Source organism: Eleutherodactylus coqui, chromosome 3 (assembly GCF_035609145.1).
Source record: "Eleutherodactylus coqui strain aEleCoq1 chromosome 3, aEleCoq1.hap1, whole genome shotgun sequence".
Classification (NCBI taxonomy): domain Eukaryota; kingdom Metazoa; phylum Chordata; class Amphibia; order Anura; family Eleutherodactylidae; genus Eleutherodactylus; species Eleutherodactylus coqui.
Window position 1 is genome coordinate 85,631,827 of NC_089839.1, and position 102,071 is coordinate 85,733,897.

Genomic DNA, 102,071 nt, shown 5'->3' on the forward strand with positions numbered 1-102,071 from the left:
AGCTTGTGTGTAACGCGAGGGGGCTGATTGTAGATGCGGGGTGCAGTCTGTATGAGGGTTGGGGAGCATGGGGGTGAAGGGAGGGGGTGCTGGGTGCGAGCTGGGGAGTCATGAGGTGCAGCTGGTGTGTGAGAGGAGAGGGTGCAATGTGAGTTGGGGAGCGAACTCTGTATGTGGGGGTGTGGAGGCCACATTTGTAAGAGTTGGGGGTGTCATGGGATGCACCCTGCGTGTGAGAGGAGGGGGCTGTGGGGCGGCGCGCCCTGCGTGTGAGAGGAGGGGGCGTGTGGGGCGGCGCGCCCTGCGTGTGAGAGGGGGGGGGGGGTGGGGCGGCGCGCCCTGCGTGTGAGAGGAGGGGGGGGGGGCGGCGCGCCCTGCGTGTGAGAGGAGAGGGGGGGTGGGGCGGCGCGCCCTGCGTGTGAGAGGAGGGGGGGGGTGTGGGGCGGCGCGCCCTGCGTGTGAGAGGAGGGGGGGGGGTGTGGGGCGGCGCGCCCTGCGTGTGAGAGGAGGGGGGGGTGTGGGGCGGCGCGCCCTGCGTGTGAGAGGAGGGGGGGGGTGTGGGGCGGCGCGCCCTGCGTGTGAGAGGAGGGGGGGGTGTGGGGCGGCGCGCCCTGCGTGTGAGAGGAGGGGGGGGTGGGGCGGCGCGCCCTGCGTGTGAGAGGAGGGGGGGGGTGTGGGGCGGCGCGCCCTGCGTGTGAGAGGAGGGGGGGGGGTGTGGGGCGGCGCGCCCTGCGTGTGAGAGGAGGGGGGGGGTGTGGGGCGGCGCGCCCTGCGTGTGAGAGGAGGGGGGTGTGGGGCGGCGCGCCCTGTGTGTGAGAAGGATAGGTAATCAATATAAATAGCCGGGAAAACTCCTTTTCACCCCTTAATGACACGGCCCCCTTTTTTTTCCATTTTCGTTGTTTCCTCCTCCCTTTTGAAAAATCATAACTCCTTTATTTACCCATCGACATCGCTGTATGAGGGCTTGTTTTTTGCGGGACGAGTTGTAGTTTTCAATGCTGCTATTTAATGTACCATATAATGTACTGAAAAGCTTTTAGAAAATTCTAAGTGGAGTAAAATGAAAAAAAACGACCTTCCGCCATCTTTCAGTGCGTTTTGTTTCTACGGCGCACAAACTGCAACAAAAATAACATGATAACTTTATTCTAGGAGTCGGTATGATTACCATACCAAACTTGTATAGTTTGTTTTTTTTTGTTTTGTTTTTTTTTGCTGTAGTACTTGTATTTTTTTTCAAAGACATTTAATATTTAACAATTATTTTCTGCTGCATCTTTTGCGCACAGTAACTTTTTAATTTTTTTGTCAACGTACTTAAGCGAGGGCTCATTTTTGGCGGGATTTCCTGTAGTTTACGTTAGTACCATATTGGAATACATACGACTTTTTAATCGCTTTTTATCACATTTTTTCTGGGAGACAGGGTAACTGAAAGTGCGTTTCTGGCAGTCTTTTTTTTTTTTTTTTTTTTTTTTCAGACTACGTTCACCATGCGGGGTAAATAATGCAATACTTTGATAGATCAGACTTTTACGAATGCAGCGATACCAAATATGTATTTTTGTTTTATGAGTTAGATTTTTTTTTTAATTATAAATATGGCAAAAAGGGGGGTAATTTAAACTTTTAATACTTTTTTTTTCTTCACAATTTGTAAAAATTTATGGATCTTAAATAAAAAATTTTTTATTAGTTTTTTTTTAACCAGCATAGGATGCTTTGATCGCTCCTGCAGTATGATGTATTGCTCTAGCATTACATCATACTGCAATATGACAGTCAGTCTATCAAGCCACCCCAAGGGGACGGCTTGATAAGCAGTTTGCTAAGACAGTTCTAGGGCCTTTTAGAAGGCCCCTGACTGCCATGACTCCCCCACGGCTCCCTGCGATCTCACGATGGTCGGGGGATTTAAATGCCGCTGTCAGAATTGACAGCGGCATTTAAAGGCTTAATAGCTGCGATGGGCCGGTTGCAGCTATTGGTCGCAGGTGTCAGCTGTAATAAACAGCTGACGCCTGCGCTGTATGAAGAGAGGTTGCCTTGCGATCTCTCTTCATACATACCCCGATGACGTAGGATGCAAATGTATGCCCTAGAGCAGGAAGGGGTTAAAAACGGTGAAACAAAAAAAAATACATTGCAGTTAAACTTGACAAAATTAAAGATTGCTTTGAAAAATGTATTAAAGTGTAATCCTTTTTCTCATATATCTAATAGAGATGAGTGAACATACTTGTTTAGGGCTATTTCGCAATCGAGCATCGCTTTTTTCAAGTAACTGCCTACTCGGGTGAAAAGATTCATGGGGCGCCAGGGGTTGCAGAGGGGAGTGGGGGGGTGGAGAGCTCCCCCCTGTTCCCCACTGCAACCCCCTGCTCCACCCCCCGCCCCCCGAATCTTTTCACCCGAGTAGGCAGTTACTCGAAAAAAAGCGATGCTCGATTGCGAAAAAGCCCTAAACGAGTACGTTCGCTCATCACTAATATCTAATTAATTATTCGTAATATATCACAATTTGTCCAAAATGGCTAAACACTCAGCTCTGTGTTGGCAAACATGACTGGTCCTGCTACCATGACAGCTCACCTGAATGGGCGGGGTTTTGACATATGAAGTTTTGTTTAATATTGTTACAATTGCGTCTCGCCCCTGTCTGTTCCCCCACTGGTATGGCTTTTATCGTATGCAGAGATGTGCACTACCGGCATGCAGTATCATATTTCCAGCGACCAAGGTCAGGATGCTCTTGACAGACCACCAGTAGAGAGGATCGTCTGGTCGTCCAACAAGCATGAGCAGCTCCAACTGTTTCATTGTCCGCCAGCAAGAGACAGGTGGCGCCATCATTACACCCCTGTGTGTGTTGGAACAATTTCTTGGCATTCAGCTCAATGACATTTGGTCTCACAGCCCCCATTACGAGTACTGCTTTTGACATCTACCCATGACAGTTACTAGAGATGAGCGAGCACCAAAATGCTCGGGTGCTCGTTACTCGAGTCGAACTTTCAGTGATGCTCGAGAGTTCGTTTCGAGTAACGAACCCCATTGAAGTCAATGGGTGACTCGAGCATTTTTGTATATCGCCGATGCTCGCTAAGGTTTTCATTTGTGAAAACCTGCAAAACACAAGAAAGTGATGGAAACGACACAGAAACGAATAGGGCAGGCGAGGAGCTACATTTTGGGCTGCATCTCAAGTTCCCAGGTCCCACTATTAAGCCACAATAGCGGCAAGAGTGAGACCCCCCCCCCCCCCCCCCCCCACTGTCAGCGTAAAGATCGTTCTCCTCTGCAACAGCTGTAACAGCTGTGGCAGAGAAGAACGATGTTAGCCCATTGAATTCAATGGAGCCGGCAATACAGCCGGCTCTATTGAAAGCAATGGGTTGCCGGCGTACGCGGGATGAATTGTCGGGAAGGGCTTAAATATATAAGCCCTTCCCTACAATTCATCCAGAAATGTGTAAAAATAAAAAATATATATATACTTACCTGGTCCCGGCAGAACGATGTTAGCCCATTGAATTCAATGGAGCCGGGAATACAGCCGACTCCATTGAAAGCAATGGACTGCCGGCGATCGTGGGATGAATTGTCGGGAAGGGGTTAAATATATAAGCCCTTCCCTGCAATTCATCCAGAAATGTGTAAAAATAAAAAATATATATATACTTACCTGGTCCCGGCAGACCGAGTTCAGCGCGGCAGGCTGCAGTTCTCCTGAACTGCTCTAAACAGCTGTGAGTAGTATTCAGCAGCCGGGGATTTAAAATCCCCGCCTGCTGAATCAGATGCCTCTGATTGGTCACAGCCTGACCAATCAGAGGCATCCCTCACTCACACCCATTCATGAATGGGTGAGTGAGGGCTGCCTCTGATTGGCTCAGCGCAGGGACAGCTGAGAGCTGCCCCTGAGCCAATCAGAGGCAGCCCTCACTCACCCATTCATGAATGGGTGTGAGTGAGGGATGCCTCTGATTGGTCAGGCTGTGACCAATCAGAGGCATCTGATTCAGCAGGCGGGGATTTTAAATCCCCGGCTGCTGAATACTACTCACAGCTGTTTAGAGCAGTTCAAGAGAACTGCAGCCTGCCGCGCTGAACTCGGTCTGCCGGGACCAGGTAAGTATATATATATATTTTATTTTTACACATTTCTGGATGAATTGCAGGGAAGGGCTTACATATTTAACCCCTTCCCGACAATTCATCCCGCGGTCGCCGGTAGCCCATTGCTTTCAATGGAGTCGGCTGTATTGCCGGCTCCATTGAATTCAATGGGCTAACATCGTTCTGCCGGGACCAGGTGAGTATATATATATTTTTTTTATTTTTACACATTTCTAGATGAATTGCAGGGAAGGGCTTATATATTTAAGCTCTTCCCGACAATTCATCCCGCGTACGCCGGCAGCCCATTGCTTTCAATAGAGCCGGCTGTATTGCCGGCTCCATTGAATTCAATGGTCAGTGCTCGTTTAATCGAGACGAGTACCGCGTGGTGCTCGTCTCGAGTAACGAGCATCTCGAGCACCCTAATACTCGAACGAGCATCAAGCTCGGACGAGTATGCTCGCTCATCTCTAACAGTTACCCCTAGTAATGGAATGAGGGACAATGACATTACCACACTTCTGTGGTTGCCCAGTCACCAGACTTATCACTGATAGAACATGTATGGGACCATCTGGGATGCCAACTACAACAGCCTATGAGTTTGCATGATCTAGAGGCTCAATTACAGCAAATGTGGGCCAGTATGCTGCAGGTTACCATACAGGACGTTTATACCTCCATGCACGCCCATTCACTTCAATGTCCGTTTGCGTTGCCTAATAAACACCAAAATAGGTCATGCTACTGTTTTGTTGTGATCACACATCGCATTAAAAAATATGCTCATGTGAACGAACCTATTAAAATCAGAGGGTTCTATTCACTACATATTACGTGCACAAAAATTGTGCGTAGGATACATTCCTGTGAAGAAGCCCTTGCTGTACAATTACAATTGGCCTTTTGAAGGCAACCATAAGGCTGATCTGGCCTTCCATAAAAATAAGTTTGATACCCCTGAAGTATACATACTTTTAGAACTCTGCCTACCCATGGACTCAACGCACTTTGGGTGCGTAAGATCATGTCAATAATACAGCTTCTCTATTTTGCATAGCGCCTTCAGGAAGTGTCCTGCCTTTCCAGTACAGAACCCTGAAGTAGCTGTCTGTGCATGGAGTCTGGCTTTGCTTTTATTTCCTGGTCTTTGTTACAAGGCTTGTATAAAGAGCCTAACTGACTTGAAGGAATGCTGTCTTCCAATAGCTGGCACTGTGGAGGTATTTTTCCATCTCTCTTATTTGCATCTTACCAATACATACACAGCACTCTCCCCCATAGAAACAGTACACTGTATTAACCCCCACATTACCAGTGTCCATATCGACACCTAATCACTAGTCATGTACGTCCACCAAAGTCCATAAAGTCTGTGTACACACTCATGGACTGTAGGCCGGCCTCACATAACTGGCAGCTTTTGATATTTCACCATCATCTATTTTGGGACCTATTCCCTGTGGGTAGGGAGCCTCCCTCTCCTGCCACGAGGTCTTGTGTCTTTTTAGCCCTCTTGGTTCACCAGCTTCAGCTCCTATTGTCCAGGTCCTATCATCGCTTCTTATTGTTGCGCTTTTCTCCCAGCATGGGGACAGTGCTCTGCTTCTTAAATAGCCGCCACCATGGGATCTCAGGCCTCTGCTGCAGCACACACTGCTCTCTGTATCCCCTTCCACTATGTGGCACAGTTCAGTCCTACATACCCACAGGCCTGCTAGTGATCTCGCAGGACCAGCCACTATCGGAGGGCTTAGCCTTATATTATTTCCTATGGAGGAGGCATTGCTCAATGGTTCTTTCTCACACACAGCCTCTAGGATGCTTTTACGATATAGAGCTGTTTGGCGCAGACTCCGAGAGACTGAGCCGCTAACATCGTAAGGGTGTAAAAAGAGTGATGGAGCTACTCCGTGGGCGGATGTACAATGGTTGTTGGTGAATAGTGGTACAAACTTACTTGGGAGGTGCTGCCGGCCAGACGTATACCTGTTCAAGACAGGTCAAAGGACCGTAGATAATGTAGTGAGGTTGATGGAAAAGCAAAGAGGCAAAGATGTCTGTGTGTCAAATTCCACAGAGACTAATTGTAGCTGTAGGGCCACTAATAAGAGAGACTGTGTCCTGGAATGACGTACACTCTGGATTTTTTTTATTACAGAAGGAGTTGTCGTTTTGCTAAAAATTCGGCATGCAGTTCCATCTCAGGCAGATATGCAAATGATTGGAGTTGTGGTGTGATTAGATGGACGGTCTTGTCACCTGAGGCCCTAAAAGTGGTTCCTCCCTTGGCCTATAGAAGGCTCTCGGAGGTTCCTTGTGTGCAGTGGCCTCTTCCGCTTGTGTAGAGCTTGTTGACCACTAAACGCCTCTACCACACAATCAAAGAGATTTCGTCCAGTTTCCAGTCTAAGAGGGGCGCATCACTGGTGTAACTATAGAGGATGCAGGGGATGTGGTTGCAGGATTTCTGTACTGCAATTCCTTTTTGCTTGCACTAGCAATAATGACACCCTGTTGCCATGGCAACCCATTCTGATCCCGCACCATCCACATGACGTAAGGTTATGTCCGGTCGTGTTAAGCACCATGCTGCCATGACGTAAGCTTACGTCCTGTGATTTTAAGGGGGTAAAAGTGGGCCAGACTCGCAGAACATGGCTGCTGCAGCCATCACATCTGCTATAATGTATTATGTGGAAGCGGCGTACTGATGGTGCAGATTGTGACTTTATTTTGGATGAGAAAATGCTGCAGTGTTTTCTGCTGCCTTTCTGCCCCGGGTGAATGTACCCTTAATGCAGTAATATCCGCTCTCTTGTCCGGCTGTATAGACACTCAGCAGATTATTAGGTAGTGTAGCTGGCTCTCCACAAAGCGGCCGTCTCTTGATCAAGTCATCCGCTTGGCCTATACACATCAGAAGCCGCTTAACTGAGGAAGAGGCTTCTCTTGTGCTGCAGATTGCTCCGACCGCCTCCGGTCACAGTAAAGAGGCAGTCGTTCATCCATGTTTATACGAACTGATCATCACTCAGCTTTTATACCTGCAGATATTATGTCTATGCCCGGCTGCGTGTCAAGCCCGTCTATGCCCGGCTGCGTGTCAAGCCCGTCTATGCCCGGCTGCGTGTCGAGCCCGTCTATGCCCGGCTGCATGTCAAGCCCGTCTATGCCCGGCTGCGTGTCAAGCCCGTCTATGTCCACCTTTATGTCAATCACGTCTATGCCCGGCTGCGTGTCAAGCACGTCTATGTCCACCTTTATGTCAATCACGTCTATGCCCGGCTGCGTGTCAATCACGTCTATGCCCGGCTGCGTGTCAATCACGTCTATGCCCGGCTGCGTGTCAAGCCCGTCTATGTCCACCTTTATGTCAATCACGTCTTTGTCCAGCTTTATGTCAGCCATGTATATGTCCAGCTTTATGTCAATCACGTCTATGTCCACCTTTATGTCAATCACGTCTATGTCCACCTTTATGTCAAGCACGTCTGTGCCCGGCTGCGTGTCAAGCACGTCTGTGCCCGGCTGCGTGTCAAGCACGTCTATGCCCGGCTGCGTGTCAAGCACGTCTATGTCAATCAGTAACTATATATATAGCAATATGCAGCAGGTTAGATTAGATCCAGGGTGATATCCGATCGCCACATTTGGGGTCAAGAAGGAATTTTTTGCCCTCCGAGGAGTAACTCTCTGGGGGGTTTTTCGCCTTCTTCTGGATCTTTGGGTCCGATGGCTCTCACTTCAGGACAACGGTGGACTGTTCATAATGACCGCAGCAAGTTCTGTGATCTCCACCGGCCTCATCTGAGAGTCATTGTGACTGTTGCTTATTCTATAAAAGGACCGGTAATATTTAATTACAATGTTGCTTATTGCTTCTCCAATAAAGAAGAATTCCTAAAAAAATCCATTGCAGTGTTGGTCTTTTGTCTGGATTTCTTCTGTACAGTCACCATGATGAGAACGATCGCTGCCACTTAATACTTCAGAGCTAGAGCTGGGCTGAGCTACTGATTCTGTATATGATAAAGTGTATCAGCCCCCACATACATGATGACAGCAGTTGGGGGACAGGAACTATAGAGGGTCCATATATCGAGAACATATGACTCCACCTATAGCGACATCAGCTCCTGTCTCAGGGTACATTACAAGTGTTATAAAATGCTATATACTACTGTTGGCCAACTATAGTTAACTGTTACAATAGTATCAGTTGAATATAGTTAGCCAACAGTAGTATATGATATTTTTAGAAGAATACATTTATTCAGCTGCATTTAACATAAGGGGAAGGGGAAGGCAAAAGTTAGTAGCTACATCCTATGTGCATAGAAACATTTAGAAATAGCAGAAAAGTCAATAATATACCTTAGATTTCTGGCTGATAACAGAAAGCAATAGCAGTTTTCTCTGTCCTCGTACCTCAGTATATCCCTGGAAAAACCTTTTAACCCTGCCTCCACAAGTGTACAGCTCCCCCTTATTGTCCGTACAATCTTAGCACCCTCACACATTTACAGTTCCTTCTTCGGCCCAATGTCCACGGGAGTCTGACCCTGCCCGCGGCCGAGGACCACGCATACCTGTGTTGGCAGGTGGCAGCGTCCGCGCAGACCTCTGTACTTCCGTATTTCTCTACTGCCGATGGTCCGCACGGCTCGCCGTTGAACATGCACAGTACATACTTTAAAAAAAAATCTGCTTGTATTAGGAGGCCGGAGCAGAAGTGGCCTCACTAGCGTCACTCCCATTGCATCAGTAAAAGCTGAAGCAGTTTTATACTTCCAGCACTTAAGACAATCGCAGGAGTGCAGCGAGGAGTGGCTTGACCAGGGTATTACAAGTGTGGGCAGCGCCACTGCTGCGGAATTACAGAACTTTTGCATCTGGTAAAATGCCGGTCAGATGAAGGGGGTCCATTCTGCGCTCTTCGGTTCCGTCATAAAAGAGATCCGTTCGGCCAGAAGATTCCCCTTTCCTGTTCAATAACGAAGCTGGTAAAAGGAACCCACAATGCACGGTCGTCTAATTAAGCCCTTAGGTTTATATTCCCAGTCATGTTACGAGGCTTGTTAAATGATCTAACTTGCAGAAATGCTGCCTTCCAACAGGTGGCGCTATAGAGACATTTTTGTATCCTTTAGATTTGACACAATCCTCTAATATTTTAATTCTTATGGTTTATCAATATCCGTAAAGCAACATTGTATCTGATGGAGCCGGTGTCATGACTGGGAAAAGTCTGGAGTTACGGAATTCCTGAAAGAAAAACTCATTTGAAATTCTATAATAATCTGATACTTTGTAAATCACAGATTAGAACTAGCAGTTCATGAATCGTAGAAATAAGTGCAATAAAGAGCTTTTAGGCTTTTTTTGGAAAGCGTGTACACGGATTACAATTTACCAAGAAATGAAATAAGTAAAAACAATTACAGCTACGAGACAGAGCTTGCACAGTTAGGGCTTATTCACATGAGCATATATTGGCCGCCATTCTTATGGCCGGCCGATATACGCTACCATCTGATGCATTGGATTCCATCAGATCATACAGATGTATTTCTGCTGTGTAAAAGCGCCCAGCTGGCCAATATAGCGCCGGGCGCTTTTACGCCAGGCAGGGAAGATAGTCCTGGAATACGTCAGCTGCTGCATAGACTCCTATAAGAGCCAATGACAGCGGCCGGAATAAGGATGTGTGAGGGAGTTTAGCAGCGTTACTGCTAAACTTTAAAGTAATGTAAAAAAAAAAATCAATAAAGTTTTATTAATTGTAAAAAAAAAAAAGTTATAAAAGTTTAAATCACCCCTTTTCTGCCATATCTATTATTAAAAAATCTAAATCATAAAATAAAAATACATATTTGGTATCACCGCGTCCGTAAAAGTCCGATCTATCAAAGTAGCATGTTATTTTTCCCACGCGGTGAACATGATAGTAGTACAGTAAAAAAAAAACTATACAAGTTTGGTATCGTAGCAATCGTACTGACCCATAAGATAAAGTTATCATGTCGTTTTTGTTGCAGTTTGTGCGCCGTAGAATCGAGACGCACTGAAAGATGGCGAAATGTCTTCTTTTTTTTTTTCATTTTACTCCACTTATAATTTTTTTAAAGTTTATTAAGTACATTATATGGTACTTTGAATAGCACCATTAAAAACTGCAACTCCTTCTACAAAAAAACAAGCCTTCATACAGCAACGTCGATGGATAAATAAAGGAGTTATGATTTTTTTAAAGGGAGAAGGAAAAAACAAAAAAGGGCCGCGTCATTAAGGGGTTAACGAAAAAAGGGAGTTGAAGATGCTGTCCGATAATAAAAATCTCACCATCAGAAAAACAGATAAAGGAGGCTATGTGGTTATTTTAGATTTTTACTCGAAAATGGTGTATAACATTCTTACTACAGATGAGTGAGCACCAAAATGCTCAGGTACTCGTTACTCGAGCCGAGCTTTTTGTAATGCTCGAGAGCTCGGTTCGAGTAATGAACCCTATTGAAGTCAATGGGAGACTCGAGCATTTTTCAAGGTGACCCATGCTCTGCATAGGGGAGTCTCTCTCTCCTATGAAATTTACCTGAGCACCGCGTATTGCTCGCTTGAGTAACGAGTACTTTTGAGAATACTAATGCTTACTGAAAATCTTCACCAATGTGTGAATGAAGCCTGAGTGTGTTAGGAACTGAGCTTTTATTTAGTTCCTGCCACACTCGTTAGGTGTTTTCTCTCAACTCAGATGTCAGAATGCCTGTCTATCGCCCTCTACAGGTCATTCTATGTAATGCACTCCTACAGCCCTTATTACTGTTGTTTCCAGATCACCAAGTTCATTATCTGCTTGACTAAAACTGGATTTACATGAATGTATTTGCGCAGCGTATTATGCACGAAAAATTTGCGCGCGCAATACACAGTGAATCTAACCCGTTAACTTTAATGGGTTCGTTCACATAAGTGTATTTTGTGCATACATATTGTTTGCGCAAAAATATACACAGCATTCCCTATGCAGGATTGACAGTGGCATTTAAAGGGTTAATAGCCGCGCTCGGCCTATTGCGGCTATTGCCCGCGGGTGTCAGCTGTAGTAAACAGCTGACACCCGCGCTGTATGCAGAGAGGTCGCTTTGCGACCTCTCTGCATACATACACCGATGCTCCAGAATGTAAATGTATGTCCTGGAGCTGGAAGGGGTTAATGGAAAGGTTATTAATTGTGTTTCCTCTAGTTACCTTATTTCTTTGTAGTTTCAGCAATTCTTTTTCCATGGCATATTGAAAATCGTACATGCATTTAACTCTACATGTTTTGGGATAAAATGCCAGATTAGGTATTATGAACTTGATGTTATCAATGGGGTCAAATTCCCCATCAATGTTCTAGTTCTTGTAAATCTAATAATGCTAAAGGCTCCTTGAAATCTTTATCCATGAAGTCATTTGAGAATAGATGGACTTCTGTATTTATCCGATACAATGCTTCATCATTTGTTGTAGTTTCCCTCTTAGAGTGCTTTCAGAAGAGCATGTGCGTGCGCGTACATAGGTGCGCACAAAACCACGCATCAATTAGGACCATTGTTTCCTTACGGTGTGTTCACATGTCTGTGTTTTACAGGCGTGCAAATGCACGTACCTGCAAAACATAGGACATACGTGCACTATAGATCCATGGTGCGTGTCAATATTCCCCAGCGGGAATTCCCCTTGTCACTGAGCACTGTGACAGCACTTCGGGGAGTAAAGAATCCCCTGCCACAGCTGTCACAGCTGTGACAGGGGATTTCTTCCCCATGGAGAGTAAAGAATCCCCTTCCACAGCTGTCACAGCTATGACAGCTGGGAGGGAGGATCGCGTTGTTCTCCCATTGCTTTCAATGGTCTGCCAGCAAGCTCTGCAAGGATTTTGGAGGAAGGGCTTTAAATATAAGCCTTTCCCTGAAAATCATTCCTAGAATGTGTTAAAAATAAAAAATGCCGCGTCTTCTCCCTGCACTGCTCTGAATCTCTTTCAGCATGCCTGCTGAAAAGGCTGTATCTGATTGGCTGAGCGCTCAGCCAATCACAGGCAGTGCTCAGCCATTCATTGAATTCAATGAATGTTCGTGCGCTGCATGTTATTGGCTGAGTGCAGTGACCAATCACAGGCAGCGCTCAACTGTCATTCAATGGGGTGGAAGGCAAATCTGTTAAATAGTTTTTTTTCAAGTGTATTAACGAAGGAAAAAGAAATGTCACACGAGATGAAGGGGGATAAAACGAACTCACTGTTAAATATTGCATGCTTAGCACAGGAAGAAGCGCAGAGCTGGTTAAAAAAGATTAAAATCGACAAATGGCCGGGCCCAGATGGAATACACCCAAGGGTTCTAACGGAACTAAGTGACGTGATAGCTAGACTGCTATTTCTTATATTTAGAAAGAAAATGTTTGAGAGTTTATTGGATTCCTCTGCGGCTCTCTTGGTGAGGATGCCTTTGTGGGCATAGGAGAACTGGTCATCTGTCGAGCTAAGACTACAGGTGTGGAGGTCTGGCCGCATTTGTTGGGGTTCTGGACGTCCATGCCAGGTAAGCCCCTCTTTTTCTATATCTGACATTTTCTCTCTGTGGTGCTACCTCATCTTTACTATTTCTTATATTTAGTTACACTATCGAGACCAGGGTTGTATCACTGGATTGACGTATTGCCAATGTGGTTCCAATAAACAAAAAGAGGTCATGAAGGGAGCCTGGTAACTACAGGGCGGTAAGTCTCACTTCAATAATTGGAAAAATATTTGAGGGGTTTCTGAGAGATGCCATTCTGGAATACCTCAAGGAAAACAACGGTCTAACTACTCATCAGCATGGGTTTACTAAGGGTCGATTATGTCAGACCAATTTGATCAGCTTCTACAATGAAGTAAGTTCCAGGCTGGACCTGGGAGAGTCTATTGGTCTTGTATATCTGGATTTTTCTAAAGCAGTTGACACTGTGCCGCATAATGGGTTGATATGTTAAATGAGACAGCTCGGTCTGGGCGAAAACGTGTGTATCTGGGTAAGGAACTGGCTCGGAGATAGAAAGCAGAGGGAGGTAATAAATGGTTCATACTCTGATTGGGCCACCATTGCTAGTGGAGTACCACGGCCCCATTCTGTTCAATATATTTATCAATAACCTGATAGACGGGCTGCACAGTAAAATATCATGTAGCAGAACTCTGTGTGTGACACACGCATGTAGCAGAGCTGTGTGTGTGGCATGCATGTAGCAGAGCTGTGTATGACGTGTGTGTAGTAGAGCTTTGTGTGTGATGTGCGTGTAGCAGAGCTGATTTTTGTGTGTGACGTGCGTGTAGCAGAGCCACTTGTGTGTGACATGCATGTAGCAGAGCTGTGTGTGACATGCATGTAGCAGAGCTGTGTGTGTGCGATGCACATGTAGCAAAGCTGTGCGTGTTTCACATGCATGTATGAAAACTGTGTTTGTGTTTGAAGTGTGTGTAGCAAAGTTATGTGTGTGACATGCATGTAGCAGAGCTGTTTGTGTGTGTGATGTACATGTAGCAGAGCTGTGTGTGATGCATGTGTAGTAGAGCTGTGTGTGTGATGTGCACGTACCAGAGCTGTGTGTATGTGACGTGCATGTAGCAGAGATATCTATTATCTATCAAACACCCTAGAGGCACAATGATGGAGACGTCATCACAGTTCCTAAACCAACAGAGGTGAGGAATGAGAACCATGGAGGGAAGAGAAGAAGTGGTAAACAAAGAAGAAAAGGTGAAGAGTGTAGAGGACAGAAGAAGATAAAAAAGGAGGGAGGGAGGCACCTCAACTGCCACACCTCCAGTTTTTTTGGGGGGTGAAGGGCATGGGACCCTGAGAAGTGGATCAGGGAAGACATTGACCATTGAGATCTCTATATTCCTGAGAATTGAGGAACTCAATCTAGTAGTGCTATGTCTTGGATAACTTATTCAGCAAGTCTTTGACAGATGCTGTTAGGGCCTCCATCATCTCACGGATTGTGTGAAACTCTTCTTTGCATGTTTCATTATCTGTAGTCCTCGCGGCCATTTGTTTGCCACTAGCAACCACCTTAGTGTCACAGGAAACTATACTGGCAACAACTTTCTAGTTTGCCTTCACCCTCAGGGCTACATGCAGTCCTTGCATTATTGCACCATCCTGCAAAGCTGCCCGGTCACCAGTTTAATATATGGGATCATCTGGGATGCCAATTTTGACAGCCAATGAGTTTAGACAATCTAGAGGCTCAGTAAGGGCAATTGTGAAGCGATATGTGGCAGTATACCTGTATACCTCCATGCCCGCCTGTGTCGCATCTCGTATCCAAGATAGATGTGGCACAATAGGGTACTAGAGCCTCCATGCCCAACTGTATCACATCTTGTATCAAAGCTAGAGGCGACACAACAGGGTACTAGAGCCTCCAAGTCTGGCCGTATCACATCTTGTATCCAAGCTAGATGCGGTACAACAGGATACTAGAGCCTTCATGCCTGCCTGTATCACATCTTATATCCAAGTTTTCGCAAAAAAATTCTCCTTTTGCTCTGATATTTTAATCACTGAAGCCTCCTGCACACGGGCGGGTCAGTCCCTGCATGCAGGATTCCCGCAGTAGAGTTCAACCCAGTGCCTGGCTGGTGACCACTGCGTCCCTGTCCGGAGTCTTCTGTGCTGCGAATGTGCCGTCCGGCACTCCATCGCGTATGTGCAGTAGCTGCCAGTGTCTGTGATGACACAGATTCCGCGGTACTTCCACAGTTGCTCACTAAAATAGAAGCCACACAAAATCGCCAAATATTGCGATTTCTAACCTGCTAGCCGAAAATCGCAATCGATTTCCACTCGTGGGCAGGAAATCTCAGCTTGTCATAGCATACTATCGGCTGCATTTGCTACAGAATCTGGAGGCGGAATTCCGCTCCGGATTTCGCAATGCAAATCCACCTGTGTGCAGGAGGGCTTACTTATATCAATGTTACAATCACACATAGAAAGTTTAATTCCATTCTGACAACTCCTTCTAGGGGTGGGATTGTTTTCTACAATGAGTATAACTGAACCTTGACATCTATAATATTCTTTGAAACATGATAGTTCAATGACACAATTAAACTAGGCAATTTCTACCTATGCAATTACCTAGGAAACTCTGTAAAGTGTCTCTAAATTAGAACAGTACCAAGAGCATTAATACTGTAGTATATTTTGGAAAAGGGGGGCAGCTAGAAAAAAAAGTTCTACTGTAAACTAAAATCAGATATACTATTTGCAGGAGAAGCTCCCAGCATAGTGGTTCTGTAAATATCACTGGCAACATGGAATAATATGGATTAGGGTGATCTGATGTTGTACTGTAAGACAGGGTTAAGTTATTACAGTCGGCACACATGAGCCGCTGAGTGATTTTCGGGACTCTGGAACGCTTCCCTTGTGAATTGTTTTCAGATATAAGAGTGGTAAATGCAGGTTCCAAAATAGCCCTCAGTAGGAGTGCTGTCATATCTGGCATTATTAAGAGGCCGGTCACGTGGTCTCAGGGGATAATAGACAGCTGCCTAGCCAGAGCCTCACTGGGATAGCAAGCAGAAGGGTGTTCAGGTCTGAGGCTGATGAGGCTGAGCTCAGCGTGAAGGTTAACAAAGGTCGTATATCTAACTCCGGCAGCATCACAGCTTCACCTGTCAACGAAGCTGCCGACTGAAACAAAGAACTATACGAGTTCTCATCAAATTCATTGACCAGGAGTATGACCCAAGTGATGACCAACGACATGTACAACTATACCTACGAAGAGCATGAGTACATGAACCAAGAAGATGAATGGGACCGAGATATGCTCTTAGACCCAGCATGGGAAAAACAGCAACGAAAGGTCAGCTTATAGAGCGCTAATCAGTTCCATGCACTTTTAACGGTATCCAAATTACTAAAAGCTCTTTTTGTTAATGTTTTTGAATCTTAGTCTAACAAAAGGGTTACAGCTTGTACTTGTTACTATAGTTGTCCCTTTAAGGAAAACTTATCATGTTGAACATGCAGTCCTATCTGTACACAGCTTGTTGTAGAGCAGGAGAAGCTGAGAAGATTGATATATATTGTTTTATGGGGAAAGATTTAGTAGAACTTGTAATGTATTCCTTTAAAGGGGTATTCCGATTTAAAGTGAAAGTCATAACTCTGTAACTCAGTAACTGACGATGGGGCATTGTGGGAGATGTAGTTTTTGCACTTTTCCGTGCCTATTTTAAATAACAATGTGGAAATCTGAAGCTGGCTGGAAAGCAGTGATGGCACAGCTTGGTTAAAAAATGTACTGGAGTTCAGTTTGGTAATTTAGATGATCATTTGAAATAATAGCAATAAGTGGAAACATTAGAGGTAGTTTTTGAAAATTTTGCACAATTTCTGGAACACCCCTTTAAATCCCTGCTCATTCTCTGCTTAGGAATCCAGAGGGTGGTTCTTAGCAGGGATTGACAATTTTCCCTGCATGAGGGCTCCTGCATACTTGCGTTTTTCTTGCGCATTTTTTTCACGCAATTGTCAATGGGACTTTCTAATGTTAAAAACGCATTGCAAGTTTGTGCTTTGCAATTTTTGTGCGATGCATTTTTAACATTAGTAAGTCCCATTAACAATCGCGTGAAAAAAACGCAGCAATATAATGTGAAAAAAAAACGTGCAAGAAAAACGTGAGTGTGCAGGAGCCCTGAGAGTGCAGATAGCTGTCAATCACTGATAGGACCGCCCACTGGACTCCTAAGCACAGAAAGAGCCAAGATGTGAATAAATAAATTATAGTTTACACAGCATCGTTTCAAACAAAACCACATATCAATCCTCTCAGCTCCTCATGAGCTGGATCAGACTGCATATTAAATGAGACATTCCCTTTAAAGAAACCAATGAGAGATATAGAATTGTCATTTATTTGTATAGGTATTGCCATACACATAGTAGAGTTATTATGTCCACCTGAGGTCAGAGAACACGTGCTGCCCCAGCTGATGTAGGACTATAAGTCCACTTCTATACCAGAACCTTACAGATAGTTTAAACATACATGCACAGTAAAAGTGTCTTCTCTTAAAAAGTGTCTTCTCTTTGTGCATTCCACAAAAACTCTATGCTCATGTTCACGCACATACACATACGCACATGTGAATTTGGTGAAGTTTTCATCCAGCATGGACAATCACAATTGAGTGTGCCAGTCACAACCACCCGATCCAATAGTCCAGGGTCAGCACATATAAGGGACAAGAAAAGTAGAAAGCGCTCAGGGACTATCTTAAATGAACATTCATATAATAGTGTAACAAAGGGAAATGGGTTACTTACTTTACCAGGGTGGTACGAAGCCTGAGATAGAACTCCGTCAAGTACTTGTGTTGGCCAACGTACCTCCCTGGCAAAGTAAGTGACCCACTTCCCTTTGTTACACTATTATATGGAAGCTCATTTAGGATAGTCCCAGACTGCTGTCTGCTTTTCTTGTGTTTTGGCCCTGATAGTTTCTTAGAAAGGCATGAGTGCCCAGATCACTGAGATATATTCATCCATGACGCTGTCTGTTCCAGGCTATCGGATTACACCATGTATTTAGTTGGTAAATGAAACACTGGGTTATTTTAAAATCTCACATCTGTTTAATGGGATTGCATGATATTATCTAATTCTTACGGTTTCATAGTTACATCACATCTGTATAACCAATCTGAATTGCCACCAGCTCTTTTACTGTAAAGTTATTGCTAAATGTTTGCCTAAGTGTAGTTCTACCAGTGTCATTCAGCAGCAGATCGGGTCCAAATAGACCTAACCTGCTAAAGTGACCAAAAATCATTAGGGTGAATGGAATAGAAAAAGAGGGTGGAGCGACCCAAGAAAAAAAATAGAAGAATAATGATGACTGTGTCCTCTTTTGGGAGGGTAATGGACTGAAGACTTTAAATGGAGGGGAGAGTTTCTATATAAAGCAGGTGCAGCCGACCCCAAGTATTGTGATACTTACTGAGCAGATGGTTAGACAATAAATACCAGAGCAGTAAAAGAATTGTGTATAAGGCTTGAGCCATATATAATGACATGAGGTGGATTTTGTCAAACTTGTATAAAACCAGTCAAAGGCGTAACTAGAAGCTCTTGGGCCCTATGCAAAATCTGTAACAGGGTCTCTTACGTACCATGTGCTATTTATAATATTCGTGTTTTATTATGTGATGGAGGAGCCTTTGGGCCCCCTAAGGCTACAGGGCCCAGTAGCGACTGCTACCCCTGCACCCCCTATAGCTACGCCCCTGAAACCAGCACATATACACGTTTCGAGTTCAGCAGACCTCTACCTCAGTACTTGCTGGGGACACACGTCTGAATGCTGATGGATGTCTTTAGAGATGGTTCGACAATCATCTCTAAAGACCTCCTTCAGCATCCAGACATGTGTCCTCAGCAAGTACTGAGGAAGAGGTCCGCTGACCTCGAAACGCGTATATGTGCTGGACTGGTTTCATAAAAAAGCAAAGAAGTTTGGCAAAATCCACCTCATATTATTATGTATGCCTTTAGGTCGTGCCTTATACCCAATTTTATAACCTTTCTGGTGTTTATTAAAAAGAACATTAGGGGGTTTGGAAGAAAGTTTCCCTTTATGTCAAAGAAGAAACACACTATGGAAGAGAATGTGCTGTGTGGTCTCAGTGAATCAGAGGCAGTACGGATTATCTAATCTTTGACATTCCTGTGGGCTATCAGACTTGCACATGAATTAAAAAAAACAAAACATTTTTAAAACAATATTTGGGAATCCAGATTTCATGGTAAGGAATTCCCCATCCAGATCCATATTTTTCTCTGGAGTCCCCAGCATAACTGTACAGTAGGCTGCTTTCCCATCTGCTTCGGGGGGTTTCATTTTCCTTCTCCATAATGGGAGCAGGAAAGGGGAATCCCTTGGCTGAACGGGTCAGCCTTATGATGCAACTGAACAGACCCCATAGACTATAAAGGAATCCGTTTGGTTTCAGCTCAGCTGTCTGCTATTTTACCAGATAAAAAAGTCGTACATGAAGGGAGGTTCCTGCACAGTTGTGAAAGCAGCCTTACACAGACAACCTCCTGATTTCAGTGGGCACTGTGTAATACTTTCTTTCACCTTCAGAGGCACTGCAGGGAAACTGAACACTTGACAATTTCCCACATACTACAGTTGATCGCTGAAAGAGATAAGAAGAAAGTAGTATTTCCAAAGAAGGTAACACCATTTAAGTCAGACAAAAAAGTGTATTTATTAATGCAGAGAATATCCCGTGAAGCATCAATACATTTGAGGCCAATCTCTTCAGTTCATCCACTGTATTTTGAGAGTTCTCTGCCTCCTGGCTCAGTGCAATAATCTTTTGATTGGCAGATGCTTTTGCATTTCATTTTTTGCAGGCGTAGATATTTAGGTGTCTGATATTTAGGTGTCTACTTCCAACATAAGATTTTCTGTACAGATAATACCCTTTAGCTGTATAAGTGTAAGCAATGCAGGGTGGGATAATGTGTGGCAGAAAGCAAGATTAGACAATAAAGGGTGCAGCAAAAACAAAACTTTTACATTCCATGTATCTATAGGCTTCTGCTTAATAGGAGGTACTATCGCTTTAAACATTGTTTAACATTACTTTACAGTTCTGAAAACTATAACGAAAATCCTGCTTGAGCCTAGCGCCCACCACACAGTCAGTCTCTTTAATCTGGTCTTGCCACACAAAAGGATGCAGTCTCTGTCCTTAATTCCCCATCGAACTAGTCCTCCCCAGTTCTTTCTGATTCTACTGTGCCAGCACTCCACTGCAGTCACCAAGTTGCAACTTGCTGTCCCATCTGTGCCTAAGAAGCAAAATGTTTTTCACAGATAGGCGTTTCACTGACAGACCTTGGCAGCAGTGGGTGTCTGTCTTTCTACCCGATGACCCAGTCAACTGTGGAGAGGAGCAATCCCTCTCATCCCATGCACTGGTGCTTTCACTGTGCCCAGCCAAATGGTCATCCACGGCCCTCATCGCACTTTGGTCCTCCAGTCAATTAGAAACCATTTCACTATTACAGCAGTCGTTCTTTCACTAGGCCCCTTGTTCAGCTAAGGCCTTGGTTCACTTTCTCTTCTCACATTCTCTTCACCAGTGTAGCAGCCCCTGCACAGGCCTTTATGCTGGCCCCTTTCTGACCTCTCACTGCTGGGCCACTTTGGCCGATTTTGTAGAATACTGGGCCTCCTACACAGGCCTCCTGCTTCTGGGTTTTAGTGGGCTGCTCATGCAGCATATACTGCTCTCTATAACAAATGGCCTCCGCCACTTCACTGCTGGAGCTGCATCATAGAACTCCATTACACAGTGATCTAGGATGACCACTGGGTACAGTTGGTGGCCCCCCTCGATGATGTTACTGATAATGCCAGGCATGCTACCAAAGGGACAAGGCTTAACAATGACACAAATTGCATCATCAAAGGGACACGCTTAATAAAAATAGGTGGTGCTTCACAGGCATCAATTTTTTATTGAGTTGAGGGACTGGGTAGCTTCTCCACTACCTTTCATATGAAGTCACTACTTGTTGATGGAGCCTTTAGATTTTTTTGCTCTCTGTGGGAAACTTTCTGAAGAGCACAGTTTACTTATTTATTAGATTAAAAAGGCTCATATCTTTCCAAACTAACGGTTTCTGCAGAACATCGTGAAATGGTAGATACATAAGGCAAAAGGATCATCTTTGTGTTCAGGTGGTAGGATTGCTGGCTAATGATGGTGGCAGCATTTCATACTGCGAGTACTGGATTTGATCAAGCAGGCATATCTCCAGGCTTTTTCTGATGCTTGAACAGAATGTTTATTGTGAACAACAGCTCAGGAATAGGCTTGAATTCTAGCTGCAGGAGAGATGAGACCAGGTGTTAGTGTAGTGGTCACTTTAGCTGGGACAGCTGCAAGTTGTCCGGTTCTCCCTTTCCACCACCTGGAGTGATGCAGTGTGTGCTTTTGCTAGTAGCGTGCCTCCAGAGCGCATAGGGCGGTTTCAACCCCTCCTTCTCTAAGAGACCTCAGGAGTGTGTCTTCTCCTCATTCTACCCAACGTTCTCCGTCTCCCGTAGGAAGGTCGCACACTACGTGACTACACTGCTCAATCACCTGACCTTGTCCCTCCAATCAGTCGCTTTGACACTTTGACCAAAAAAAAGTTACAATGGAACAATTTATGTAACCACTTTGCCACTAGTTGGCACAACCTCCCCGCTATGACATCTTAGTGGGGCTTGGATATAACAACTACATTTAGACAGCTAGATGTGGTCAAGTGGCTTAATCCAAATGGCAATTCTACAGTTTGTCTCACAATGCCTGTGGACGTAAAAAGAACAACTGAGCATGCAAGCTAAACAACAATCTTGACTTTACTGATCCCTCGAAGATGAAACTTTTGCCTTTATTAGCACACTATCACTATTACATTTTGTTTTCTCCATCTACGTAGTCTTCAAAACAATCTTAATGATAGCTTATAGGGCTTCTATAAATCAGTAATAGAAGAATTAAAGAGAACAAAGTAGAAGAATAGTCATCAGAGAAGACTCCACTATCCATCCTATCATACCGAGAGCAATCATTTTGTTGTGTATTTATTGCTAAACAAACCAGTCTAACTTTCCATGGAAGATTTCACTGTCACAGAGATCAAACATTACACCATTAGAATGAATTAGGAAATAGTCAAACTGTTTACATAAAGACATCACTCAATATAACCAGAAATTAATTCACATAATGAATGGCAAACTTCAAAATGTGGGTGCTCTCAACTCATTATTCATAACATTATCGTACAGTAACTACGTATTATTTCAACGAATATATACCTACCGGCTAAATAGATATATGCCTTGCTGTCACTCTAGTTCTAGGTTAATACATCTGTAAGACTACTTATCAGCAATGGATTAATGTCATGACATGAGCTACTGCTTAAAATAATACCAGGTGATCTGTAATTATAAACTACGGCCCAGTAGATATACCTGCTTAACTGTTATATTTTCACCCAAATATTGCATTATTTCTAAGTTGCAAGACTTTATCCTGATTGGCATATAATCGCCATATAAAATAGTACATACTACACTCCACAACATTGAAATTGCAACACCAAGAAGAAAAATTTGGAAGGTTATGTAAATCGAGGGATTTAAATGTAAAGGATCAAATTTTCAAGCACCTAGTTCTGATCTGTGGCATATGGGAGGGGCTTCAATGGTATAAAAGCCAAATCGAAAGCAAATTTTCTAAGCCATATGTGTCTTAAAAAATCTGATAACGTCCTGTTGTATGATTTTGTGATGCCTCCTGTTTATCGACATGTCAGCTATCACCACTTGTTGTAATCTGAAAGGCATAGAACCTTTAACTGAGAGACTTTGGCTTATAGCTCCAGCAGATCACTACATGCGTAGGCCAAGATGTCAGCACTATTCAACGTTGTGTGTCCCAGTGGTTGTAGGCTGAGCGACAAACTCGAATAACAGCAAGAGGCGCACAGAGGTGAACCCCTGCATGGACGGACTATCAGATCAGATGAATTGAGTGTACTGATATATTCTGTACTGCAAGTGTAAATGGATGTCCCATCCAAAGTCTAGGACATTGAACAGTGTCTACACAAACCATCAGAAGGTGCTTGCCCAACATTGGGATATGAGCCAGATGTCAAGTGACGGTTGCTCCATTGACCTCATGCCACCGCTCTCAAAGGCTAGCATGGTGCAGAACAAGACGACAAAGGAGGCTATAATGGAGGTCTATCCTCTTCAGCAATAAGTCCTGCCATTATCTTAGATGCAATGATAGCCGGAGATTGGTCTGAAGAATTTGCGGCAGGCCTGATTTTCCCCGTGGACATGAGGTCTAACTGCTGTTCTGCTTTGAGTAAATGGGCAGCATAGTGGCTCAGTGGATAGCACTGTTGCCCTGGAGATCTGGGTTCCAATCTGCCAGGGAACTCAGAATATGTATGCACTATATAAATGAGAAAAATAATTTTAAAGAATGGTACTTGCAGGAACAGCGTTGCATAGAGAGCTATAGTGTTTCCATCGATTTTATGGGAGATATGGAAAACAATGTAGTTCAGTAGCCATTTTTCTGTATGCCCGGTCACCAGTGGCCACGAGACCGGTTATATTCCCATTTATGGTGAACCCTGGTGGTATTTAGGAGATTGTGTTCTGGTAACCCCTTGGTGGTATTTAGGACCCCAGGCAGAGTCTTTTCTGAGGGGCCTGTAGGGTTTAAAGGGGACTCTATATAAGTTCCAGCTGTAATAGAATGGTTGGTGTAATGAGCTGACCTGCAGGGGTTTCTCATACTCACGCTTGAGGCTTGGTCACTGTAATGCAGGAGACGCCATCACTATAAAGATGCTTTGAACTGTTTATTGAACTCTGTCAAAGGGGTAGAAACTTGCCACAAAAGGCTCACCAGGACAAGGGAGATAGCAGATGACAAGAACACTGAATAGGAGCAGGTTTCTCCAGCTTATTTTGAGAGCAGTCTTTCATAGGCAATACTTCGGCCTAGGATATCTGCTGCAGGTACCATTTGTGTGCCCAACGGGTAGTGCCAAGACCACACACACAGGGAAAATGGAGACAAGTACAGCTTCCATCGCTCACCTTCCTGGATTCTCTCCAATCCACACTACTTCTGTGCATCCTGAAATATTTTTAGTGCAGTCCTATGTCATCACATCCTGACTTCCCAGGGCTCATGCAGCCAATCACAAAATTAGCAATATCTTAGTGACCAGTTCATGAAGTAATGCCAACCTGCCACTTGGTGTTAGCAGAATTAACATGGTAAAATATAGAATGCAAACAGCACACCCACATTACAACTCCTCCCCCTTCTTAACATGGGTAGTCCTAACCCTATTTAAACTTTTTACACTAATAACAAGAATAAACAACTTAAACGCCCCTTAGTTACTGTGGATTTGACCACCTTAGGACTTGCGGCCTCAACCATCTGTGCTCGAACATGGAGGGGACTGAACCCCAACTTGCTTCACCTGGGTGGTGGGGTTAATATTAATCTGGACTACCAGGGCAGGAGGGCCAGCAGGGGTTCCACTCTTCTTTTTACCACTCACAAGTATTCTTGGGCTTAGTCCCAGAGGCTTACCCACCAGAAGAGGCAGCCTCCCACTGTTGTCATTACAGGTGCCAGAGTGGTCCACCCACTAGACCCAGGGATCTGGAGGAAGTCCTATTCTCTTTCTTGTCCCAGCTCTCCTGGATAGGCTTCTGTGGTTGCCCAGTCTCCTTGAGGCCTAGATATATGGGTGAAGAAGATCATATTATCCCTGAAGAAGATCATACTTTTCCAGGGGGAAATCAGACCAGGCCACAAACAGAAAAAAATAGACTCCCACTATATAGTCCTTTATCTATTCATGGCCGAGAGATGGACTGTACCTGAACACCACCTCATAGAGTCTAAGAGTCCTATGTATCTCCTCAATATAAATGAGCAGCTTTTCCTGGGCCTCTTTTTTTAGCTGCTCCCTCTTGCCTTTGTACATAGTGATGGCCCACTGCTGCTGAATCTCTGTGTACAAAGCAGTCTCGGTCAGAGAATTAAACATGGGCTCCCTCCAGGGAAGATCCAGGAACCAGTGCTCTTCCATATCTTGTTAGCCCATTGACTGACAGATTATGTGTGACTAAGGGCATGCTGCCCCTTGCATTGCAATATCTTCCATTGGGGCTTCAGATCACATTTCAGTTAGAATATACACCTCAGCAGCAACTCCCTTCTCCACAGTAGCCGTCATCCTGCCAACTATGCCATGTGTTACAGAGGGCCCCTAAGTGGCATTGAAGGCCTCAGACAAGGCCTTTTCAAAGGGGCCTGTGGGATCTGGTGGGGAATCCATATAAGTCCCAGCTGTGACAGGATAGTGGGCATAATAAGCCCACCTACAGGAGTGTTTCCTACTCACGCTGAGGCCTGGTTATCGGAAATCAGGAGATGCCATCACCATAAGGATCGTTCAAACTGCCTATTGAACTCTGCCAAACAGATAGCAACTTGCCACAGATGACCCACCAGGAGAGGGAGAAAGCAAATGATGTGAGCACCGTTCAGGAGCGAGTTTCTGCAGCCTATTTTGGGAATAGCCTTTCATAGGTGACCCAGGAAATCTGCAGTGGGTACCGCCACTTTGTGTGCCCAATAAGTATTGTCAAGACTGCGAGCACAGGGTAGATGGAGACTGTCATAGAGTCCTCTACTCATCTTACTGTATTCCTGCCACTCCACACTACTTCCAGGTGTTCTGATTTATTTTCACTGTGACTCTACATTATCGCATCCTAATACCCATGGGCTCTCATGCAGCCAATCACAAAATTAGCAATATCTTAGTGGCTGATTCCTGAAGTAATACCAACCAAACACTTGGTGTCAGCAGGACACTAAATGTTAAAATAACACATGGTAAAAACATATTATGCAAATAACACCCCCTCCGCCCATTACAGTTGGAATAGCCATTCAACAGGGCTGCTCATCAGTGATGGATATACAATAGGTTGCGTAGCGTATCCACATTTGGATGGACCTTGGTAGTCATGAAGGCTGGTTGGGGTGACCAACAGCTACTTTGGGGACCCACTGAGTGCAGCTGAAAGTAGCTGGCCCCATGAGTGCATAACTAAGGTAGGTGAGCATGAGTGCTGAATAATGCAGAAATGTGGGACAGACTATAGATGAGGTATTACAATCAATTGGATTCCTTAAAAGTACAGTGTGTTAGACAGGGCCAGTGCCAGTACCCAACCAACCTGGGCTGGGCCCACTGTGTCTGGGGCATGCCCGCAGTGCACAGGAGCCCAGGAGAGGACTCATGCTGCTAGGTCAGGCACAGTAGTTTGGCCCCCTTGATTTTAATTTTGTTTAATATTAACTTTTAATTCTGATTAATAAAATTGAAAAACAGTACATACTCACCTTCTCTGTCACTCCCCGTCACTTGCAGTCCCCACTATCTGACCTCCCCGTTGTGTGATTATATGACACATACATGATTTCTGCGGACATTCTCCAGGGAGTGTCTTCAGTAATCATGTGTGTGGCACATAACCTGTAAACCAGAAAATGGGCACAGCAACACCGACTACAGCTGCCATGGAGAGACAGAGGATGTGATTATGTACTGTTTTTTTAATTCATCGCATATATAAAAGTGATCAAAAGGTGGCATGGCTTTTTATATTCAAAACCGGGCACAAAAGGTGGCATCTATATGTAAAAGGGGCACAGAGTGGTATATCTTAATGAGAGCAACAGGTAGCTTTATAACTAAAAAGTGACAATAGGTGGCACATCTAAAGGTTCAAAAGGTAACATTATATCTAAAAGGGGTAAGAGGTGGACTTATACCTAAAATGGGGAAAAATATGGCACATCTAAAGGGCCAAAAGGTGACATAACTAAAAGGGGACAAAATATGGCACATCCAAAGGGGTAAAATGTGACATTATATCTACAAAGGGGCAAGAGGTGGACTTATATCTAAAAGGGGGCAAGAGGTGGCATTTTATCTAAAGGGGACAGAAGATGGTACATCTAAAGGGGCAATAGGTGACATATTTAAAAAATGACAGGAGGTGGATATATATCTAAAAGGGGCTAAAAGGTAAACTTATATTTAAAAGGGGGAAAGAGGTGGCATTATATCTAAATGGACTCACTCACAAAGCTCTGCATGGCGCTGCGCCAGCATACATCGCCTCCCTCCTGTCAGTACACCACCCAGCCTGCTCACTCCGATCGGCTAACACACTCAGACTAAACACCCCTGTAATACGAACCTCACATGCTCGCCTACAGGACTTCACCAGAGCAGCACCCATCCTCTGGAATGCTCTACCCCAAGGCATCCGGACAATTCCCGATGCACGAAATTTCAGACGTGCCCTTAAAACGCACCTCTTCAGGGAAGCATACCAAATCTCCTGACCTAGTCCCCCGCCCCTGCCTATGGTGCCCCACCCCGTTTGCCTTCTAATAATTGATCTCCACATGAAATCCCCTAATGCTTGTGTTCCCCATTCCTTGCTCCTCCCCCCCCCCCACCCCTTGCACCTCCTGTACTACCCCCAACTTATTTGTATCAATGTACCTCATATTGTAATTGTTGTATTGTTTTGCATTTATCCCATGCCTGAAAGCGCTGCCGAATAAGTTGGCGCTATACAAATAAAGATTATTACTATTATTATTAATAAATGGGACAAAAGAAGGCACATCTAAAAGGGCAAAAGGTGACATTATATCTAAAGGAGGGCAAGAGGTGGAATTATATCTAAAGAGGCGGCAAGAGAGGGTATTAAAAATGGATATTATTTCTAAAAGGTGGCAAGAGAGGGTATTATTACTGACTGAGGCAAAATGTAGTATTATTGCTAACTGTGCTTTAAGGGGCATTAATAGAAAGAGGGCCCCACTGAGACTCTATCGCTCGAGGACCCGCATAAACCTGGAGCTGGCCCTGGTGTTAGTAAGAAGCCATATTGTATTGTGTAATTTTGGGGTTATCATGTGCGCACCTTAGCGGTCTCCAGCCATCGCCGTTGGGTCTTCGTAGCTCACTGTCACTTTAGGCTTCACTGTCTTTTCTATATGCTGGTTGTTACAGAAATACTATAAGATTGTCAGTATGGATTTGGACAGTAACTATATATAGAAATAGATAGATTTCAAAAGCAATGCGCATATGTTTGAAATGGATTCTGCTGGCAGCATCCATTTATCACATTGAATAGCTACACCGGTCAGCCTTTCCTGGCAGGCTGCAGACATGTATGTCCTATGAGACAATCTCTTGAAAGAGGAGAGACATAAGACGGCCTTTGCAGCTATTGTAGGCAGCAGACTTTAGACTGTTGCCATTCGGCTGAAATGCTTGGTATGAAATCTGTCAACAGATGCTGCTAGCAAATGATGAAGTCTGCAGGATTACAATGGATGAGATTACTAATTATAACTACAGTTTGTTAGCTCTGCCCTAATCCAGCCATCTATCTACGTTTCAGGAATATCAGATGTTATCTATCTCCACTAGTACCTGCAACTCATTATGTTTTCTGCTAAAGGACATGTCTTCTAGTAGATGCATATAATTATACTGTAGATATATTGCATTATACTTATATTACAAACCCCAGGAAGGGCAGGAGATCTGTCTGCTCCTACACGCCGTTCATTTTAATTCATTTACCCAAGGAGATATATGAGGGGGTACCCAAAAGAGGCAGGAATCTTCTTCTAGCAGGTAGGTGGTTACTAGAACAGGCTGCAAGGTGAATGTCTGCAGTACCCTTCTGAGGCGGCATGCCAGCCGATGACGTCGGGGAAGGTTGCGTTCAGCTCCAGTAAAAAAAATTTCAACAAGTTGTTCAGTTTTTGCCTATTTTTTGATGGCTGATTCAGCTGTGATTTTTTTTTCCTTTTCCATTGCTCAAAGCACTCTTAAAAAAAAGTACCATAGAACGAGATCGGGTAAATACAAAGGGCGAGTCAAGTGTGTCATTCCGTTTTTCATTAAAAATTGCTTAACTCTGTGTGGGCAAATAGGTTACTGGTTCTTCCAGGTGCATTGTTATGATGGAAGAACTAGTCACTTGTTTGCCCACACAGTGCTGAGTGTTAAAGGGAATCTGTTACCTACTTTTGGGATACCTAGACACGGGCAAGGGCGATATTGGACTGTGAAACTCAGCCCAATATTGTGCTTGTGAACGTGCAATTAACCTTCGGATGTGAGGTGTTTTTCAGGCAAAAACACCTTGCATCCGTGAAATTCCAATCCTCTCGCGCGAGTTTCATGAGGATCAGAAGTGTTTCCCATTGATTTCAATGGTAAACCAAGCATCTCACTTGCATGCACATCGCAAAGGTCCCATTGAAATCAATCGGCGAGGCATCCGAAGAACACAAAGAGATAGGACATGCCACAATGTATTTGGTTCTTATGCGCGCAAGATTTATGCGAGTTTCTCGGCCCTATGAAAGTTGCCTTAGCCCTATCAGCTAAGCTTATGGGCTAAAGGTAAGTGATCTGCTGAGTCCAGGGATGTGTTATACTTATCGCCCCCATTGTTCCTCTGGTGTCAGTGCTAAAAGCCGCCATTCAATGCTTTGGGTGGCACACTAAGTAGTCCGCCTGTTCTAATTTTATAATGGGCAGACTACTTAATGTGCTGCTCAATGCACTGTACCAGCAGCTTTCAGTGCTGACACCAGGGAACGATAAAGGTGGTAAGTATAAGACCTACCTCTCCGGACTCAGAAGGTCACTTCCTTTCAGCCCATAAGTTTAGCTGATAGAGCTAAAAGTAGGTTATAAAGTCTCTTTAAGAAATTTTTGACAAAAAATGGCATGACACCCTTTCCTCACCCTCCGTATTCTCCCGATCTCGCTTTTGAATGATTTTTTCTTACAAGTGCTTTGAGCAGTGAAAGGGAAACAAGGTTTTACATCTGCACATTGTTCGTATGAATCAGCCATCACAAAATAGGCAAAAAAAACTGAACAACTGAAAAAAAATCACTGGAGTCAAATGCAACCTTCTCCAACAACGTCGGTCGTCCTTTTTTACACCTGTGTCTGTATTTCCATTGTTCAGGTCTGTACTTGGAGCCAAATAAAAATACCCAAGCTGCTAGACCTGGCACATGCAAGACATGAGCAGCGCCAGATGAACCCTAATGACTATAATGGGGTCCGTCCGGCTTCCAGCATGCCAGCCAAAATTTTCCTGCATGAAATGTTGCATAGATGTGAATGAAGCCTTAGGAGGGAGAGGACAGAAGGAAAGGAGCCTGATAAGTAGAGAAAGAAGCATTCTCCTCTAATAAAATATCATACAAAGCTTCCTATATATTCACCTGTACAATTGATTTATGCAAAGTTCCTTGTGCAAACAGTTGATAAAAGAGTTTACTAAAAAGGATAATTCTGACAAATCACTTCATCCTTTTAAAGCGGCTCTTTTATCAAGGCGACACAGTGATCATTAATTTATTAGGGGAGAGAAAAATAATAGAAGCAATTATATTTTTCAAGTGCAAATTCATATAAAAAAGCAATAACCCTATAATAGAATTGATATATGTGTCAGCTATAGCCTGCCATTTATTTTGATAAATATCATGGCCTAGTTAGGGAAATTGCTTTTGGGCTTAAACTTCTGTTGGTAGAGTTATTGCTGAATTTTAAGAGTTTATTAGTAATTAGTTTGAGTTTTTATTTATAGTATTGTAGGCTGCATTTTTTACATTGTTTAATGACATAGTGTCTCAAAAATTACTTATTTTGGGGGGATTTATAGAATTTTGAATTAAAAACACTACACAAAATCCAAGGTATTTCCATTATAGGCAAATATTAACATATTTATAGGTTATGCTATAAATCTCTGATAGATGCAGGTCACACATTTGGGAATCACACCTATCTCTAGTACTGGGGACTCCTAAACCTTCTCCCAACTGCGGCCACCTCACCGGGCATGGTGGTTTCCTGTTACATAGATAGGTGTGAGTTCTAGAGGTTGGGACCACATCTATCAGACATGTATGGCATATCTGATGGAAGGCTAGGAATACCCCTTTAAGAAGTGACAACTGTTAGTCAAAGCTGTGCTGTGTTTAGTTAAACCTAGCAGTTTTATCACATGAAACCTGTCAGGTCAGTAGGTCAGCTTCCTCCATTGCATGCACCTCACCTTAGAAGACATGAATGGTAAAAAAAAATATCCTGTTTTCTATTCTGGGAGCCCGGCTTATGCTCAGAGCTTGTCTGAAACATCACATTTTTGCATGTTAGGTGTAATGATTCTGACAAATTCTAGTATCCAGCTAGACAGAGGCTGGACAGACATCTGTCTGGGGTGATTTAGTGAATCCTGCACTGAGCAGGGGGTTGGACCTGATGACCCTGGAGGTCCCTTCCAACTCTACCATTCTATGAAAAATCTTTACCACATTTTTAGTTCACATGTTTAGGAAGGTCTCTAGAGGGTGTGACAAATTATCTTTCCCTTTTGATTCCTATTTTTCATAGATAAAAGAATAATAACATTGGGTGAAAAGGGGAAGTAATAAGGAAGACTTTAATAAGAAAACAAAGGTAGTAAATAGGGATTATACAGTGAAAACTAACTGAGACAACTCCCCAAAATTGCACTGAAAATTGTGTTCCAGACTGGTGAACCTCCCAAAGATGGCCAGTATATATTGTATGTCATTAAGCTGGAAATTTGTCACCGGAAATCTGGTCTACATAAAGGGGTGGACTTCTCAAAGAGTTGTTTTTTTCCTTAGAAAGGTTTCACTGTATTTGCACAGTTAAATAGTTAAAGGGGTTGTCCAGTCACTGAATGAACCCTGGAGTACACCCCTGGGTGAAAATTTAGCCTATCAATTTTTTTTAAGTTTCAGACTGATGCCACCAGAGTGCTATTAATTTCCTTTCTTTTATTACAACAAAACTGTATTGATCCTCGTATATGTATGATTATATAGTTGACAATATTTGCACAATAATAAAATGTAGTATTAACGTCTCTCCGGTGAAGTGTGGTATGGCAGGTGTAAAGAAAACAGCTAGAATGCTTTAAAATATTAAAAGAAGTAATACGTTAACACTATCCCATACTACTCACACTCCTGGACTTTCCAGTTGTTCATTACAGCCATTGATGGGCTATAGCTGTCATAATTGAAAGCAGCACTGCTTTGATGACCTTGCATTGTCATAAAATTGGCAGTCCTCGATTGCTCTTTCCTTGACAGTGCTCCAACCAAGCCCTGCTTAGGTAATGATGTCATTGATCCCTCATAAATTAATGGGAATATCTGTCATAGGTACATTAAATGTTACCATTCCCATGTAGTCATTTGTATTGTGTGACCTTGGGTTGGGATTAGAATGTTATTTACTAGGCTTGTGTTTGAATGATTAGACTTCATATTTGGATTAATTAAGAAAAAATCCCAAAATCACAATTTCAATTGTGTAATCCTAGATAGACAAATGGAGCTTCCAAAATGATTGGTTACAATAATATTGCCATCAGGGCTAGACTTTATGTTCACTTTTATTAAAAAGCATTGTGAATGTCATCTCAAACTACTGACCTTAAAGGGCTTGTCCCACAAAAAGAATTTACCCCCTATCAACAGGATAGGGGATAGCTATCTGATCTTGGGGGTATACCAACAGGAGCCCTAATGATCATAAAAATGGGGGTCCCAAATGTCCCTGAATGAATGGAGTAGTGATCACACATGCATATTACTGCTCCATTTATTTCAGTAGGGTTGTTTAGGCTGGCTGTTGTCTTCGTAGACCCATTGTATAGAATGGAGTGGTAGTCTGCATGCATGACCAATGCTCCATTTATTAGGGAACTGCAGGACCCTTTTCTTATGTGTTGCCAGAGGTCAGACCTTCACCAAACAGATAAGGGATACTTTCTTTTTGTGGGACAACTCCACAGGGTAATCGCATTATAATAACTTCATTAGCCAGAGAAAATACAGATATCAATTAGACTTCGCCTTGTAAAGGGTGGGACAGGTTAAATGATAACAAAGAAAAATGACAAAGGACTTACCTGGTGCAGGTGGGGAGGCCTCTAATGGAAACCAGCCTGCTTGCATCTGAAGTCCTGGTAGGCTTTGAATAGGTTCTTTGGATCCCACAGAAAATCTGTATTGGGAAAGCAACGACAGGCAAACCCACAGTCAAATAGAAAATGGGTAAAGAAAATTATAAAACAGAGGAAAAAATGGCAACCACTCTCGAAAAGATCCTATATGCAGGTGGAAGACTTACACTTGGGGAAAGGGGTTAATCCTTCAGTAAACCCCTTCCAAGTGGCCCAAAGTACAGCAAATGCCAATGAAATCCACGGCTAGAGGTCTTGGTAGTGAAGAAAGTTTCTTTTGATCCATAAAAAGAGTCATACAATGCGTTTCAGCACACACAGGCACCTTTCTCAAATTTCTTGCCACAAGGAAGGGGTTTACTGAAGGATTAACCCCTTCCCCCAAGTGTAAGTTATCCAGCTATATATAGGATCCTCTTGAGTGCAGTTGCCATTTTTTCCCTCTGTTTCATACTTAGCCAGAGAAAGGAATTGCTACAATGAGCAACTACTGTCCCCTGAGAAAATGTCCACATGCATCTGGCCAAGACAATATCAGCTGATCACCTATGGTTTCTTTGAATCTTAAGAACACAGCAATTTTTTTTACAGTTTTATCATTGTCTAATTCTGAAAGCCATCATTTTTTAATTTGTACATTGATTTAGCTGTATGAGGGCTTGTTTTTTGTGGAATCACTTGTGATTTTAAATGCCATCATTTTAGGGTTTATATAATTGATTGATTTAATTTTATTACCTCTTGCAGAGGGAATGGAAAAAAATAGCAATTGACATCTGAGCCAGTACCAACACTTTGTTGTAAACGAATAGTAATTTGGGTGCTCATTTGTTACCCATGACGTAAATGTACATTATGGGACAAGAAAGGGTTCAGCAGGCAAGCCTACAGTGAACAGCTGCTTGTCAGATCAGCTGCATTCTGAAAGGATCTCCCCCAGTTGACAGACATAGATACAGAGACTGTTTTCCATTTGCCATTATTGTTCCAGTATACTTTTTTGTTAATTGTAATTAAAACATAAAATTAACAATTACATTTTATGCAAATCATTAATATATATTATGATGCTGATTCCTCACCATTCTGAAGATCTCTGCTTGCTGTAAAACGGTAGGCAATCAATAACTGATCAGTGGGGGTCCAATCACCCGCACCTCCACCAATCCACTGACCGAGGGTTCCCTTTATTGTTTAACCAGACACAACTCCATACATTTGGTTCTGATTGTGTCTGTGATTGATTGTGACTGAAGTGCAGTACTGGGCACAGCCATAACCATATGTATGACACAGAGCCTCGGTAAAAAATTAAAGGGAAGGAACTCACGCTTCATTCAGCTGATTGGCAGTGATGCCTGAAATCATGCCACTATTGATTCAATATTGGTGGTTTACCCTAAAAATGAAAAATCAAAATAACACTTCCAGAAAAGCCTGGATTGATACTACAGGTACAGTACCCATTGAATTCAATAGGAGCTATGCCTGCAGTAGCAAACTTGGTCACTACAATATGTACAGCATTATCTGCTTCTAGGGCTGCCATACAGGGATGCCTGTGGCAAAGCCTAATAGACAACACTGAAAATTACTATCCTATGCAATACTTACGTATTGTAATATATAGTACAAGTGATCACAAGTTCAAGTCTCTTATGAGGACTAAAGAGGAAAACAGAAAAAGATTTCATAAATTTTTTTAAAAATCTAAAAAAATATTAAAAGTTAAAAAAAGTACAGAATAAAATACACATACAGCGTGAATGCCAAAAGAACAAAATCTCAAAGAAATGGCAAAATTGCATTTTTGTTTTCATTGCACCCAACTTTAAATTTTTAAAAAGTGTTTCAGCACATAATATGTGGTAACTTAAATGGTACTATTAAAAAATACAATTTGTCCTGCAAAAGCCAAATCCTCATACAGCTATGTTGACAGAAAAAGAAAAAAAGTTATGCCTTTTGAAAGGTGAGGACAAAAAAAGCAGAAATTCAAAAACAGAAACTCTGGTCTTGAATGGGTTTAGAAAAGTTTGCTACACTCATAGTAAATGTCTGAAAAACAATTTAGATTTTTTAATAGATTTTATTATGTCTCTGCTGACAAGTGTTTGGAAATGTAGCACTCCAGCAACATCACTGGCCATTTTTACAAAAAAAATATGAAAACAGGAAGTACTGCCATATTGGTAGTTGTCACTTTTCAATCAACTCTTCAGAAAATGGTGATAAACTACCATTTTGTCAGCATGTTCAATCAAAATCAGATACAGTCTTATCATCAGTTGCTGAGAAGTTGACAACCAATATGGTTGCACTTCCTGTTCCTTTTTGCAAACATGGCCATTACAACTAAATAGAAAACGGCAAATGTCTGCAAGTAAAAAAGCGATAGATTAAAGTCCTCCATAATGACCAATTTTTCAGCCAAGAATTGGCGGATAGGAATGATAGAGAATGCTCTCTCTCTATATATATATGTGTATGTGTGTGTGTATGTATATATATATGTATATATATATATATATATATATATATATATATATATAATAACAATTTTTCAGCCAAGATTTGGTGGATAGGAATGATAGAGAATGCTCTCTCTCTATATATATATATGTGTGTGTGTGTGTGTGTGTGTGTGTGTGTGTGTATATATATATATATATATATATATATATGTGTATATATATATATTCTCCTACAATGTGGTTGTCAATGTTGGATTTTTACCCCCATTTCTTATCTGTTGCTGTCAGTGTTTGGCCAATTTCATTTGCTATGTTATTTACCTTTCAACACAATTTTACAGTTTACATACAGTAAATAATTAACATATCTATATAGTTGATCAGTGGCAATTTAATGAGAATTTGTCATCTCTCTTGTCATATCTGTATTAGTAAATCCTTGTATTTCATATAAAATAACAATTCTGGATCATTTGTGAGAATCTGCATTATTACGTTCCTCTATTATTCTTCTTAGACATATAAGAAAAAAATTGACAACTGGGTATTATCATCCCCTTTTTAAAGAGGTGTGTTCCTATGAAGTCAGTGCTGATTGGACAATATCAGACTGTGTAGGGACACACCCAACTGCTAAGCAACCAATGGCCAATTTATTCTTACTTAATTTGCTACTTAATGGGGAATACTCTTACTAAAATATACCTGTCAGCAGACCTGACTGGTCCTTTATAAAGGTGTTGTACCACAATTGCAAGTTATTCCCTATCCACAAGAAAAAAAAACAACATTAACATGCTGATTGATGGAGGGGGGGGGGGGGGTGTCTCACCGCTGAGAACCCTACAACCTCAAGAACGGGGGTCGTGAGGGGTTACTGCACCCCCTGCAGTGAGGAGAAGACTGAATGGAGCACTGGTCATGCAAGCACACTATCACTCCGTTCACTTTCAATGGATTGCAGAGATATCCATGTAGCTGCAGTTTATCTATTTCCATCGGCCCCATTGAAATGATTGGAGCACTGACCATGCATACTCGGCCAGCACTGCATTCACAGTGACATCACTGCAAGGGAAGAAGTGACCCTCCCAGTGACAGAAGAATGGGACATGGGAGTCCTGTTTTCAAGATCAAGAGGGTCTCAGCGGTGAGACCTCCAGCGATCAACAAGTTCTCCTCTATCCTGTAGATAGGGGATAACTTGCAATTGGGGTACAACCCCTTTAAACTATTTTTAGCCCTGTAAGCTAAACTTATGGACTGAAAATAGATGACCCCTGGAGTCTGAGAATGGAAGTGTTATACTTACCTTCCCTGTCATTCCCCTGGTGTAAGGGCTGAAAAGTGCCACTCAATGCATTGAGCGGTGCTGCTAAGTAGTCCGCCCATTTTAAAATTAAAACAGGCGGATTACTTAGTGTGCCACTCAGTGCATTGAGCGGCGTCTTTCAGCGCTGACTCTGGGGAAATGGCCAGTAATGCAAGTATACAGGCGCATTTAGACACAATGATTATCCCTCAAAATTCGCTCAAAAGCCGTCTTTTGAGTGATAATCGTTGTCTGTAACTGCACTGACATCGCGCAGTTTTCGCTAAGAAGTCGCTGATCGTTGTCTTTCAGCGTGCTGAAAGACAACGATGAGCCTTATCAGGAGGTCACAGCGGGATACAGCTGATACTCCCTGAACACAGGCGGGGTATGAAGAACACAGCGGTCCAGTTGTGTTCTTCATACTCCACACGGAGTGCTAAGCGCTCTGTGAACAGCCGGGGTATGAAGAACACAGCGGTCTAGCTGTGTTCTGCATACCCTGCTCAGAGCACTCGGCTGTATAGCAGCCAAGAGCTCAGAGCAGAGAACAGCTGGATGCAGAAGACAAGCGGCGCCGCTTGTCTTCTGTATACCCTGCTCGAAACGCAAGGCGATCTCTCAACGTTTGAGCGATCAGCATGTGCTGTAAAGGCACACAACAATTGTCGCTCAAAAGACATCTTTTGAGCGATATCCGTTGTGTCTAAACCAGGCTTAACAGTTACATCCCCGGACTTTAAACCTATAAACTTAGCTTATAGGACTTAAACTAGGTGAGAAATTCCCTTTAAATACAATGTCATTCTGTTTTAGAATAATATATATTACAAACATTTAATTAACAAAACATTTTATTAGAAATAAAAAGCTGAGCGGTTCCTTGACACTAGCCTTGTAATAGAGCAAAGCCGTCAGCAGCATATGATTTAATAGACACTTGGTACTAACGTTGTGTTATTGCATTGGCACATTGCGTTCTGCCAGAGAAATAGGCCTATGAGGTGAAATAGTTGATATGATGGTTATCAAGTTGTAAAGTTTGAGAGCAGGTAACGGAAGGGCTGCCGGAGACATGTTTGATGTCTTTGCAGTATACAATTTTATTGTACAACTTTACATGTTTTAACCATGCGGGGGACATGGTACAGTTTAAGTGTGGTGTCACAACGGACAATAGGCCATACAGAGGGTTACATATATACACAGCTTGAACCTCTTAAGGACCAGACACTTTTTGTTTTTTCATCCCCGCTTTAAAAAAATCATAATTTTTGATTTAATTTTTCTGTCAACAGAGCTGCATGAGGCCTTCTTTTTTGGCAGGACACATATTTTTATGGCAACATTTAATCTACCATATCATGTACTCAAAAACTTTCAACAATTTCTAGGTCAGATGAAATGAAAAAAAACAAACAATTGTACAATTGGGGAAGTCTTGCTTTTATAGTGTTCACAGTGTGGTAAAAATGACATGTTAACATTATTCTGTGGGTCGGTGCGATTATGGCAATACCAAATTTATACATTTTTTAAAATTATGTTTCATTCCTTTTAAAAAATATAAAAAACTTTCCAATAATGTACATTTTGTTACCAAATTCTGACCCTCCGTAATTTTTTTATTTCTCAATAGAGCTGTGTGAATTGTTTTTTTTTGTGGGAGAAGTTGTAGTTTTTATTGGTACCATTATGAAGTAGGTGAATACTTTTTATCCAAATTTTTTTGAACGGTAAGTTGAGAAAAAAACCTGCAATTCTGGCACTGCTTTGTTTTTGATTGATAAAAAATACGATAGTTAATATTTTGGACGTGATTTTACCAATTCATTAAATTTTTTATTGTTTTGATTTTTTTAACATGAAAACTAGGAAAATGGTTTTCTTTTTAGTATTTATTTTAGTATTTTTTTTATTTTTTTCTGATATTTAAACATGGATTTTTGAACTATTAATATATTTTTATTTTTTCTAAAAATTTAACATTTTTAATTAAACTTAACTAAAATCTTTTTTTAAATCTTCATATGGGACTTGACCTTCCGATCGCTTAGTTGCTTGGTATGAAGTGAGCTCGCTTCTTAAGCTTACTTCATATCTCCTCTTAAGGGGTTAAGGAACAATCCTCTGGCAAGACAGGCACATTTAACTTTAACAGTTACTGGAGGACCTCCCTGATACCGGGGCAATGTTTTCTGACCCAACAGCAGTTGTAACAACTTCTCTGGTGTCTTTCTCTTACGGGGTTCCCAGTATGTACCTCACTGTACCGGGTTGCAAAGAGCTTCTTGATGCCTCTACTCACAGCTGGTGGCATACCATATGTCAGTACCCTTCACAGCCTACGGGTAGGCCACAAGCACTCACTTTTCATCCTGGACTGAGTGGACTCTCACAGTCTCTGAACCTTTCTCTCCCTTGTCTAGCTGCGGGTCCCTTCCATCTCTCAGTCGCTACCTTGATCTTCAGCTCTGCTTGGCCTGGTTGGCTAAGGCATGTTCTTCTCTTCGGCTTTCAGTCTCTTTGATGGTACATCCACGGGGAGGGGCATTGGAGCAGCAGCATCATTTGGCTGTATTCCTTGGTAGCCTCAGCTCTCCAGCTTACAAAGCTAACGAATGGTTGTAGTACATAGTATATTTCACATATGAGGCCATAAAACCTTGTCTTCAATTGAATTTTACTATTAGCAGTTTTGGTTATTAGAAAATGTGTAACTTTATTCTTCTTAAAGGCTTGCCCCTTTGCTTGCATTTAACTGCCACTTTCTTGCCTACATGGTGCATCCCTCTTAAGAAGCATCCACCCCTGGTACGATTTGCTGGAAGAGATTCTGTAACTAAGTACACAGTACAGTAAATCCTGCTGGAAGCACTGCATGCAGTCTTGTAGTTTTAACATTGTGAGTAATACTCTCTGCTTGGACTTCCATATCTATTTATAAGACTTTATGGGCATTTTTAGAAACAGCAGGTGTACCGTTTTAACTTTTTTCATCAAAAAAGCAAATATTAGATGGACTTATATTGCTATTAGGTGGGTAAAGTACTGTAGGTTTACAAAATAATTATCTTCTTTCTTAGTTTTTTTTTCTTTTGTGGAGTATTATATATATAGGTATTATTCTTGGTGACCAAGACCCACACTGGGTTGAAACACGTCCTTTGCTCTGATGTTTGTTGGCACTAAGCAATAATAAAGTATGTTCTTTTTTCACGAGAAGCCGACTTCAACCTTTACTTTTTCCTGCCTGAAAATGGAGAAAGTCCAGCATTGGGTTAAAGACGGCTCATGTCCTGTGTTCCTTTGTGTCTGCCTGGATCGTTTAATAAAGACTGAAAGCTTTTAACCCAACACCGGACTTTCTCAATTTTCCTGTGTTTCAGACTTCCTGAATCCAAGGCGAGTGATACACTCAATTGCGCCAACATCCACAGCCAGACGTACACTGGTTCATCCAGACATCCAAGGCTAGGCTTATGCACACTCATCCAGACAAATAGAACCAGGTGTACACTTGCCCATCCAGGGTTAGTGGTGTACTGGAGCATCCGGACATCCAAGACCAGGTTTATGTATAATGAACTAGACATCCAGAGTCAGCCCTCTGTTCTCTCATCAGGTGCTAGGTGTATGCTTGCTTGTCTATGTCGCAAGTGGTAGTGCATGATGCAGATTTCAGGATACGATGCAGCAGGCGGAGTCACAGAAAACATACAGTGTTAACCCTTTGCAATCCAATTTTGGATTCAGGGTTTTCTAGGGGGCTTTCTCTTTCTGCCATTATACAATGTCGCCATGTGCCGACTAGACCTAGTACTGCAGTATGTGATATGCTGGAGAGGCCCCTGACAACAGAGCGGCCAGTAATATACAGTAAGAATACCCTGCTGGACGTCTTCCGACATTGGAGCTGTACAGCCTTCAAATCAGAATGTCTTTAGACGTCAGACAGTGGATTGGGAAGGGTTAATTTAAGAACACAAAAGTGTAGGTTATTGATAGTGAGCAATCCAACGTTTACCATATACAGTAGTTATTCAACACTATTTGAGCTAGCTAAAGCATAGGAGTAATACTTGGTGCAAGATCTGATAGCAACAATACTTAGAAAACAATATGGATGATATGTTGTGAAAGCTAGATTGGAAATGTAGGAATCTAGTTCAAGTAATAGGATACACAGCCTTTCTGTGACAGATTATCAATTCAAAACTATCAATACAATATAACTGAACATAACATTTAAAGCTGTTTGAACCATCTTTAATACAAGTGCTCGCATTTCTGTAGCACTTTTGTCTCAGTCCATAACCTGCAAACAATGTCCCAATTACCTAATAACAGTTGCAGCGTCCTCCTATCCAACAAGCATGCTGTGTCACTAGTCTCTCCCTGGTAGTATGCACACCAATCGTAGAGTTTGAGGCTGGCATCACTTACGGTTTCTTGCTGTTCAGCTGTGTCCTCTAGCTAACTCCGTTTTATCAGTCCAGCAGCACCAGGCTTTCTTGTAACAGTGCCTGCAGGTTTTGTCTTGCTGCAGAATGCTGCACCTTCACTTCTTTAGTGCCCACAATAAACTCAATGCAGCTCTTGCTGCCTCACTCCCCAGATGCTGTGCTCTCTATACTTTTGGTGATACATACCACTGTGCCTGCCATCAAGTGGCAGTGGCTGCTCTGCAGGATATTGGGCCTTCCCAAATGTATCTCCAGCAGTAAACAATTCTTTTTAAAGGCCAAGCAGCAGCCAATCTATGAGCATCCTTCTGAGCATGTTTAGTTCAAATTGTCACACATTTTGTCATACATGCTGAATTGTCACAAACCTTGTTGGATCTCTGCCCATTACCATGGTAAGCAGTTAACCCTCTAGGGGAAGCCTCTTACATCTATACAACCAGGATACACTTGACTATCCACACAACTAGTGTGAGATATATACTTGCTCGACTACACACACTGGGTAAGGCGTACACTGTCCACAAAAATTGAGTCTAGCGTATGCATGGTTATCCAGACAACCAGGGTGTAAGGTCACTAGTTAGGACATGCAAGGTCAAGAGTACTGTCATGCACTCATTCACACAGCTAGGGACAGAAGATCATCTAGAGTCACAGGTATGCTTGTAAGTAGGTTGATGTAGATGCTTCCGCCTACCGGACCTGTTGTCAAAAGTGTGAACTGAACTGTGTAAAGGGGTTTGGTTCAAGACTACTACCTGGAAGTCTGCACTGTCAGCTGGTAGAGCCCTGGGAGAGCTGCCAGGTGGACCAGAGTTATTGATTATAACCTGTTAGGCCGCCTGCACACGAGCGGAAATTCCGCGGCGGGATTTCCCGTGGAATTTCCGCTGCTGGAAGCCTGCATAGGATTGCGTTAACAAAATAACGAAATATCGCGCTGCAAACAAATCGCGGCATGCTCTATTTCTGTGTGGGGCTCGCAGAGCCCCGCACAGAAACGTCACTCACCCGCTGCTGGCTTCGGTCTGCGCATGCGCCGGCTGTGCCGCAAGCCGGCACATCAAGCAGCCGGAGCCGGCGAGCGTGGGTGAGTACGCGCTGGTCCCTGTAGGAGCTCGGTTCGGGTTCCGCGGCGAGAATCCTCGCCGCCAGATCCGACCCGCCCGTCTGCAGGCGGCCTTACCCTGTGATTTATTCTGCTCATGTGTCCCATGTGAAGTAACAGAAATTGTAACTGTAATGGACTTCCCTAAATGGTTAAAATGTTGCTATTAGAGAAGGATTTAGGCATTCTGATTTCTGATAGTCTCAAAATGAGTCCACAGGAAGCAAAGAAAGAAAGCAAGTAGGATGCTTGGCTGCATAGCTAGAGGTATAACCAGTAGAATGAGGGAGATTGTGATCCCGCTGTATAGAGCTCTGGTGAGACCACAATGCGGAATACTGTGGTCAGCTACAAAAAGACAAATATAACAAGCCCTAAGATGGGCTATAAAAAAATGGTGGAAGGTCTCAAGAACAAAACTTTTCAGTAAATTAAATAACTTAATTTACATAGCTTGGAGGAGAGAAAGGAGAAGGGAAAATGATTGAAATCTTTAACTATGCTAAAGGTATAAGTAAGGTTCAGGGAGGAAGTGTTTTTATTTGGAGCTGAACACTAGAATAAGGGGAAAATCTGAGATTATTTGGGGGAAAATCAAAAGCAATGCCAGGAAGTATTATATGAGATGCTTGGAACGAACTTCCATGCTTGGGAGAGGCATATATCTATCCTAAGAGAGAAATAAAAAAGAAATACTAGAGATGAGCGAGCATGCTCGGTAAGGTCAGTCACTCGCGCAAGCATCGCTCTTCTCGAGTAACTGCCTTCTCCTCCGAGCATGCTGGGGGGGGGTCGGCTCTCCCCCGATGCCCCCCCCCCCCGAGCACGCTCAGAGGAGAAGGCAGTTACTCGAGAAGAGCGATGCTCGCTCAAGTAACTGACCTTACCGAGTATGCTCGCTCATCTCTAGAAATAATATAAGGGTAGAATAGATGGGCCATCAATGTTCTATGTTTCTATGGCAATATACTGTGAAATGCAGCAAAAAATTACCCCAAAAATATTATCTGTGCCAAAATTTGTGCCAAGTTTTTGTGCAGCAGAACTGAACATGCTCAAGAGCTGATTGTTGATTGGCTGAGGCTGTTACATAAAAGCACAGTTTCTACTGCACAAGAGCGAGAGTATAGGGCACTGTAACGTGAGCTGTAGGTGCTGCCAGGCTGGTGGTATCAAACAGCACTGGGGCTGAAGGGAGGAACAGGAGTTGAATAACCAAGAGAAGGGGATGTGTGGAGATAACCTGGAGCCAGGAAAGAGCTGCACTAGTGACTAGAGATAGGTTGGAAGACCTGCTGTGCCTGCTGCCTAAACTTGGTGGGGGCATTGAGACTGCAATAAAGACCCAGGAGAATCATGGTAGAGTCACACTTCTGACCCTGAACAAGCCTTGGCCAGTGAAACAAAAATCAGAAGCGTCGCTCCAATGGTTTGTAGCAGAAGACAATTAAATAAAATAAATATGTAAGGAGTGTGACTCACCCCGACTGGGCCGGTCCTCTGTGTTAGGTATCGGTCAGTCGTCTTATCCACAGAAACTTTCAGTCCCAATAATAATGGGTATGTGATGAATCAACAGTCCCAAAGAGACATCCCAGAGGGAGAGCAGCATAGAGGGACTCCAAATATATATATGTTAAGGAGGAAGGAAATATGCAGTCAGAAGAGAAAATTCCTCAGCGCTCCGTTAAACTGTGCAAAGTATCAATATCAAGGTCTTACTTGTTTTGGGGTGCTGGTCCCTTGGCACCTCTCATATCCAGGTGAGCGGAGAAACCCTGCTGCAGCTCCACCAGTGCAGGAACATCTCCTTGTATTACTTCCACGCTCACCTGGATATGAGGGGTGCCAAGGAACCGGCACCCCCAAACAAGTAAGACCTTGATATTGATACTTTGCACAGTTTAACGGAGCGCTGAGGAATTTTCTCTTCTGACTGCAAGCCTTGGCCACTGATAGCTACGTCTCCCATGTTACAAACTGTAAGTGAGGCTGACCCTAAACCAAATAGTAGGTGTACACACTGTTAGGGATTCAATTGATGATCAACAAGCTTGTTGCATGGGAAGGCACAAGGCGAAAAGATTTGGACTGTTTAGCGAACTTCTAATACTCGTGCCACCCAGTGACGGACTCAGTAGTGATGCAGGGGTGCGAGCTTACACAAGAGAGACATATCAGCTCAGAGTTGAATGCTGTATTCCTATTAGACTGTGTTACAAAGTAGTAGAATGCTCACTGTATGTTGCTCTGTGTACACTATATTCTCCATTATCTGCACTGCTGGAACTGATCTTTGTACAGTATTATTGATATTGTTCTTTTGTCTTTATAAAGGCCCATTTAGACACAACGATAATCGCTGAAAAGATGTTGCTCAAGCGACTTTTGAGCGATCATCGTTGTGTCATTTACAGCACAAGATGATAGCTCAAGATGAGCGATCACCTTGCGCTGCCAGCGGACGATGCAAAAGACAAGCAGGGTGTCCCCGCTTGTCTTCTGCATCTAGCTGTTTCCCTGCTCCGAGCGCCGGCGGACATACAGCCGAGCGCTGGGAGTGGAGGATGCAGAAGACAAGCGGTGTGTCCCCGCTTGTCTTCTTCATCCAACTGTTTACCTGCTCCGAGCGCCGGCTGTAATACAGCCGAGCGCTGAGAGTGGAGGATGTAGAAGACAAGCGGGGTGTCCCCGCTTGCCTTCTGCATACAGCTATTCCCCGCTGGGACCACCCAGCTGCTATACAGCCGAGCGCTCCCAGCAGAGGATGCAGAAGACAAGCGGGGTCCCCCTGCTTGTCTTCTGCATCCAGATGTTTTCTGTTATACAGCTGAGCGCTCCGTGCCAGGTATAGAGAACAGAGGTGGACCGCTCTGTTCTTCATACCCAGCCCGTTATCAGGGAGCGGGATACAGCTGAAACAATAGTATCAGCTGTATCCCGCTGTGAATCCCTGATAAGGCTGATCGTCGTCTTTCAGCGCGCTGAAAGACAACGATGAGCGACGGATAATGAAAACTGCACGATGTGTGTGCAGTTACACACAGCGGTTATCGCTCAAAAGACAGCTTTTGAACGAACTTTGAGCAATAATTGTTGTCTCTAAATGGGCCTTTACGCATTAGACTCAAAGTGTTAATAATCCTAGGATTCAGCTAGTGGTAGTTAATGCCAAGTTATGTCAGAGGAAAAAGTTTGATTGTTTGGTTGTCCTAATAATACCATTACGCACTTGCATTCCTTTGTTCTTAAATAAATCTTGTAAAGTGTTGATGCTCCTTCTGCTGCATCATATCCTGAATCTGTGTCACTATGACCATGACATAACCAATAAGCTAAGTGCCCTGCAAAGATTGTAGCCATTAGGCTGGGTGCTTTAGTGAGAGACTGTTTCTTCTTTTTTGTAACCATCAGGCTCTGTACCTTGTATAGACTCCGTAACCAACAAGCTGTATCGTGACTATAAGTATTACACTTTGTGCCTGTAAAGCATTCTTAAGCTGATCACTGGTGTCCATCTCAGGTACTGCACCATCCTGCAAGTGGGTCAAGGTCCAAACAAGAATTCGCTTTTTTACATGTTTGCTTATCCACACAATTAGGGCCAGACGAACGTACACTTTACTCACAAATAAGGAGTTAGGACATATGTCACAAGTACAATTGTTTGTCTACAGAATTAGAGTCAGGTATACATTCTATTTAACATAACAGTAACATAGTAACATAGTATGTTACACCGAATAAAGATGTATGTCCATCCAATTCCACCGGTTACCATTCCCCACCTCAACGTTGATCCAGAGGAAGGCAAAACCCCCAATGAGGTAGAAGCCAATTTTCCTCATTTAAGGGGAAAAAAATTCCTTCCATCTCCAATCTGGCAATCAGAATAATCCCGGGATCACCGACCCATCTGAAGTAATCAGTGACTGTTATAGGCAGAGAGTTCCACAGTCTCACTGCTCTTACAGTAAAGAACCCCCTTCTATGTTGGTGTAGAAACCTTCTATCCTCTAGACGTAGAGGGCGCCCCCTTGTTACAGTCACAGTCCTGGGTATAAATAGATGATGGGAGATGTCCCCCAATATATTTATACATAGTTATTAGGTCACCTCTCACACGTATTTTTTCTAAAGTGAATAACCCTAATTTTAATAACCTCCCCGGGCATTGTAGTCTGCCCATTCCATTTATTACTTTAGTACCCCTCAAGCTCTGATATGTCTTTTCTGAGTACCGGTGCCCCAAACTGTACACAATATTCCATGTGTGGCCTGACCAGTGACTTGTAAAGAGGAAGAACAATGTTCTCATCATGTGCCCCTAGACCTCTTTTGATGCACCCCATAATCCTATTTGTCTTGGAAACAGCTGCCTGGCACTGGTTGCTCCAGTTATGTTTACAGTTAACTAGTATGTCTACCAAATCTAAACTACAATATTATTTTTTTTTATATTTGTACAGACATTTACAGCTTGGTGTAATTCACATTTACGAAAAGCAGGCACAGAGATTGAGAACATTGAAGAGGATTTCAGAAATGGATTGAAATTAATGCTCTTACTTGAAGTTATCTCAGGTCTGTTGACTTTCATCTCAGTACTTTTACTATCTAACATTAGCTACAACTGTCTCTAATTTGCTCAAAAATTACGAGCGCTTTTACGAATGCTGGCCACTACACAGGGGTCGGAGCTGTAGCTTTCTCTCCAACGCCAACGTAACCTGGCATTGATAGCTCGCGCTGCCTGGAAAAAAAGCTTTAATTTGTACAATTTCACTTAAAGGAGCTTCATATGATAAAAAAAGATGGCTGCTTCCTTCCAGAAACATTGCCATACCTGACCATCGGTTGTGTCTAGTACTTAAGTGAATGGTGCTGAGTTGCAATAACACTCACAACCTGCAGACAGGTGCGGTAATGTTTTATCGGAAGAAAGCTGCCCTATTTTTCTACCCCCCCCCCCCCCCCCCTTTAGCTATACTGAATGAAAGCTCTCATTCCTACTATAGTCTCTCAATATGGTATAATATATTAAGGTGCATATGTAATAGTGTTATAATTTGTAAATGGTACTTCTACTTACAGGGGAGAGGCTGCCAAAGCCAGACCGAGGGAAAATGCGTTTCCATAAGATTGCCAATGTCAACAAAGCTTTGGACTACATTGCCAGCAAAGGAGTAAAGTTGGTTTCAATAGGAGCAGAAGGTAATTTCACCAATTTCTATAACTACAGTCAAGTTAAAGGGAGAAATGCAAAATTGTCCAGTCAATAGAGATCACCTACAGGGTCGCAGTGATGATGTGTCCTTCATAATATCATACAGTTGCATAGTCCAATGGTTGCCTTTAAACATTACCAATGCAATGGATCAAACATCACTGCAGCATACATCACCGCAATCTACAGGCTTTGGACAATGCAGGCACAAAACATTTGATGTGATTTATACATATGCCAGGAATTTAATCCAACATATATGTCCAATTTTCCCATAGGCTATCATAAGCCAAACAAATAATCTCTTGCCAATGGCTGCTTCTACCATTGGGTCTAAGTTGCCACTGTGAGTCGCCATCCGGCTGGAAAGGAAGAAAGTCTGACTACACATGTTAAAACTACTTTTAATAACTCATTCCCAGGAGTTATTAGATATAAATCACCAGGACTTATCACACATCGTGGGGTATGGCTGGGAACTGTGTGCATCTTTAGTCCTGCTCCCTTGTCTCCTGCACTCTAGTTCCGACTCTGGAGAGCAGGAGACAGGAGAGTAGGATTGAAACAGTGTTTTTAATGTGCAGTCCACATTCTTGCCCCCTGTTAAGCAGCCTGAGGGTCTTCTGCTTACAATCCTCCTGCTGTAGTGTATGTCACCTACTGTAGCACCAGGGATGGTTTTAGCTGTAACAGAGGTACAGCTGTTTGGCACTGAAGCTGGTTACTGACTTTGGTTTTTCCAATTATCAGGGATAACAAAGTCTGTCCCAACCGGCACTTTAGTTTAGTTTTGGGGACAGTATTATTGTATATGCACCTTCCTACATTGATATTTGGACCTCCATGATTATATAAATAATGCAATATATTTTTGTGAATTATCTAGAAATTGTTGATGGAAATGTGAAAATGACACTTGGTATGATCTGGACAATCATCCTTCGTTTTGCTATCCAGGACATATCAGTAGAAGGTAAGTCCAGTATTTTTTGGTTTGCTCTTTGTAGCTGTTTCCACAATGGAAATACATCACACTCAGTTAGAGAGATGAAAATTGTCACATTGCTTCTAGCACAGCATACTAATATGGTTCTAGAATTAAAGAGAAGACACATTTATTCTAGATTGTTATTAAAAAGTGAATATTTGCTCCACATTTTCTTAAAGCATTTACATTTCTTTATTGCATTTAGTCGTTTCCTTTTCAATGTCTCTTTATTCATATACTGTCATGTTCTGATCTTGGAATTTTGTCCCTTGCACACAACGTAATGCAGCTCCCAACTACAATGTAGGTATGTTATGTAGCATGTAGGGATATACTGTATTTTCACTTTTCATATGTAGTTCTGAAATCCTTTTAGCTTTTTAATATTGTTTAACTGTAGGATATCCATGAGTGAGTACAGGCGGAATGAAAGGTAGCCATACACATTAGAACATTGTTGTCAAGCAAGCTATTCCTTACGACTCCCTTCCCCGACCACATATATGCACTCGGACTGTGTTCTTATGATTGGTGTGGAATATAAAAAATTCTGTGAAGCTCCCCTATATTTTAGAAAAATCTGTTGTGAGGGTTGGAATGATTTGGTGCCCAAGACTATATTAAGGTAAATGTACTAGAGAAGGTGTTGCCAGCTGGAGTGAATGATGCAGCCGGAGGCTGTAGAGATGATGTAAACCAATTAAGAGGAGAAAAGAAAAAAACAATAACAGTGCAACCTACTGATGAGTGCAAAGAGTCTAAAAGAAGGAATATTAACCCAACTTCTCTTTATTTATAAGTCAACAAGAATAAGCATTTTCCAAGGCATAGAGCTTCCTCTCCAGTGAACACTTATTTCAGCTGAGGAGAATGCTGAGCATAAAATGCTTCCATGATAAGAGAACATGGCAATTCGTTAATAGGTTGCGCCATTAATAGAATTTTCTCTTCACCTCTTAACTGTGTTCTCAATAGGGAGAGGGGAATAAAGGCCCTTTTACACACAAAGATAATTTTTCAAATGATTGAAAGATTTAGCGATCTTTTCCCATAAAGTGTTAATGACCATTAATGGCCATTAACACTTTATTATCATCATTTGCATGTAAAAGGGCCTCCATGATCTATTTGCAGAGCCCAGCATGTGATTAATCGCACGCTGGGTTGTGTACACAGCTGCATTGTTCTTGTTGTGGCTGCAAACAGGTTACAGTGTTATCTGCTGACCCTCCACAGAAATAACAGCCTGCGGTCTACTGAGAGATAGTTTGCTTTATCTCCAGTAGCTGAATAATATCAAAGTGTTTGCTTTATCTCCAGTAGCTGAATAATACAATCATTGTTCAAAGGGAAAGTGCCCGGTGCCCACATTTACATGTAACGATTATCATTCATTTTTGGCCATTTGACTGAATTTTGAGTGGCAATCGTTATATGTAAATGGTCCTTAAGCCGCTGCCAAACACTTCTGGCGGAGGCTTATCTCTCATGAGAATAAAGAATCGTGCATCTTGAAATTCAACCATGCTTGACCCTCTTTTTCCCTGACATCTGTGGTTGGGATAGAATTGGGACACCCCCATATAAATTAGTCGGCTGATTCTGCTAAAACCCGGCGGGTTTGCCTACTGTGTTAACTTTAGCGGTATGCAAAGGCGGGCGCTAGAGATGGCTTGGCACTTAAGGCTTGTGATCACCACAAGTCTTATTATTTATTAATTGTACAGCAATTATGCATGGAGATTGTTTAGCACCATTATTAGAAGAGTTTTGGGTTGTTGGTATTATGCAGGCACTTTATGGTTTACACTGTACATAGACGTTTATTTTGCTTAATGGTGGTGGAGACACTGTATAGCATTGGATAACTGTATGGAAATGTTTCTGTTTGCTTCTAAAATATATAAATACATTTTTTTAGAAACTTCTGCAAAAGAAGGCCTACTGTTATGGTGCCAACGGAAGACTGCCCCCTACCGCAATGTGAACATTCAGAATTTCCATACCAGGTAGGAGCAATCTATATCACAGTCATGCAGAAAGCACATTTCCAGCCATATGCCATAATTTGCCTATGAGACATAGTCCAGAGACGACTATAAAATAGTCTTCATGCTCCTAGAAGAGCAGCAATATATATCCACATGAAAGTTGCAATTATAAATAGTTATAGCAAATAAGCATAATGTATGGCAAAGTATAAAACCCTTAGGGTACATCCACACGGGATGTATTGTCCGCAGTAGAAAATCCTAAACAAATCGGCATCTATTATGTTTGACTGGCCAAATATTTTGGTGCTGATTCGACGCAAATTTCATACCTCAATTAAAGGGTTGAAATTGCAAAACTCTGCAGGCAAAATTCAATTGCTACAGATTTAAAATCTGCCTATGCTCTAATAGATTGCATATTTTTCACACGCAAAGCTGCGGCAGAACATGTGCACCACGTGTGAACATACCTCTAGGCAGCATTTACACAGGAGTTGCAAGTTGCATCACACAGCATATGGACACCCCATCCGTGTGCTGTGTAATGTGTAAGGCAACGCACATTGCAAGTCCTATTCTAGCATGAGGTTTGCACAGCTTCATTTTTTCCATCTCGCACTATTGGTGCAAGAGAAAAAACACCTATGCAAATTAACCCATTAAAAATAATAGGTTATTACAATGAGCGGGTGCTTTGTGTTGTGCCATCACACAGAACTTGCACATTCTTCTTGCCATGTAAATAAGACCTTAATCCTAGAGCCACGACCAGCTGCCTAGAGATACTTGTAGGCAGATCAGTATTGTGTCCCAATTTTGAACTCTTCAAATGCTTTCCTACCATCAAACATGGACACCTGTTCTGAATTTTAATGAGCCTCACTACCGAAACATTTACTGTCATTCTTCATGTAAATCTGAATGGACAGCACCTATCCATAAAATCTATTAGAGTGTAGGAGCATTATTAGTTATAGTAGAGAGCCAGTGCAAAGAGGACCTCTTGGTGTGGTGTGACCATGTATCACAACTTGACCATTCTTTTGTAACTAATTTAACCAATTAAGGATAAAAAATTGTAAATTTATGACACTTCGTCCTGGGCTTTAATCCTGGCCAATAGTAAAAAATACAGTAGGTGGTTAAAGCTCCTGCAATCTAGCAGGAGCAGGTAGGGTTCTGGGCTGTCACTGACAGCCAAGGACCTGGAGAAGTCAGAAGCAGTTTTTAACCGTTTCTGTCTTTTCCTTTACAAGCTACATAATGCTCAGTGGCTGCTATGTAGAGCATGCATTAAGCAGACTTCCGTTTCCTGCACTGGACCGTGCTATCACATGTTTGCTGGCAACCCCTGCAGCTCTAACCAGGTCTGATAGTGACTCACAGTAGGGGTTAGAGATGAGCGAATGTACTCGTTTAGGGCGTTTTTGCACTCGAACACTGCTTTTTCCGAGTAACCGACTACTCGGGCGAAAAGATTCGGGGGGCGCCGGGGGTGAGCTGGGGGTTGCAGAGGGGAGGGGGGGAGAGAGAGTTCCCCCCTGTTCCCCACTGCTACCCCCCGCGCTCCACCACGCTGCCCCCTGCCCCCCGGCGTCCCCCGAATCTTTTCGTCACAGTAGTCAGTTACTCGGAAAAAACGGTGCTCGAGTGCAAAAACGCCCTAAACGAGTACATTCGCTCATCTCTAGTAGGGATGTTTTACTTGCTAACTGGAGCTCCCATGGATGCTGCTCTTATGAATGCTCCAGTGTGAATGTCCCCCAAAGCTCTCCTATAATGTCATGGGGGGCCAGAGATGGAAAAAAAAAAATTACAAAAATAAGTTTAAAAAAAAAATCACAGAATAAAATAAAAATATATCTGAAAAATAAAAAACAACCCACCGTTGACACCAACATAAACCGTCGCCATATCCTCCCTGTAATACAAGATTAAACAAATGATATATCAATACGTCCAAAATAAAAATGACAAACCAATTCCTGTACTTTATTTTAACATAAATATTATAATTTTAAAAATAAGGAACCGTAAAATTAATCAATCTTTTTTTATACACAGTTTGTACACATTATCTCATATAAAATAAAAAAATAAAAAAAATGAAAAAAATTTCAGTCAAAAAAGGCAATGAAATATTGCCTTTATTTTGTTTCTGGCCAATGAAATGTGGCCAGAAACAAAATAATTTTGGCAGGCCATAAAATCACTACATGGATAAAATCACTTAAAATGGTTGTTAAGGTGCAAATTGTCTTTAATTGCTCTTTGAATTCTTTTCATACTTGCTTATCTGTGAGCACAGAGTATGATTAATCCATGTCTAAATGAGTGACATCTGATCATATCCACACTTCACACATAAACTCAGGCTTTGTATAATCTGAATACTGACAGACACCAAATGCCTCTGATATTTGAGCATTGTTTTGGCCGCCTGTCTCTAAGTGGAATTGAGACCCGGTGATATTTCTTAGACAAACAACTGCGATGTTGAAAGAAATGTAAAAGAGCTCCCGACCCCGGTAATGACATTTATGACATCGTTCATCACCAATATGCTATTGCACTTGAGCAGATGTCCTAAAGCATCTTTCATGTGAAACTGCTCCGGAAATGTCCATATTCGCCTCCTTATTATAGTGCAGGCGGAGCACAAATTGAGAACTACTATATTATGGCCGCAATATCTCACCCGACTACAAACCGCAAGACCTCAGTTTACAGCATATGCCTATGATGTTGTAAGTTCATGTCATTAGACCCCCCTCCCCCCCTCTACTCCCCAGTCATACTGGGAATTGGGATTGCAGTTTGGACCCTGAAGTGAGGCCAAATTACAGTCATCTACATGAGCCATTATAGCACACATGTTAAACACAAGGCCCGCGGGTCATATCTGACCCGCTGTCTCATTTTATGTGGTCTGCCAGCCGTGCTTCAAGTCTAACAGGAATTGTACTCGCCCACCTGCAGGTCTGATTGTGACTGCTGACCTCTCCACCTGGGCATCTGCATATGCATTCCTACGTATGTAGCGCAAACGCAGAGTGGAGAGGTCAGTGGTCATAGACTATAGGGATCATTGCTACTACTGGGGCCACTATGGTGTTACTATTACTACTTTGGCCACTATGGGGGTCACTATTACTACTTTGGCTACTATTGAGGTCACTATTAGGGCATCACCACTACATTCTTTTCAATGGTACTACTGGAGATACCAAGTTGAAGTTCTCAGCTATCTCCAGCAGTCCCATTGAAATGAATGGTGTGGCTGCATGCATACATGGCAGCTAATCCATTTATTCGGGTAACTTTGGGATCCCCGTTCTGGTGATAGTGGGGGTCTCTGCATTTGGACTTCCACCAATCTGTTAGTTTTCAGCTATCAAGTGGGCGAAAATGTCAAAAAACATAATCTAACCAGAATACCCTTCAAGCTAAAGTTCCCTTCTAACATTGTTCTAAACATATTTCTGAACACACCCTAGAGGAGTAACAGTGCCCCAAGCATCTATAGTATCCAATGCCCCTAACTCCTACATAAAGAATCTATAAAAAAAAAAAATTGGTGAAACATAGTGAAAAAAATAAAGTACTAACAGATTAAAGGGTTTTTCTAGGACTTTCAGAGAGATCATCAAGTTTGATGAAGGTCCAACTCCCAGCAACTCCACCAATTAGCTGTTTAAAGGGCCTTTAATGCTTTCATGAGCCCTGTGGCCTCTTCATTGTCAACCAGGCACAGTTTCCTACATTACACAGCGGCTCTGCCTGGTATTGCAGCTCAGTTCCACTTACCTGAATGGAACTGAGCTGCAGAAAGGCCATGTAACCAATCGATGTGACATCACTGGCCACAGATTAAATCATCAATATTTAAGTCTCGGAAATCTTCTTTAAATATGGTGTATACAAATGTAGAAATACTGCATATTGAAATTCCATTAATCTAGCATCTGATAATACAAGAAGATTTGCAAAAATGAACAATATAATGAGGAATTTCCCAAGAGCAGAAGAAGTCTGAACAAAAAGAAATAATTAGGAAATCCTGATTAAAAATCAAAGAAGCAGATTTTTTGCTTCTATTATATTGTACTTGCTTCCATGAGGTCCGTAAAAGTGAGTTTTATATACTCTTCTACGATATCTGGCTGTCTAGATTATCTGATAATTCCACATCTATCAGGTTGCATTGCTGCCAGATTAGTACTGTTGTAGGATTTATTAAAGGTTTCCAATCTGATGTCTAACCAGCAAATCTTTACCCTATGGGCCCATTCACACAGGCTTATTTCCCACGCATGTGCTGTCCATGTATTTCCGGACAGCACATAGACCCATGATTGCGAAGGCACTTTTTCACATGGAGCGATGGTCTTTGTGAAAAATTTGCAGCAATTCCTATTTTTATCCTTGGATGAGAATCAGGCATGCAATAACCACTGCCCATGGGGATCGGACAGCACCCGGACTTGCCTCTGTGTGCTCTCCAATGTGAGATGTGCCCATGAATCTCAAGAGCAACTCATATACGGCCGTGTGAATCTGGCCTTAAGGTAACAATTTACTTATAATGTGTTTGTGAATACTAGGTGTATATTTGTAATGAAATATGTTACTCTTTTCTTTTTTTTTTGCATTATTTGTGATAAAGCTGGAAAGATGGCCTTGGCCTATGTGCCCTGATCCACAGACATCGGCCTGATCTCATTGACTACTCCAAGCTCAATAAGGTCAACATCATATTGAGATGAGATCTAATTTGATTTCTACTTACGCCGACTAACGCTGCATGCACACCCTATGTGTTTTTAATTTACAGTCAAATGCTGGAACTCCTTAAAGTGTTTGTACCATAATTGACTTATTATCACCTATCTAGGATAGCTCATAAAAATCTGAAGGGTGGGGGTCTCACAGCTGAGAACCTTATGAATCCTAAGAACATGGGACCCTTCTCATCACTGTAGGCTCACTGCACCCACCCACTGTGACTTGAGATTGAAGGGAGTGGAAGTCATGTATGCACGGCAAAGCTCCATTATCTTCAAAGCAACTGACAGAAGTAGCCGAGTACAAGTGCTCAACTATGTCCGGCAGTCCCATTAAAGGGGTTGTGTCAGTACAAAAAAATTGTTTTAACAGCTTGGCATGGGATAAAAGAAAAAAAGACAGCTTACTCAACTGTTTTCACCCCCTGGAACTAAGGTGACTCATGTGGCCAATCAGAGTCTGCAGTGTCACCATCAAAACTCATAGCATCATGGGACCCAGAATGTGAATTTTGATGCTAGGAGTTTGGACGGTGATGCTGTGGCCTCTGATTGGCCACAGTGATCAATTAACTTCTGGCCAAAATTCACAATGGGGCAGGGGCTGCGGGAGCCACTCAGCAGTATCCTAGGGGTCAAAGGACAGGTGAGTATGCTTTGTTTTTTTATCCCATGCCCAGCCATTAAAAAATATATTTTTCTAGTGACACTGCCCCTTTGAAGTTGAAAGGTTCAGCACTGAGCATGCTCGACCACTGCTCTCTTCAATCTCCTAATTGTGGGGGTGAGCTGACAACGAGAGGGGGACACAGTTAACCATGGCAAATAATTGTTATATATTTTCCTTCTCTCTTCAAATTGTGTAGCTAATTATGTGGAGTACTCTAAATTGTATTGAATAGATGATGTGTGGGGTATGTTCATAGGGAACGGATTTGCTATGGATTTTGCACTGATTGTCTGTACGGAAAATCTGCAGCATTTCTGTCTGTAAAATTAGTTTTTTAGATCCACGACTAACAGATTTAGTGCACATTTTGCAGTGGATTAGCTGCATATTTCCATACAGAAAATCTGCTGCAGAATATCTGCACCAAATCCGCAGATACTGTTACAGATTTGGTGCAGATTTACTGGGGATGTCGGCCTCTCCATATCCAGTTCATTGGCTGAAATCTGCAGCATATCAAATTCTGTAATTGACAGGCTGCCGATGTAAATTTCACACTACATGTAATTCTACGCAGCAGATATTTTTCTGCAGCTTGTGGACGAGATTGTGAAAAAGCGTAGAATGTAAAATCTGCAGTAAACCAGACCCATGTAAACATAACTTTACACTTCATAGACTGAGGCAGCCTCTTCCTTCTTGACTTTGTAAAAAAGTATCGTTATATACAGTAACATTAACATACAATACACAAATGGACAATTAATAACTCTTTGAGCAAATGTATCTTTCCGATGTTTTGTGTCCCCATAACAGCTTCTGTACATTGCATGACATCTATATAGAATAAAGCAGCCATCATTATAGAAATATGTGAAGAACAGTACCATAATAGAAACTATATAGAAACTAGTTGTTAAGTCGTGATATGTTGGTTCAGCTATTATTTTACTGAAAACACATACCAATACAACATGAACAAATATATAGCAATACCCGCACATCCCCCTCCTGCTATGGCTTAGGTTGGTTTCACATTTGTGCATAGGGGGTTCTGCTTTCCTGCTCCATTCGGGGAGCAGAAAAAGGATATACCCAGGGCCAAACAACTCCGCCTTAGGTCAGAACGAACACCCCTTTGACTATAATCGTGTCCATTCAATTTCCACTCAGCTGCCTGGCATTTTACTAGAAGAATAAGTGCTGCATGTAGTACTTTGTCTTCTAGTATTTTGTGCCGAATCTGCCACGGAGGTTCCAGGGCAGCTGTCAAACCACCCTTACACACTGACATGCCAAAAGTCCTGGGATAGCAGTTACCTGAGGTGACAGCTTGGGAGTGCCCACACCTGTATAAGTTGTGAGGTGTTATCTTGTGAGTGAGGCTAGATTCAAATAAACATATTTGTGTGCGTGTTTGCATGCGCAAAATGTATGCGGCCAGAATAGAACCCATTAATTTGAATGGGTTCGTTCACATTTCCGTACTTTGTGAGTGCATTTCATTCGTGCAAAAAAAAAAAAAAAGTAGCATGCTCTACTTTTTTGCACATTTGCGCACCAAAGGTCCCCATAGAAGTCAATGGTGGTGCACAAATGCGCGAAAAGCACAAGGAGGTACGTAATTCAGAAAAAGGACACTTCTAGAACTCATTAGACTAATTAGCCATTTCAGTCTAGGTTTGCCTGTGAGAATGAACAGACCTTGTGGGAACTAAAAGTACAGTAAAATACGCTGATACACGCTAAAAAAGTTGTGCTGAGGCGCATGCAAATCTGCATATGCTTGTGTGAAGGGAACCTGAGGGCATCCTACATGGTATTACTTGCTGTCCCGTGACTTTTGGCATGCCAGTGTCTATTACTTCATTGTGTTCTGACCTGCCAGGCTTCGCCACATCATTGCCCTATTTTAAGAAACTAAAGCGTGTTGGCAGGACTGATATCATGGCTTGTCTATACAACATAATCCCAGTGAAGACTCCTTAATCTTTTCTTCTCTCTGGTACGAGAGGCTCAGATAATGCTAAAAGAGGAATCATAAAGCATTCGTCCAAGCCTGGTACAGATTTACACTACATCCAACAGGGTAGCGGTGTAGGAGTACACATACTATATACTGCATTACACTTGGAGGAGTTGTCCACTTGTATCATCTGATCACTAACTGTACACTGCCCATAGCGTCTACCACCAAAATGCTGTTCTTTTCTATCTTTGGACCAGCCAGTATAGGATCCTATAGAATAACGTTGGTATTCATTTATTCTGCAGTTATTTGGTGTATTTTAGGGCCCCTTCACACAAGCGTATGTGCGCGCAATATGCAGAGCAAAGAGACCATTGATTTCAATGGGTTTGTTCTCTTTTTATATCTTTTTTGCGTGAGTATTTCACAAGAATGGAAAAAAACACAGCAAGCTCAATTTTTGTGTGAAGAAAAGTCAATGCATAGAAGTCTATGGGAAGGGCAAGTTTGCAATACGCTGCGCAATTCCGTGAAAGCATGAACATATGTGGACCTCATTAGGTTAAATAGCCTTTTAAATCAGGGTGTAGTAGAGTCCGTACGCAAAAAAATATGTCCTGCATGCACAAAAGGTGAAGTATTATGCACTGATATGCGTGCAAATACATTGCGTATACACTCGTGTAAAAAGGGCCATTAAAATCACAGCAGGGGTGTGTCCCATGCCCACTGCTAACTGGCCCTGTGAGCACAAAAAGTACAGCAATACGCGTTCACGGCGCAAATGTGTTGCACATACATTTGTGTGGAGGGGCCTAAGGATGTACTTACATGCACAGGCATAGGAGAGAATTGGGGTGCATTGGAGCAATCCATAGCTGCTCAAGTCCATTTAGTATAGTCGTGCTGCGCAGCACAGGATGGGGTATGTCTGAGGTGCACTGCTCAATGATAGTAAACACTGGATTCAGCAACAGACGTAAAAATAATCGTTTTCTCATTCGCACGCTGCCGCATGTAAACAGCATCTGTTTAATTGTTGACATTTCCTGGTACTTTGAATGTGAACGACTGAATGATCTGCGAACGCAATTACGAAATCACAAATGATTTATCTGCCTGTGTAAACAGGCTGCACAAGCAACGGAGCAAACTTTTATCATCATTCGCTCGTGCGAATTATTTACCGCTACGTGTTAAAGGAGCCTTAGGCCGGCTTCACACGAGTGTAAGCATATTTGTGTGCACATAAGTGCCGCATATTTGTGGAACAAACGCTACTTTTTTGTGTGTGTGCATCAATGTATATGTTGCTGTTTTTTGCGCACAGACAAAAAATATGCACCAATGTTCCCAGCCATTAAAATGCCTAATTAGTCTAATGAGTTCAAGATGTGTTCGCTTCCTGTGCAATTACGCAGCATATCACGCATCTCCTAGCTTAGGGCATCCCCATTCATTTCTATGGGGACTTTTGGTATGCAAATGTGCAGGAAAATAGAACATGCTACGTTATTTTTGTGCAACCGAAATGTACGTGAAAAACAAACGCATGTGAAGAAACCGAATGCAATCTATGGGTTCTATTCTCTGCGTATTGCACATGCAAATACGACCGTGTGAATTCCGCCTTTGGGAAAGTAGTATGCAGGCTCATTAAGGTAAGCCTCACATCATCTACAAAGAGGGAAATCTTGAAGTCACAACCTCTAACCAAGGCGCCATAACATCAGGGTGCTGGCGTATCTTCGCTGCTAAAAACAAAGCACGGATAGGCGGGGAGAGAGGGCGGCCTCGCCGAGTACCATTAGGTGCGGTCTATTGTTTTATTCCCGTCACATGAAGATGCCCATTTTCCACTAATAGTAACCAACTAAATATTGTGTTACTTCCAGAGTGGCTTGCAAGAAATTAACCAAAAAGATCATTAACATCACTTGAATCCAGCTAATCCTGGTAATTCAGAGGGGGAAGATGAAAAATAGCGCTATCACATGAAGATGAAAAAGGCACAATCACATGACAGGATATTTTTTTGTTAACAGGATGATCCTGTTGGAAACATTAACCTTGCAATGGATGTTGCAGAAAAATACCTAGATATACCCAAGATGTTAGATGCTGAAGGTAGGAACCCATCTCTTCGTCTTGTACGGTTTTTCTTAGCCGGCTTTAAGGAAATCTATTACACAACACTGTATTATTAGATATTTAAGGAAAGTATGAGAGTTTGGATTAACTGTATCTTCTCCCACATTTGCTGGCTAGTTCTATATATGACCATTATATGCACATTACATGGGTGCTCGATAGACATTTGTAGGAAACCTTAGAAGATTGTGGTAATTCATAAGTTGTTTTTTCTCCCATTTTCATCCAGATATTGTAAGCACAGCGAAACCCGATGAGAGAGCCATCATGACCTATGTGTCATGTTTTTACCATGCTTTTGCTGGAGCGGAACAGGTATGTTGGATTCGTTCTTGCAAATCTTGTACAATGGAGAGCCTCAAGTAATCTGTTCCATTGTAAGTTAAGATATAGACAACAAACCCCCCCCCCAACCTTTATGATCTTGTGAGACGATTCTAATCTGTAGATCCCAAAAGGTTTAGTTTGTTTCTTTAGGTGCATTTCCTCCATTTAGTTGAAGGCTTGAAATGGATTTGTCCAATGATTGTCCCCCTTCTCCCTTGAATTGGTTAATTGATCAGCAGGTGCCAGATTCAGTCCAAGGTGCAAGAGGTTAGAAATTTTTCTCCCATAGGGAATAATGGTCGATTTTCACATGCATGAAAATCAAAAGTGCAGCAATGCAAGTGTGATGCGATTTTCTTGCAAAACACATTGGACTAGCATAAAACCCGCAAGTTTACATTAGCAGTTTCTTGGACCGATATTGCACTCACCTGTGTAAATGCACGTGATAGAACTCCCTCCAACTTCCAAGTGCTGGTGCTTTAATTGCAGGACATGGCTGTTGGACTCAATAACTAAGCCAGCCTCCTTCACTGCCATGATCAATGCACAGTTAGACAAGGGGGCTGGCTTTGTTATTTTAATGAATTGAACAGTCATCCCCATTGCAATGATGTGATAGATGCTGGGAAGGTGAAGGGAGCTCTATACTATGTGATCTGGTGTTGGAACCGGGCTAGAAGTGGAGGTGCCAGCACTGATGGTCCAGACTGGATCAGGTAAGAATTTCCCTTGGATAACCCTTATAAGGTGGATTGGTCACCATGATATGCTGCTTTTTTTAAAAATAGGCACTGCACTTTCGACAAACTTGTACTTATGTGATAGCCATTGTGATTATTAGCAAAAATGCTAATCACTTTATCTAAAATGGCATTTTTGTGCTGAAAAATCACACTAAAGAGTTAGCCACTAGAGACTCCTTTCCTTCTAACCTGAGGTACTCTATCTGTTGTCATGTGAAACCGGTTTCTAGTAACAGAGACACCTAGATGGATAACAAGAAGTGTGTGTGGGGGTCCCTGCTTGCTGCTGTCTCATGCTGCCTATGGAGGTCTATAGAGTGGAAAGGGGGGAAGAGAAGGGAGCTGCAGAAATGAGACAGAGACAGTAAAACTCTTACAGAGACATGGCTGCAAATTCTAGTAAGTCATTTGTTTCAACTTAATCCTGGATTCTAAGCTACACTGCTCAGTACTACTCTACAATGTCCTCCATGATGCTGTTACTTATATGGGTGTGCTGCAGAGAGATAGAGAAGATCTCCTGCTCTCATGTAGTGTATGGAACCATAATAGCCTCTACCCACCAGCTAAGGGAAAACTGAGAATTAAAGATGGAGCTTGAGGAGGGGAAAATTTATAAAAATGTCACATAAAAGTCATATATTGGCCAGAAATACTGTTACATGTGTACACACATGGCAGCTTATTCTGAAAAGTCACCTAAAAGTGTGCATATGTCAAAAGGCCCATTCACATAGAGCATAAACGATGGATGATCAGCTGATCACTCATCGTTCAGTGTAAATAGCAGCCATTCAGTACTGAATGGCCACTATGTTAAGTGAATGGAGAGGGGCGGGAGAGAGCGAGGAGAGAAATCTGCTCCAGCCGCCCTGCTGTGAGCCAGCGATACTAGCTCCTGTACAGCAGCACGAGACCGAATATGTGCGGGGACGAGTGTCAGGCATTGTTTGCCCGACATTCGTCCCGTCTAAAGGGGCCTTTAAAGTTCACCTGTCATTTAATAATTTGATGAAATAAATAAATAGATGTGCTTGTAGCTCTAATGCTTCAGATTGTATAGTAATGTGTTTTGTGGTGCATACCTCTGAATAGTTCCTCCAGAGCAGCTGCATTGTTATCAATCCACTCATTCTCACTGGGAGATAACCCTGACCCCATTTCCTGTTGTGTCGGCAACTAGAAAAAAAATGTAAGGAGCTGTAAGACCTGCTCACATATACGGACCGTGGACAGGATACAAATCCCCAACACACAGCAGGACTACAAGATCCCGGGAACATTCACGTTCCACGTCGGATGTTGTGTACCTGATCCTGTGCAGTAAATATCATGTTGGGGGCCTTTATGTTGGATAAACAGGACAAAAACTGAAAGCAAGGATAAGATCTCATCGCAACACAATTAGGGTGCCCTCACACTTGCAATCGCGATATTGCTGCGTTTTTTTTAACGCAAATGTCAATAGGACTTTCTAAAGTTAAAAACGCATTAACGTGTTAATGTTTGGGATACATTTTTAACATTAGGAAGTCCTATTGGAACTATTGTATCTTGTCTCCACCAGAATTATGGGTGGAGACCTTGAGTGACAGGTAAGGGGTTGGTAACACCCCCAAAGGTCCTGATTGGCTGCAGGAGATTATCACAGCAGGTGCTCCAGCAGCCGGTACTGTGGTGATGTGCAGCCACCCGAGACACAGACATCCGTGCCAGAAGCAGCAGAGCTGGGACTGCGGCGGCCAGGCCAATTGCAATCGGCCGCCGGACAAAGCTGCAGCCGGCGGCCGGGGAATAGCTGAGATTGAGTGGCGACGGAAAGGAAACTCACAGCGCCACAGCAACTGCAGATGGTAGGGGCATTGAGACCACAAACAAAAACAAATGCTGAGATGGGCCGCCACTGGGTCAAGCAGGGAGAACACAGTCGCAGCGTTCAATCTCCCCCTCTGCTGTAGCATGCACCGCTGTAAGCAGTCCCATTGCAGGGCATCCGGTCACTGTCCCTTAGAGCAAGGTCCTAGCAGCTTGGGGACTGAGGTTTGCCTTGGATGGAGGGTTAGGGTTAGTTTAAGTGTTAGGCTTACATTATTAGCTGATAATGCTTCGATGTGAATGTCGGGCCACTCTCACATGGAAGCATTTACAGCTAAAAATGTAAGCCTAACACTTAAACTAACCCTCTATCCAAGGCAAAACTCAATTGCCACGCTGCTAGAACCTTGCTTCAGGCAGCCAATCAGTACATTGTGAGCGTACACTGGGTGGATACAGTCCATCACTAGGTCTCCACCCATACTTGTGGTGGAGACAAGATACAATAGTACCAGTCCTATTGACATTAGTGTTAAAAAAAAAAAACAGCGATATCGCGATCACAACTGTGAAGACACCCTTAAAGAGAGAAAGACAGAATAACATGTGGTGCAGCACTTTTCTATTCACGGACACAACTTGAACACATGAAAGTCACCATATTATAAGGCAATTTCAAATCACAAAGCCGTAGAAGAATTTGGGAGTACAAATTTATAACAACTTTTGACACATTCAACAGAGGGTTAAGTTCTTCAAGAGGATTCATGTGTGACTTAGAAGTATGAGAAATCTATGGCAGAGATAACACTCTGGCCTAGTGACCCCCTAACACTAATTCAGAGACCATAAAACCTTCACATCTTTATTAGTGGACTATTTAATTAATTATTTAATTATTTATTTATTTTAGTGCAAATTAATCACTTCTTGTCTGTGCATTCTCATAAGTATGTATATATGTATATATATATATATATATATATATATATATATATATATATATATATATATATCTTCGGATCTGTTTCATTATGCCTGAGGAAGAACCTTGAGTAGGTTTGAATGCTCACATTAACATCATGTATTCTTGTTAGCCATTAAAAGGTATCATATCTACAAGATTACTTGGATTCTCTTACTGAGAACAATCACATTTTGCTCTACTGGCTAACAAGGTACCAAACTTTTTCCTGGTAACTAGAAATTGGCATCACTTGACAACAACTAGTAGATAGCAAGTTAAGAGAAAGGGAGACCCCTAGTGGCCAGCAATAAGGAGCTATTTTTTCAGGCAAAAAATGTAATTTTTGGTAAATAACATGAATTGAAATTTTACTGTAAATCACATTGGCCCTCTTATTAATACAAGTTTGTTAAAATAATATTGACCATTTAAGGGCAGCATAATAAAAAAACAAGTCTTCTAAGCTATTATACCAATTTACAGCAGCTCATCAATAGAAGATTAGTGGGGGTCCATCGGTAAGAAGCCCCGAAGATCAGCAGTTTTCTGGGCAGGTGCGCCTATGCTGATTTCTGCAGGAAGCAGACAGCTCCATGCCCTCTGTAGTGAACAGGCTTAGTATTACATGTAAAGTTCACACTGAAATTAATGGGAACTTTGCCTGCAATACCAAACTGGTCCACTGCAGTAGGAATGGAGCTTTTGCTGCCTACAGAAATGAGCTCTGTGCAGAAGTGCACTGACCCATGCCAATCTACTATTAATGATCTATCCTTTGTATAGGCCATCAATAATTTACAAGTGGACAACCATTATGGAAATAGTCTTGCTTGAAACATGTTGACTTTTTGGTAGGATTTTAAAAATTAACTCTGAATTATTTGCATGCATGAAAATTTGGGGTTTGCTGAAATGTTTTTGATAAAGCTGGATTGCTTTGTTTGGGTGCTGACTTAAATCTTATCATTTAGGAGAACTGCAAATCTGTACTACCAACTTATTTTATATTAATACTATTGATATGTTTTACAGGCAGAGACAGCGGCTAATCGCATCTGCAAAGTGCTTGGTGTGAATCAGGAGAATGAGAGAATGATGGAAGAGTATGAGAGACTGGCAAGTGAGGTAAGATCACACTTCTTTATTTCATAGACTTCTTCTTTTAAGCTGGATTCACACGATCGTATATCGGCTCGGTTTTCACGCCGAGCCGATATACGTCGTCCTCATCTGCAGGGGGGGGGGAGGATGGAAGAGCCAGGAGCAGGAACTGAGCTCCCGCCCCCTCTCTGCCTCCTCTCCACCCCTCTGCACTATTTGCAATGGGGAGAGGCAGAACGGGGGCGGGGCTAATTCGCGGAATTTGGCCCCGCCCCGTCCCGCCTCCTTTAATTGCAAATAGTGCAAAGGGGCGGAGAGGGGGTGGAGAGGAGGCAGAGAGGGGGCAGGAGCTCAGTTCCTGCTCCTGGCTCTTCCTTCCCTTCCCCCTGCAGATGAGGATGACGTATATCGGCTCGGCGTGAAAACCAAGCCGATATACGTTCGTGTGAATCTAGCCTTAGGGTGCATTTACACCAAACAATATATTGTTTGAATACTGTAGAAATCCTGAAAACATGGCCTGTTTGGGGTCCCTGATGACTAGGGTTGAGAAATACTGAACTACTACTAACAGTATCGGATGACAGTGACAAAGCCAATCCTATTGTTTTCAGAAGAAACCAGTTTCATTGTTTCTTACAAAGTAACAAAAAGTATGCAGCAATAAAGGCCCATTTACACCAGCCGATGATCGCTAAAAGATCGCTCAAACGACAGTTATAGTGACAGCTTTGAGCGATCATTTTGCATAAACTATTAAGTAGCTACTCAGCTATTTAACAGCAATTAAGTGTGCAAATGAAGCCTTAGCTGAATGCAGTTAATAGCCCGAGGGCTCTTATCAGCTTTCAGTTCTTTTGTTCTCCAGTGGGAAACAATGCTATCAGCACTCCCTGTGGAGAACTGCTGATAAGACTGAAGGATGATTCTTAGGTTGGACTGAATTTAACGATCAGCTAGCAGTGTCCGAAAAGTGCACGATGGGCATGCATTTAGACGCAATGATAACCGCTCAAACGGTCGCTTTTTAGCGATTTTTGATTGACCATCACTCTGTGTAAATGGGCCTTTACACCAGAGGTTTTTTAAAACTGCCCAGCCTGCCTGACAAAAGTAATGAAGATGGGAATGAGGGACGTCACAACTGGGTTCCTTGTAACCATTTAGCAGGGATCTTTTTTTTAAGGTAGTAAGAATTGATGAATTCTTAAAAGAGCAAAAAGGGACCTAAATACACTCAAATATCCTGCTTCATAAAAGAAAGTCACAAGTTTCTGACATGTTTCAGGCTCTTCATGCACACTTAGTCATGGCTCGGAAACATATTAAAAGTGACCTGTATATATATACATACGAAACCAATGCAAATTTAGATACCACATCATCTGACAATTGAGACACATGTAAAACCTCAACTGAAAAGATTCCGCTTATTCCCTGTGCACGTCTGGTTCACGACAATCACATGCGATTACTTCGTTGGTAAACTCACCAAGATTTGTGACAATCCTCCCAATCTATATGTGCATTGTGATATGTACCAATATATACTGCTCGTTGCACTTGGATATCATGTCATAACCAAAAGCTAATGCTTAGCGCAACACTTCAAGAATCCATGCGTATTCATAGATCTCTCCAAATAAGCTTACCCATTCTATCTTCATCATCCAAAAGTGACACCTGAATATCACGTCATAATCCAGGGTCAATGTTAAAGGGGTTGTCCCGCGCCGAAACGGTTTTTTTTTTTTTTTTCAACCCCCCCCCTGTTCGGCGCGAGACAACCCCGATGCAGGGGTTAAAAAAGAACACCGGACAGCGCTTACCTTAATCCCCGCCGGCATCTTCTCCCTCGGTGGACCGCAGGGCTTCTGTGCAGTCCATTGCCGATTCCAGCCTCCTGATTGGCTGGAATCGGCACGTGACGGGGCGGAGCTACACGGAGCTACACGGAGCCCCATTGAGAAAAGCAGAAGACCCGGACTGCGCAAGCGCGTCTAATTTGGCCATTAGACGGCGAAAATTAGACGGCAACCATGGAGACGAGGACGCTAGCAATGGAGCAGGTAAGTGAATAACTTTTGATAACTTCTGTATGGCTCATAATTAATGCACAATGTACATTACAAAGTGCATTAATATGGCCATACAGAAGTGTATAGACCCACTTGCTGCCGCGGGACAACCCCTTTAACATGATGTTTTCCCATTCACTTATGCGCCTCTCTATTGATCTATCTTCTATGTATATCCCTCCCCCCCTCTAGGTTTTTGTGAGTTTTTCTATTGCAAATGCTCTTAAAGATGAAATATGACAATTATGTGCATCAATTAAATGTTTTGAAACTTTAGGAACTTGGCATCTTGTGTTATTGTGTATAATATCAGTTATGTGTTCTAAAAACCTACATTTAAATTTTTGCAGCATGCTACCCACATACATTTTATCACATAGGGTCCATAAAATGATATAAATTACCATGTCAGAGTTGATTAAATTTCTTACTGTAAAGTTACAAGTGTGATCTGAGTTGGAAAAAGATTTATACGCTGACACGAAAGAACACGTTTTACATCTTGTTTGTTCACATTTGAAAAACCCCGCGGTTTGTAACCATGTTTTGTGTTTTTGTGGATGTGATATGATACCTGGGGATCCATAGAAATAAGAAGGCTTTGGCAGCATACAGGGTTGCAAATCCAAGAAGGCCTCATGTCTACAGGGAAAATCAGGCCCGCACGGATTTCTGCTGCGCATGCACTATAATTTTTTTTTTCACGCGGGAGATCAATTCAGATATGAGCTCTATGAGCTCCCGCACGTGTGATCCGCACTAAGATGGAGCATGTTGCGTTTTTTTCATGCACGTGAAATCCGCAAATCACTTAAAATACCATCCGCGGCTATTTAATTAACTGCGGATGGTCAATGCTTTCCTATGGAAATGCGGATTTGCGTTTTTTTTCACGCGCAGATTTGCTAAATATAATTTCCCTGTGGACATGAGGCCTTATTCTCCCATCATCAGAATACATCTTTCCTTGGGTTTGCACCCCTGTATGCTGCCGAAGCTTTCGTATTTCTATGGATACTGCTTAGGAGTTAAATTCGGTCTCCTAGTACATCTGCTTTTGCATTTATCTACCTGACCCACATTGGGGTTTATGTGGTGCTGATGACGCAACCCTCTACGTTATGATACTTGGGGATATCATATCTCCAATGGTAGGTGCTTTTCTGGATACAATTCTGTATCCCTGTTCTAGGACTCTTGCCAAACCCTGATTGCCATATAGAATTGGTAAATATTTGCACACTATCTGTTCAATCTGTGGAAATTGCTTGCTATCTTGGAGTATCATGGTGGGTTCCCCATGTTTAACCCTAATACTCTTTTTCTTCTTCTAAAGAAATCACCTCTTGATTTTTATGCAACCTGCTGTTTGGCTTTATTAATAAGTCAAGTTGGATAATCCCAATTATGTTGACGATAAAGCCACCCTGCAAGATTCCTCAGAATTATTGTCAGTGCTACAATTTTGTCTCGCACAAGTAAATTCCTCCAATGGAACTGCCTTGATAGTGTTCCAGAGGTGATTACTGGTGGCTCTCAGGATAGTGTTACCTGCTATGGGTTTCCTATATGTAGAAGTAATGATTATCTTTTTGAGTAAAATACAAGTTGTACATGTTATTTTTGTATCGGATGAATTCCAGGATCGCAAGCTCATCAAACAGCAGGTCATTAATGTACCTGCCATACTCAAATACATTAGATAGAAATGGATTCTCAGTAGAAAAAAGGAACTGCTTTTCCCAATGGGACTTTGCTAGATTAGCCACTGAGGGCGAATGCTTAGTCCCCATTGAAATGTCCCTTTTCTAAAGGAAAAAGCCGTTTTTAAACATGAAGTAATTGAGTCATCAGGAAGTGTTAAACTTTCAAGATGTATTCTTGTAAATTTGTTTTGTACATGCTATACTCCTACATATGATATTAAAATGCTTCTTGAGCAACATTGTAAGGAATATATGTGTAGAGAAAGGTGATGTTGCAACTAAGCCAAATATATTTTTAGCCCACATCATGTTGTTGAGTTTTTGGAAGATATCTCAAATATATTGTACGTATTCTGGGACTTGCTGGATGAGAGGCTGTAAAACGCGAGTCAAGCCAATCACTAATCCTCTCACCAGCGAGTCAATACCCAACACAATGGGATGCATGAGAGGAGGTAGAAACCCCTGTATGCTTTTGGCAACAAAGTATAGGTATAACAGAAATGTCATTCCATATGTAATCAGCTAGCGTTGTTTAAGAACACCTAGTGCTACACCATCCCGTATAAGGTTGTTTGTATTTTTGTGAGTATTGACCAGTAGGATTATTGTCTAAATTCATATATATTGTTTGCACCGTAATTTGTGCGCAATAATCTCCCCTGTCCATGACTACAATTGAGCCCCGTCTGCCTGACATTTTAGCAACAATGTAATCCATGGACTTCAGTTCCATCAAAGCTTTTCATTGGTGTGATGTTAAATTTGATCTGGACTGTGTTCCTCCCCTTGCATCCCACAGTTTTTTTCCAGTTCCCATTCCACACATTCCTGGACAATATCCATCCTTCGGATCTTCACTCCAAAAGGTAACAATAAGGACTGCAAATCTTGTAATGTCTTGCTTGATTTATTTGAATAACATCCTTCTGAGAATCCTTCTCCAAGTCATGAAGATATACCAAGTCATCAGATCCTGAAGGTTCTAGTTTTTAAACACATTATCTGCATCTTGTATGTGGAAATCGCTATTATTGGAATCACTGTCCAAAAAATGTTTTTTTAACTGTCAGAAACTTCATGAACCTGTTTATGTTTATGTTCAGGGTGGTAGAAAATAAATTGAATAGATTAGTAGGTGCAAAATTAAGCTCCAAAGCCGGAACTTCCAATTGTTGCTCAACTATAGATCATTTCGAAAGATTGATTATATCTGAATATTCTTCAATTTTTTGTTGGACCTCATCCTCGGCATATGAGGCGTTCTGTTTGTGTTTACTGCCAGCCCTCATGACGCACAAGCTTTGTTGTTTTTTGGATGTTTGATGTGTTTAGATTTTTATAATAAGATTGTTTGGCATATTCCTGAGAGTCTTCTGTGTCCAGTTCAGACCCACTAGTAGCATAGTCTGAAGGTTCTTCTCTGATGAGTTGAAATTAGCCCAGGGTTTCAGCAATGTTTTCTTCTTATTTTGCTTTTTCAATATTGATTTATGAGTGTGCTGGCTGGTCCCACAGGCCCCATTTGTATACTTGATAGTGAGAGTAGTCAGAAATATCCCTTGGGAACTTTTCTTTCTTACCAGCAGTAATGATTTCCTCTACTTTATTAACACAGCTTTGTGTTTTCAAAAGTAAGGTGTCATAATCTTCTTTGGACACCCTCTCTTGTAACAGTTTTTTTTTACCTCTTCAATTTCTCTTTGTATGTCTTTCAACTTCGTTACTATATGTCTTATAATTAATGTCATGAGATTTAAGGAACAATTTGCTAGTATATTATTCCATTCTTTGACAAAGTCCTCTGAGTAGACTACAGTGAGGATTTTTTTCAATCTCAGTCCTCCAGGCATCATATCTTTGTCACATGTTTGGAGAGTGGTATGATCCCACCAAATGTGAGTTTCATCCATCATCGTTTTTTTCCAACATTTTCATTTTCTCTTGGATACCTAGTTTGGTTTGAAATGCAGTATTGTCACCATAAAAAAAACTTCACAGATCATTCATGCCTATCTCTGTCTGTAGTAATTTTTCTAAAAACATGTAGTTTGTGATGCAGTATAAAAACTAGAATTGCTCCCCAATTTGTGCCAAAATATTCTCCAATGTAAAATCAGTTAATTGCTCTAAATCAGCAAATAATCACAGCATATGCAAATGCCACATAATCAAAAGATAAAAAAGGGACCAGCTCACCTAAATACACTCAAATTCCCTGTGAGCGCGGGTAGCCTTTTGTACAGCCAAGCATTCCAAAAAGGTAGTAATCCGAAGACGAGGTCCGGCAAAAAATTGAAGAATGTTCATGTGTAATAAATCTTTCCAAAAGTTCTTTAACTGAACAACAATTGGAAGTCCTTGCTACGGGGGTTAATTTTACACCCACTAATCAATTCCTTTTTACTTTCTACCTTCTGGACATTAACAGAATCATGAAGATTCTGATAGTTAAACATTTTTGGACAGTGATTCCAATAATAGTGATTTCAATGTACAAGAACATGTGGATAATGTGTTTAAAAACCTGAACCTTCAGGATCTGATGACTTGGTATATCTCCACGAACTGCAGAAGGATTCTTAGGAGGATGTTATTCAAATAAATCAAGCAAGACATTACAAAATTTGCAGTCCTTATTTTTACATTTTGGAGTTCAGTTCCCAAGTGATAAATATTTTCCAGGAATGCGTTGAATGTGAACTGAAAAAAACTGTACGATACAAGGTGACGATCACAGTCCAGATCGAATTTAACATCCCATCAATGAAGTCCATGGATGATATTGTTATTAAAATGTCAAATAGACGGGACTCAGTTGTAGTCATGGACAGGGTAGATTATTGCGCACAAGTTACTGCTATGTTAGTGGATCAAACAACATATATGAAATTAGACAATAATCTTACTGGTCAATGCTCACAAGAATACAAAACAACTTATACAAGATGGTGTAGTGCTAAAAATCTTTACACAACACCAGGCCAATTACATATGGAATGACATTCCTACTATACCTGTACTTTATCTGTTGCCAAAAGCACATAAGGGTGTTTTACCTCCTCCTATACGTCCCAAGCTTGACTCACTTTTTACAGCCTCTCATCCAGTGAGTCCCAGGATATCTACAGTAAAAGCCAAGACATCTTGAAAAATCTCAACAGCATGGTGTGGGTTGAAAAATATATTTGGTTTATTTGCGACGTCACCTCGCTCTGTACATGTATTCCTTACAATGTTGCTTAAGAAGCAGTTCAATATTATATGAGGGAGTATAGCATGTACACAAAAGATTTACAAAAATACATATTGAAAGTTTTATACTTCCTGATGACTCAATTACTTCATGTTTAGCAAATCGTTTTTCCTTCAGAAAAAGAATGTTTCAATGTTGACTAAGCATTCGCACTTAGTGGCTAATTTAGTAATATCCTATTGGGAAAAGCAGTTCCTTTATTCTACTGAGAATCTATCTGTGTCCAATTTCTTTGGGTATGGCAGGTACATTGATGACCAATAGTGATGAGCAAGCATACTCGCTAAGGGCAATTGCTCGAGCGAGCATTGCCCTTAGCGAGTACCTGCCCGCTCGAGAGAAAAGGTTCGGCTGCCGGCGCGCATGACAGGTGAGTTGCAGCAGTGAGCAGGGGGAGCGGGGGGGGGGGGGGTGGAGGGAGAAAGAGAGATCTCACCTCCGTTCCTCCCAGCTCTCCCCCACCGCCGGCAGCCGAACCTTTTCTCTCGAGCAATTGCCCGTAGCGAGTATGCTCGCTCATCACTAATGGCCAACTGTCTTTGGGTATGGCAGGTACATTGATGACCTACTGTTTATTTGCAGAGTGATGTGTCTGCCATGCCGGAATTCATTGAATACCTAAATAACAAGTACAACTTGTATTTTACTCATAATGTTGCCCCTTATGACATTCGTTTTTTAGATAATAAGCTACTTGGTTTCCTGAGTGAGGTAATCATTACTTCTACATAGAGGAAACCCATAGCGGGTAACACTATCCTGAGAGCCACCAGTTTTGCACAAAAAAATCAAGAAATATGTTGTTACAAGAAAAAAAAATTGGGAATTAGAGATGAGCAAGCATACTCGCCAAGGCAAACTACTTGAGCGAGTAGTGCCTTATTCAAGTACCTGCCCGCTCGTCTCTAAAGATTAGGCTGCTGGCGGGGAGCGGCGGGGGAGAGCCGTGAGGAACAGAGGGGAGATCTCTCTCTCACTCTTTCCCCCCGCTTCCCCTGCTCACCGCTGCAACTCACCTCTCACCCGCGCCGGAAGCCGAATCTTTAGGGACGAGCGGGCAGGTACTCGAATAAGGCACTACCCGCTTGAGTAGTTTGCCTTAGCAAGTATGCTCGCTCATCTCTATTGGGAATAAATGCGGGGAACCCACCATGATACTCCAAGATAGCAAACAATTTCCACAGATTAAATAAATAGTGTGCAAATACTTGCCAATTCTATAGGAAGATCAGGGCTTGGCTAGAGTCCTAGAAAAGGGATAGAGAGTTGTATCCAGAAGGGCACCTACCGTTGGAGACATGATATCCCCAAGTATTATATCGCATCCACAAAAACACAAAATACACTAACAAACCGAGGGTCTTTTCAAATGTGAACAAACAAGATGTAAAACGTTCTTCCAACTCAAATCACACTCATAACTTTACAGTTAAAAATTTCTTCAACTCCGACATGGTAATTTATATAATTTAAAGCACCCTATGTGATAAAATCTATGTGCGCAGCACGGCACGTAAATTTCAATATAGATTTCAGAACACATAAGTGATATTACACAGAATAATACAGGACATCAAGTTTCTAATATTTAAAAAATTTTTATTGATGCACATAAATGTGATATTTCATCCTTAAAAACATTTGCAATAGTGAAACTCACAAAATAAAAGGGGGGGGGGGTTATACATGGAAGAATGATCAATAGAGAGGCTCACCAAGATTGATATAATTGTTTTCCTCCTATTATATGATAGCTCAAACATATAAGATTATGTCTTAATCAAAAATATTGTAATTTTTTTCTACGCCAGTCACTACGGTAATTGCGCACTACTAAGCTCTTTATGAGATAGAATGTATTGGCTGTTGGGAGATGTTAGTGAAAAGCAAATATGTGAATGGAAAGACATTGTAATTGCATTGACTCTGGATTATGATGTGATATTCACATGTCGTTTTTGGACAATGAATGCTGATCACTTCTGTAAATGCCGCTGTCAGTGCTAACAGAGGTAACTGAATCCCCTGATCAAAGCTCAGGTGTCACAAACAGGCGCCCGTGATCCCATGGCTTCCAGAGAGCATGATATAATGTAATACTATAGTATAACATTATACTGCATGGGCGATCAAGCGATCACAAGTTGGGAGTAAAAAGAATTGTAGAGATGAGTTAAAGAAACTTTTATTAAATGTTAGAAAAAATAAAAGTACCCATTTTAAAAAAACCTCCCTCTTCCCATTAGAATAATGAAAAAAATCTAAACGATAAAAAAACACGCTTGGTATCGCTGTGCTTGTAAAAGTCCGATCTATGAAAGTAACGTAGTATTTGCCCCGCCAGAAATATGCTTTTTTAGTCACCCCATCTCTAAGCAAAAATGTAAAAAAAAAGTGATAAAGTTTTATGTATCCCAAAATAGAACCAATAGAAACCGCATCACGTCCGACAAAAAACAAGCCCTCACACAGCTATGTCGATGGAAAAATAAATCATGGCAATCAGAAGATGACAGTAGAAGACAATTTTATATTTTTCCCGAAGATATTCTGTCTTTTAGTTTGGCATCGTTGTAATCACACACACACACAAATATATATATATATATATACACACATACATATAATTTGGCATTGTTGTAATGATATTGACCCATATTATATATACACGCACACACATATATATTAGAGATGAGCGAGCTTATCGGCCACACCCCTTTTTCCCCCTAGCGACCTGATTTTCGAGTACTTCCGTACTCGGGTGAAAAGATTCGGGGGGTGCCGTGGGTGAATGGGGGGTTGCAGCGGGGAGTGGGAGGGAGAGGGAGAGAGAGAGGGCTCCCCCCTGTTCCCTGCTGCTACCCCCACGCCTCCCCCTGCCACCCGGCGCCCCCTGAATCTTTTCACCTGAGTACAGAAGTACTCGAAAATCGCGGTGCTCGATCGAGTAATTACTCGAAACGAGTATACTCGCTCATCTCTAATATATATATATTTGGCATTGTCGTAATGATATTGACCCATCAAATAAAGTTATCATGTCATTTTTGCTACAGTGTGTATGGTGTAAAATCAAGACCCACCCAAAGATGTATAAAAGTTTCTCAGTACATTATATGGTACATTAAATAGTACAATTGAAAGATACAACTCTTTCCGTGGAAAAACAAGCCCTCAGACAGCAATGCTGATGAATAAATAAAAGTTAGGATTTTTTTGAAAATGCAAAAAAGGGGTGGTTCTTAAGTCCTTAATGACATTGTTGAATGAGCTCAAGAGATAGAACAAAATGGCAAGTAAATGGCAACTAAAGGTCGGCTCCAAATAGGACTGTCATTATTTATCATTGCATGAGAGCCAGAGCCTGAGGCCAGTCGGACCCTGTTCACACAGCTCTGAACTGCAACCAATGATCTGTATTCATTATGTCATATGTAACAAGAATTCTGAACCCATCCACGTGTCAGCTCAATACAGCTGGTTTCTGAGCAGTATATTTTCTAAATGCAGAATATTGGGAAACTGATATAAAAGTACCGTAAATTCCTAATTATTATTAAAGTTTTAACCTCAGATTGAAAACAAATTTACATAAAGGGATAACGGCATAAAAGGGATATTCCATTTTGGTAATATAGGGTTAAATCAAAATGGCTGAATTCCTTTGGTCTACAGATGGTTGGAGGTGGCACTAGAAATGTGGCATACAACAATACCTGTAGCACATACGTATCATAGTTGTTACGAGCCTATTGATATAATGGACACTATATTGAAATAAGTAGTGTCACTTTCCCTCATCCAGACAAGTTTGTACATAGTACTACGTTTTCAAAAATAGATTTCTAGCATTAATGACATTTTGCAAGTTTTTAATTTGGCCTTTATTTTACATCTTCATTACTTCCCATAATTCAGCTTTTGGAATGGATCAGACGTACAATACCATGGCTAGAAAACCGGACCCCTGAGAAGGGAATGCAAGCCATGATGAAAAAACTGGACGATTTCCGAGACTACCGTCGCAAGCACAAACCTCCCCGAGTGCAGGACAAATGTCAACTGGAAATAAACTTCAATACTTTACAGACAAAGTTGAGAATAAGCAATAGACCAGCATTCATGCCATCTGAAGGCAAGCTAGTTTCGGTAAGTAGAGCCTGGTATGTTAGAAAGAAGATGTTCCAAAGTCCTGTATTGCAGTATATAAATCAAGACATATTTGAGTATATGGTTTTGCATGCCTTAGTTTTTCTTAGACTGATCAGCTGTTTGTTCTTGCAGGATATTGCAAACGCTTGGCAGAGACTGGAGCAGGGTGAGAAAGGGTACGAAGAATGGCTACTTAGTGAGCTGAGGAGGCTTCAAAGACTTGACCACCTGGCTGAGAAATTTAGGCAGAAGGCAACCACACATGAGACATGGACATCTGGTAAGGACAGATACAGAAATATGTTGAATTATACATTCATTCCAAGTAAAGATAGCGACACTCAAATACTAAAGGTTCTAAATCACACTCGCCTCATGTCATACTTAATGGATCAAGGAAGCTGAGATATTGAAAGATTGCTTGGTGACTATAGTTATCTCTTGCCAGCTTATAACACGGAGCAAATACTGTGTCAATGGTGGTCCTCCTTCCCAAAGTAACAAAATTAATCATAGAAAGAAAATCACTTTTGGGTACGTTGTTCCTTCCACAAACAGGCTCAGCAATAGTTAAGGTAGATCTATGGTGTGCGACCACACTGACCCCCCCATATATTAGCTTCCAGAAGGTTAACTGCAGTCTCTCCTGTTTTGTATGCAGCTTTAATAGGACTTCCAAAGAGGTGCATAGGGTGTCTACTGAACCTCTGTATGATTCCGATTTCATATGAATGCATATAAAGTTTTTTCCATCATGGCATGTGCTTCTCAGGTTGGGAAAAATATCTCCATACAGATGGCACCCAAAAGAGCCTCTACTGCAGCAAGTGGAATTCGTGCAACTCCATTCGCCCTCGGTGGACAAGCCCTACAGGCTATGGACACACAGCTCTGTTAAGACAAGAGCATAAACTTAAAGATATTTTTCACATTCAATTTTAACATCTTTTCTTAATTCTTGCTTTCAGGAAAGGAGCAAATGTTAACTCAAAAAGACTATGAAAGTTCATCATTGACAGAAGTGCGCGCACTACTGAGGAAACATGAGGCATTCGAGAGCGAACTGGCTTCTCGCCAAGACCGAGTGGAGCAGATTGCTGCCATCGCCCAGGAGCTGAAGTATGTTCCACTCACAGACTCGCAGCTGCTGACATTTAGCTGATAAAACTATTTCCGTGGCATTCAGTAGTGTCATAGGTACTGTGTAAAAGAATTCCTAGCATAGTTTGGTAAGAATATTATCTTGGGCTTTTCACAACTCTCTTCTTTTAATGGCTAAATTTAGTCATTACTCAGAATTGTTCAGCTTATACAATGACTCGACGGCTATGTGGTTTCATTACTCCATTCTACAGAATATTTATCAGCAGCTGCTGAATAGGTTTTTATCTATTTTAATCATCTTCTGGTTTTCTTAATAATATGAAGAAAATCCTAGATATTATTTAAAATGCGTAATGTGAAGCTCCAAGGTTGCAATGGCAAAGTTTGTAACAGGGCCTTTAAGCCGCCTTGGGTGTCAAGTCTTGGATGCAACCAGCCTTAGCTGGTATTACGTTTGTGCACGGCATATGAAAGGCTAACAACACAATTGTAATCAAACTACTAGTGACGACCTGTCTGTCGGTGTGTGAGTGAGTGGGTTTGTGAGTGACTTACATGCTCCGCCTCTGATCACTGGATGGTGATGTCATCAAAGGTCTTTCATCCCCAGTGAGGAAATTACATGCTCTGTCCCTGATTACATGTCGGTGACATCATCATAGGTCCTGTACACGCACGGCTGCTGCCTGGCTAGGTGTTCGTTAGTATTCCATAGGAATTGAGGCCGCAGGGGGTTTGTAGTCTGCCCCTAAATCTGCACAAGGATGCAGGATCTTTGATGTCACCATCATGTGATAAGGGGCGGAGCATATAATTCCCTCACTGGCGATAAAGGACCTTTGATGACATCACCATCATGTGATCAGGGGTGGAGCTTGTAAGTCATTCACTTGGGATGAGCGTCACTGTCATGTGATCAGGGGTGGAGCATGACGGTGATGTCATCACAGGTCTTTCATCTCCAGTGCTGTGCTGTTTCTAATCCCTGTTGTATGGGATGAACGATGTATGTAGCAGTGCTGTCTGTGTGACGTGCGTGTAGCACAGCTGTGTGGTGCATCACGCCACCAGAAACACTAGTACTATAATTTACTAATAATTATTAGTATATTTATGACTGGATGGAAAAGTATTCACTCAAGACCGGACACAGATCACCAAGCAGACCAAGTGTGAAACTTTTGAAAGGGGGAAGCCTGACCCTACACAACAGAAGTCTGGGAACCTTGCCTAAAAGGACAGCCCCACATAAGAACCTAGGGTAAACAATGACTCGCCCTAGTTAGGAATGGGCAAAGAGGCAGAGATCAGAAGACAGGGTCAGAGCATCTTCAGACACAGCAAACCACAGACAGGACATAGTTCACACCAGGTGTCTGCACACCTACATATGGAGGGAAATTCAGACATACACCGAAACAGAACATAGTTCAGGCCAGGCATCTGCACATCTAGTGATGGAGGGGAAATCAGGCATCTTCACACCTAAGGACGGGTGGGTTCAGACATCCTTGAATCTAAGAACGGAAGGGGTACACCAAACATAAACCAAACAGAATATAGTTCACACCGGGCGTCTGCACACCTACAGATGAAGGGGACACCAAACAGAACAGCATGCATACATAATATACTTAGGGTAATGTAAGGAGATGATGAAGTAAGTATAATGACCAACTTCCTCTAACTAGAGGGGCTGGTATTAATGTGCAAAGACCTGTGGTGATTGGCTGTCTAGAGCAAACCACCAAATCAGCCAGCCTAATCAACCCCACACTACAAGACCCAGGAGTACAAACTATCATAACGTGACAGCTAGACCCTTGAACTTAAAATTGCGCATATCCCTGCTCCATTTATACTTAGAGCTATTATGAAGCCTCCAATGTGGCCATTGACACGAACATACACTCAAATATTATGTATAACCATGGCCAAGAGAAAAAGTGCACATGCACACTTGTAGCCATGACTTTCATTCTACCCCTCGCTCATGTTTTTCATTTTCAAAAAATGAGATTGCTTCTAACTTAAAAGATACAGGGAAATTTTTTCCAAAGTAAAGTAATATTGACTGACTAGCGCTTCACAAGATCACTTCCAGGTTTTTCAAATGATATAGAAGGAACCACAGAATGCAAATAAACCATTTGTATGTAGTAATTGTTTTGGCCCACTGTTGGAACCCAATCGTATTATGTCCTTTTCTGCACTCAGTGAGCTGGACTATCATGACGCAGCCAGAGTTAATGAACGATGCCAAAAAATTTGCGACCAATGGGACAGACTTGGAACATTAACCCAGAAAAGGAGGGAAGCTCTGGAGGTGGGTTATATAACACACTGAGAATATGATGCATATTCTGTAAGGATTCTGATGCAAGAAAATGTGAACAAAGTTTTCCATATTTATTTGTATGTCATCCTTCAGCTGTACTGCTAGAATAAATCCTGCTCATATAACTTTACAGAAAACATAGACATAGGAATGCATGATTTATGGAAACTGATAGGACTACAAATCAAAATAAGTGTCAACAAAGGAGAGCAGAGTTTTAATAGCTGTCAGGCCTTTCCCTGCTAGAATAGGAAATGATATGCAAATGTCCTTCCTCAACTTTAATGAATACAACTCTTAAATTACACTCTGAATTTGGCTGTAGAACAGAGGCTGAAGTGTGTTGGCCTTGGTGAATAGAAGCTCTGCTTTCATATTATTCCTACCATTAGATGTGTAAATGAGGTTTGATAAATAGACATGACTTATGCCCTGGCATCATTTAAAAAAAAAATGCAATAAATCAAGAATAAGTATTGAAATCAGGGTTGGGTTGTTGACTACCCAGCTCACCGCAGACCTCTGTAAGAGTTCATGTACACAGTTACATATATAGATTTCTACAGCTTTACTTTCTAACATGTAAAATATAAGGCAAAGTAGTTATAGTGTCATAATTGTTCTACAAGGTGAATGTTCTGCTCATCTGCTCCATAATTTCAAAGAATAGTAATGGTGTCGTTGGAAAAACTGAAAGAAAACAGTATTATGTAGTTTAGGCGACTGGGTTGAAAACAATAGCACTTACATGGTACCGTTACTTGTCCTGACTACCACCAACTAAGGCCCAATGCAGACGGGTGTATTTGCATTGTGGAATCTAGAACTGGTGTCTGCCCATAACATGCTATGGAAAATCACTTTTCCATTTTCACGAGAGGATATCCATTGCAATTTTCCGCTCGCGGAGGGAAAATCGCAGCATGTTCTATTTCAGCATGATTTCCTCGCAGACGGCCTTCATGGAAGTCAATGGAAGCCATCCGATCCATGGCCTGTCTGCAGCTGTCACTACAGGCGGGCTGCAGAATTCGCATCATCGCCTAGTGACAGCGTGGCGTCATCTGTGCTGCACATGTGCGCCGGTCGGCACATCCACAGCACAGAGAAGAAGACAGCGGACAGGTACACAGGGGTTATCCGGTCGGATTCTGCTGCGGGATCCCACTTGCTGAATCTGACCCGGCTGTGTGCATTTGGCCTAAGGCTTATAACCATTTTGTCATGTATACCAAGAAATAACAGTTTTCCAAACTTCGTACTGGCTGATTACATTGTTAAGAACACACAGTAGAAAAAAGGTAAATTGAACCTCAACACTGTCAATTACGACAGTATTTGCAGCTTAAACGCACTCAGTTCGTAGGTAGCAACAATACTCACCACACTCTACACAATCCTGAAGAAGTTTGCAATAACCTCAACACTAGTGTCCATAATTCCTAGTCTAAAACCTAATAGAAGTCCACAGTTCACTGCTAGTTTTCAAAGCATGCTTACACTTACCAATGCCTCTAAAGAATGGCGTCTTTCTTGCTATCATAATAGCAGGCATGCTAGTCCCTGAAATATCACTATCAGTCTGCACAAAGCTTGGCCTTCAATAAGGCCAACCTCACTTACCACTCAATGCAGAAGCACTTGTTGCTGTCTGGTCTTGGTTCCAGACAGGGTGCTCTGGCTTTTCTTGCTTCTAATACTGTACAGTGCAGTTTTCCTGGAAGTTCACTCACATGATGACACAAACAGCACAAGCTGGCCTCATAGTCCTTTGGCCTTCAGCAGTTCTTCATTATGCAGCAGCAGCAGCCTCTCCTTGTACACAAGTCCCTGCAGATAGTGACATGCTCAGCCTTAGCACAGCACTTCCTCTGTCACAGTACCAGCTGCTGCCACTTCCTGCTTTTTGTCCCAGCAGATGCTTTCCACTTTGCCAGTTCCTATGCCCAGCTCTCACAGTCCCTGTGCTGCTCTGATTGTGCAGCTCAATTTCTTTTATTATACAGGCCGCAGCCAATCAGTGAATGTTTTTTGGGCATGCTCAGTTTAAATTGTTGCACAATTGTTGCATGTGACCAACTTGTTGCAAATTTTGTCACATCTCTGCCCATCACCATAGCCTTTTAGGGGATGCCCAAGTTATGGAAACAGTGTAGCTTGCTGTCCTATGCTGTTTCTGTAATTCACATTAATTTGTATAGGAGTTATGGAAACAGCATAAGACAGCCCACTCACTTGTTTGTGTACTTCTAGCCACATTGGCTGCAATGTATAGGGACATATTCTTATCTGAGCCATGATGTGTCAAGATGGGAAAACTCTTTTAACTGACCTTAGATGTGTTCACACTAGAGAGGTTGGATGACTGGTGGTTATTTATTGGCCCAAAAGGAAATGATACATTTCTCTTCATGCCATGTCACAAGCTACAAATTACAAAAAAAGAGTATAACAAGAACTAGTTTGTCGTAAGTGGCTAATTTAACCTTTTGCTTTAACACTTATGAATTGCCATTTTAAACCAGCCATGTACAACTTCTTGAAGCTTGACCTCTCCTTACTATAGGTCTTTTGAAATGTACAATACCGAGAACTTGCCGTACTTACAGTGGCTATTTTAGACTTTTTGTTCTGTTTTTCTCTATACAGCGAACTGAGAAGCTCTTAGAAACTGTTGATCATCTTCACCTGGAGTTTATAAAAAGGGCCTCACCTTTTAACATTTGGATGGAGGGAGCTATGGAGGATCTCCAGGACATGTTTATTGTCCACAGTGTGGAAGAAATTCAGGTAAGCCAATAAATTATGGCTGTATACAATGATAATATACAAGATGCAATAAAAACACAATGAAGATCTAGAAAATATAGAATCAATTAGTCTACATATTCATAGACCTAACTTAAAGGGGTGGTCTCGCGAAAGCAAGTGGGTCTATACACTTCTGTATGGCCATATTAATGCACTTTGTAATATACATCGTGCATTAAATATGAGCCATACAGAAGTTATTCACTTACCTGCTCCGTTGCTAGCGTCCCCGTCGCCATGGATCCGTCTAACTTCGGTGTCTTCTTGCTTTTTTAGACGCGCTTGCGCAGATGCATCTTCTCCCTTCGGCTGGTCTTGGAAGCATCGGAGTTTTGGCTCCGCCCCCTTTTCGCGTCATCGCGTAGCTCCGCCCCCGTCATGTGCCGATTCCAGCCAATCAGGAGGCTGGAACCGGCACACGTCATGGGGCGGAGCTACGCGATGATGCGTACAAGGGGGCGGAGCCAAAATGCCGATGCTGCCGAGCGGAGCCGAAGGGAGAAGAAGGGAGAAGACGGATCTGCGCAAGCGCGTCTAAAAAGGCAAGAAGACACCGAAATTAGACGGAACCATGGCGACGGGGACGCTAGCAACGGAGCAGGTAAGTGAATAACTTCTGTATGGCTCATATTTAATGCACGATGTATATTACAAAGTGCATTAATATGGCCATACAGAAGTGTATAGACCCACTTGCTTTCGCGAGACCACCCCTTTAATAGCACACAAACCTATTACTCAGAAAGTTGTCTTCTTTGGGCGAGGAGCTAGTCTAGTTCTTCCTAACCCTTATTATTAGAGTTATTGCTCGGCGTAATGATTGTTGAGGTATAAAATAGCCATATGGGATGAAACTGAAAGTGAGGAGACACAGATTAGATATTAGAAAACACTTTTCGACAGTGAAGGTGATCAAGGAGTGGAACAGGTTACCACGGGAGGTGGTGAGTTCTCCTTCAATGGAAGTCTTCAAATAGAGGCCGGACAGACATCTGTCTGGGATGATTTAGTAAATCCTGCATTGAACAGGGGGTTGCACCCGTGGCCCTGAAGGCCCTTCCCAACTCTACATTTCTATGATTATATGATATTTATTCTCTTTCAGAAATTAATTACTGCTCATGAACACTTTAAAGCTACACTGCCGGAAGCAGACGGTGAAAGACAAGCAATTATAGGCATCCAGACTGAGGTGGAGAAAGTGATACAGAGCTATAACATTAGAGTGTCTTCAGTTAATCCATATAGCTCTATTACTCTGGATGAGCTCCGCACCAAGTGGGAAAAGGTAATAACTGAACAAGAATCATCACTACTATAATATACTGTTTATTGGAGGTTATTATGCAGTGGTATAAATGCATACAGCATATTCCTCCATAGAGTATTCAATGCAAACAGCATTTTCTAGTTTACATTCATGGTATCAATTCTTCATAGATCCCAAGATAATAGACTCTGCGCTCTGCCATTCAATAGAAACGTTTTTTGTCTTTTTCCCAGGATTGTGTGCATTAGAGTATTTGTTCTATTTAGGTCATACTCAGGAGGTATCATAGGCTTATAAATCAGGTATGCCTAATTATATATGTGATGCATCAGAGAAGAACATAGTGTGAAACACTCAAGTGATATTTATAATGAAGCATGTTTATTACTGCAAAGCAGTGATAATAATCGTCCAACTATCAAAGTGTGACTTTTCACTAAAGCGCATCTGAGTTTTCAAAAAGTTTTCAAAAGACACCCAGATCTTCATTGAGTTCTATCAATTCAGTTTTTCATGTAGATTTTCCTGTTTTTTGCTGTCCTGCTGTTTGCAATCCACTGTCCTAGGCCAGCCATTCTGCTAGTACGGTACTAGTCAAAACTGCCTCCCACACGTCCCATGCTGCCTTGCACAGTCCTGCTGCAATCTGCTGCAAGGCAGCATCTGAATGCCTGCCTCTCTGCTGTATGCAGTAACTGTCAGTGTCCCCACATCCATGTTACTAGAGAAGCCAAATGCCTAATGACAGCCAGTGAATTGCAAAGGTGCTGGAAGAGAGACCCTTAGTGAGAGGAACTTCAAATTTGATTTTTAGTGCTATAACAAAAAAAAATACAATTATATCACAGGACTGATGATACACACATAAGCTGTTAGATTACATACGTTGTGTGAAAAGTAGGAGCACATTTAAACAAAGAATAACAGTCTTTCCTGAAACTAGAATGCCCCTCTCAGGCTCTGTTCACACCAGTATTGTAAGTTGGGTTTCAAAGGAACCATGACTGATATAATGGATCAATTTCAATCTGTTTTGGAAGAAATCTTGAAAGAAGTTTAAGATGTTTCATGACCATTTTTTTAACCCGGTAAAGAAGTGGAGAGGTGCTCACTATTTGCTTATGACAATGTAACGGAAACTTGAAAGAATTTACAGTGAGCTAAAATCCGTATAAACAGGACTTTATGTTGTATTTTATGACAACATAAAAAAATATAAGATCTTGAACATTGGGCATTTACTTATTGCATTTATTGCTTGTGGCTAGATTAACAAGCTGATTAGCAATTGGTTATTATGGTGCAAACGTATACTATTGTACTGAGTAGATCCCTTTCATTTTATACATTGATGGGCACTAACAAGGAGATCAATGTAAGCTGATAAATTGACATGCTATTAACCTTTAAGGTTACATTCATACAGTACATATTTTCAGCAGCGGAAGAGTTACGGTAAATTGGTGGCAAATTCTATGTGTGAACATACCCTTCAATTCACTTGTCAAAGGTTACTCTAAAAAAAATCTATATATTAAAAGGGTTTCTCACAGACTTTCAAAAAGGTTCAAGGAATGGGACAAAATGATAAACTGCAGTACTCACCAATTAGATGTCTCCCTGGTCCGGTGCAGTCTTTCTGGTCCTGGAAGCTTCATCTGGAAGCTCCTATAATGGTCACGTGCCATTCAAGTTATTGCTACAAACGATCACTAGTTTCTGCAGTCATGTGTACCTGAATTGCACATGACCACTGAGGTCAGTGATTGGCTGCAGAAATCATGTGAGCGATGAATTGCAAGTGTAGCAGGTTTCAGGACTGGAATGGTGGGGATCAGAGTGGCTGCACTGGACTGATTACTGCAGCTTGCTATTTTGCCCCATTCCTTGCCATTAGGCACTTTTCTTAAAGTCTTGGTTGACATACCTTACCAAGACTTATTTGGAAAATTTCTATTAAAAGTGCCCATGTACAGGCTCTTATTTAGATCTAGTTTGCTTTATATATTTGTTTACTACACAAAGTACAACATAGGAAAAATATGAAACCGCATGTTTATAGGACTAATGTGTGGTGAGCACATGTCTCTACTCCTGAATAGGCAGCTTTATCTATTGCAGAAACATACAGGGAAATTGATGTCTTTAACAAGTCCTTTCTGGTTGTCATCAAGCAGCACCATCAAACTGCTATTAGATTCCATAAATGACTTTGTAGTAGAAGTGGCACCAGGCCTGGAAGAGTAACACTATTGCCCGCTTACATGAGAATACAGCTCTGTAGAAACCTGGGCCGATTTCCCTTGTTTATAATGTTAATGTTATGTATGCAAACTAATACAAGCAAAAACAGTCTTATTTACAGATATTCTCGTAAATCCATTTAATTGTGGTGTGAGCAGTGAGTCCTCCCATATGTTTAAGGTCATGTCTAGTATTGGCACAGCTCCTCTTCATGGGAAAGCCATTAGTTATTTTTGGGAGCCTTGGTAAACTTTTTATTTTCAGGCATCTAGTTCTTTTCTAATACAAGACCTTAAAATATTCAGATTGGATGGATTTTATTGATTGTGAAATAGTACATATAGTTAATTGTGATATAATAAATAGCGTTGAGTGCATTGAAACAGTCAAACCCTATTTAGGGTCAAACGTTGCTAAAAGATGGGTTCAGCACAAGTCCGAACCACTTGTTTTGGGTAAACCTACTAGAAGAGGAGGAAGAAGAAGAAGTGGAAGAAGAAGACAAGTTCTTTTATTCCTTTTTCTTCTTCTTTTTTCTCTTCATTTACCTCCTCTTCTTCTTCCTTCTGTTGTACAGGGCTTCTATTAATCTTAGACAGTGTTATACACCAGTTTTAAGGGTGTTGATGAAGTTCAGATTTGCTGCAAAATAATTCAGACTTTTTGCCCAAATTTGACGAACCAACCGTATTGAACTTTTGAAAAGTTTGCTGATCATTAATTAAAAAATCACATTTTTTATGAAGGTGAAAAACTTGGACCTGCTAGAGACCAGGCTTTGCAACAAGAAATTGCATGTCAACAAGCTAGTGTATGCTTGTGCCTCCAGTTTGTTGCTCAGGCAAATGTCATAGGGCCATGGATTCAAATCAAAATCAATTGTGGGTCAAACTTTGCTAAAAGTCCAGTTTGGTGCAAACCTAGACCTCAGGTGTTTCATCTTGGCTGCAGCTATTAGAAGAAGAAAATGTATTCTTCTTCCTCTTTTTCTCTCTTCTTCTTCCCATTCTTCTTCTTCTTCCTTCTAATATACAGAGCTTCAATGGCTCTTAAACAGTGTTATACACCAGTTTTAGGTGGTGCTGATAAAGTTCAGGTTTGGTGTGAACTTGTTCGGACTAAACCAAACTTTTTGCCCAAATTTGATGAATCGGCTAAACTGAACTTTTGAAAAGTTTGCTCATCACTAATAAATCTAATTTTTTGTGAAGGTGAAAAGACTTGTACCTGCTAGAGACCAGGCTTTGCAAGAAGAACTGGCACGTCAACAAGCTAATGAACGCTCACGACGCCAGTTTGCTGCTCAGGCAAATGTCATAGGACCGTGGATTCAGAACAAGATGGAGGTAAGAAAATCAAAACTGATTTACAGTACATGTAATATAGAAGTTCAAGTCTCACACATTAAAACCATTACAGTCCAAGTCTATACTTGGCTTATTTAACTGTAATTTTTACATTTGGAGCACCTAGATTTTCATGTTAAAGCATCAAATATATGGTGCTTATATACTTTAGTGATAATGATAATGTGGAAAATAATTGCAGTTTTCTTGATATGTGATATCTGTACTGTACAGGAAGTAGCTCGTGGCTCCGTGGATCTCAGTATAACACTTGAAGATCAGATGAACAATCTCAAGCAACAAGAACACAACATTATCAATTACAAGCACAACATTGACAAACTGGAAGGCGATCACCAGATTATTCAGGAGTCACTGATCTTTGATAACAAACACACAAACTACACTATGGAGGTATGCAAAACTGTGATCCTTCCTTTCTAATGAGCTATATAATGCAGAATATTCACTATTATGTTGTTTAGTTCCATTATTTGGGTAGATATGAGATAGATATTAGATAGATAGGTAAGAGATAGATATTAGATAGATGGATATGAGATAATTAGGAAGATATGCAATAGATAGATAGATAGATAGATAGATATGAGATAGGTAAGAGTTAGATATTAGATAGATGGATATGAGATAAATAGATAATAGATAGATATGAGATAAATAGATGATAGACAAATAGATAGATGGATTGATAGATATGAGATAAATAGATGATAGACAGATAGATACGGTAGCTATAAGATAGATAGATAGATTACATAGATAGATTACATAGATAGATATGAGATAGATAGATAGATATATAGATATGAGATAGATAGATAGATAGATATGAGATAGATAGGAGATAGATATGAGATAGATAGATAGATAGATAGATAGATATGAGATAGATCACATAGATAGATCATAGATAGATAGATAATACATAGATAGTTAGATAAGAGATAGATAGATAGATAGATAGATAGATAGATAGTCTATAAACTGGCAAGTTGATTTTGTAGAAGGTGCACTCAAAAAAAGTGGAAAAATACTGGACCAATATTGCTTTACTAGTCCTATGAGAACTTGACCAACTTTTGTCTTCTTGTGCAGCACATCCGTGTGGGTTGGGAGCTCCTTCTAACTACAATAGCAAGAACAATCAATGAAATTGAAACTCAGATGCTGACACGAGATGCCAAAGGCATAACCCAGCAGCAAATTAATGAATTCCGCTCTTCATTCAACCATTTCGACAAGGTAATATAAATAATTATAGGTCAGTAGAATGGTGTGCGGTCGGTACGGATAGTTATTGTATTTGGTAGATAGATCTTGATATCTGTATATGGACAGCTAGAGATGAGCAAGCACGCTCGGATAAGTCAGTTACTCGAGCAAGCCTCGCTCTTCTCGAGTAACTGCATCCTTGTCCGAGCGTGCTCGGGGGGCGGCGGGGGTGAGCAGGGGGTAGAAGAGGGTAGCGCGCGGGGGGGGGGGGAGAGATCTTTCTCCCCCACTATCCCCCGCCGCCCCCCCGAGCACGCTCGGACAAGAATGCAGTTACTGGAAAAGAGCCAGGTTCGCTCGAGTAACTGACTTATCTGAGTGTGATCGCTCATTTCTAAGGACAACACAATGCTATTTTATTTTTTATGCTACTTTAGTATTGATTTCCAAACAGTAACATTTCCACAGTATGTTTTTAACAATACAATGTATCTAGTATATACTGCTTATCGATCAGTGCTGTCTAAGCCAGTGTCGGTGACTGACCATGCAAAAATCTCATGAGACATTTCTTTGCAACTCGTCGGTAATCTCAGGCAAGAACAGAATATGTTCTGTCCATCTGTTGGGCTGCATAGAACGCGACCTTATCAGTATGACTTCAGGAGAAATCCTTTCATGGCCAGCTATTTTAAGCGTGATACAATAAAGCTGTGTACATTGTGTTTAGTCTTATTTATAGACCGACAATCCATGAGAAGATACTGTTAAGCCAAGGTTATTTATTATCAAGCTTCATTGTGCAGAATAGAGAAAAGGGCTCCATGAGTACTACTGTACATCCCATTCGTCAAATTTAAGGAAAGTGTAAAATAAAATAATGTTCTCTTAGATAGATTCAAACACACAGTATAAAGTGTTTGGGGAATTTCTACATTACTTATAAACTTCCTAGTTCTGTCCCGCAATCACACCGTAGAGCATTTTCTAGTCCTCAAGCCAAACAAAGCTGCAGGTGAGATGGAGGTCTGAGCTATCGGTTTCAAAGGATATATTATTCACAAAGTCATTTCCAAATTTCCAACATGCTATAAAAACCTCTAGACTTTCCTTCATTCAAGAAAAAGATTTAGTTTAGTACCACTGCAGCAGTCACAGACTCAACAACTTCTGCCGCCGGACTGGAGCTGCAAGCTGGGTGAGTGGAAAGCCAGTAAGGAATGCTGCCCAGCCAGTGGCTAGTACAGGGGCTGCTATTATTACTGGAACTACTATGGGGTTCACTTACTACTGAGGCCAATATAGGCAACACTTACTAATGGGCCCACTATGGGGCTCACTATTACTAATGGGGCCACTATGATGAAAACTGTTACTTATGGGGCCACTGTTTGGGTCACTTACTATTGCAGCCACTATGGGGGTCAATGTTACTGCTGCAGCCACGATAAGGGTCACTATTAGTACTGGGGCCAATATAAGTGACACTTACTACTGGGGTCACTATGGGGGTCACTAATATTACTGTGGCCACTGTGATAGAAACTGCTACTACTGAGGTCAATCTTGGGGTCGCTTACTACTGTGGCCAGTATGGGATTTACTGTTACTACTGCAGCCACTATGGGTATCACTATTAGTACTGGTCCCACTATGGCAGTCAGTGTTACTACTGAGGCATCTATGGGAATCACTATCAGAACTCGTTCACATTAGCGTAAGCATGTTTCAGTTGTGCAAATAGGCTGCATATTTGCGCAATCAAAAATCACTTACGCCAGCGGTTTTCAGGCGATCCGGCATGTTTTTATGTGTGCAAATACACTGTGTATTTGCGTGCACAAAAACGAATACATGTAGGCTAATTGAAATGGTGGTCCAATACGCTGTGAATAAGCAGGTTTCCTGCATATTGACTGCGCATTTGTACCCGCCCATTCACTTCAATGGCTTATTGTGGTGCCTCACCTAAAAGCTACGGCCCCCTTCAAACAGCTGATTAGTAGGGTTGTCAGGAGTCGGACCTACCCTGATCTGATATTGATGATCTATTAGGTCACCAATATTTCAGTCCAGGAAAACCCCTTTAACCCTTTCCTGCTCCAGGGCGTAAGTTTACGTCCTGGGAGCGGGGTACTTCCCGCAACAGGGCGTAAACTTACATCCTGGGGATAGCGCAAGATCACATATGATCCCGTGCTATCTCGCAGCGGGGGTCGACTGTCAGTCACAGCCGGCCTCCCGCAGCAACAGCGGGGGGTGCATCGGAGATGCGCCCCCCCGCTGTTAACCCCTTCCCTGTCGCGATCTAAGTAGATTTCGGCAGGGAAAGAGTTCACAGAGGGAGCGCGCTCCCTCTGTGTCTTCGGCCTGTCACCATGGCAACAGGATGCCAGACACTGGCGTCCTGTGTTGCTAGTGCCTGAGATCGCTGTATAAGCAATAAGGCATGGCAGGGCAGTAGCCCTGCCATGCCTTATCACAGCGATCATCAGGGGTGTGGTGAAAGTCCCCCAGAGAGACACAAATGTTGTAAAAAAAAAGATTAAAAAAATGAATAAAAAAATGTAAAAAAAAATTTTGCTTTTTCTCAGATTAGCATAAAAAAGGTAAAAAAAAAATTAAAACCCAACGTATTTGGTATTGCTGCATCCGTAACAATGCATACAATAAGCTGTACGTGCATTTGACTGTGCACGGAAAAAAGCGTAAAAAAACGCTAAAAAACTGAGGCAAAATGCTAATTTTTAGCATTTTATCTCACTAAAAACGCAATAAAAGTGATCAAAAAAGCCGTATCTACCCCAAAATGGTACCAATAAAAACTACAGCTCGTCTCGCAAAAAATAAGCCCTCATAGAGCTCCGTACTTTAAAAATTAAAAAAGTTACAGGACTTTCAATGCAGCGATTTAGAAAAAAAAAGATTTTAAAAAAAAGAAAAGTTGCAGAAAAGTTGAAAAACCTGAAAAAATGTAAGAATTTTGGTATTGTTTTAACCGTACCGACCCGCAGAAAAAATGGATTGTCTTTAGAGATGAGCGAGCGTACTCGGAAAAGCACTACTCGCTCGAGTAATTTGCTTTATCCGAGTATCGCTGTGCTCGGGTCTGAAGATTCGGGTGCCGACACGGAGCGGGGAGCTGCAGGGGAGAGCGGGGAGGAACGGAGGTAAGATCTTTCTCTCCCTCTCTCCCGCCTGCTCTCCCCTGCTCCCCGCTGCGACTCACCTGTCAGCCGCAGCGGCACCCGAATCTTCAGACCCAAGCACAGCGATACTCGGATAAAGCAAATTACTCGAGCGAGTAGTGCTTTTTCGAGTACGCTCGCTCATCTCTAATTGTCTTATTTATGCTGCATGATTAATGCTGTAAAAAAAAATCTATGGCAGAATTGATGCGTTTTCTCTTCCTGCTATCATGAAAAAAAAAGTTTTACAATATAGTCTATGTACCCAAAAATGATGCCGATAAAAACTACAGTTTGCCACGCAAAAAACAAGCCCTCATACGGCCGCGTCGACGGAAAAATAAAAAAGTTATGACTTTTGATAAATGGAGAAGAAAATCCGCCCAAAATCGGTGCGTCCTTAAGCCCTAAATAGGCCATGTCATTAAGGGGTTAATCTGTAGCCAAATCAAAGGGCTGCCTACTTAATGCACAGACATCCCAGGTCCTACAGAATTAGAGATTATCTTTGTAGCACCTGTCCACTCTGGCTAATAGGTAACTGTGCTGATCCAATAACCACCATCTATTAACTTGGAATTCCCTAGAGTTTGAAAACAAGTTTTCAGAATGAGACCCAGCCCCATTAAGTCTCTGCACATTCGGAGTGAAAGCATAATCCCAGTGGTCTTTTTCCCTCTAGTATGATGTAATGATTGTTAATTAGGATTAGAGCTTTCAATGTATCGTTCTAATTACTCCCATGTTTTTTCTTGATTACACATGATATAATCTGTCTACTTTTTTGAAAACTGTAAACTGTATTTTGCAATAATTATGACAAAACATGGCACTAATGACTTAAAATGTCTCTCAATATGCTCTACCAACAGAGGAAAAAGGGGATGATGGATCACGAAGACTTCAGGGCTTGTCTCATTTCAATGGGTTATGATCTGGTAAGTAATGCGAATTATACTGTTGCTAATACAGTGAAACCTTTCCAAATGACCACCCTTTATCTAGATCAGATCTCCTGTGACCAATATCAAGTTACTTCCAATCCCAGTTGTTTAATTACCAATCAACAAATATCATGTCTACTGGAACTCATTACTGCAATTCACATGCGGCACAATCCAACTAGTGCCACAATCACTGTTGGATTGTTGGAGGGACATTAGGGGTTGATCTCTGCTGTATATGTCCACCCATGAATGAGATAATCAACACCACCCTATCTGGATGGATACTATATCACTCTAACCCGAAGATGCATGAACATCAGTGACTTTTATAAAACAATAGAAGATAATGTGACTGGTGAATGTAAAGGTACCCTTACGCAGGGCGATTTTCGCCCAAATAATCGCTGGAAACAGCAAATTGGGACAATAGTCGTTCCATGTACACCCGGCTACCGACAGGGCACTGAATGAGAAACTGCTCAATTATCGGAGTTGCTTGCTTTTTAGCTCACTTAAAAACCAAGGTGCTATCAGCTCAAGTAAACAGGCTCATTCATCTATGAATGCCTGCCGGTTTGCAATGAATGGAGATGAGTCGGCCAGATCTCTGTCCCGCTCCATCTCCATTCTCCAGTCAGTGGGACGGCTGTTGGGGGCTTATGCGCCCAACAGTTGTCCCATATAAAGGTACCTTAACTCTGCTGGGTGTTAGGAAAGAATGACAGCAAATCCGATGGGCCCTATAATGGGTGTCATTGGTGAAGGTCATCTGGACAATTTGCTCCCTTAAAGGAGCACTAAACATAGAAGATGTGCAAAGAAAAAAAAGATCCCAGCCCTTTGTCCTGAAATCTCTTTCTTTTGGCCCTTTTACACACAACGAGAAATGCACGATTCTCGTTTGCCCGAGTGAACAAGCTGATGATGTCATCACCAGCTCATTCACACAGGGATAGCTTGCTCAGTTCAGTTCTCATTCAATTCTCATCCAGCGCTTCACATTTCTATGTGAAACACTAAATGGGGAGGGTTTAAATGCAACAAGTGAATAAGCCGCCTGCTAAAACTGACCGACGAACGAAAAGTGAACTATTCTCATTCGTCGGTCGGTTGTTGGCTCGCGTTCAAACTGAATGATTATCGTTCACTTTAGTTCATTTTAACAATTTTTTGAATGATAATCATTACGTCTAAATGCACCTTTGCCTTTAGTCTGATATTACAATTCAAGATAAGATATATGTACAGAAATTTTCTCTAAGTGTAGTACGGGGTTAATTACCGTACATATAAAAGTGCAATAAATATGAAACACACACCCTGTTATCCTACACAGTGTCTTTGTCTATAGTTATCTTAGTATATTCATGGCAGGTCATATTTTATCATATGTGATTGCTTTAGGGAGAGGCGGAGTTTGCTCGGATTATGGTTCTGGTTGATCCCAATACTACAGGATCAGTGTCCTTCCAGTCGTTTATTGACTTCATGACCAGGGAGACAGCCGAAACTGATTCAGCGGAGCAAGTTGTCGCAGCATTCAGAATTCTGGCTGCTGATAAGGTCAGTAAAATTTTTTTTTTACTTTTTCATCCGTTAAATGTCTGAAACAGATTGTCTGGACACAAGACCAGTATTAAAGGAAATATGTCAATTTGAACATGCTATCCAAACTGCAGGCGTCATGTTGTGGAGCAGGCGGAGCTGAGCAGGTTTATATAGTTTTATGGGAAAAGATTCAGTAGAACTTGTATTTTATTCATTTACATCTCTGCACATTCTGAGCTGAACAGTCCTGTGGGCGGAGCTATCAGCAATTGGCAGCTACCCCTGTATGTACAGTCATCACTGATAGCTCCGCCCACTGGACTGTTCTGTTCAGAATGTGCAGAGATAGAAATGAATAAAATAGAAGTTACACTGAATCTTTCCCCATAAAACTATTTACCAATCTGCTCAGCTCCTCCTGATCTATAACATTATGCCTGCAGTCTGGACAGCATGTTCAAGCTGATAGTTTCCCTTCAAAGGGATTATCCTATAAACAACATATCACCTATGCATGGTGTAGATGATAAATATATTATCCTTGAGGGTCCCACTGCTAGGCCACCACAGATTCCTAGAACAGGGGGGGTCTTCAACACCTGTTCTTACCTCTATCAGTGCCGTAGACTTTGAATGGAGTGACAGGGTGGATCCATGACCACCACTCCATTCAAACTCTTCAAGAATGGAGGCTTAGTATTCCCTTTTAGCAACTGATAGGAGTCTCAGTGTTGGGCATTTACTTAAATAAGACACATGTAGAAGGCGATAATAAGTGTCAACTGCTTTCAAAATTGGTTGATATCTAGCTACTCATCAGGGCTGATAGACAACTCCATGTTTTTGTTAGGCTATAGAATGATTTGTTACTGTAGTACATCATTTTCTTGTTTGTTTGGTCCCTACAGCCTTACATATTAGCTGACGAACTTCGTAGAGAACTTCCTCCAGAACAAGCCAAGTATTGTATTTCCAAGATGCCTCCATACAGTGGGCGCGGTGCCGTCCCCGGTGCTCTAGATTATACCTGCTTCTCAGCTGGTTTGTATGGAGAAAGTGACCTGTAACTGGTTTTCTGTAGGATGCTCGGCTCCAGCCCTAAAATGTAGACTGTGTGTTTGCAGACTTTGAATGAGCTTAAAAGGAAACAGGCATTAAAATATATGTGCTTCAAGTGCGGTGTCACACTGAAACATGAACATTTTCTTTTTTTTGTCTAAGTAAATATTAATCTGTGAATATGTGTTTTATTTCTGTGGGAAGCAGTTGTAGGTATTTACCTTACATTATAGTATTGCTTTGTCACTTATTAGAATTAGGACGGTTTCACATGACTGTAATATGGCTGGATTTTAAGATGGTTGCAACATCCAGATGCCAGTTTGTACTGATCACTATGTAGGGTATGGTGTAAAGGAGTCAGGGTGGTTTCACATCTACAGCGGGGGTTCCGGTTTTCTGCTCCATTTGGGAAGCAAGAAAAGGGATTCCCCTGGCTGAATGGCTCTTTTGTATGATGGATCCCGAAAAACTCCAAACAGACCCCATTGTCTATAATAGGATTCATTTGCTTTCTGCTCAGCTGCACGTTTTTCGCTCAGTGCATTTCTTTGTGACGAATCTGCAACGGAACCTCCGACCGGAGGCGCCAATGCAGGTGTGAAACCACCCTTTGAAAATAGCTGGCCTAACTCCAGGATAAATCATCTATACCTGATCAATAGGGGTCCACTGCTGGAGATCCCCATGCATCAGCTGACTGAAGGGGTTGCGGTGCTCATGGAAGCGCTACAGTCTCTTCAATGTTTACATGTGAGCACGACTGTGTTTGTACTCAGAACGCAGTATTATATATAAAGGCTGTTCTGCGTATTATAGACTTGTCCATCCACTTCAATACAGCCCCTTCAATCAGCCGATCGGTGGTATTGATGGCCTGTTCTTGGAATGGGCCATCAATTTTTAAAGGCTGGCTAACCTCTTTTAAGTTTGATTTAATAAAACTGCAGGGGTTGGGCACTCTGGCCATAATGCAGACTCAATTTTATACCTGGGTGTGGCCAGCCTTAAATGTAGTACAACTGCTTAACATACATTAACTTCAATTTCTAATATGCTTCTGGTTGTACTTTTTTTTAATTCTATGGGGTCGGAGGAGTTGCTGCAGCACAAATCAAACAAAAAGTTACGTAATCTACGCAACATTAATCAATATTAATGAAATCAGACATGATCTGAAGCGTAATGCACAAGTATTGTAGATTGAGCTACAATTTGGTTTGCTGCATTGGTCAATATAGTTAGTTCTACCTTGCCAACATATTGCCTACACATACACCAATGTTTGTCACAAAAGGTTCCCATATAATATGTGCTTACGGTATCTGAGAAATAAGCCCTTCAAGGACTGGTAAACGATCAGACCAGCTATTGTTTCTTTATAATCCGCTTACCACTGAGTCAGAGCTTTATTTTACTCCCAACATCTTGCGGTTTGAATCATTGCTTTATATTTTTTTGTACTGCAGTTCTCTTATTACATTTATAGAGATAGTGACTGTGAAAATTCTGCTAGTTACCCTGGGAAACAGACTACAATTTAGATCCATCCCTTTGACATGCATGTTGCCAGATTAACACACATTTTTCTGAATTTTTGGTGTTTTTGGTGCATCTTATCTATTGTTTACATTTTTAACATGGACTTTTTCCGGTGTACTTCAAGTCCTAGAGCATGCAGTGTTTAAAAAAAACAAAGAAACAAAAAAAAAAAAGTAAAAGACAACACTAACCCGTAAAACACATCAAAGTCCAGAAGACCACATTTTATGTTATGTTTATTTTATTTTAGACTTTCAGCCAACCTCTGGCTACAGTATTTTTAGGAAAAAAACGCAGGAGGAGAATATGAAAAACTTATTTTTCAAAAGAACACTGGGCCTTATTTATCAAAACTATCTAAGGGTATGTTTACACAGGGCGAAAATGCTATGGACTGTCTGCACTGCATTTCCGCAGCAGATTTCACAGCATTTTCGCATCCAAAACAGAGTCACAATCTGAGCAATTGGTGCAGATTTTGACTTGAAATCACCTGTGTATTTGCAGCTGATTTCAGCTGATACAGTGCTTTCCTCCGAAGTCTTCGGCTGTCAGCACACTTCATCACCCAGTACCTGGTGGCGAAGACTTTGGCGGTGTACGCTATACAGCAGAAATCAGCTGAGAGTACGCATCTGATTTTGAGTCAGAATCCGCACCAATGGTTTTTTGACGTGGAAATTCTGTGAAATTTGCTGCAGTATTTCTGCTGCGGACATTCCGCAGCATTTCCGACCCATCTAAACATACCCCAAAAGAAAAGCCGTCTTCATTGACCATAGTAATCAATCATAGCTCAGTTGTACTGTGTGAAACCATCTTCATTTTGTGAAAGTTTTTACATACAATTTCATGAGCCGAACACAGGAGTGACTACGAAAGACAGAAGAAGCATCAGTCTTTCCTTTTTATACTTTTCCTTCTTTCTATATCCACTTTTGACAATGGCTCGAAAAACTGCATCAAAAACTGCTACAATAACTAACTGCATCTATAATAAGGCAGGAACCTGCTCTGCACATTGACCCCTTATTTGACTGACCAGAGCTGCATCATGAGAAAAACACACAAAAATTGTGACATAAGCAACATCTTATTTAAAGGCAATAGATTGGGGAGCCTGACGTCAATTGCAGCACTTGATGCCTAATAGACTGAACTGGACCTTTGCCTACTGCCTGGCTCTGAAGCGAGTCATGTCACCCGTCTCTTGTGTGAACTGCCATATGCGCCCCACATCACCAGCATATTATCACCAGTTAACCAGCTTAATATCAGCCCTGCATAGTCTCCTCCGGGCAGTAGTTGTGTGCCACATTGCAAGCTTACCACTAGCTTGATACCAGCCCATTAATTGCTGCATCACCAGTGCGTCCGCTGACTTAACCGACTTTGGCCCCTCTCTTTCCCTGCTTGCCATTTTTGCATAAATAAAGGGCCATAAACCAAGACCCCCAGCAGCTGATGCCTGTGCCATCTTGGTTAATTATCATGTCCCTACATGTAGTCCTACACTATCAAAAACAGGGATACTTGCAGCATGATTTGTCTCCCCCATGTCTCCTTCCTTTCCAATAAGCCCGCAGTGACACCCCCCGACCAGGGGCTCCTTTTTCCTATTTCTTTGTCCCCTGTCATTCTTTCCAGCCAAATAGCATAACTGTTATCTGAGCATCCGCCATGCAAAACCAGCAGAATTGTGAATTAAGCTTTAGACATAAATGGGGAAAGAAAACCTCATGTAACTTAGAAGTCATACATAAGTAAAGCGGGAAGTTTGCAAAGTTTTTTTGTAGATTTCATCTGTGGAATTTTAAAACAAAATGTTATTAAAAGGATGGCCATCTCTCATCACTTCTGTTCTGCTCGTTTCTGTAACCAATACGAGAGACAAAGATTTAATTTTTTCTGACTGACTCAGTCCACTGATTTACTATTGTAAAACATTTCATGTAAAATATGAACAAAGATTGCTAAAGTGCTACATAATAAACATGCAATCATATAATAAAGTCTTTGTGATTTTCTAATTCAAAATTCCCAGAAACTACAAGTATCATAGAAACCTGAGGGCAAGCGACACAATACAATGAAGGTACGTTCACAAGGGTCTGAAATGCTGCGCAATTTCCGTAGCAGAAAATTCAGCTGCATTTTCACATTTCAATGTCTCAAGTGAGGTAACACAAGGCTCTGTCCTGAGCCCAGTGTTCAACCTTTTCATAAATGATCTAGAGAAGGAAATTGAGGGGAAACTGATCAAATCTGCCAACGACACAATGCTAATAGGGATAGCTAACACTGGGGAAGAGAGAGAGTATTCAAAAAGATCTAGAAAAGTTTGAACAGTGGGCAGCAACTGGCAGTATGGTATTTAATAGAGAGAAATGCAAAGTCCTACATCTGGGCAAGAAAAATGAAAAAAGCACATACAGAATGGGAGGAATTGGGCTAAGCAGCAGCACATGTGAAAAAGACTTAGGTATACTAATAGATCATAGACTGAACATGAGTCAACAGTGTGATGCAGCAGCCAAAAAGGCAAACACAATTCTGGGATGTATTAAGAGAAGCATAGAGTCTAAATCATGTGAGGTAATTATCCCCCACTACTCTTCCTTGGTCAGACCTCAGCTGAAATACTGTGTCCAGTTCTGGGCACCCCAATTTAAAAAATATATCAACACACTGGAGCAAGTTCAGAGAAGAGCTACCAGAATGGGAAGTAGTCTGCAAACCATGTCCTATGAGGAGCGGTTAAAGGATCTGGGAATGTTTAGCTTGCAAAAAAAAAGGCTGAGAAACTTAATAGCTGTCTACAAATATCTGAAGGGTTGTCACAGTGCAGAGGGATCAGCCCTATTCTCATTTGCACAAGGAAAGACTAGAAACAATGGGATGATACTGAAAGGGAATAGACAGGTTAGATATTAGAAAAACCTTTTTGACAGTGAGGGTGATCAATGAGTGGAAAAGGGTGCCACGGGAGGTGGTGAGTTCTCCTTCAAGTCTACAAACGCTCATTTATATGAGCTTGATGGACATCCAATTCCAAAACTATGAGTCTTAATATAGAGTTTGGACTGCCTTCAAGGAAGGATTTCAACAAGATATTGGATTGTGTCTATAGGAATTTGTATCCATTCTGCAAAAAGAGCATTAGTAAAGTCAAGAGTAGATGTTGGACAAGAAGGTCATCAATCCATGTCTTTATGGTCGTCCCTTTGTGCACAGGAGCACATTAATGCTGGAACATGAAAGGATCTTTCCCAAATTGCTGCCACAGAGTTGGAAACTATAAAATATTCAAAAAGGGGTCAAAAAGTGAACTTGGAAACTACAGACCGATAAATCTTACTTCCATTGTGGGTAAAATGTTTGAAAGGTTTCTGAGAGATGCTATCTTTTAGGACCTCAAGGAAAATAGCTGTAGAACTCCTTATGAGCATGGGTTTATGAGAGATCGCTCCTGTCAAACTAACCTGATCAGCTTCTATGAGGAGGTAAGTCCTAGACTGGACAGGGGAGAGTCATTCGATCTTGTGTATCTGGGCTTTTCCAAAGCGTTTGATACTGTGCTGCATAAAAGGTTGGTATATACAATGAGAATGCTTGGTTTGGGAGAGAATGTGTGTAATTGTGTAATAACTGGCTCAGTGATAGCAAAGGGGGGTTATTAAGGGTACACACTTGGATTGGGTCATTGTTACTAGAGGGGTACCACAGGGGGCAGTATTGCACTCTATTCTTTTTAATATATTTATTAATGACCTGGTAGGATTGTACAATAAAATATTAATATTTGCAGGTGATTCAAAATTATATCCAGTAATTAACACAAGAGAGGACAGAATGTGGTTGCAAATGGATCTGGATAAGTTGGGGGCAGAAAATTGACAAATGAGGTTTAACACTCATAAATGTAAGGTTATGCAAATGAGCAGAGGAAGTACATGTCACCATTACACACTAAATGGGAAACCACTGGGAAACACTGACATGGAAAAGGACTTGTGGCTTTTAGTTAACTGTAAGCTTAACTGGAGCAACCAGTGTCAGGCAGCTGCTGCCGAGGTAAATAGGATCATGGGGTGCATCAAACGAGGCCTAGGAGCACATGATGAGAACATTGTTCTTCCTCTTTACAAGCCACTGGTCAGACCACACATGGAATATTGTGTACTGTTTTGGGCACCAGTACTCAAGAAGGACATATCAAAGCTTGAATGGGTACAAAGGCCAGCCTGGCAACCAAAGTAATAAATGGAATGGGCAGACCACAATACCGAGAGAGGTTATCAAAATTAGGGTTATTTTGTTTAGAAAAAAGAAGGATGAGGGACGAGCTAATAACTATGTATAAATATATCAGGAGACAATGCAGAGATCGCTCCTATCATATATCTATACCCAGGACTGTGAGTGTAACAAGGGGGCAACCTTCTAGAGGAAAGAAGGTTTCTACACCAACATAGAAGGGGGTTCTTTACTGTAAGAGCAGTGAGTCTATAGAACTCTCTGCCTGAGGACGTGGTAATGGCGAATTTGATAAAAGAGTACAAGAGGGGCCTGGAAGTCTTTCTTCCACTTTACAATATTACATATTATAATCACTGATTACTTCAGAATGGTTGTTAATGCAGGGATTATTCCGATTGTCAGATTTGAGTCGGGACGGAATTTTCTTCCCCTAAATGAGAAAAATTGGCTTATACCTCATTAGGATTTTTTGCCTTCATCTGGTTCAATATTGGGGGGTAATAGGCTAAACTGGATGGACATAGGTCTTTTTTCAGCCTAAAATACTATTTTATTATCTCATATATATACATATATATAAAGGTGAAAGCCCTCACTGACTGACTCACTCACTCACTGACTCAATTATTGACAGACTCGCCACTAATTCTCTGACTTCCTGCTGTCATACAAACAATTATCGCTCAAAAGCCATCTTTTGAGCGATAATCGTTGTGTCTAAACAGGCAGCCATCGCGCACTATTTGTTCATCGTTGACTTTTAGCAAGCTAGGATGCCAGCTGATAGCATTCTTTCAGCTGGTATACCACATGGAGCTCTCAGCGATAGCTCCAAGAACAAAGCAGCTCCTGCTGCTCTCCGCACTCCGTATCAGCTCAGCGGGATACCAGCTGACAGCTCCGAGAACAAAGCAGCTGTTTGCATATACAAAGCAACTGCTGTTCTC

General features: G+C 41.8%; 1 protein-coding gene across 1 annotated transcript; it reads left to right on the plus strand.

The window, feature by feature from the left end:
* The first annotated feature begins 15,715 nt into the window (after positions 1-15,715).
* Positions 15,716-98,718, plus strand: ACTN2 (actinin alpha 2). The gene is made up of 21 exons (XM_066595823.1): positions 15,716-16,035; positions 46,773-46,887; positions 47,398-47,517; positions 48,417-48,503; positions 50,440-50,527; positions 55,179-55,257; positions 59,981-60,062; positions 60,316-60,401; positions 64,974-65,066; positions 76,001-76,231; positions 76,367-76,514; positions 77,203-77,353; positions 79,556-79,664; positions 82,326-82,466; positions 83,593-83,775; positions 87,213-87,347; positions 87,582-87,761; positions 88,464-88,610; positions 92,641-92,706; positions 94,120-94,278; positions 95,172-98,718. Exons 1-21 carry the CDS (start codon positions 15,910-15,912, stop codon positions 95,328-95,330), a joined length of 2,685 nt encoding a protein of 894 aa, XP_066451920.1. The 5' UTR covers positions 15,716-15,909; the 3' UTR covers positions 95,331-98,718.
* The last annotated feature ends 3,353 nt before the right edge of the window (positions 98,719-102,071 follow it).

What these genes read in the sequence shown, in the direction of transcription:
- ACTN2 (XM_066595823.1), top strand. Translation starts at nt 15,910, where the DNA reads ATGACCCAAGTGATGACCAACGACATGTACAACTATACCTACGAAGAG. An exon ending in GGTTTCAATAGGAGCAGAAG is followed by an intron (nt 47,518 to 48,416) that starts GTAATTTCACCA and finishes TGAATTATCTAG; the next exon opens with AAATTGTTGATGGAAATGTG. An exon ending in ACACAAACTACACTATGGAG is followed by an intron (nt 87,762 to 88,463) that starts GTATGCAAAACT and finishes CTTCTTGTGCAG; the next exon opens with CACATCCGTGTGGGTTGGGA.